This window comes from Trachypithecus francoisi, unplaced genomic scaffold (assembly GCF_009764315.1).
Source record: "Trachypithecus francoisi isolate TF-2019V2 unplaced genomic scaffold, Tfra_2.0 Lachesis_group5, whole genome shotgun sequence".
NCBI classification, from domain to species: Eukaryota; Metazoa; Chordata; class Mammalia; order Primates; family Cercopithecidae; genus Trachypithecus; species Trachypithecus francoisi.
The window spans coordinates 62,304,973-62,435,031 of NW_022681470.1; the positions used below are offsets into that span (position 1 = coordinate 62,304,973).

A 130,059-nucleotide genomic window follows, 5' to 3' on the forward strand; every position below is an offset into this window, starting at 1 on the left:
CAGGAGGATCATCTGAGGTCGGGAGTTTGAGACCAGCCTAACCAACATGGAGAAACCCCATCTCTACTAAAAATACAAAATTAGCTGGGCGTGGTGGTGCATGCCTGTAATCCCAGCTACTCAGGAGGCTGAGGCAGGAGAATGGCTTGAACCCGGGAGGCGGAGGATGCGGTGAGCTGAGATCATGCCATTGCACTCCAGCCTGGGCAGTAAGAACGAAACTCCGTCTCAAAAAAATAGTGGTAAAATATACATAACAAAATTTACCATTGTAACCATTTTTAAGGGTACAGTTCAGTGGCACTAAGCATATCCATGCTACTGTGCGACCATCACCACCATCCATCTCAGAACCTTTGTCATTCTCCAAAATGGATATTCTGTACCCATTAAATGGTAACTCCCCATTCCCCACAGTCTCCAGCCCCTGGCAACACCATTCTGCTTTCTATCTCTGTGAATCCGACTACTCTTAGGTAACTCATGTAAATGGAATCATATAGTATTTGTCCTTTTCTGACTGGCTTATTTCACTTAGCATAATGTCTTTAAGTTTCCCCATTGCATAGTTTCTGGCTCAGATCATTCTGGTGCTCATTTTACAGATGAAGAAGCTGAGGCCCCAAGGGAGCCTGCCAGGGCAGAGGTAGGATTGGATCCTGGATCTCCTGCTCAGGACACTCTCCCCAACGTTGCCCTGTTGAGGTAAACTGAGGAACGGAGAGGTATGCACCGGCCCAGTGGATTCACATCCAAAAAGCTGAGCATTGAACAAAGGCAGAGCGGGGTTTTTATAAGCGGGCTTACAAAAGCAAAATAAAGGCAGTTAATCATATAGGGCATAACTTGTGGCCTTGCATAGCTGGTGGCCTTGTAGCTGAGTCCAAATTAAAACAAGAACTGGCCAAGTACAGACATGTGTAAAACATAGTTATGCTTTAGAAGCCAGGGAAAGGAGTAACAGGAAAGGAATTTGTCTTTCTCTCTTTTTCTTTTCCTTTCAACCTTGCTCTGGAGGGAGGAGTGGGTGTCTGGAGCCCATTCCTTTGGCCTTGGCTTTTCGGACAGCATTATCTTATAACTGTCCTTGAAGTGAGCTGCTAAGCAGAGGAAAATTTGCTTCTTTTCTTTTTAACCCTTGCCTTGCCTGTTACTTTTCCTGGAGTGAATGAATATTTATTTTTAAATTTCTGCCTCAGCCCTTCTTAGGCCAGATCTCACCTTTCTTTTCTAGTAATGCAAGTGAAGGCAATGTGTTCGTCACAGCAACAAAGCCATCCTTGTTCATACACGTTGTAGAGTTTCCCTTCTCTGTTTGCCAATTTGAAGGGTTGCCCGACATTAATCTGGGAAGGAAAAAAGAGCTTCCTCCTAATCAGAACAGTAATGAACACTAATAACCCATTCTCCTTCTAAGAGCCAAATTTTAAAAAGCCCAGTAGCAATAAATTCACAAAAAAGATAAACTCATCATTTCCCCTCCACGTATTTTTAGCTAACCCTTGAACCCAAAGAGGATTTTACCAATGGCTCTCTAGGAATTGGAGTTGTCACACCACTCTCCTGTTGCCAGGAAATGAGGAGAGCCGTCCTCATCCACATCTGCAGTACCTAGAATAGCCCCCTCTGGCTCTCCAGAGATTGATTCATTAGGCAGGGTTGTGTTTAGGTGACACCCACACACGAGAGCATTCATAGGAGCCATCATTTCTCAGTGAATGCGGTCCTGTAAATGCTGGCGATCCTGTAGCAGTGCTGATTAGCAAGTTGCTGCAACACCTCCGCATATTTTTTTTTTCCTGCTTCTCACTCCCCGGCTTTGTCAAAATGAACAAGAAGGAAGCATGATTGGGCTGTGCACAGAGGCGGCAAGGAAGCCCTGGATGACCCTCTTAACAGGTTCATTTCTTCTTGAGCAAGCTTGTTAAAAGTTAGCATTGCTTAACACAGGCTAATTGGCTTCCCTTTCATTTTCTTCCATCCAAGTTTCTATCGGGAATCTTCCTCAGAATAAAATGCCAAGTTAGTTAGGCACTTTCTTATTTTAGTCTTGAGATTACGTTCTTGCTTCAGGAAAGAGTCAAGTTTAATTTTACTTCCAAATCAGCCCCTTCTCGTTACTCTAATCAACAAGACTTTTCTTGGCTGGGAGGTAGGGGTAGGGGAGGAAAGGAAGGGAGGAAAAAAAGCAAGAAAAGCAACCTCCTAAACATCAACAATCATTTTTCTTGCATGTAAGATTATCAACTACTATAGATATAAACATTGTGGTCTAGCACTTCTTTATTTATGACTGTGGGAATGAAAATAACTTGGTACTTAACCAATTATTTTTAAGAGGTGGTAGCACAGTATTTCTTTGAATGTCGAAGAACAGAAGTAGAGCCTTTAAGAATTTCTTCCATCTGCCAGCCTGAATACTGACTGGGTAGAGATTTAAACAGCATGCATGCGATAGAATTGGCCTCATTGCCCCATCTGTAGAACACAAGCTGGTGAAATCCAGCGTGTCTGTGTGACATGTAATTAGCTCAATCCTGTTTCTCCAGCCAGGGCACCACTTCACTGTTTGGCCATGGGATGGAGAACACCTTAGCTGGGTGGCAGGACTGACCCTGCTGTAAATAACGACATTTATAGGAATGAGCACTTTGGATGCCCTGGGAATGACAGTGTGTTAGAAGGCTAAGCACTATATAATGAGGTTGATTGGGAATGCCTTTCAACAGCAGTTTGCTCATTTTAGGGACTTCTTGTCACAGGGATAAACAGGAGGCAAAATCTGGGGTATTGGTTTTGTGGTTTCAAATGTCTATTTGAGTTGGAAACGGCTCAAAATGGAAACGGGCTCTTTCTGGAGGTAGCACAGACATCACTTCGAGAGGAGATCCAGAGATGATTAAGATACAGTCCTCGACCCAAGGAGCGCCAAGATTTGTAGGGGAGGCAGACGAGTCATTGAAATTGAAAAAATAAAACACCTCGCTGGCTGGGAGTGTGCTCTTGACAAGAAGAAATCAATCTCTAGACTGATTCTCTTCCTACTGCTGAGACTAGTGGGGGAGAGAGCCCTGCCTTAGAATTTGATTTGGCCCAGGGTCAAGAAAATCTCAAGGTCATGGGTCCTTGTATAGCTGAAGGGGGGATGGGGGTGGGTCAATGACTCTGCTGTTGGAGAAGGCACTGAGGTAAGGCCAGCTTTTTATGTACCAGGTCCCCAGGGGTGCACTAGAAATTGCAGAAACAGAACGAAGCATAAGATTTGAAAACAAACAAATACACTCCACACGTTGGAAGCAGGAGAAATCTTGGCATATTATGCTGTTTTGGAGTGAGGGAGTTTTTTCTCTTTCTTTATATAGATTCAGGCAGGACTGCGTCTGAGACCAGAACTACATCTGAATCATTGTAAGCCGCTGGGAGGGAGATATGACTGTGCCCTGTACAGGGGTCTCAGGGTGGAGAATCACTCTGAAGGGTTAAAGGTGAGGCCCTTGGAAAAGGATGAATCCTGAAGCAGGAAGCAAAGCTAGCTGCTTCAATGCACTTTTGATGGGGTTAGCACTTTTTATTTTCCTAGGATTCTGGGAATGATTCATTTAGCATTCGGTGTTAAGGTTCTTCCCTCCCCACATTTCAATTTCATATACATTTTCACTTCCATCTAAAATGTCAGAAAAGCCTGTTACATGTAACACAGCCTGTGTCACTATATTGTGGAGAATGTAGGGACAGGGCAGCAATGGGAGAATTGGCCTGGCCTGCATCAGCTCTCTGCGGAGGTCAGCTTGATGGCAGCGATCCTGGGACGTCAGTCAGCCCCATTCCCTGGACCTGTTTTCTCCAAATTACCAGGGAAAGGTGAACCTTAAAAAGAAGATCATGGGCTGGGTGCAGTGGCTCACACCTGTAATCCCAGCACTTTGGGAGGCCGAGTCAGGTGGATCACCTGAGGTCAAGAGTTCAAGACCAGCCAGGGCAACATGGTGAAAGCACATATCTACTAAAAATACAAAAATCAGCTGGATGTGGTGGTGCGTGCCTGTAATCCCAGCTACTTGGGAGGCTGAGGCAGGAGAATCACTTGAACCTGGGAAGCAGAGGTTGCAGTGAGCTGAGATCATGCCACTGCACTTCAGCCTGAGTGACAGTGAGACTCTGTCTCAAAAAAAAAAAAAAAAGAGGATCGGGAAACACTTGGGTCACATCACAAATACTCACAAAACAGGGCAAGTGCATTCTTAGAGTTTTCTAAGCAGAGAGGTTTTAACTATTCCTCTTCACCCCCAATTCCCCTGCCCTATTTGCACTAGGCAATTGCAGCCACAATTCTGTTATCCCTGGGAGTCCCACAGAGCTATCTCAGCCACTGGCCAGCAGCTCCTCATTCCTTCTCTGCTGCTTTTGCTCCAGTAGCATTGCCCCATTCACTGCCCGTGTCAAAGGCACCCACGTTGGGCTGCCCACATCTGTTGCTGCAAATACACTACAAACTGACCTGCCTCTCCTCTGTCCCAAGTCCCTCAAGGAATTCAGCACACAGCCCCTTGGTTTGGCCCCTCCTTAGAAGCCCGCCTCTCCAGCTTTCAGGCAGGAGGCTGTGGCAACTGACATGGAAGAGAATCAGGGAGGCACTGTTAGTCCTTAGAAGCGTTGCTTTTCTTATGCATTGACTTCCATTAAAGTTCAAACTTTAACACAGACCATATTTTCCTTCCTATGGTCCCAAGACCCTCCATGATCTGAATCCCATCTTCTTTCCCAGCCGCATCTCTCCCCACCCCCTTCACTCTCTTGTGTCTCCCTAAACCTGCCATGCTGTCTCTCACATGCTAGTCTTTGTAAATACTGCTCCCTCGCCTGGCAGACTTTTCCTTTAGCCTTGCCCACTTTTCCCTTATTTGGACTGAGTCCTACCCATCCTTCTGGCTTCAGCTGTGATACCACTTTTTCTAGGAAGCTACCCCTGTCTACTCCCAATATCAGAGAAGGTTGCTCTTTTGTGCTTCCAGGGTACCCTATGCCACCATCAAAACGATATCACTTAACACCATAATGTCTGTTGACTTTTCATCTCTCCTGTCACACTGTGTGTTCCTTGAGAGCAGGAACTATATCTTATACTGATTTTTTAAAAATTCTTTTTAGAGACAGGGTCTTGCTCTGTCACCCAGGGGGAGTGCAGTGGCACAATAATAGCTCACTCCTGGGCCCAAGTGATCCTCTGGGCTCAGCCTCCTGAGTAGCTAATCTATCTTCCTTCCTTCCTTCCTTTCTTTCTCTTTCTTTCTTTCTTTCTTTCTTTCTTTCTTTCTTTCTTTCTTTCTTTCTTCCTTTCCTTTCCTTTCCTTTCCTTCTTTCCTTCTTTCCTTCCTCCCTCCCTCCCTCTCTCTCTCTCTTTCTTTCTTTCTTTTCATAGAGACAGAGTCTTGCTATGTTGCTTAGGTTGGTCTTCAACTCCCAGCCTCAAGTGATCCTCCCACCTCTGCCTACCAAAGCGCTGGGATTACAGATGTGAGTCACTACGCCTGACTGGTTTCATTTGTCATTTTATTGCAAGGGAACAAGAGGTGCTAATCGATTGTTGAACGGATGGTGACACATTGCCTAGGATCAAACTTGTATGCCTTGAGTCTCTTCTTTTAAGACAAGTTTTTCTCCAAGAGGGAACGTGTCCCCCATTGCACTTAGGTTCCTAATAGACTTAACTCATTGGTCCTCTGACCTGAGTTTTAGAGACTCCTCCTATATATGGATCTATTAGAGACAGGAAAAAAACAAAGGTGTTTTGTTGTTGTTGTTGTTTATTTGTTTGTTTTGAGTTTTTGTTGTTGTTGTTTTGTTTTTTTGAGACAGGGTCTCACTTTGTCACCCAGGCTGGAGTGTAGTATTGAAACCATGGCTCACTATATCCTCACCTTCCAGGGTTCAACGATCCTCCCACCTCAGTCAGCCAAGTAGCTGAGGCTACAGGCATGCACCAGCACACATGGATAATTTTTGTATTTTTTGTAGAGACAGGGTTTTGCCATGTTGCTTAGGCTGGTCTCAAACTCCTGAGCTCAAGCGATCTGCCCACCTCAGCCTCCCAAAGTGTTGGGATTATAGGTGTGAGCTACCATGCCCGGCCAACCAGAGTGTTTTTTCCTACTCCCACCCACCACAACACTTCTGACACCAGATGTGTGGGTTTTTCCCCCACACACCAAGCAATTCTGACACCAAATTATCCATCAGACACCAACTAGATGCCTTATAATTTAATTCAATTCAATTCCAACACTGTCTGCCCGGGCACAGCATCAGATCCCACAGGTTCAGGGCTCAGTCTCAGAAGACTGCCCCCCACTTCCAATGCCAGTTATGAACCCTACATTGTGGCCTGTGCTTCTGACCAACCAGCTATAAATCAAGGTTCCTAGAACTCTCTCCTTGGGTTAGATTAATTTGCTAGGATGGTTCACAAAACTAAGGGAAACACTTTCCTTACATGTATTGGTTTAATAATAAAGGGTACAGATGAGCAGTCAGATGGAAGAGACACACAGGGCGAAGCATACGGGAAGGGGCGCGGAGCTCCATGCTCTCTCCAGCACTCCACCCCCAGGCATCTCCATAGGTTCAGCTACCCAGAACCTGCTTCTGAACCCAGTCCTTTTGGGTTTTTATGGAGGCTTCATTATGGAGGCATGAGTGATCAAATCATTGGCCATTCATGACCAACTTAACCTTCAGTTCATCTCCCTTTCCTGGAGGCTGGGGGGATGGGACTGAAAGTTCTAACTCTAGAATCCTGCCTTGGTCTTTCTGGTGACCTGTCCCCATTCTGAAGCTATCTAGTGGCCCCCAGCCACCAATCATCTCAAATAGCATACAAAAGACACTCTCACCACCCAGGAGATTCCAAGGTTTTAGGAATTGTGTGCCAGGAACCAGGAGCAGAGACAAAATATAAATTTTTTATTATATCATTATATCAAAGCATCTGATAGGGATGCGCCACCACAATGCTTCCCAAACTTTAATTTGGGTAGGAATCACCTGGGATCCTGTTGAAATGCAGATTCTGGCTCAGTAGTTGGGATGGAGCCTGAGATGCTGATACTGCTGGTTGGGGACTCACACCTTGAATGGTCAGACACAAAAGTAATTGTCTTGTGCAGTCTCTTTAAACTGATTCCAGAATCTTAATATAAAAGAACTGAGAAAAGTTGAAAATAATGGAGGAAACTTTCTAGGAGTTTTATTTTTTATAACGTTTGTTTTTATTAAGAACAGAAGGTTCGGTGGAGCGCGGTGGCTCACACCTGTAAACCCAGCACTTTGAGAGGATCACATGAGCCCAGGAGTTCAGAACCAGCCTGGGCAACACGGTGAAACCCCATCTCTATAAAAATTACAAAAAAAATTAGCCAAGTGTGGTGGCACGGGCCTGTAGTCCCGGCTACTCTGGAGGCTGAGGTGGGAGGTTCGTAAGCCCGGGAGGTGGAGGTTGCGGTGATCCACCACATTCCAGCCTGGGTAATAGAGTGAGACCCTGTTTCAAAACAAACAAAACAACACAACATAAGTTTTCCTTTTTAAGTGCATGTGACCACCACTGTAGGTGGGCTCTGCTTACTCCTATGACCAATCCTCTTCTCCCTCGTCTGTCTGACACAGAGGCTGCTAAGGCTCCAATGCCCACTGTCTCAGCCTCCCTTGCTGCTCAGGATGAAATACGTAGAGCTGGAGAAGAGACATGGTTAGTCCTTGTGTCCTGCCTTAAATGATAATGTGATGGCCATTATCTGGATTCTTCATGGAATTTCAGCAGTTCCAAGGTGCCAGGCCAGTGTCTGGGATTCTCTTCGCCTTTTGCTTTTTCCCCTGAGAGTCAGAGAGCTGCTGCAACTCGGTCAAAACAAACCTCTCTGAATACTACCAAAAATCGGCTCAGTTTCACGTCTCCTTGATCATAATTTTTTCTGCAGTTGGTTTGTTTGAATCAGAATTATATTACATTTTTGGTCATTTTAAACAATACTGAACATCTTAAACTCTAGACTTTTTTTTTCTGAGACCGAGTTTCACTCTTGTTGCACAGGTTGGAGTGCGATGGCCTGATCTCAGCTCACTGCAACCTCCGCCTCTCAGGTTCAAGCGATTCTCCTGCCTCAGCCTCCTGAGTAGCTGGGATTACAGGCATGTGCCACTATACCTGGCTAATTTTGTATTTTTAGTAGAGACGCAGTTTCTCCGTGTTGGTCAGGCTGGTCTCAAACTTCTGACCTGAAGTGATCCACCCACTAGGCCTCCCCAAGTGCTGGAATTACAGGTGTGAGCCACAGCACCCGGCCCTAGACTTCTTTTTATGAGATAAAAATAAATCCCTGTTTAAGCCAGCCTTACTAGAGTTTTATGATTCTTGCATTCAAACTGTAATACAGTATGCAGTTTTTCAAAAATTTCTTCTTCCTTTTTTGTTTTACAGGCAGGGTCTTGCTATGTTGTCCAGGCTGGTCTCAAATCCCTGGCCTCAAGCGATCCTCCTACCTCAGCCTCCCAAAGTGCTGGGATTACAAGCATGTGCCACCACATCCAGACAGAATGCAATTTTTAAAAACTAATGTTTATATTCTCTCATTAGCAAACTGATATACACTGCTTACAGAAATCTTTTAAAATATTTAAAAAGTAGAAATGGGGGAAAAATTAGAGCCCCAGTCACCAAAGTACTCTTAACATTTTGACATATTTTCTTCCACTGTTGTGCAGTTGTGATAATATGGTACAACAAATTTGTGTCCTTTTTTGTTTACCATTAAAATAAGCAACATAAGGATTTCTTTTTGGAATGATGAAAGTATTTTAAAATTTGTTGTGGGAATGATTGCATAACTCTATGAATATACTAAAAATAATTGAATTGTAACTCTCAGTAGGTGAATTGTACAGCATATAAATTATTTATCTCTCTCTCTCTCTACATATGTTTTAAGAGACAGGGCCCAGGCTGGAGTTAAGCAGTGTGATCACAGCTCACTGCATCCTTGAACTCCTGGACTCAAGCAATTCCACAATAAAGCTATCAAAAAAATTTTTTTTTGAATAAGCATTTTCAGGCTGGGCATGGTGGCTCACGCCTGTAATCCCAGAACTTTGGGAGACTGAGGCGGGTGGATCACGAGCCTAGGCTATTGCCCAGGCTGGAGTGCAGTGGCACGATCTCTGCTCACTGCAACCTCTGCCACCTGGGTTCAAGTGATTCTCCTGCCTCAGCCTCCGAGTAGCTGGGACTACAGGCGTGTGCCACCATGCCCAGCTAATTTTTTGTATTTTTAGTAGAGGCAGGGTTTCACCATGTTGGCCAGGCCGGTCTCGAACTCTTGACCTCAAGTGATCCACCCACCTCGGCCTCCCAAAGTACTGGGATTACAGGCTTGAGCCACCATGCCCAGCCTCTGGTGCTTTTTTGTACCTAGAATTAGCTCCTCCAATATTGTGCCAAAGTGTAACATTGCTTAAGCATTTATTGAGTACTTGCTACAAGTCAGGTATGGACCACACTAAGTACATTACGCACATTATTTCCTCAAATTCTTAATCACCCTAAGAGGCCTATTCTACCCTTGAAAGTTGAAACTAAAAATCAGGGAGGACAATTAACTCACCCGAGGTCACAGGGCCGATAAAGAGAGGAGCTGGGTGCCTACACAGCTCTGCCTGGTCCCTGAGGCCATAGTTATTACATTCTTTTGTCAGATGGTAATTTTTTAGAACCTTGCTAAGTTTCAAAGGCAAAAATGCTATCCTCTTCTAAATTGTTTTCATGATGTTGGACACTTCTTTGTGTTTGCTAAACTAGACACATTTCTCTGCTGTAAATTAGCTGTTTCCCAGAGTTGGCTATACAATTGGAAGAGTGAATACAATGCGACCTATGGCTTGTCACCATAGTTAGAAAGAAAAATGTCAGACAGTTTCCTTGTTTGACACCTGCTCAAATATGGAAGCACCTTTAATGAGAGCTGACATGACTTGGGGGATTTCCTAACCATCATGCTCTTAGCACAGGTGCCTCGTTCTCCCATTGGTTTCTTCCACCTGGCTAAGCCCAGATACCAATCTGTGAGAGCAGCACAGTGCAAGGGAAGGCTCCCTGCAAGGGAGGGCTGCGGGCTAGGCTTGCCCTTCAGGGTACTTTTTTGGTTCTTTCCTGAAGCAGGAGGCCTCGCTTGGAGTATTGCTTTGCTCCTAAGTTACTTAACCAAACAGCGACTTATTTTCCACAGTTATGTAGACAAACAACACGATGATGAAAATACCAAGCACAGCAAGCTTCAAGCCCACTGGGAAACCTTCTTCTTTCCAGCTCTCAATAGTCTGGTCTTCCGCGCAGTAGCCTCTCTCTTTGGTGATAGTCCCATATGTGATTCTGGTGCTTGGTGCTTTTGCAGCCCACCTGTGAAAACATCAGCGGCTCTTAGGATTGGACAGCTCCTGTGTACCTGAACACCCCCTTAAAGTATGTCTTGAAGCCCAAGGGTGCAGTCATGGTGGGGATTTAGAGATAGCCTCTCCTCACTAAAAACCTATGCTAATTTCTTCTTCTTTTTTTTTTTTTTCTTTTCTTTTTTTTTGAGACGGAGTCTCGCTCTGTCGCCCGGGCTGGAGTGCAGTGGCCAGATCTCAGCTCACTGCAAGCTCCGCCTCCCGGGTTTACGCCATTCTCCTGCCTCAGCCTCCCGAGTAGCTGGGACTACAGGCGCCCACCACCTTGCCCGGCTAGTTTTTTTGTATTTTTTAGTAGAGACAGGGTTTCACCGTTTTAGCCAGGATGGTCTCGATCTCCTGACCTTGTGATCCGCCTGTCTCGGCCTCCCAAAGTGCTGGGATTACAGGCTTGAGCCACCGCGCCCAGCCTTTTTTTTGAGACAGTCTTATTCTGTTGTCAGGCTGGTGTGCAGTGGTACAATCACAGCTTACTGCAGCCTCAACCTCCTGGGCTCAAGACATCCTCCCACCTCAGCCTCTTGACTAGCTTGGACCACAGGTACATGCCACCACATCCAGCTAATAAAAAAAAAAAAATGGCTGGGCGCGGTGGCTCAAGCCTGTAATCCCAGCACTTTGGGAGGCCGAGACGGGCGGATCACGAGGTCAAGAGATCAAGACCATCCTGGCTAATACGATGAAACCCCATCTCTACTAAAAAATACAAAAAAAAAAAAAAAAAACTAGCCGGGCGAGGTGGCAGACGCCTGTAGTCCCAGCTACTCGGGAGGCTGAGGCAGGAGAATGGCGTAAACCCGGGGGGCGGAGCTTGCAGTGAGCTGAGATCTGGCCACTGCACTCCAGCCTGGACAACAAGAGTGAAACTCCATCTGAAAAAAAAAAAAAAAAAAAAAATTAGCTGGGCATGGAGGCTAAGATGGGAGAATCAGTTGAGCCCAGGAGTTTGAGGCTGCAGTGAGCTATGACTGTGCCACTGCACTCCAGCCTGGGTAACAGAATGAGACTCTGTCTCCAAAAAAATTAAAAAATAATTTTTTCTGTAGAGACGAGGTCTCACCATGTTGCCCAGGCTGGTCTTGAACTCCTGGGCTCAAGGGATCCTCCCACCTCAGCCTCCCAAAGTGCTGGGATTACGTACGGCGTGAACCACTGTGCCCAGTCTCTAATTTCAACAAGTGATATTAATAGCGTATTGGGGGATGTGAGGTCTCTCAAATCCCACAAAGCATTTCTTCATTGTTTCTGCCCACTTGTGTAACACTTCTCAATGCCGGCATAAAGCCTGACTTGGCACAGGCCTTGCAGATCCCCAAGTCCCCGCTGGGAAATTGTATAAGTGGATGGGAAGCCTCAGTACTCAGACCCTCTCCTTCCTCCCTTCTCAGGTACAAACACCACCTTTCGGGGGGGAGACGAAAAGCGCCTTTGCAATCTGCTTATTTTGCACTTAAAAGGGCAAGAGCACTTTCTGAAATTTTTTAGCATGAGCCTTATGTTTCCACTAGTCTAACTCTGCAAAACCTTCTGAAGTTTATTCAGAAGTTAGGAAGCTCTCCAGAAAGCTTTACTTTCTGACTAATACAATTGCCTGTCTTGAGCTTTTAGTTGAACTACCTACTCTTTTTGTTCCTTTTTAAAAATTGATACATAATAGATTTACATATTTGGGGGTATATGTAATTTTATATTACATATATATTTTTTGAGACAGGGTCTAACTCTGTCGCCCAGGCTGGAATGCTCACTGCATTGTAGCCTTGAACTCCTGGGCTCAACTAATCCTTCTGCATCAGCCTCCCAGGTAACTGGGACTGTAGCCTCATACCACCATGCCTGGCTAATTTTTAAATTTTTCTGTAGAGACAAGGTCTCACTATTTTGCTTAGGCTGATCTCAAACTCCTGGCCTCAAGTGATCCTTCTACCTCAGCCTCCCAAAGTGCTGGTATTACAGGCATGAGCCACCGTGCCTAACCAACATGTGCTATTCTGTTACCTTCATATAATGTGTAAAGATCAAATCAGGGCAATTGGGATATCCACCACCTTAAATATTTATCTTCTCTTTATGCTAGGAATGTTTAAATTATTCTCTTCTAGCTACTTTGAAGTGTTCAATGGGTTATTGTTAACTAAAGCCACTCTACTGACCTATTGAACCCTAGGTCTTATTTCTCCTATTTAACTGTATATTTATATCCTTTCTATTTATTTATTTATTTTTTTGAGGCAGTCTCGCTCTGTTACCCAGGCTGGAGTGCAGTGGCACCATCTCGGCTCACAGCAACCTCCGCCTCCCTGGTTCAAGCAATTCCCTTGCCTCAGCCTCCCGAATACCTGGGATTACAGGTGCATGCCACCACGTCTGGCTAATTTTTTTGTATTTTTAGTAGAGATGGGGTTTCACCATGTTGGCCAGACTGGTCTCGAACTCCTGACCTCAGGCAGTCCACCTGCCTCAGCCCCCTAAAGTACTGGGATTACAGGCAAGAGCCACCGCACCCGCCCTTATATCCTTTTAAATTTTTTTTTTTTTTTGCCTCTTGCCCATTGTCCAAGATGCAAATAGAAAGAAATGTTTCCAAATGGCTACATGTCAGGAGACTTGGGTTGTGATCTCAGTCCACTGTGACTTTTGCCCTGTCCTCCCAGTTCTCCTGGGCCTACTTCCTTATCTCTAAATATGAGCAATGAACTAGAAACTTTGGCTTTGAAATTGTTGGATATTACAAATCTTTCTCCTTTCTCAACAGATTATTTTCAGGCTAAACCCTTCACATAAATCTGAACAATGAGTTTTTCCAGAGTTACAGGATACAATATCAATTTCCACATATGCTAAAAAACATCATTACCTTCTTCCCTTGGAAGGCTTATAATCCAAGCAATAGGTATCTACAGCTTTGGGTTTAGTGGTGGAAGCCTCGGGCCACTGATAAACAGAAAGAAAATGTCAAGAGGAATTTGTTTCCAATGTCTTGTACAAATGACCTCGGTTTTTATTCTAGAAAAAGTCAGTTCAGTTTTCTTATTTAGAAAAAGTCTAGATAAAGTAGCTTGATACTTTATAATACAAACTTGTTTGTCTTTATTCAAGAATTAGCAAAAACATCCAAGTTCCATGGAGTAATATTTTACTTCAGTGACTCGCATGAGAACAATGCACATACAAGGGACTAGGGCCACGTGATGAGAACAGCACTCTGTTCTTAAATATCAACTCTATTTTGCTTCTTTATTTGTACTTTATTGCTTGGAGCTCTTTTTTATGAGCATGCATCATTTTCTACAAAGAATAAAGTAATTTTAACAAAGCAAGTTGACTATGAACAAGGACTAGAAAATAATTTAGGAAAATGAAATGTTACTTTGTAAAAGAGGTAGGAGCAATTGTAGAGACTCCCAGGAATGTGAAAATGGGATGTCAGATGATGTTGCTAATTCTATTGATCAAGCACTAAGCTCCATTTACCCATTAACTCACTGAGGCCTCCCAGTGAGCGCCACCTGCGAGGGAACACTCCACCCCTATCTAGTAAGCACGATTCTGTTTTGGAAATGAGTCTGAGACAGAAAGGTTAAGTAACTTGCTAGAGGCTACACAGTATTATTATCAGTGCTTGGACCACTGCACTAGACTTCTCTCTACCCTTCAGTTTCTAAAAATAATTTCCCCGTGTAGGAAATCTTTATTACTCTCATCCACTTAGATCACTCTTCTATGCTATATTTCTTCAGCCCTAATATATACATTTTGTACTGTAGTGTTTTGTTTGTTTGTTTGTTTTTGGAGACAGAGTCACCCAGGCTGGAGTGCAGTGGCACGATCTTGGCTCACTGTAACCTCTGCCTCCTGGGTTCAAGCAATTGTCCTGCCTCAGCCTTCTGAGTAGCAGAGATTACAGGCACGCTCCACCACACCTGGCTAATTTTTGTGTAATATTTTTAGTAGAGACAGGGGTTTGTCCTGTTGGGTAGGCTGGTCTCGAACTCTTGGACTCAAGCAATCTACCCGCCTCAGCCTCCCAAAGTGCTGGGATTACAGGTGTGAGCCATTGTGCCCAGCCCTTATGTTTTATTTATTCATCTAACAAACACTTATTGCATGCTGCTGAGTGCCAGGTCTGACGCCGGCTGTGAAGATTTCAGAAGGACTTGCCAAACCGTCCCTGTCCAAAACAGCTCACTACCAGGCATGGCCATTTTGTAAGTGTTCTGCACTGGCTTCCTTCTTCCCTAATCAGACCATCTGTTGGATCTCATGGAGCTGTCTCCTATTTCTCTTTAATCAAGCCACAGCATCTAACATTTGGGGCTACTGGTAACTTGCCATCTACTCCCCTGCTGGAAGCCCAGGACCCTTGAACATAAGAGGCGCCTTCTGACACCTGCCGTGCTGTCAGAGCCTGTAGGCTGCAGTGAGTCAGGAACTGGAGAATTCCCAGGAGTGGGAGAAGGAGCTGGGACTAGCATCAGACAGGGAAAGGACTGACGGAGACCAGGACAGAACAAGAAACACAAGGAAAGTCAAGAGGAGAGTAATGACCTCAATCCCAAGGTAGCCTGGACTGGAGTGTTTGGAGTGTCCGACAGAAGAGGGGCATTTGTGTTCATCACGGAGCTACCAGGAGAAAGGAGAGCCTGGGTCTTAGCAAGGATGTGGTCAGGACACAACCATAAAGTGGACCCCTCCAGTGAGTGTGGACTATGACCTACGGCAGGCCCAAGGGTCCCAGCCCAGGGTGGGTTGGGGAGGGCATGACTTGCTGTAGCATCACGCACTGCTAGTCACCCTCTACCCAGTACAGATCACCAATGATGGAACAGCTACAGCCTCCTCCCCTTCCCTTGTACTCCCTGTGCCCCCTTCTTAAACACGTTCTCAACAGTGGTTTAGTGATACCCAAGCAAAACTCTTGCATATGTGGGAAGTTGTGCACCATGCAAGAGAGCCACATGCAAGGAGCACCTTTCCCATGTAGACACTGTAGATTTACTTACCCTTACCACATACCCTTCCAGGAACAGGGAAGCAAAAGCTCTTGAGGAAGAGATACTTTGAAATTTCCCACAAAGGTGCCATGTGGGCTAGTGTTGGCACGTTCATCAAGAGATATTTCAAGCTATTTCCAAGGATATTGGAAAAATCATTTATAAGCAGATTTTTTTTAAGCTTTTCACTTATGGAAAATTTTAAACATATACAAAAATAGACAACAGTATAATGAACCTCCACATACCCATCACATGCAACTTCTTTTTAATTCTCTTAAATTTAAAAATACATACATGAAATAAAGCATTTGGGGTAGAAATGCATTGCAAAATCAAATGATAGAATTTTACAGCTCCTAAGCAATCAAATACTCCCCTTGTGCCATAAGGAGATTTAGGCCTTTGATTTCTTTTTCTTTTACAATTTGTTTTCTTTGCTATCAATCATATGTAAAGTTCTCCTGCAGTATGTAGAAGGTGGACATTGTCATTTTCAAAAATGGAGTAATTATGGCCTATCTACCTGACTGTGCAGTTACCAATAATTACTATTATAAAGACCATATAACAGGGAAAACTGTTACCGATTAGTATTAATAAACAGGGTATAATTGTACATAAACAGTGATATCTACTGTGTAAACATATACTAGATATGCATGTAAACAAAAACTAGAGGTAAATTGAAAAAATCAGTTTTTGCATCAAGTGGTGTGTTTACAGTTGATTTATATTTCATCTTTTAAAAAATTCCATTAATACTGTTATAATATGATTTTCACTATAAACAACATTTACAGTGGAGCTAAAAAATATTGGTGTTTATTAAAGCAGTGGCTCAGTGAGGGTAAATGGCACCCAAGAGACACATAATATCTTTGTTCTGTTCTCCTTAGGCCCAGAGCTAGAATCTGCAAAGATGGCTGTTTTAGCAAAGCATTCAGAGCCCAGAGCTGGGGAATACGTGGCCCCCTCTGCTTTTCCACCCTCTTTGCTATACCCTTGGCATTCAAGTCCAAAAATTCCACCACACTCCCAAGGCCTGGAGCATATTGCTGGCCACAGCTGTAGTTAGTTATAAAAGTAGTAAGTCAGAGATATGCCAATACAACAAACTGTGACTGTCTCAGTACAACACTAGCTACCACGTATATGGCATTCCCTGCGCACCAGGCACCATTCTAAGCCTTTTATATCAATAAACTAAATTCATTCTCAAAACCACCCTATGAGAAAGGTGCTTTTATTATGCCCATTTTACAGATGAGAGCCCTGAGGCATAGAGCGTTTACGTAGCTTTCCCACACTGACACAGCTGGTGAGGCAGTGGAGCCCCACAGTCCCTGCCCATAATCACCACATGGTACTGCAGCATGATAGTGGAAGGAATTAGAAATACCATGTTCTGACATCTATTATCTTGGGCATTTCACATACTTCAATTTACTTAATCTTTCTTTCTTTCTTTTTTTTTTTTTTGTGACAGAGTCTTGCTCTGTTGCCAGGATGGAGTGCAGTGGCGTGATCTCGGCTCACTGCAATCTCCGCCTCCCCGGTTCAAGTGATTCTCCTGCCTCAGCCTCCTGAGTAGCTGGGATTACAGATGTGAGCCACAACACCCAGATAATTTTTTTTTGTATTTTTAGTAGAGACGGGGTTTCACCAGGATGGCCTTGATCTCCTGACCTTGTGATCCACTTGCCTCGGCCTCCCAAAGTGCTGGGATTACAAGTGTGAGCCACTGCGCCCGGCCAATTCACTTAATCTTTCTAACAACTCTAGGACGTAATTATTACAGTCACCATTTTACAGAAGAGGAAGTAGAGGCTTGGGGAGCTAAATTGTTTGCCCTAGATAACACAATTCATAAAAGGCATAGCTATAATTTAAACCCAGATATTCTGGCTCCAATGCTTTAAAAAATATATTTATATTATTATAGAAGAACTCATCAATGAAAATATGTCAAAACATGTTTTTAAAAACTTTTCATTAATTAATAAATTATCAAAATCATTATTTCCTATGGAAGTAACATTTTTAGCCAGTAGTTCCATTCTTTTTTTTTTTTTTTTTTTTTTTGAGACGGAGTCTCGCTCTGTCGCCCAGGCTGGAGTGCAGTGGCCGGATCTCAGCTCACTGCAAGCTCCGCCTCCCGGGTTTACGCCATTCTCCCGCCTCAGCCTCCCGAGTAGCTGGGACTACAGGCGCCCGCCACCTCGCCCGGCTAGTTTTTTGTATTTTTTTTAGTAGAGACGGGTTTCACCATGTTAGCCAGGATGGTCTCGATCTCCTGACCTCGTGATCCGCCCGTCTCGGCCTCCCAAAGTGCTGGGATTACAGGCTTGAGCCACCGCGCCCGGCCAGTAGTTCCATTCTTAATTAATTCAGATGAATTGGGATTTTCATAAAGGTTTTTTTTCCAGGTGGACTATTTTGTGCTAATTCTGGCCTACTTAGGTATATCATAGTCAATCTGAAATAATATTGCATATGATATTTTATGTCATATTGTGTCACATTATAGTTAACAACAAAACACTGGGCTAACATCCAGAGCCAGAAAGAACAATAATCATTTTGTATTCTCATTAAAATCATCAAAAGGTATTTTTTTGTTTTTTTGAGATGGAGTCTTGCTCTGTCACCTAGGCTGGAGTGCAGTGGCACAATCTCGGCTCACTGCAACCTGCACCCGGGTTCAAGCAATTCTCCTGCCTCAGCCTCCTGAGTAGCTGAGATTACAGGCGCACGCCACCATGCCTGGCTAATTTTTGTATTTTTAGTAGAGATGGGGATTCACTATGTTGGCCAGGCTGGTCTTGAACTCCTGACCTTAAGTGATCCGCCCGCCTCAGCCTCCCAAAGTGCTGGGATTACAGGCATGAGCCACCGTGCCCAGCCTACATTTGGTTTTTTTAAAATAATCTACCTTGACTAAAGCCATCATTAACTGTCCATAAAGAAATACAAGTTTGTTTGCATTTCCACAAGACATATATTTACCATGTAGGCTTGAAGCTGGCCAAATTTCATGGGCTGACACCTACAATTAAGGGAAGTCAAGAAAAGGGTGCTGAGAGCCCAGTTTCCTACCCTTTCTTTCTCTTATTCTCCCAATACGCCTTACTGCTGGACTTGGAGAAGTCAGAAGGCAGGGATGTCCCTGAAGCTTGGGGATGGCATTCTCTCCAAACTGAAACATAATACATTCTCCAACTGCTCTAATTCAATAATGCAATTATTTCTTAAAGGCCTATATGTAGAATTGGACACTTTTACAAATGACATAGCAAACCGGAAGTTATGACCTGCTTACAGGCAGAAAAAAAGAAAAACCTCCTTTTGATTTATAGATCTTTAAAATTGAGTTAACTCCAAATCCTCTTACTGACTAAAAATTATTAAGTTAGTAAAAGATCTATAATCATAGCAGACTTTTACTTCATTGTTTTTGCCTGAATCCTGATTTGATAAAGCCTTTATTTAAAGCGTTGTGTTCTTTTAACCCAAGTAATGATTTTGAATTAATTAAAAGGCTTTAAAAACTATCCGTACCGCATTAACAAAAGAAAGGTTAAAAACCTTATGATCATCTCCATTCCCGATTTTTAAAAAATCTTCTAGCAACCAGGGGAGGTGGCTCACGCCTGTAATCCCAAAACTTTGGGAGGCTGAGGCGGGTGGATCACTTAAGATCGGGAGTTCGAGACCAGCCTGGCCAACATGGTGAAACTCCACCTCTACTAAAAATACAAAAATTAGCCAGGCATGGTGGTGTGCACCTGTAATCCCAGCTACTTGGGAGGCTAGGGTGGGAGAATCGCTTGAACCTGGGAGGTGGAGGTTGCAGTGAGCCGAGACCACGCCACTATACTCCAGCCTGGGTGACAGAGCTATAATCTGTCTCAAAAAAAAAAAAAACTTTTAGTAAACCAGGAATAGGAACTTCCTTAACTTGATAGAAGACATCTTCAAAAACCTACACCATAAGTCATACTCAAAGGTAAAATATTAGATGTATTTCCTTTAAAATCAGGACAAAGGAAAGAATGCCTACTGTCGTCATTCTCCTACACTAGTATAATGAAAAATCTTAGCCAGCACAGTAAAACAAAAAGAAATTAAAGATATTCGGCCGGGCGCGGTGGCTCAAGCCTGTAATCCCAGCACTTTGGGAGGCTGAGACGGGTGGATCACAAGGTCAGGAGATCGAGGCCATCCTGGCTAACACTGTGAAACCCCGTCTCTACTAAAAAATACAAAAAACTAGCCGGGCGAGGTGGCCGGCGCCTGTAGTCCCAGCTACTCGGGTGGTTGAGGCAGGAGAATGGCGTGAACCCGAAAGGCGGAGCTTGCAGTGAGCTGAGATCTGGCCACTGCACTCCAGTTTGGGCGACAGAGCGAGACTCCGTCTCAAAAAAAAAAAAAAAAAAAAAAGAAATTAAAGATATTCAAACCAGGCTACAAAATAATCTGCAGAAAAAGTATTATAATTGTAAAAAGTTTATTGTTGTAAAATCAATATACAGAAGTCAACTTCGTTTCTATACACCAGCAACATTTTAAAATATGCTTTAAAAGAGGTCCTATTCCCAATGAAGCAAAAATTAAAAGCCTATCTACTAATAAAGCTAACAAAAGATTAGCATGTCCTTTAATAAGAAAATTATACAATCTTACTGAAGGACATTAAAGGAAATTTCAATAAATGTAAAGACATTAAAATACCCATTTAAATACACAGAAACACAAAGATGGAAACAAGCAGAGAATTCCGAAAGGGGGAGCAAAGAAGGCAAGGGTTGAAAACATAGTATTGGGTATTATGTTTACTACCTGGGTGATGGGATCATCAGAAGCCCAACTCTCAGCATCGCACTATATAGCTGTGTGACAAACCTGCGCATGTACCCCCTGAATCTAAAATTTTAAAGTAAATAAATAAATAATCCATTAAAAAATACCAATGTCTATATGGAAACTTGATATATGACAAGAGCTAACATTGCAGCTCAAAAGAAAAAAAAATGGACCATTGGAAAACGGTATTGGGAACAAATTGGCATAGATGTACTTCTTCCAATTTATTCTGCTAAGTACAGCCAATCCCCCTGGACATTATACCTAAAACAAGCCTATGAAGACTCTGGAAGATATAGAGAGAAGGTCGATGGGCCAGGGAGCTTGAGACTCAGGGAAGACAAGGTGGTGAGTTCCCGTGGTTTTCTTTTTACCTTATATATCCTGGACTGGAAGCTGGAGGGGCTGACAACCTGGAAACACCAAGGAATGCAGGTGAAAAAAAAGCTCCGGAAAAACCAAAAGACAAGGAAAAAGGCAGCCTAGTAAGACAAAAAACTTTTTGACATTAACTTCCTTGTGGCAGCTAAACAGCCCACCTCCACCCCCACCAGCCAAGGTGCATAAGAAGCCTGGACTTTCACCTCCATGTGGCAAACCCTCCTGCTCCCCGCCTGGGTGGTGTCAATGGAGGCCACATGGGAGGCCCTCCCAGCAACCCAGTAGTAAGGAGGCATCCCCCGCCTCCACACACACCCAAAAGTGTCCCCAGTGGGAGCCTGGACTTTTACAAAACTCCACCTGGCAGTAAAGAGGCAGTGCCCCTCTTTTCCCACCAACGTACAGTCAGAGAAGGTCTGCTAAAACAAGATTTAAAAGCCACCCAGAAGGCCAGGCGTGGTGGCTCATGCCTGTAATTCCAGCACTTTGGGAGGCCAAGGCAGGTGGAGTTCGAGACCAGCCTGGCCAACATGGTGAAACCTCGTCTCTACTGAAAAAAAAAAAAAAAAATTAGCCAGGCATGGTGGTGGGCACCTGTAATCCCAGCTACTCAGGAGGCTGAGGCAGGAGGATTGCTTGAACCTGGGAGGTGGAGGTTAAAGTGAGCCAAGATCGCACCACTGCACTCCAGCCTGGGTGACAGAGTGAGACTCCGTCTAAAGAAAACACAAAAAGGCCAGGCGCGGTGGCTCAAGCCTGTAATCCCAGCACTTTGGGAGGCCGAGACGGGCGGATCACGAGGTCAGGAATTCGAGACCATCCTGGCTAACACGGTGAAACCCCGTCTCTACTAAAAAATACAAAAAAAGCTAGCCGGGCGAGGTGGCGGGCGCCTGTAGTCCCAGCTACTTGGGAGGCTGAGGCAGGAGAATGGCGTTAACCCGGGAGGTGGAGCTTTCAGTGAGCTGAGATCCGGCCACTGCACTCCAGCCCGGGTGACAGAGCGAGACTCCGTCTCAAAAAAAAAAAAAAAAGAAAAAGAAAACACAAAAAACAAAAACAAAAACCACCCAGAGTCTTGTGAGGGGAGACAATGATAGACACTGACACCAAGATGACACAAATGTTGGAATTATCTCACCAAGATTTTAAAGCAGCCATCATAAAATGTTTCAAAGAACAATATGAACATGTTTGAAATAAATGAAAAAATATAAACTCTTTGCAGGGAAGTAGAATATATAAAGAAGAACCAAGTGCAAATTTTAGAACTGACAGCCTGCACAGCAAAGCGAGATCCCATCTCTAAAAATAAAAGATAAAAAAAAATTAGCCAGGCATGATGGTGTGTGCCTGTAGTCCCAGCTACTCGGGAGGCTGAAGCAGGAGGATCGTTTGAGCCCAGGAGTTTGAGGTTACAGTGAACTATGATCGTGCCACTGTACTCCAGCCTGGGTGACAGAGTGAAATTCTGCCTTAAAAAATATATGTGGGCCGGGCGCGGTGGCTCAAGCCTGTAATCCCAGCACTTTGGGAGGCCGAGACGGGCGGATCACGAGGTCAGGAGATCGAGACCATCCTGGCTAACACGGTGAAACCCCGTCTCTACTAAAATATACAAAAAATTAGCCGGGCGAGATGGCGGGCGCCTGTAGTCCCAGCTACTCGGGAGGCTGAGGCGAGAGAATGGCGTAAACCCGGGAGGCGGAGCTTGCAGTGAGCTGAGATCCGGCCACTGCACTCCAGCCTGGGCGACAGAGCGAGACTCCGTCTCAAAAAAAAAAAAAAATATATATATATATATATGTATAACTGAAAAAAATACAACCAAAATATGGGCTCAACAGCAGAATAGAGAAGACAGAGAAAAGAATCAATGAATTTGAAGATAGAACAATATAAATCACCCAAACTGAATGACAGACAGAAAACAGAAAACAATAAACAGTGTCTCAGGGTCTTATGAGGCTGTAATGAAAGACCTAACATTTGTGTCATCAGAGTTCCTAAAAGAGAGAAGAATGAGGTGGGGCTAAAATTTGTTTTGAAGAAATAATGACTGAAAATGTCCCAAATTTGGCAAAAGACATAAATCGACAGATCAAGAAGCTGCATGAACCCAAATCAGATAAACCTAAAGAAATCCATGCCAGGACACATCATAATCAAACTTCAGAAAACTTTTATGTAATAAAGGACATTGTCAAGAAAGTAGCCAGGCGTGGTGGTGCACGCCAGTAGTCCCAGCTATTCAGGAGGCTCAGGCATTGGACCACTTGAGCCCAGGAGTTTGAAACTAGCCTGGGCAACATAGTCTTTTGTTTTTGTTTTTTGAGACTGAGTTTAGCTGTGTCCCCAGGCTGGAGTGCAGTGGCGCGATCTCTGCTCACTGCAAGCTCCGCCTCCCGGGTTCATGCCATTCTCCTGCCTCAGCCTCCTGAGTAACTGGGACTACAGGCGCCCGCCACCATGAGCATAGTTAAAAAGACAATGTATAGACTGGAAAAAAAACTTGCACATCATATATCTGGAGTCTATTATTTAGAATATATAAAGAATTCTTACAACTCAAAAAGAAAAAGAAAACCCAGTCTAAAGATGGGCAAAGGACTTAAACAGACATTTCTCCAAAGAAGATATAGAAGTGGCCAATAAGCACATAAACTTCCTTATAATAAGATAATGACATATCTTCATATAATGATATAATAAGATAATGACATCATTAGTCATTAGGGAAATGCAAATCAAAACTACAATGAGATACCACCTGATACCCAGTAGAATGGCTATTAAAAAAAAAAAAGGCCGGGAACAGTGGCTCACACCTGTAATCCCAGCACTTTGGGAGGCCGAGGTGGGTGGATCACTTCAGGTTAGGAGTTCGAGACCAGCCTGGCCAACATGGTGAAACGCCATCTGCACTAAAAATACAAAAATTAGCTGGGCATGGTGGCAGGCAACTGTAATCCCAGCTGAGGCAGGAGAATCGCTTAAACCCAAGAAGCAGAGGTTGCAGCAAGCCAAGATCGTGCCACTGCACTCCAGCCTGGGTGACAGAGCAAGACTCTGTCTTAAAAAAAAAAAGGAAAATAGCAAGTGTTGGCAAGGATGTGTAGTGTAGAAATTGCAACCCTCATACATTGCTAGTGGTAATGTAAAATGGCCCAGTCGCTGCAGAACACAGTTTGGCACTTTCTCCAAAAGTCAGACATAGAATTATTATATGACCCAGCAATTCCACTCCTAGGTACCTAGCCAAAAAAAATGAAAATCAGGTACTCAAATACTTGAACATGAATGTTCATAGTGGCACTGTTCACAACAGCCAAAAGGTAGAAACAACCCAAATGTCCATCAGTGGATAAATGAATAAACCAATTGTGGTTTTTACATATAATGGAATATAATTCAGCCATAAAAAGGAATGAAGTGCTGATGCAAATACATGGACAACATGGATGAACCTCAAAAACCTTATACTAAGCAAAAGAAGCGAAACACAAAACATCACACATTGAACGATTCCATTTATGTGAAATCTCCAGAAGTAAATCCATTAAAACAGCAGATTGAGGCCGGGCGCGGTGGCTCAAGCCTGTAATCCCAGCACTTTGGGAGGCCGAGACGGGTGCATCACGAGGTCAGGAGATCGAGACCATCCTGGCTAACACGGTGAAACCCCCTCTCTACTAAAAAATACAGAAAACTAGCCGGGCGAGGTGGCGGGCGCCTGTAGTCCCAGCTACTGGGGAGGCTGAGGCAGGAGAATGGCGTAAACCCGGGAGGCAGAGCTTGCAGTGAGCTGAGATCTGGCCACTGCACTCCAGCCTGGGCGACAGAGCGAAACTCTGTCTCAAAAAAAAACAAAAAAAAAAAACAAAAAAAAACAAAAAAAACCCCAGCAGATTGATAGCTGCTGCAGGGGTGGGGTGGGGTGGGGGGGTGGAGTGACTGGGGAGTAACTGCTTAATGGGTATTGGTTTTATTTTAGGGTGACAAAAATGTTTTGGAACTAAAATAGAGGCGTGGTTTCACAGCAGGTTGAATGTACTAAATGTCACTGGATAGTGAACTATATTATTTGTTTATTTATTTATTTAATTTTTTTTTTTTTTTTTTAGACAGAGTTTCCCTCTTGTTGCCAAAGCTGGAGTGAATTGGTGCAATCTCGGCTCACCGCAACCTCCACCTCCTGGGTTCAAGTGATTCTCATGCCTCAGCCTCCCGAGTAGCTGGGATTACAGGCATGCACCACCATGCCCAGATAATTTTTATATTTTTAGTAGAGACGGGGTTTCACCATGTTGGCCAAGCTGGTCTCGAACTGCTGACCTCAGATGATCTGCCTGCCTTGGCCTCCCAAAGTGCTGGGATTACAGGCGTGAGCCATTATGCCCAGCCTTAAATTGTGCACTTTAAAATAGCTAATTTTATGTTGTGTAAATTTAACCTCAATTTTTAAAAATCTTGATTCTTGTCATTGTACTGTGATTATAGAAGTGATATAATGTCTTTATTCTAAGAAATACATACTGAAATTTTGGCAGAGGTCAAAAAAACATGATGTCTGCAGTTTGATCTCAAATAGGTCAAGGAAAAAAGATAGATAAAATTGTAAAACACAGATGGAAAAATCTTAACCATTGGTGAATTTGGGTATGGTTAGATTCAATATGGCCATGTAAGAATTCTTCTTACATGGTTTGAAATTATTTCAAAATAGGCTGGGCACGGTGGCTCAAGCCTATAATCCCAGCACTTTGGGAGGCCGAGGTGGGCAGATAAACTGAGGTCGGGAGTTCAAGACTAGCCTGACCAACATGGAGAAACCCTGTCTCTACTAAAAATAGAAAATTAGCTAGGTTTGGGGGCGCACGCCTGTAATCCCAGCTACTCAGGAGGCTGAGGCAGGAGAATTGCTTGAACCCGGGAGACGGAGGTTGCAGTGAGCCGAGTTCATGCCATTGCAATCCAGCCTGGGCAACAAGAGCGAATTCTGTCTCAAAAAAAAAAAAAAAAAAAAAGAAATTACTTCAAATAAAAACTACAAATATAAGCACATTTAATTTTTAAAAGGCACCAAGAAGAGAGTAAAAAGATAAGTCAAAACTACTAGAAGATACGTGCTACACATATAGCTGACAAAAGATTGGTAACCACAATATATAAGGAGCTCCTATAAATTAACAAGAAAAAGATAAACAACCTAATAAAAAATGGGCAAAAGACATGAATAGGCATTTCACAGATGAGAAAACACAAATGACCAATAATTGTGAAAAGATGCTCAAACTTATTAATAATAAAATACATACAAATTACAATAATAAAATACCATCTTACACCCACCACATTGAGAAAAATAAATCTAGCAACGCTAAATTCTGAAGAAGATTTAGAACAATGGAGCATTTTTTTTCTTTTTTAAGACAGGATCTTGCTCTGTCTCCCAGGCTGGAATGCAGTGGCAAGATCAAATCTCATTGTAGCCTTGAACTCCCAGGCTCAAGCCATCCTTCTGCTTCGGTCGCCTGAGAAGCGAGGACTGCTCAGCTAATTTTTTTCTTAAATTTTATTTTTAGAGACAGGGTCTTGCTATGTTGCCTAGGTTGGTCTTGAACTCCTTACTTGAACTTCTCCCACCTTGGACTCTCAAAGTGCTGGGATAATAGGCATTAGCCACCATGCCCAGCTCCTGGAGTTCTTAATATATTGCTGGGGAAGCAAAAAATGGTGCAACCATGTTGTAGAGCAATTTAATATAATCTCTTAAGTTGAACATGGGTAGACCCCTTCCATTCAACAGTCCTACTTGTAGGTACATTCATGCAATCAGAAAAAATATTCTTACACATATACACACTGGGTCCTGTACCACAAAGTTTGTAACAGCATTGTTTGTGTTACAAAAACCTGAAAACAATCCAAATGTCCAACAAATAGGGAATGAATAAAAATACTTCTCCAATAATTCTATGTAGCAGTGAAAATAAATGAACAAAAGCTACCAGTAATGACCATGTAAGCTCACAGCATAATGCTGAATGGTAAGGGAAGCTGCAGAAGAAAACTTGCAGTATGATATCGTTTAAATAAAATACAAAATCATGAAAAACTAAACTAAAGTTTGTGGATACTATGAATAAAAGAGAAAGAAGAATAAGTAGCAAATTCAGGTTAGTGGTTGCCATGAGGGAACAGGAAGATGTCCCAAGAGGGATACACTGGGGGCTTCAACTGATTCAGCAATGATTTATTTTTTAATCTTTGGGGTGGGAATCCAACTTCTCATTACGTAATTCTTTATTCTTTTTCATATGCATAATGTATTTTATTTTAAAAGATTTTCAGACACAGTTTTTTCCTCCCCTCTTGGGCTAATTCCAGCTACCAATCTGCGTATGTCAGCCCATTTCTAACTGTGCTGATTTCTGTGCCACGGTTTTAGTTTGCGATTGGAAGGGTCACCAAGAAGTGCCTCCCATGGACTCACGCTACGCAGCAATCATCAGAAAGACCAGCCTTTGCTTCCATGGGAAAACAGATGTCCCGAGTCCTTCTGTAATACCACAGAAAGGACACTGAGGGGAGCTATTTCATCACTCAGGTGCCTGGTCGTTTTTCCTCCCCTGTGGCCTTTTGATATAATGGAGAGGGCAACAGAATGGAAATTAGGACACTAGTTTCTATTTCCAATTTTCCTCTAATCCTCTATGTGGTCTTGGGCAAGTCATATTCCCTTTCTGCCTGTTTCCTCATCTGTAAGATAAATCACATAGCCTCATCCAAGATGCCTTTCAAATACGAAATTCCATGATCCATAATTATCTACAGGCTGGGCACAACGGCTCACACCTGTAATCTCAGTGCTTTGGGAGGCCAAGGCAGGAGGGTCCCTTGAGCCCAGGAGTTCAAGACTAGCCTGGGCAACACAGCAAGATCTCCACAAAAATTTTAAAAATTAGCAGGGTGTGATGGCACACACCTGTAGTCTTAGCTGCTCAGAAGTCTGAGCCCAGGAGGTCGATGCTACAGGGAGCTGTGATCACACCAATGCACTTCAATCTGGGCGACAGAGTGAGACCCTATCTCAAGAAAAAAAATTATCTATAATAAATCATTCCTGGACTCAAGAATTGTAATGAATAATACCTAGTGCTTATGAAGACTTGACAAGTCTCAAGAGATTAAAAAGAACTCAGGGGTGCTCATATGGGAGGTACAACAGGAAACTCCTCTTCCTAAAATGAAGACATAGATCCATACTCACAAAGCAAAGTATAATTTAGCTAAATATGGGTATATTCTTAGATGAAAAAGAAAAGAAAGCTGAGTTTTCTAAACAAATCCATATTTTTTTCTACAGGAGAACACCACTGCTCGTAATTCAGGTTTATGAAAATAAGTAAGTTTACCTTTATTATCATCTTGGAATCATTATAATCAGGGTTTGTTTCCACTATTTCCTCTTGCCGCTCTTGAATTTCAAAAACTGGGTTCTATTACACAGAAAAGAAATCAACATTTAATCAATAAGATCAAGATATATTGATCATATCTACCAGGAGGTCAATATTTTTACAGAAAGAATGTTAAATTAAATTCCTTGTAGAGATGGCATTTAGCAGCCCCCTTAGCACACATCAGAGGTAAGAAGAAAGGGCTTATTAAGCAGTTAAGAAACTATGTAATTTTCTCTTCACTTTGACCCAATTTGAATATACAACTACTATTGGGAATAAGGATATTTTTCAATTAATTAAGAAACTATTAGAGAGATGTTTAACATCAGGTCTTCTAAAACCTGTATATACTACTTGAATCACACACTACTTAACGGTAGTTCTTTAATACATATTCCCATGATACACTAAGCCTGCTGGTGGCAGCCTTTGGGGTGCGCCCTGCACAGGCTCATGTAGGCTTACAAGGTATCTCATAAGCAACAATAGAAATTGAGGCACAGAGAGTTAAAATCCCATTAAAGTTTTGGCAGAAACACATTGAAATCAACTTAACATTTGGAAGTAAAAATGAGACATGCAGTTTTCCTTCCCTTCTTTATCGTCCCCTGGGGTGTCAGTATGCTCTGCACACTGAGAAAGGAGGCAGAAGGGACATGGACGCAGAGGTGTTGGCATGCCTGGAGGCCAAGAAATGGAGTAGTGAGGTTGTGGAGGGTTTCTGCCTGCCTGGTAGTAGAAGAATTAGTGCACTGGGAGGGGTGGGGGGACCAGCATGGACACATTAGTGTGCCCTGGGGCAAGGAAGAGGGACAGTGAGGGGAAGGAAGAGGCCCCTCTTGTACTAGGGGCTGCAAGGAGATACTGGTATGTTCCATGGTCAAGGAGGCAGTTACGGGTGATAAAGAGAAGGAAGTGGTTATTGTGATTGGGTGATTAGTTACACTGAGAAAATTAGAAAATTGAGGCTGAGTGTGGTGACTCACACCTGTAATCCCAGCACTTTGGGAGGCCGAGGCAGGTGTATCACCTGAGGTCAGGAGTTCAAGACCAGTCTGGCCAACATGGTGAAACCCCATCTCTACTAAAAATACAAAAATTAGCCGAGTGTGGTGGTGCGCGCCTGTAGTTCCAGCTACTCAGGAGACTGAGGCAGGAGAATTGCTTGAATCCAGGAGGCGGAGATTGCAGTGAGCTGAGATTGCACCACTGCAATCCAGCCTGGGCAACAGAGCGAGACTCCATCTAAAAAAAAAAAATTAGAAAACTAAGTGAAAATGTAAATACAGTGAGGCTAATGGAATCTATAATCAGAGGATAATGGAATCACTGTCAGAGAAGTGATTTTATAAAAGTGAATGATTAGAAAGAACATTGGATTGTTAGATTGCAATTGGAGATAAATAGAAACTCATAGTTTTTTATTTTATGTATACCTACATAAAAATAGAGACGTACGTATGTGTGTGTACACAGATACATACATTTATTTTCTAGCTCTGTCCACTGAAAACGGCCTAGAAGCAATGATACCCAGTAGAAAGGTGCTCACTGAAGGCCTAGATCTCGGCTTCCAAACACCATCTTGTGAAAGGAATCAAGGCTCCTGGGGCAGGAAAAGTACAAGATGAGTCTGAAGCATCTTTTCGTGCCAGAAACCAAGGAAGTGCTCAAATAATGATGAGGACATGTCAAAAGGACCCAGTATCTATCTTGAAGGGGCTCCTACTAGCCAAAGCTGGGAAATTTTGAGTATGAAAATAGTGATGTCAATGGATACAACCCATTGGAAGAAAAGAAATCAATGAATTCATACTTACAGGAGTGAGTGAGTGAGTGAGTGAATGAGTGAGTTATTGAATGAATAGGGAGAAAGGAAAATGCTTCTTACAGTAGAATGCCAACTAACAAATGTAGAAGGACTGATAGAAATAGAAAATCTCAATAGGCCATCATCACAGTGGAAGCTGATTCAGGCAGAGGGTTCTACAGATGCTAAGGCTAACGAGTGAGGGTCCATGAGGAACAATATGTTGGTGTCATTTCAAAATATCTCCCCACAGAATGCTGTTCAATTACAAAGGCAAAAATAATGTTTGAGGGTTTTTATTTTGTTTCATTTTGACACAGGGTCGCTTTGTCAACCCAGACTGGAGTGCAGGGGCGCAATCTCGGTTCACTGCAGGCTCAATCTCCCAGGCTCAAGCCATCCTCCTACCTCAGTCTCCCAGGTAGCTGGGACTACAGGCACGTGCCACTATGCCCAGCTAATTTTTGTGTTTTTTTGTAGAGAAGAGGTTTCACTATGTTGTCCACTATTGAATTCCTGAGCTCAAGCAATCCACCTGCCTTGGCCTCCCAAAGTGTTGGGATTATAGGCATGAGCTACTGTGCCTGGCCAAGAAACCTGACAAACATCAACTTTTCCAGGTAATTAAGGTTAACATTATTAGCAGTGGGACACAGTGACATTGTTTGTCCCGTGGCGATGTAATGAAAAGAGCACAGAGCCATTTCTAAAGAATTCCGGCCAAGAACGCATGGCTTCTAATACTAGTCAAAAGGAAAAATCAGACAAATCCAATTTGAGGTTCACCCTTGTGATGTTGTGATACAATAAGAAACATACACATGGTCTTCTGTCCCCTCTCCTGGCACAGAGATCCTGAAACCCTTGTAATTTCCTCAGTGATAGGTGTGATAGAAGCATCTTTTATTATACTATTTTTGTCTCAGTCCCAGGTTCCTGACATAAGAACTTCTAAGGACCCTTGGAATCTCTGGAGCTACAAGAGTTGGCCGGGCACGGTGGCTCAAGCCTGTAATCCCAGCACTTTGGGAGGCCGAGACGGGCGGATCACGAGGTCAGGAGATCAAGACCATCCTGGCTGATACGGTGAAACCCCGTCTCTACTAGAAAATGCAAAAAACTAGCCGGGCGAGGTGGCGGGCGCCTGTAGTCCCAGCTACTCGGGAGGCTGAGGCAGGAGAATGGCGTAAACCCGGGGGGCGGAGCTTGCAGTGAGCTGAGATCTGGCCACTGCACTCCAGCCTGGGAGACAGAGCGAGACTCCGTCTCAAAAAAAAAAAAAAAAAAAAAAAAGAGTTATTTTTTTTATATGCTAATGAGTTGACTGGTGCCCAAAGACCCTTAGATAGCTTCAGAATGGGGTCTGGTGGTCAGAAAGGCCAACCATGTGATTAGAAGATTTGAACTTGGGGCTGGGCACGGTAGCTTAGACCTATAATCCCAGCACTTTGGGAGGCTGAGGTAGGTGGATCATGAGGTCAGGAGTTCAAGACCAGCCTGGCCAACATGATGAAACCCTGTTTCTACTAAAAATACAAAAATTAGCTGGGTGTGGTGGCACGTGCCTGTAATCCCAGCTACTTGGGAGGCTGACGCAGGAGAACTGGTTGAACCTGGGATGGGGAGGTTGCAGTGAGCTAAGATCGCACCATTGTACTCCAGCCTGGGCGACAGAGCAAGACTCCTTCTCAAAAAAAAAAAAAAAAAGATTTGAACTTGGAGCCCCACCCCCTGACCTCCAGGTAGAGGAGGGGAGCTGAAGGTTGAGTTAATCACCAATAGCCAATGATTTAGTCAATCATACCTAAGTAACAGGACCTCCATAAAACTCCTAAAAGACAGAGTTTAGAGAATTTCTGAGTTGCGTGAATGCATTAAGGTACTTAGAGGGCAGCGCGCCCAGAGAAAGCATGGAAGCTCTGTGTCTCTTGACCTAGACCTTGCCCCCTGCATCTCTCCCATTGGCTGTTTCTGAGCTGTATCCTTTAAAATACACTAGTAAGGAAAGAGCACTCCTGAGTTCTGTAAGCTGTTCTAGCAAATTAGCAAATCCAAGGTGTTGTGGGAACCCTTGATTTTTAGCGAGTCAATTAGAAGTATGGGAGACCCAGGACTTGAGATTGGCATTTTAAATGGGGGCCGTCTTGTGAGACTGAGCCCTTTAACCTGTGGGATCTAACGCTAACTCCAGGTCTATAGTGCCAGAATTCTACTGAATTGTTGGACACCTGGCTGGTGTCTGGAGAGTTGGAGAACTGGTTGTCATGAGAAAAAAAAAACCCACACATTTGCATCAGAAGTGTTCTGTGGGTAGAGATAGTTCCTAGTAACCCTACAGAATGAAGGACTGTACTCTTGAAAACTGTCAAGGGCAGGAATGACAGGGAAAGATTGAGGCATCGTGGCTCCAGATTGAAGGAGAAGGAATAGACGACAGCTAAAGGGAGCATGTGTTCCTGGAGTGGTTGTGGATGAGAAAGCAAAAGACATCATTGGGACAGTTGGTGAAACTCGCATGGGGTCTCAGTACTGGCTGGAAGCATTGAATCAGCGTGGATTTCCTTATCTGGAGGGTCATATGGTGGTTATGTAGTAGAGTGTCCTGTAGTAGAGTGTCCTTTGGTGGGCAGAATACTTACTGGTGAGCCCAGGGGCTTCATGTCTGCAATTTGCTCTCAAATCATTCAGAAAGAGAAAATGGTAGGGTACACACACACACACACACACACACTCCTCAAATGTGATACAAGGTATCAACTGAGGAACCTGAGCAGAAGGAATGTGGGTGCTCTTTGTACTATTCCTGCAACTTTCTGTAAGTCTGAAAATATTTCGAGAGGTGTGGAGAAAGATTTAATAACTTTTTCTTTTTCTTTCTTTTTCTTTTTCTTTTTGGAGACAGGATCTCACTCTGTCACCCAAGCTGGAGTGCATTGGTGCCATCACTGCTCACTGCAGCCTCAAGCTGGGCTCAAGCCATCCTTTCACCTCAGGTGAAAGGACCGAGTAGCTAGGACCACAGGGGCACACCACTATGCCCAGCTAATTTTTTGTAATAATTGTAGAGATGGGGTTTTGCCATGTTGCCCAGGCTAGTCTCGAACTCCTGGGGTCAAGTGAGCCTCCCTCCTTGGCCTCCCAAAGTGCTGAGATTAAAGGAGCAAGCCATCAAGCTCAGCTAAATTTAAGTATAAGATTAAGAAAGAGGAGTCTCAAATACTGGGAGGGCACAAAGACTTAAACAAACAGACAACAACAACAAAAACCAAGGCCTCTGTCACCCAGGCAGGAGTGAAAGTGGTGTGATCTGAGATCCTGGGCTCAGGTGATCCTCCTACCTCAGCCTCCCAAGTAGCTGGGACCACAGGTGTGTGCCACCATGCCGGGCCAATTTTTTGTATGTTTAGTAGACACAGAGTTTCACCATGTTGCCCAGGGTGGTCTCCAACTCCTGGACTGAAGCAATTCACCCATCTCAGCCTCTCAAAGTGCTGGGATTACAGGCGTAAGCCACCAAGCCTGGCCAGCATATGATTGTTTTTTAAAGTTCAGTCTGCCTCATTCAATACGCAGGGCTTACAGAAAGTAATCTTTAATTATATCTGTATATTTACTTCTATAAATATATCTGTAGGCACTCGATAAATCACATTCTGTGGCACAGTTCAATACTAAAGATTCGTTTTCCAGTGTTATTTTTCACTAAGTATGTTGTTTTGTACTACAAGTAATTAAATAACATGCCTTTTATGTAACAATAATGTTAAAGATAATAATAGCTCTTATTTGTACTTGCCTCTTATTATATATACATATACTACTCTGCTTTGCATATTTTATATCACATATACATATACTACTCTGTTTTGCGTATTTCAATCTTTACAATACTGTGAGGTTGAGACTGTTCTTAAGCTTATTTATAGATGAGGAAACTAAGACATAGAGAGGTTGAGTGTCTTGTCTAAGTTAGTAGCACAGCTGAAATTTGAACCCAGGCAGTCTGGCTCTACAGTCTTTTTAATTTTTTTTTTTTTTTTTTTTTTTAAGAGAAGGCCTCACTCTGTTGTCCAGACTGGAGTACAGTGGCATGAACTTGGATCACTGCAGCCTCAACCTCCTAAGCTCAAGCAATCCTCCTGCCTCAGCCTCCTGAGTAGCTTGGCTTGCATGCCACTATGACCAGTTAATTAATTAATTAAATTTATTTATTTATTTATTTTTGAGACAGAGTTTCACTTTTGTTGCCCAGGCTGGAGTATAATGGCATGATCTCGGCTCACTGCAACCTCTGCCTCCCAGGTTCAAGTGATTCTCCTGCCTCAGCCTCCAGAGTAGCTGGGATTACAGGCATGCACCACCACGCCCAGCTAATTTTTTGTGTTTTTAGTAGAGATAGGGTTTCTCCATGTTGGCCATGGTTGGTCTCGAACTCCTGACTTCAGGTGATCTGCCTGCCTCGGCCTCCCAAGGTGCTGGGATTACAGGCGTAAGGCAATGCGCCTGGCCCCCAGTTCATTTATTTTTATTTTTCTTGTAGAGAGGGGTTCTTGTCATGTTGCCCAAACTGGTCTTGCACTCCTGGGCTCAAGTGATCCTCCTGCCTTAGCCTCCCAAAGCGCTGAGATTACAAGCACGAGCCACTGCACCCAGCACAGTCCATATTTTTGTTACACATATTCTTTGTTGTTTTTGATACACATATTCTTTGCGTCCAGAGCTCATTTTCAAGTTTCTTCATGATAGGATATATGCCTTTTCCCCACTTATATTCTTCCTCAAGAAAATCTAGCACAATATCCTGTATTCAATAGTAGTTGACTCACAGGCTGAGACCCAGGGGTGGAAACTCTGTTGCAACCATTCCCTGAATGGTCGTCTATTCACAATGATCTAAGCATCATCTCTCAAGAGACTACATCAAGGTACGTCTAAGAGACAAAGTATATGGTACATAATAGGAAGCCAGAAAGAGAGAGATCATCAACATCAGTAGAGGAAAGCTCCTTTCAGTTCAGCCAATAGGGACTGAGTAACTCCCTCGCCCCACCCTGCCCCAAATGCCTGGCATGGAATTCAATGCAGAGGAGTCAAAGCGTGGGTTTTCATCTTCAACATTTTACAGCCTGCAGCAAATGCTCCTGGGCAGAGGGTGGGGTGGAGGCTGAATGAAAAAGTAGTGGGGCATGGTGCCCCGTGCCTGTAGTCCCAGCTACTTGTGAGGCTGAGGCCAGAGGTTAACTTGAGCTCAGGAAGTCAAGGCTGCACTGAGTTATGATACCGCTGTACTCCAGCCTGGGCAACTGAATGAGACTCTGAGAAAGGAAAGAAAGATGAACGAACGAAAGAAAGAAAGAAAGAAAGAAAGAGAGAGAAAGAGAGAAAGGAAAAAAAGGAAAGAAAGGAGGGAAGGAGGGAAGGAAGGAAGGGAGGGAGGGAGGGAAAGAAGGAAAGAAAGAAAGAAGAAAGAAAGGAAGAAAGAGAGAGAAAGAAAGAAGAAAAGAAGGAGGGAGGGAGAGAGGAAGGAAGGGAAAGAAGGAAAGAAGGAAGGCAGGAAGGGAGGGAGGGAAAGCAAAGAAAGAAGGAAAATGAAGAAAGAAAGAGAAAAAAGAAGGAGGAGGGAGGCAGGGAGGGAAAGAAAGGAAAGAAGGAAAAAGAAAGAAGAAAGAGAAAGAAGGAAAAGAAAGACAAAGAAGGGAGGGAGGGAGGGAAAGAAAGGAAGGAAGGAAGGAAAAAGAAAAGAGAGGAAAGAAAGAAAGGAAAGAAAGAAGAAAGAAAAGGGAGGGAGGAAGGAAGGAAGGGAGGGAGGGAGGGAGGGAGGAAGGAAGGAAGGAAGGAAGGAAAAGAAAGATTGATTCTTGGGCTCAGACCTGCAGAATGTGCAGGATGGGTGGGAAGATGAGAAGAGAGCACGCGGGCTGGGAGAACAGAGTAAACTGAGATTCCGGCAGGGATGAGCATGGGAGAGGGTAAAGAAACACCCAGGTGGCCCAGGAGGGCTCAGGAGTACCCACCTCCCAGGGCCAGCTGCCCTCTGGTTGTTGGATGCAGCAGCCCTCTGAAGATGGGGCAGAGATATAAACACTTCCACCCTTGGAACGGCTCCCAAACCCAGGACCGTATGTCCCCGTTTGCCCCCATTTGCCCAAGATGGTCCCAGTTTACTCCTGATGTTCCAGCATCCCTTCAGGTTAGTGTCCCTTTTCAAAAGCATACTGGTCGAGATGATAAATTATACGGCCACCTTACTCAAAGCCTACCTTATGTAGCCTGACATTGTAGATTACTCTGCCTCCCTACCAACCAACTCCAAATCCCATTTTCCCCTCTTTGGTAGAAGGGAACTTAGAGACTGAGTTACACATACCGACTTAATGTCCCACTCCGTTATTGGTAGCATAAGCTGCGTCTAGTGTCTTTCTGATGAAAAAATCCCCAATTAAAAAAAATTGTGACCTGGCTTAATGAGTGGCTTTAACGACCCAATCCAATGGGCTGCATGTGTGACATGATAAAGCAGACACATACAGTGTTAAACAGAGTCCAGAAATTGCATATTCCAAATCTCTAAGTGGCTTGTATTCCACTAGAAACCAACTAAAAATGAGAGGAAAATGTGGTATTTCAAAGAAATGCAAATACTGCCTAGCTAGGCACTCAGAAGACTGTCAGGTACAAACAAATGCTCTTAAGTAATTAAAGTCTACAGTGTTAGACAAGTGCCTCAATAAGCACACCTTCTACCACCTTTTACATGGAAATGCGAATGCTTATTTACATTTACTTTCAGATTTAAGGATGAACAGATGTCTTGAGGCCCTTCTGAGAATGAAAATGGCTTATATAAATCCTTCAAACCAAAACATTTTAGGCCATCACAAACTTCCTATTTAATTCTATTGCCAATTCAAAATATCGATGTGGTTTTATTTCAGGTTTATGTAAAGCGGAGACTGAAGGCCACTGGTCCTACCTGATGCATTTTCAATACTCAGGTTGCTTTTACTGCTGTAGCAACTTTGCAGGAACTATATTAAAGGGTTTTCTGCAGAACCGAGGTTTACCGAATGGAAAGGATTCCTTTAATGAGGTATTTGGAGGTTAAAAAATACTTTCAGAAAATTTGGTATGATATCAGAATTACTTCATCAAATTTGAATTATGTTTAAATGGGAAGCTGAAGCTATAGCATATGTGGCAATGTTTACTTGAAGGTTTCTTTTCATTTATTTAAACTTAGCAACTAGTTTAAATACTAGACCATATTTGCAGACTAACCTTTTTGCCGTTGGAGCTGTTTGGTAGATTTGGTGAGGTGAGCTTTGAGTTCCTACTATGTGCAAGACCCTGTGATAGCTACTAAATGAGGATAAAATACCATTTTATTTTTTTATTTTTATTTGTATTACTTTTTTGAGGCAGGGTCTCGCTCTGTCACTTAGGCTAGAGTGCAGTGGCGTCATCACGGCTTATTGCAGCCTCGACATCCCAAGCCTCAAGAGATGCTCCTACCTCAGCCTCCCGAGTAGCTGGGACCACAGGTGCGCATCAACATGTCCAGTTAATTTTTACAATGTTTGTAGAGACGAGGTCTCACCATCTTTCCCAGGCTGGTCTCAGACTCTGGGGCTCAAGCCAGCCTCTTATCTCAGCCTCCTGAATAGCTGGGATCACATGTGTGTGTCACCATGCCCAGCTAAATTTTTTTTTCTTTTTTTTGTAGATATGAGGTGTTACTACGTTGCCCAGGATAAAATGCCTTTTTTTTTTTTTTTTTGAGAGTCTCCTCTTGCTCTGTCACCCAGGCTGAAATGCAGTGGCACAATCTCGGCTCGCTGCAACCTCTGCTTCCCGAGTTCAAGTGATTCTTGTGCCTTAGCCTCCTGAGTAGCCGGGACTACAGGCATATACCAGCATGCCCAGATAATTTTTTGTATTTTTAGTAGAGACAGAATTTCGCCATGTTGGCCAGACTGGTCTCGAACTCCTGGCCTCAAGTGATCCACCCACCTTAATGCCATTTTAAAAGGACTCACAGAAGTGGCCATTGAGATAGTCCTTAAAAGATCACAGGGTTTTAACAGGAAGAAAAATATGGTAGGGGGTGAGAAGAGTGAAAAGAATTTCAGGCATAAAGAACAGTTGAAGTAATGGTTCATGGGAAGACAGTTTGAGAGGTGCAGAAACAAGGTGAGCATTTGTTGGGTTGGATGATGAGCGAGATTAGGTTACAGGAGATACTGGAGTTGATTCATGGTGTATAGCAAGTTTGCATCTTGTTTTGAAAGTCTCTGGGCAAGTCAGTGACATGATTAAATCTCTGCTTGTATATCCGAACTGGAATTAGGAAAAGTTAGAGGCAAACACAGGAGGATTTTGCAGTTGTTCAAATAAAATAATAATACGGAGGCTGGGCGAAGTGGTTCATGCCTGTAATTTCAGTGCTTTGAGAGGCCAAGGCAAGAGGATCACTAGAGGCCAGGAGTTCGAGACCAGCCTGGGCGACAGTGTGAGATCCTACACAGTGTGAGTCTCTACACAAAAAAAGAAAAAAAAAGTTATTTTGAGATGGGGTCTCATGCTGTTGCCCAGGCTGGAGTGCAGTGGTGTGATCATGCATGGCTCACTGCAGCCTCAACCTCCCAGGCTCAAGCAGTCCTCCCACCTCAGCCCCCCAAGTAGCTGGCACCACAGGCATGCACCACCACACCCAGCCAGTTTTTTTTTTTTTTTAATTTTGTAGAGACATGGTCTCCCTAGGTTGCCCGGGCTGAGTCTTGAACTCTTGAGCTCAGGCAATCCTCCCACCTTGGCCTCCTAAAGTGCTGGGATTACAGGGGTAAGCCACCATGCCCCGCCAGAATTGTTTTTCAGTTACCCAGGTGTGGTGGAGTGTACCTGTAGTCCTAGCTACTTGGGAGGCTGAGGGAGGAGTATTGCTTGAGCCCAGGAGTTCGAGATTACAGTGAGCTATCATGGTGCCACTGCACCCCAGCCTGGGTGACAGAATGAGACCCTGTCTCTAAAGTAAATAAATAAATAATGTGGTTGCAAGCTAGGATAGCAGTAGGGGGAAGAGAGAGAAGAGATGGATTTTTTTAAATCATTCAAATCCCTAAGACTTGGCAGCTCTTTGTATGTGAAGAGCTGCAGGGAGGGGGTGGTCCAGTAACTCCAAGGCTTTGAGCCTGGACAGTGGGGAGATGCTGGAACCATCAGGATAAACCCAAGCCATAGATGCAGGTTCAGGGTAGCCTGAAATGTGCTTGGTCAGTCCTGGACATCCTGAGCCTGAGGGACAGGGGGTAACCATGGGGAGAAGCGTGAACACGTCTGTGTAACCCACAAAATGTTCATGATGTTAGGTAACCATTTGTCAAATGAACACAGGAAGAAGTGAGGAAGGAAGGGAAAGAGAAGGAAAAGGGAGGTGCTTCCCAGTAGGCAGTTGGATATGCAGACCTGTGACTCAGAAGAGAAGCATGTGTGGGGGCCACAAAGAGGGGGTGAGTGAATGACACAGAGCAGAGGCTGAAGGAGGAGGTCTCAGGCACAGGCACATCAGGGGCCAAGAGGAAGACAAAAAGTCAGAACAGAAACAGAGATACAGAACCAAGAACCAAGGAGTGGCAGAATTCTGAAATCTAAGAAGGCAGCCATCTCCAAATAAAAAGGGTCAGAGGTGAAAACACAGAAAAAGTCACTAGAGTTGGCACTTTGGAGTTCATTACTGAGCACTAATGATGGACTGTGTTTGATGCTCAGAGCTTTACCTGCCTTTCACTTCACATCCACCCTGTGAGGTAGGCACTGTTGTTAAACTGTGCTAGGAGGCTTAGATCTGTTCACTGACTTCCCCAAAGTCACGCTTCCAGGAAGTGGAGGGCAGAAATCCTCAGCCAATTAGGCCTCACCCCAAAACCTGTAGCCCTCACACACTTGGCTGTGTGCTTCAATACGGTGCTGGGGGTAGAAGCCAGATCTCAGGGGCTAGAAAAGTGAACGGGATGGAAACTCACATTTAATCTATGTTTGCTCTGGGCCCAGAACCGAGCTCAGTGCTATATGTGAACGTAGACAACAGATAGTGAAAATGGGGAGCGGGGGGGTGACAGCTGGGGGAAGCAGAATGGTGGCTTTTTCAAGAAGGGGCAGGAGGGACCCTGTCATTCTGGGTCCTCTGCTAGATCATGGAAATCATTTCATCATACAGAAACCTGCATTAAAATGATCCTCTTTAAACTAGGATTTTACCACTATAACAGAATGTAGTAACTTGCTATCCCCTTTCTTAAAACAGATGAACACAGCTACTTCCTGTTTTTGATATAAGGGTATTAAGTATTCAGGCATTAGAATGGTACATACTTTTTTGAGTTTCTTGCTTTTTTCTGTTGAGAGTATGATATTTCCTTGCAAAATGATATTAAGCTCTGCATCATGGGAAACAAAAGGAAAATAGGCCATGAGAACATTTGAGCTAGCAAACAGAATAAACGTCAATCATCAGGGTGAATTCTCTCAATCAGAGGACATTTTTGCAAGGGGATGAAAATTCACGTGGCCCTTTTGATGGAAAAGAACATTTCTTCTGAGCTGCAGCAGCCTTCGTGAAACAGACTTAGGCCTTCCTCTGGGAATAAGGCCTGTCATATTTGCATGCCTCCGAGAGAAATACACAAGCTGGCTGCTCATCTGGGTGGCTGTTTGCAGTCTAGTCATTGTCCCTTTGAACCAGTTGTAAGCCCCATGCATTCCTGAATGCCAAGATAGGAAGCGAGGATTTTCTCCTTCTGGATCCAAAAAGGCACCCAGGGAAGGCAAGGCCAGACCTGTGCTAAAAGACTTTAAAATCGGGGGAACTGCTAGGGACAGAAAAGGATGTTCTTAATTAGCCTGCAAAGAAGCATTTAGATAAACCTGAAGGAATGGTGGAGTTACACATCCATTTTAAATGAGCTCTCCAAGTAAAAAATATTTGAAAAGTTTGGGCTGGGCGCAGTGGCTCATGCCTGTAATCCTAGCACTTTGGGAGGCCAAGGCAGGCGGATCACGAGGTCATGAGATCAAGACCATCCTGGCTAACACGGTGAAACCCCGTCTATACTAAAAACACAAAAAATTAGCCAGGCTTGGTGGGCGCCTCTAGTCCCAGGTACTCAGGAGGCTGAGGCAGGAGAATGGCGTGAACCCTGGAGGCCGAGCTTGCAGTGAGCCAAGATCATGCCACTGCACTCCAGCCTGGGAGACAGACTCTGTCTCAAAAAAAAAAAAAAAAAAAAAAAAAGAATTGGAAAGTTTGAAAGCAGTTAGATAATTAAAGTTATGTCTGCCCACCGACAAGACAGTCAATGAGTGAAAATGAGAAAAATCAAACCCACTGATTGTTTGAATGACCTCATGCTCAGCCTCAGGTCTAGGGCTCCCTGCACCTCCACCCCCACTACAAGCCTATTCCAGGACTAGGTGTTTCCATGAAAGGAGAAGCCTGAGTCCATAGGATGCCCCACTCCAGTTCATTACAACTCCTCCACTCTAATGGTACCAGTGGCTATGAGACTTTTCCAATGAACAAATTCAAATATCTGGTTCAAACCTAACTTGGTGAACTAGGTTTGCTCCGTGTGGCAACCACAGAATTGCATTACAAAGGTAGGACTGAATCAGCACTTCCACCTCGACCTGATGGCCCGTAGTTGGCTCAGATCAGGGAGGCACAATCTAAAGCAGTGGCAAACCTTACAAACGGAAGGACCAATTTTCTCCTAGCCCTAGCATCAACACAATTCTGTGGAGGGCTACATGCTGGGACCCAGGATGGCGGGGACTGAGACCACAACAGCTTGGTTTTATAGCTTTAACCTGAAGTCCTGGACAGTCGTGAGCAGTTTTGAGATCTTAAACCTGGCACTGCTTTTCACCAGAGTGCTGGTTTGGTCTCTTGAGGCCCTCCCCAGGGCAGGAAACAGAAGCAGGCTTGGATCTGGGACAGGACTCTGAACACAATCTACAACCAGGAGAGGCCTGGGATAGCCACTTTCCCTGAGGTACCCCCGTGCTAACTGCCTACTCAAGGGCCAGTGAAGTTTATCCCTAAACCTTGCCATCCTTTTCAAGTGAGGCCAGCAGTGCTAAACCCCTGGGGAAAGCTTTCAGTATCTGTGCCACCTCCAATGTCAGGATAAGGGGATTTTTCAGAGGGCCCTAGGCACTTGCATGGTTTATCCAGTTTTTAATTTGAACTATATGATACTGTCCTTTTTTTGTAGATCAGACACAATAAAAAAAATGTAATGTGTTCATCCTCACAATAGAAATTATGAGAAAAATGTAGGGAATGGAGTGGAAAGAGCAACATTTGGAGAGCCAGACTGGGTATAAATCTCAGTTCTCTCACTTTCTTTCATCCAACAAACATACACCGAGTTCCGGTATGTGCCTGGAACTGTTCCAGGAGCTGGACACAGAGTGGTGATGAAGACAGATTGGTCCTGCTCTGCATGGCCCATGCTAATGCATGCTTATCTTCTGGGGCTGCTTCTGAGCTCAGTGATGCTGGGCCAGTCACTTGGCCTCTCTGAGCTTCTGCCAAGTGCTGTGAGAGTTAAATGGGACGATGGGCATTTGGCCCAGGTGGCACTGGTGGCCTTCAATAAATGGTAGTTCCTGTCATTTTACTGTGGCTCATAGAGAACTCCTGATAAATATTTGTTGAATGGAAATGCCTTGAATGTACTGTGGGAATCTCCAAGCCCTTCCTCTAAGATCCCTGAAGCTAGAAACCACTGCAGGAGAATGGTGTACCCAGAGCAGAGGCCACTGTCAGCAAAGCCCAGAGATCCTGGAGACCCTGGTCCCTACACTTTCTGTGACCTGAAAGAGACCAGCTGCTGTCAGTTGTCGTATAAATCAGGAGGGCAGTCAGCATAGGAGGGGTTTCAGGGAGATATAATCTGGTTCATCTTCTTTTTTTGACAGAGTCTTGCTCTGTCCACTGGGCTGGAATACAGTGGTGTGATCTTGGCTCACTGCAACCTCCGCCTCCCTGGTTCAAGTGATTCTCCTGCCTCAGCCTCCCAGGTAGCTGGGATTATTTTTGTATTTTTAGTAGAGACGAGGTTTCACCATGTTGGCCAGGCTGGTCTCAAACTCCTGACCTCAGGTGCTCCACCCGCCTTGGCCTCCCAAAGTGCTAGGATTACATGTAGGTGGGAGCCATTACTGTGGTTCATCTTTCTTAATAGGCATAAAATCATTTAATCCCCCCAAAATAATGGTGAGATTTATCGACTGACGCAAAGCAGAGGTTGAGACCTCAAAGGAGGCTCAGAATTTACCTGTAGGAATTTCTGATTTTAAGGCATCACCACACATTTGGCTCTAGTTAGTAAAAGGACAGGCACGTTGAGCAGTCATTCCCCCAACTTGCCACCCAGTCAAGTCACTGGCGTGAATACAGATGTGAAGTTACAGATTCCTTTTACAGCCCAGGGGCCTATTTTCCAGGATCTCTGTGCAAAGAGACCACATGGCTATTTCACGGGTCAGGCTGCACACCATTTAAAGCTGCATAAATCATGCCGGACAAGGTATTAGTAAGTGCAAAGTTGCTATCTAGCAGTACAGCTTATGACGGTACCTTCGCTGTCATCACTGTCCTGAGCTCCATCCAGCTCTCTGGGTCCATTCATCACAGGTGGTGCACAGGGAGGTGAGACCAACAATTGTACTAACTTTTTTTCATACAACTTTCTGGTGGAAGCTGAGGAAGAATTTGGAGAACAAATTAAATTGTTCTGTTTTTTGTACGTGAGCCTACTGGGTTCAAGGTATTTCATAACTCAGATTTTTATTCTTATCCCTTACATTATTGGTTAATTATGGCTTCTTTTTTTGAGATAGGGTCTCACTCTGCCTCCCAAGCTGGAGTGCAGTAGCATGATCTCAGCTCACTGAAGCCTCTGCCTCCCAGATTCAAGCGATTCTCCTGCCTCAGCCCCTCCAGCAGCTGGGATCACAGGTGTGCACCACTACACTCGGCCAATTTTTATATTTTTAGTAGAGACAGGTTTTGCTATGTTGGCCAGGCTGGTCTTGAACTCCTGACCTCAAGTGATCCACCCGCCTCAGCCTCCCACAGTGCTGAGATTGTAGGTATAAGCCACTGCACCCTGCCCAATTATGACTTTTTAAATGAGGTAGACTCGCAGCTGTTCAACTCCTTCCTTCGTTTCCACAAACACTTAGGTGATACCTGTATGGATTAACCATAAGTCAGGCATTGGATACATCTGAGAAGACTGACAAGGCTGTGCATCCTATCTATGGGAAATACAGATAATAAATAAATAGTTAACAAGGTCTACATACTAAAAACAAAACAAAAAAATTGAACCACGTAATAAAGAGTAACTGGTTTTTCACTGATGAAAAACACCCAATCCATGGGCTGGGTGTGGTGGCTCACACCTGTAATTCCAGCACTTTGGGAGGCCAAGCAGGTGGATTACTTGAGGTCAGAAGTTCGAGACAAGCCTGACTAACATGGTGAAATCCTGTCTCTACAAAATACAAAATCATTAGCTCGGTGTGGTGGGGTATGCCTGTAATCCCAGCTGCTTGGGAGGCTAAGGCAGGAGAATCCCTTGCATCTGGGAGGCAGAGGTTGCAGTAAGACAAACACCCAATCCTAATCTGTAAATAGGATTTGGGTATATTTATTGCCTCTTCCCTCTTTGTAAGGTTTTCTGTTTTCTCTATGTTCCTATTTTAATGGTTTTATTGCATATGTTCCTTCTATTGTAAGTTGTTTATAAACCATAAATGACAAGTCTCTAATATTTACTGCATACTGTACATACGTAGTATTGGGCCAGGTGAAAATCCAAGCTTCTCAAGTTGGTTCTGCAATTTACAGTCACTCAGACACTTCACATCCACCATGGTGATAGAAGTTTGGCCTCTTTTCTGATGATAGAATCCTTGAAATAGCAAAACATTAAATGCATTAAGACAACCTTACAAATAAGTACTAAAATGTTACCAATCCATGTAAGTGTTTATAACCCTATCTCCCCAACCTCCTAGGTGCACAGGCAATAAAGCAAAAATCAGCACTTTCTACTTCTGCCATAAATCCCTGCTGGGATTAGTTGCCTCCAATATAAAACTTTGGATGGGTGTCATTTTCCCCAGTGTCTTTAGGGCTCAATTATTTATAACTGTTCTGTTCAATGAATATGAGAAAAATCTTCTGGACAAAATAAACAGATATTTCCATTACTGGTGAGGAACTCTGAGTAAAACTCAAGCTCTGAGAAGATAAGAACTTAATTAAATATGAAAGAGCTGAGAGGTTTTTTTTTTTTTTTTTTGAGTTAAATAAAAGTTATTTATCCCTGCCCTCCTTTTGATGACAGGACAGAGAGTACAGAGCATTCAGTTATTGCAAACAGTAGCAGCTTTCACACTTGTAATTTAACTCTGAACATAACAAGATGGTAGTTTTTAATTAACTGCCAGCAGACTTAGTAATTGCTGAATTGGCATTTGAAAAAAAGTCAGCTATTCATTCTCTGGCACACAAATTGATTCATATAGATTTATGCAAATCTTGATATGGCTTTCCAAATCTGCACAACCTCAAGTTCAATCAGTTTTATCCAGTTGATCCCTTGATCTCCCAGAGTTGACCCTTCTACCTACGTAACAAAGTCCGCAAAAAGACAGACCCATTTGTCAAACCTTTTAACAGAGATTTTTTAATTTTGGAGTTTATTGTACCACATTTCTATCATGTTTCAAGGCTTTTTAATACTGCAGTGAAAACAACAGCAAGATAATTATTCAGCGTAGGAGGATCTAGACCAATTTTAAATAATGACTTTGCTTTTGTTGGTGATCAATCAATGTCCAATTAGGAAGAACACTGTATACAAGCTAGAAAAAGTCATGAATTGTTATATATAATAGGGTTGTTCTGGAATACCTAGTTTTGACAGTTCTCTACTTTAAAGCGATGCTTTAAAGAGAGTCACATTCTAGCACACATAGTAGGTACCTAGTAAATGTTAGTTTCCTCCTTTTCTATGTGTTTGGGAAACTGACTGAACACTTTTAGGCCAGTGGGAAACAAACTAATGCTAGGAAGAAAAAGGACAATGCACCTCAGCACCTCAGAATTTTTTTTCTTTCTTTTTCACTGGAAGCTACCTTCGGCAGATCCTGTGACATTTGTTCCTGAGAACAGCTGTCTGTTGTTTCACCAGCTTCCCAAAAATAACCTCCAATAGAGCCCTCATCAATTTCAAGTGACACTAGACAATTGCCTAGAGAGAACACACATATGGAAGAAAAATATTCAAATGGAATCCAACTGGATGATTAATTCGCTTACCCCTTCACATGGTTATCTAAAGTCTATGCAATCGAGTTGGTTACTAAAGCTGGGTGAGTTTCACCCTGAGGTTTCCACTAGCAACCAGTCCCTTTTTGCCTGTTAGATATTATGGTAATCATAATACTGACAGTGTGACATCAGTAACCCCCATAGCAACAGATTGATGTGCAAATCAGATGATTAATTGAACCTAAGTTCAAACAGAAGGAGGTACTGGTCGACTTCATAGGCACACTGCCATGATAAAATGTCAAGAGATGCAGAGAAGTTATCATTATGCACAGCAAGTAAGGAGCTGCTACCAAACCAAATGGTGTCAAGAAACCAGGAAGAGAAAGGAGAAATCAAACAAACTCAAGTGTCTAGACCACCCATCAAAAGGCCCATACTAGTAGTTGAGCAATTTGACCATATACTCCAGGGAAAATAGGAGAGTGGAAGAAACCTATATTAATTTGTTAAGGATTATTCATTTAAGAAAACAAGAAATCAGGATGGAAGGCAGATAAATAATAATACATTGCAGAAGTTTGATGGATTTGCCCTTTTCAAAGCATTTTCGTATCATCTCATTTCATCCTCTGGACACTTTTATAAGACAGCTGAGACAGATATTATCATCGACATTGCAAAAACCTACTTGGTGTTGCCTTATTTTGTTTAAGGAAAGATCTGTGAGACTATTCGCCTGCATCTTTCAAGAAAGACTGCTTAGATTTTAAAGACGTGTGCAAGACAAAATGTTTCTGTGAGAAAAAGCAATGCCTTCATTAAATTGCAGGGATAGAGGGAATGATCCGAAAGGGGTGAAGAGGACAGGGGAGCCAGCCTGCTTAGAGTCAAATCCCAGTTCTGTCATTTCCCAGCTGGGTGACATCACATCAGGTAAGTTACTAATTTCACTGTGTCTCCTCTTCTTTGTCCATATTGAGGGGTAATAAAAATGGTACCTGTTTCAAAGGGCTATGTTATTCGATGAGTTATAATACATATAAAGTACTTGGCACATAGAAAGCATTATATAAATGTTTTCCATTATTCTACTCATGAGCCCTAGCCCCAGAAAGTTCCCACATCCAGTATCTTCCTCAGGAGGCTTCATCTCATTTACACTTGCCCATGGGAGTCTATAGTTGCAGTCCTTTCCAGATTCTGGGAAAAAGCTGAACGTCTTTGGGTGGATGATTATGAAAGCTATTGAGCCTCCCAGGCTGTGGCTCCGAGGGCTATGGCTCCACAGTTTCTGAATAGAGCATCAGTTTTCAAACAAACATGTAATGCAAACATTTACCAACATCCAAACATTGCATTCACCAAACAAAGACTTTGAAAATTGACACATTTGTTTCCATCAAAGCAAATAAATGATAGGCTTGGGTTATTAGGATGCACAAGCATTTTGTTTACATTTCCCAGAATTGCTTTCAACAAAAAAGCAGCCAGCAGGTGGAACTGCTTCCATTTAAACAGTTAGACTATTGGGATGAAACAGACATTTCTAGAATATTTTCTTGGTTAAATCTCTGGGGTTTAAAACAAGCTAGGTTGAAAAGGATTAAATCAGATGATTTCAATCAACATCTATGGGTTGAACCCTATATCATGTGCAAACTATTCTGCTTGAAATTATTCTCTTGAAAATCCACCAGCATAGTTATGATTCTATTGTCAGCATTATTCCATTTATGAATTCCTGTACTCTGTGCTATCCTGAAATATTTGGTTTAATTGTTTGCAGCACACCATCTCCCTCAGTTTTATCTGTGCAGTCCTGAGCATTAGCTTGTTTTTTGTTTTTCACTCTCCCCATGGCTGCAAAGATATTTTATTCCATTTCTTGAGGGAAGCAAGTTTTAATTGCCAATTGGCTACATATTCAACATGATAAGGTATCTAAACCCTGAGAGCTTCCTCCTTTCATTAAAATGTAGATCCAGTTTCTCTTCCCTTAATGCCACATGCTGTTATTAAACTGAAATAACGGAAATAGTAAAAGCCAGATGTCACTTCAGTCTCAGGTTTGACGTGGGGCACAATTTCCTCTCCTCAAATTTAATCTTCAAGTTATTTACTAACCCCATTCTTTGGAAGAATGCACAATTTAAATGTAAATGCAATTTACATAGGGGAGAAGATAGATTTGCAGTTTCAATTGCCAATAACCATTTGCAAAAGGAGAAATCAACTAAAGCAAAGATCAGCAGCTGTCAGTCTAAAGCCCGCATCACTCACCATTCTCAGATAACTTTCCTCCTGAAGCCACCTGCCTCTGAGTCTCCACTATGCAGGCAAAAGGAAGTGGAAAGCGGAGGCATTTCCCCAGATATTTCAGGCCGAATTTGCTACTGACTGGAGGGAAAAGGGAGAAGTTTGGGTTTCACTGAGCTGATCTGGTTGGCATCATTGTTGAACTCATTAGCTGATCAATTTCTTTCAAAAATTATTTATTGATCATCTCCTATGGGATAGGGGTTATGCTTGGCCTAAATCAAGGAGAGGTAGAGGAGAATACAAAGATGCAAAAGCTATAGCCCCTCTTTCAAGGAGCTCACTGTCTCCTTAAAGAGAAAAGGAAAAAAATAGCTACAAAAAATAAGATAAAGTGTTAAAGGAATGCTGCAGGAGCCCAGCATCTGAACCGCAAGGGTCCAAAGGTACATTGAAGCTGAGACTTCCAGGATGAGCAACAGTTTGCCCTATAAACAACGGGCTGGGGACAGACATTCTAGGACGTGGTAAGCGAGATGAGAAATGAGTCAGGTTGAATAGGTGGATCCTTCCAATTTGTGAAGGATCTGGTGTGCCATGCTAAGGGCTCTGTCTTCACCTCTGGACACAGAGGTTTGTAAGTAGCTCATGGTATAATTACACCTAGTTTGATATTGAGTGGAGGATGAATTGGTAAGGAACAGTCTGAGGCTACAGGACTCCTTGGAGGTTATTACAACAGTCTAGAAAGGAGATGATTCCATTTGGGGGAGGACTAGAGAGGAAGATACACGATTCATGAATGATTTAGAAGGCAGAATAGCCACAACAGGATGGCTGATTATGTGTTTCCTCTTCACTTCACTTGCATAGGCACCATCTCAGTACAAATCTTTTGTCTCAGGCATGAGCCTGCTTACATAAGGAACCATATGGAGTTTGGTCTACACAGCACTGACACTTTAAAAATTATTCTGCACTTGTCTAGTCAACCCTTGATTATCCACACTACTTGAAGGCAGCAGCAATGCAGATAATCCGTAACTCTCTTCTGTTTGGCTTCGGAATTAATTACACCTTTTAGAGCAAATTTGCTTTCCTAATTAATCTTTCCTAGGCTAATATTAAAATTAACTAATATTCTCTGAGCCCACGCCAGCTGGGCAGGGGAAGTGGGGAGGTGGGGAGGGGGAGGACAGGGAAGTGGCTCAGGCTTAAGCTGAGCAGCAGGAGGATGCCAACGCCACATTAAAATTCACCATGGATCATCCGCAGAGCTCGTGAGCCGGGTCTAGCTCATTGAGAGGTGGCTGTATAATTAAAGACTCAAACCCCTTGGGAGTTCAGTTACTGAGCACCTACTACATACCAGGCACCCTGCAAGGCTGCAGATGAGGAAACGAGTAGAGCCCAGTAGACTCCACTCTCAAGGAGCTGCTGGTGTAATGGGGTAAATTAAAGAGTAAACAGAACCTTTACTCAAATGCACTGAAGGTTCTGGCAAAAGCATCTTCCCTTCAAAAGCATGAGGCATGAACAAGGTTGATGGAGGGAAAAAAACCAACAAATGTGTATAACAAAGGGGAAAATGCTGCCTAATTGCCATTCTATAAACATAATAGCAAAAATGCTTTTAATAAAATGAGTGCCTATATTTTCTCCTTTCAATAATCCAAATTAATAAATTCTTTTAATCTGGAGTCAGACGTGATTTTTCCTAGCAATTTTTAGAACTATGATACTCCAGTCCCAAGGTCTCCTCTGCAGTGCCTGGAGCTGCCATGGAGGGGTGGGGGACACAGAGCAGCTCCACTCCAGGGGAGCCAGAATGACTCCACCCTCACCTGCTTTACACACTGGACTGCCATGAAGAGTACACTTAAAGGAACACTTTCCCTGCTATACAAAGTTAGGAAGATATCCATCTGCCCTATTTTCTGAGCTGCTGCTTAAAACCTAAATGGTCCTAGCCTCCTGTCCTGTCATGAAGGCAAATCAGACCTTTGATGCCGGTAAATCAAGAGCTTGGGGGCTCCTTTCCTGGTATTCTGTGAGTCCTGCATACAGAGATTTATGATACATAAACCACATGCAGGAAATTTTGGACAACCCACAGGGATAGATAAACATATAAGATGCAGTTCTTCAAATGGATTACATTCTAGATGGAGAAACCAACCAGAAACACACATGCGCAAAGGTAAGAAGTGAAAGTTCATAATCTAATACCAATACAGTGGTGGCCATAAATGCCGAAGAAGATCAGAAACAGAGAAAAATCTCCCCTGGCTGGGGGTGGTGTTGTTCAGGGAAAGCTTCCTGGAGGAGGTAGAACTCAGAGTGGGACCTAAAGAACAGGTAAGGTCTGGATTGGCAGGAAGCAGAAGGATGGGCATTGTAGGCAAAGGCATATCGTGAACAAGGCTTGGGGGTAGAAGTGGGGATGAGACCAGGCTGGCTTCAGCAAAGTGGATGGATATGGTGGAACTAGCTTGCAGACAGCTCCAGGATTTCCCTGAGGGTGTTTAGGCCCACAGATGCCTTCAGGTTACAGGACCCTTCAGGTCTGGGGCCCTCTGCAGCTGACGATGGGTTGCCACCCTTCAGGCCTCTGAAGGAGGTTGTTCAGGGCTGTCAGGAAGAATAATCTAGCAAGGCAGGGCAGGATGGGAGAAAGAAGGCAGGGAGGGAGACCAGGTGGGTCTCTGAAATGATAATGAACAGTAGTGGAGGAGATGCTGGGAGGCTTTCGATTACCAGAGTCATTAACCAGGAGCTCAGAAAGCCCCAGGGGACCTTGAGAGGCAATTTCAGAGTGGTTGGGAGAACAGGCTCCAGGGTCATACTGCCTCTGGTTGTATCTTGGATTTTTGTATCACTGCCTCTATTTGTGTCACTTACTAGCTGGACTCTGGCTTTCACATCTGTGAAATGGAAATGTAGTCATAACACTACATTCCTTCCAGAATTTTTTTTTTTTTTTTTTTTTTTGAGACGGTGTCTCGCTGTGTCGCCCAGGCTGGAGTGCAGTGGCTGGATCTCAGCTCACTGCAAGCTCCGCCCCCCGGGTTTACACCATTCTCCTGCCTCAGCCTCCCCAAGTAGCTGGGACTACAGGCGCCCGCCACCTCGCCCGGCTAGTTTTTTGTATTTTTTAGTAGAGACGGGGTTTCACCGTATTAGCCAGGATGGTCTCGATCTCCTGACCTCGTGATCCGCCCGTCTCGGCCTCCCAAAGTGCTGGGATTACAGGCTTGAGCCACCGCGCCCGGCCACCTTCCAGAATTTTTAAGGACTGAGTTAACACATCTCAGGAGCTAAAAACACTGTTTTTTGTAAGTGCTCACAGTAAGCGCTCACAAGTGTGAACTGTGAGTAAGGCCCCAGTACGACAAAATGGCTCTGGGGTCCTGCACTGGGATTCTTGCTAATGAGGGGACATCACTCATGATTGGGGCATCTTCCCATCTCATTTGATATCATAGCTCACCCCTTTACCTGGAAACTCAAGGAAACTGAAAGCAGCTTCTCATAATAAAGGCCAGTCGGGATCTGCTTTTTCTCAAAAGAACATTTGAGAGAGAGAGACAGAGACAGAGACAGAGAGAGAGAGACAGAGTGCACACTCAAGGGAATGGGGTTCCACTGCAGTACACATGGTAAGGAGCAATGTCATGAAATAGGAGACCACACAAACCAAGATGGCGAGGACATTGTGGGACATCCATTCCTGTCCTTAAAATCCAGGAGTGTATAATTCCCATGGCTTAAAGGAGACTCTGTACCAGCAGGGATCTGAAGACAGTCACAGAAATATAATAAAAGTGGAAGCAAAAGAAGACAGAAAAAGTAACAGCATAAAATGGAGAAGGAATGAGACTGAGATGGAAATCCTCATGGCCGATACATAGACTGTACCTACAGGAGGATCTCCAAATTGACCTGGTCTTCTAGCAGACATACAGTTGTCTAGTCAATTCCATACTCATGAATTGGAAACAAACAACTGTCCCAGAGCATTATAACAGTTCCTGGTACTAAGGAGAAGTGTGGATGCTTCCTGAGGATCCTGAGTGTGGAAGGCAATTGGGTGACTGGCAATGGGTAAGGCTGGAAGACTGGCAGAGGGCCAGACAGCAAAAGGCCTAGGAAGCAGGATAAGGAGCTCTTAGGCTTTATCTTAAGGACAGTGGGAGCCACTGAAGGTTTTATGGTGGTTTTTTGTTTCCATAATTTTAAAACATTTAAAACAAACATAAGTCAATTACAAGCAAGTAAAGTCAAAGCATAATGAAACCCACATATACTCCTCACCCTGCTTCAACTGTTGTCAACATTTTGCCAATCCTGTTACCAAAAAGCTTGGAGCTAGGGAGTGATGCCATGACAGTTATCTTTCAGAAAGAGCCCTCGAGGTGCTATGGAGGGGATGAGAGGAAGGGTGCAGGACTGGGTACAGGAATATCGTTAGGTTGCAGCAAACCATTCCTTCATTCATTCAACAAATATTTCCTGAACCCTACCACATGCCTTGCACTATTCTTGGTGCTGTGAATTCAAGGTTAAATAAAGCAAATGAGGTTCCTGCCCTCCTGGAGCTTATGTCCTAGGAGGGAAAAGCAGACAAACAAGCAAATGGAGTGAACAAGAACCTTTCAGAATGTGATAACGAGACAGACTGATGTGACAGGGAAGGGCTTGGGAGGAAAGCACTTTGATTTAGACTGGATAGTCAGGGAGGACCATGTGTGTGTTCCTGGAATGGCAAGAAAGTCAGGGAGGCTGGCATAGCATGAGAGAGAGGGTGGTAGACTGGAGAGCAAGGTGAGAAAAGATGCTGGCTTGGACTAAGTAACTAGGTGGGGATGAAGAGAAATAGATTTGAGGGAGATTTAGGAGGGAGAGCCAACAGGATTTGAGAATTTGGTGACCGATCGAGGGTGGGGTGGAGAGTGGAGAGTGTCAGGAATGAATCAGATTTCTGGCTTGAATATCTCAGTAGACAGAGGTGCCCTTCCCTGAGACAGGGAAGAGAGGTCATGGGAAAAGTCCAGATCTCCACATGGCTCCCTCAGAGCCTTTCAAAGTGAGGGCCTGGCAACGGGAAGCCACTTCCACCACCAACCCCAGCCAAGTAACCAGCTGTCCATGCAGCTTCTGGATCAGATAGTTGCCTCAGGCAATTCCAAGTGATCATCACCACCATCCCCTACCCTCCACAGGTGGCCCCAACCCACCTCCACCTCCAATGACCTAGAGAGTATGGAAGGACACTTCTGGTCCAGTTTAATTTGCTTGGGCAGCGGAGGAGATGAAGGAGATGCTGCAACTATTTTAACACAGCCTTGTGGGGAGGGTGGGTACGTTGAACTGAACCAGAGGAATGTGATATCCATGCTGGTGGTGTTTCAAAGACTGATCTTATCATGATGGTAGGGGTCCTCTGAAGCCCTGTCAATGTCTCAGGACCTTTTGTGGCTTGGCTCATTTCGATGCTGCATTGTGTCAGGCAGATATGAGAGCTGAGATTTAAAAGGATCAGGATTTTGCTGGGAGGCAATATGCACGTCTGGGCTAGAGGGAAATCTGGAATTAGAACAACCATTATGCCCTCACACTGTGACTTTTGCATGGTGGACAGATTTATTAGAAGAGGCATGAAAGGTGGCCTGTGGAGATAGCTGGGGTAGGGGGAGGAAGAGACCCCCAAATGCAATCTAAACCAGAGATCACAATGGCTAGCGCAGGTCTCTGTTTCTGGAAATGACTCCTCTACCCTCCTTAGCATGCTTTTTAGCTATTATCTGTCCTTGCTGCACCTTGCTCGAGAAGGGCATTTTTCTCGGCTGTCTATTTTGATGTTGGGGGGTGGGGGAAGCAGGGACAGGCATTTGGGGTCATTGTCTGGGAATGAATCCTGGACAGCAGGAGGCTGCTGCTCTCACTCCTCATCCCCATCATCTGTCACCCAGCGAGGGCAGCCGGCAGCCAGGCCGCGGACTGCCTAATGAAGACAGAGAGGTGGTTCCGGCTGTGCACAGGTGCCGCTTCCCCATTAACAGAGGTGACATTCCGAAACACTACTCATTACAGAGCAGACATTGGACAGGGCTGGGACACATATTAATGGCAACAGGGCCAGCCAGCGTCTGTCTCAAATCCCACTGCCCCTGAGAGAGCAATCGAGAGACCGAGAAAGAAGCATCCTGAGTGTCAAACCAGCAGGCTCCTCACTTTGCAGAGAAAAATGAATTCTTGCCACATAGAAGGCAAGAATTCTCTCTGCTGCTTGCACACCCAAGGGTCCTCAGCTTCAGGCCCGCCCAAGCGCTGACCAGCTCCCGTAGAAGCCCCCAGCTCCTCCCCTCTTAGGAAGGGCTGTGCTGCAGACGGCTGGGCGGGAGGAGCATCCCCAAATCAGACCCGGATCTGAATGGAGCCCATGAAGTCTTGTTTTAGAGATGGGCATGGACCCCAGTTGTAACTGGGAAGTATAGAGGGAGGCTATGGAAAACTTCCAGACGGAGGGTTGTCAGGGACGGGATGGGAGAGTGGGGTAGGGGTAGAGAACCAAAGTCAGAGGAGGTAAGAATAGGGCAGACCTCCCTCCTGGAATGGCATGCGTGCTTCCTATGATTCAGGAGAAAGCTGCCCATCACCGTGGAGAACCAGGAATGGCAGACCATGCGGACGCCAACAGTTTACGCAGCTCCCCAGCTAGGTGCAAAGTGGCCAAAGGAAGAGCCGGTCTTCCACATGCACATCTCCGCGCCCACATTGCCACAGGAGCTTCCCGCTCGGCCAGGGGACCCCTGAGGCAGCCGGCGAGGTGCACTGCGCACGCGCACTCAGGCCGCCGCGCCCGCTGCCTTCCCTGCACAGCAGGGCGCCCCCGCCTCCGCGCCGCTCAGTTTTAAACCCGCAGCAGACGGAACTCGACTTAAAAATAACTATTTTGACAGTTCAGATGTAAATATGTGAGTGACGCGTGGGGCTGTTTTTCCTTCACACTTCCCCTCACCCCTCGCTCCCTACCCCAGCCCAGTTCGGCTGAGGCTGAGATGATGGGAGAGCGCCGTCTGCAGGATGCTCCCCAAAATGCAGCAGGAGGAAGAGACTCGTCCTAGAGCGCCCAGCGAGCTTGGGGGTGGGGAAGAGGACCCCAGCTCACTTTCACCGCACACGTCACACGCCTTTTGGGGATAAGCAGATTTACACACTATTTCTTGTCTATTACCTGAAAAAGGAGACGTTAGCCAACACACAAGTGAGATAATTTAATCATTCCTGACCTCTCCACACTCTGTTTTCAATTTGACCTGTGGATATTGACCGAATGTCTACTTTGTACCCAACACCGTGCTAGATGCAGTGGAACATGTGACACGTGCAACACGCACACTTACGATTCCTAATTTTTTCAACAAACCTTTCAGTTAACTTATATTGAACACCTGCTTTGTGCCAGGCTGGGAGCTAGGTGAGCACCTGAGCACAGGCTATCTGACTTGACCCCTGCAAAAACTTGTGGCTATTATTATCTACATTTTCCATATGAAAAGCAGAAGTCTAGGGAGATTGAGTGACTTCTGTAGGCTGCCACAGATAGTAAAGACAACAAGTCTTGTGCTCTCCCCTCCATAGCCAATTGAGTGGAAGGGTGGTGGAGGCAGAGTTCCACTCACTCTATAAGTAGGGGAAACTGAGGTCCAGACAGAAAAAGCTGCATGTCTGTCTGGTCACCAAAACACATTTTAGCTGGGGCAAAGCCAGGACAACACAGAAGCTTTTTTTTTTTTTTTGAGACTGAGTCTTGCTCTATTGCCAGGCTGGAGTGCAGTGGTGTGATCGTAGCTCACTGTAACCTCCGCCTCCCGGGTTCAAGCGATTCTCCTGCCTCAGCCTCCAGAGTAGCTAGGACTACAACTGCGCGTCATCACGCCCAGCTAATTTTTGTATTTTTGGTAGAGACGGGGTTTCACCATGTTGGTCAGGATGGTCTTGATCTCTTGACCTCGTGGTCCACCCGCCTCGGCCTCCCAAAGTGCTGGGATTGCAGGTGTAAGCCACCATGCTGGGCCAACACAGAAGCTTGAGGATTGCCAGCCTGCACGTCCCTTCCCAATCTTCTGGCCCCAGGCAATGTGGTGGGGCATGACAGACACCATGTGATGTCTTTGAGGTTGTCACTGCCTCTTTGGAAGAAGGGTAGGGAAAAGGTAGCAGAAGAAGAGTTAGAGAAAGGAAGAGGAAGAGAAAAGGAGGGAGGAAGGCTGAAGAGTGGACAAGCATAAGTGTGTGTAGACATGCATGGCCTGGCCAGGTAGTGCAACGAGATGGGGAAGTTCAGAGAGCCCCCAGCCACTCCTCCTTTCTGTGCTCCCTGTCTCCCACTGGGTGGGGCCTCGCCCTCCTTGGCCAGGTGTGCACTGCTCACGCTCTTTCCCCTCATCCTAACAAAACCTGCTCCAAGAGGAAATCTGAGGTAATCACTGATGCTGTGGGACAAGTGCCTGAAAACTGACCAGTGTTTGCTTCCCTTCTGGATTACAAACCCCAAGGGATCAAAACCTGAAGTCAAAGAGAGGAAGCACTCATGAAATTTCAGATGTCAGACTTTGGAGAGGAGAGGAATTTGGGAACAATATGGCTCACCTGTGACAGAAGAGGCTTCCTATCATACCTGCTGGCAGAGTCATTGCTAACGCTGTCCGTGCATACATACAGCCATGGGCAGAAGTCTGTAGACGCCAGCAAAGAAGAGAGAAGGGTCCCTGGGAAATTCCACCTTGGCCAGGCACAGTGGCTCTTGCCTGTTATCCGAGCACTCTGGAAGGCCAAGGAAGGAGAAGAGCTTCAACTTAGAAGTTCGAGACCAGCCTGGGCAACATAGTGAGACCCTGCCTCTACCAAAAACTACAAATAACTAGCTGGGCATAGTGGTGCGTGCTTGTAGTCCCAGCTACTCAGGAAGCTGAGGTGAGAAGATCGCTTGAGCCTGGGAGGTTGAGGCTGCAGTGAGCCATAATTGTGCCACTGCACTCCAGCCTGGGCAACAGAGCAAGACCCTGCCTCAAAAAATAAAAAAATTCCACCTCTTCTGTGATGCCTTCTCTGATTCTTCCCTACTCTACAGTTGTGTTCTCTTAGGCCTCTGAAGCCCTGGAGCACTTTGCTTGTACTTTAGCTGAGGCATTTTTGAGACTTGCCACATTGTTTTCTAAATTATTATTAAATTGGCTGGGCGTGGTGGCTCACACCTGTAATCTCAGCACTTTGGGAGGCAGTTTGGGATCACAAGGTCAGGTGTTCGAGACCAGCCTGACCAACATGGTGAAACCCCATCTCTACTAAAAATACAAAAATTAGCCAGGCATGGTGGCACACACCTGTAATCCCAGCTACTCAGGGGGCTGAGGCAGGAGAATGACTTGAACCCAATAGGCAGAGGTTGCAGTGAGCCAAGGTCCCACCACTGCACTTCAGCCTGGGCAACAGAGTGAGACTGTCTCGGGGGGGAAAAATGAAATTGTTAGTTTCTCCAGGGTTGGAGCAATGTCTGACTTTCCTACATTTTTCCTTCAGCCCCTCCTGCAGAGCTTTGCATAAAGCCAGGACTCAATATTGATAGAATAGATTCAGTCAACAGCAGTGCATGGCATACATTTCCCCACACAAGTGGGTGAAGGCTGGGGTGCAGACAGCAGAGGGGCTGTGGCAGGCATCTCGGCGAATTCCTGAAGATGGAAAGGCTTGGGGTCATATCTGCCCCAGACCACTTAACAAACACTTAGTGAGCGCTTTGTGCTAGGCGTAATGGTGGCTGAGCCTGCAGAAGAGGCAGCCAGCCCTCTCAGGAGCAGTCAGTCCACAGCTCTAAAGAACAGCTGCCTGTGTGATACTTGAATCTTGTCCTGCCCCAAATCACTTCTTGCCTTACAGGAGACTGGCTTTGGGGTTAGACTTGATGGCCTGATCTCTCTGCCCTCTCAGGGCTTCCTGCTTCAGAGATCGTTGGAATATCTGTTCCCCCAATCCAAGTGGGGTTATGACACAATAATTCTTTTTCAAACAGTTTTATGGATATATAATCACATACATGATATAATTCTTGTTCCTAATGTTATGCCATCTTACAGCATCTTTCTCTCTTTTGTAAGTCTGAAAATTCTGTTAACACATCTTCAGTTCTGAGAAGCCCAACTAAGGATTCTTTCCTTCCTCCCTCCTTCCCTCCCTCCCTCCCTTTCTTTCTTTCTTTCTTTCTTTCTTTCTGTCTGTCTGTCTTTTTTTCTTTTCTTTTGAGACAGGGTCTTGCTCTATTGCCCAGGCTGGAATGCTGGCATGATCTCTTCCCAGGCTCAAGGGATCCTCCCACCTCAGCCTCCCAAGCAGCTGGGACTACAGGTGAATGCTACCATGCCTGGCTAATTAAAAAAAAAAGAAAAGAAAAAAAATATATATATAGTAGAGACGAAGTCTGGCTATGTTGCCCAGGCTGGTCTTAACTCCTGAGCTCAAGTGATCCTCCTACCTCGGCCTCACAGGCATAAGCCACTGCGCCTGGCCCTTTCTCTTTCTTAAAAGCACCTTAAGACTATGTGATCACATTGTAGTCCTAAACCACCTTCCCTGTTCCCCACACCCACCCACTCTAGCTGGCTTTATCTCACTATTATTTCTGAGATGGTAAGAGGCACGAGGCCTGGCTTCCTTCAGTTTAGAGATAGCACAAGTGAGGCTCACAGAGTTCCAGGGGACCTGGGGTGTCTCCCAAAGCCTCCTTCTTGGCCTCAACACCTCACTTTATGTACATACTCCTGACTCTTCCCCCAAGTCTCCATTCTTCCTCTTCTCAGCAGATTTGATGGAAACAAATGTTTAGCTTCTGCTGCTGCAGTGTATTACAGTGTGAAATAAACATGGATGCCCCTTCTACCCTGACAATATAATACATTTACTGCAAAGGGATATAATAAAGTCTGTTTATTACAGCAATTAACAGAGCAGCGTTTGCCGGCATGCTTTTCAGTGGCAACCAGAAAAGTGCTTACTCCAGGTGCATAGATTCGGGAAACCATGCAACTTGAGCCAAAATGAAACCAATTAGAGGCTTAGTAAATGGGTCCCAGCCACCCCAGGAAACTTAACCATCCATGAGTCAGTTCAGCGGAGATAGAACCTCAGTGCGGGAGTTCAGCGTGATATAGATTCCCAGTTTACAGAATTAATCCAGACCTGTCGCCAGGGTTGTGGTCTTGAGGATGTGAAATGTATCCGCCCAACATGTGAAATGTATCCACCCAGGTGCTGGGTTCAAATCTTGATAAACTACATAGGGGTATATCAATGGGGAATGTTAGCACCATTGACTCTCAGGGGTCTCCTGCCACTGCCATGGAGGTGGGGACATAAAGAGAGGACTAGAAGCTGGGTCAGAGGGAACAGACAGAGAAGGAAGAGAAATCCTTTCATTAGACCCTGTCTTCAAGAGCCTGGATTGAAATGTGGCCATCTTGAGTAGGTGTGGGGAGGAATCTGCTTTTCAGCCTGGAGAATGTATGCTATTTTGCTTTAGGCAGAAAGACTGGACAAAGACATGAAGCCATTTGTTCCAGTTTTTTGGTGGAGGGACAGAAGAAAGGGAAGTACTAGTTTCAATTCCGCAGTGAATCTGATTGCTAATTAACCAAATTTAATTCTCTATCCCCTTTTAGGAGGGCAGGGGTTGGCTTATACCACCAACAGGACATTCTTCAGAATGAAGTTTGATTTTCCCAAGAAGGGAAGTGTCCGCAGTGTCATACGTGTGTAGGAAAAATCCATCCTGAGTGGCAGCTCTTTTTTCTCTGGAGCAGTCTCTCACGGAGACCATGGGGAGTTTTGATCTAGAAAACATAAACCTGGGTGCCTAAGCCAGGTAGAAAACCAAAGGCTCAAAAGGGCAGAGACAAACCCCTGTTAGACAGTTCCCTCTGGTTGAGGGGTGACCTAAGGGGCTCCCCTTTTCTCCATCACTCTTTCCCATCCTCAGGCCTCTGGGAGAAGATGCTGTATTGAAGGATGAGGGCAGAAGCCAGCCTGGCCTCTCTGGAACAGAGAAAGTTAGAGCTTTGAGCATCATGAACAACGGGATAAAAATAGCAGTGTTGCCATGGCAACAGAGGCTGGGAGAGTCCTGAGGATCTGTCTGGGTCCTGCCATCTCCCCCTCCTGCCTTCCTCCCGCCCCTTGGATGGGACACGGGAATAAGCTGAAGGAGGAGAGACGGCTGCCCCAGAAGGGAAAAAGACAGACCAGCAGCCCACGAGGAAAACCCTTGAACTCCATACTTGAGGGGTTTCTGCCAGCTCCTGAGCTGCCCAGGTCTAGGAGCTCTTGGCTTTTGCAGTTTCTTCCTCAGTAGGACAACTTCCTCCAGGGATGCCCTGGGCAGCTACCACTCACCCTCCTGGTGGATAGTCCTGACCTCCCGGGCTCCTCTGTGAAGAGTCAAGGTTCCTATTTCTTCTTCATGATCTATAGCTCCCATCCCATGGAAATTCAGAGAAGGGAACCGAGGTGGACTGGCCACAACATCCCCGACACAGTGTGCACTGACCACTCCAGGGATGGCCTGGGGGTCCAGAGGATTCACCCTGACGAGCCAGACACCCTTGCCAGCAATACGGACTTGAGGGGCTGTGTTTGTGTTGGGAGCAGGGTGATGATGGTGACGGCTCTCTCTTGCTCTTGCTTTTAGGTCAGAGAGATAGAACGTTCATTCCTTGGGAACAGATTCTCTTTCTTGGTTCTTGTGGTATTGTCAGCTTGATCGCCTGCTGGGCACAGCAGCCACCTTCAGGAGGAACACCAGACTTCCTGGACCAGTCTGCAAGGAGCCCACTGAACTCAGCAGCCCAGAGAGTTTCTTCTCTGGCAAAAGCCCACCTTTGCAATTGTGAACCAAGTATCTGTCTCCAAAAGTTCCAGCCACATCTGGGCACATCTGATAAGTGTGCCCTTTATCATGCATGCCTTCCTGTGAGGTAGGGAGGAAATGGGACTCATCGCCACCTGTTATGGAGGAGGCTGGGAGAGAGGAGGCAATTTGCCAAGGTCAGAAGTCAGTCATGGCATAACACTGTGGGGCCCTGGCTCTCCATCCAGAAACGATCACCAGCATATTCCACCAGCACATCCCCAGCCACTGGGCAAAATGCACATTCAGTCTGTAGACAGGACAAACTCTAGCCTGAGGCACTTCCCTTTGCAGAAGGCAAGGAATGAGGTGGGGTAGTTTGATCAGCATGGAGATGGGCACGTGAGGAGCTGTGCAAAGGGAAGCCCATGGGTTACAAAACTGGAGCAGGGTGCCAGTCCTTGAGATCTCTTCTAGAATCACTTGAGCATCTATCTACAGGTGGTTGTGGTGGTGGTGGTGATGGTATGTGTATGTGACAGAGAGAAAGTGAGAGCGTACCTAAGAGTGGCACCTGTCATGGCCTAGACAGGACCTGGAGTCAGAGTCCAGGCCAACTGACTTACTCCCTTTGGGCCTGGCTGTAGGAGGGAAGAGAGGCAGAACTGCAGGGAGCCCTGGGCCCTGGCTAGAGGAAGATACTAGCAGAAGCTCTGGGTGACTTGCCTTTCCCTCTCGCTCCCCCTCTCACTTCTCAGCGCCACCGTACCACTTCCACCCACCCTCCCTACATGTCTGTTGTCTGCACAGAGTGCATCTGTGAGGGCAGAGGAAACCTGCGACCCCCTGGTTCCACAACCCTATGCCCCACTGAGGCTCAACTTCCCAGACTCACAGAGCCCTGGACTCCAAAGGAGACTTAAGAGGAAATTCATGTAATCTCCTATTTACAGTTGAGGAACCTGAGTCTCAGAAATAAGACATGACTAGTCTAAGGTCACATGGTCATTAGTTTCCAAGCAGGGCTAGAAGCCAGGAGACCTGGCTCCCAGCTCAGTGCTCCTTACATCCCACTCTAACACTTCATGTGTATTTCAGTTAGTTAATTATTGCTCTTTTTTTCTGAGATGGAGTCTCGCTCTGTGGCCCAGGCTGGAGTGCAGTGGCGCGATCTCAGCTCACTGCAAGCTCCGCCTCCTGGGTTCCCGCCATTCTCCTGCCTCAGCCTCCCGAGTAGCTGGGACAACAGGCGCCGCCACCATGCCTGGCTAGTTTTTTGTATTTTTTAGTAGAGACGGGGTTTCACCGTGTTAGCCAGGATGGTCTCGATCTCCTGACCTCGTGATCCACCCGTCTCGGCCTCCCAAAGTGCTGGGATTACAGGCTTAAGCCACCGCGCCTGGCCTATTGCTCTTTTTTTCTAAAAGTAACTATGTCCCTATATATTTCTATGAGCCCATATGCTACATTCAAAAAGCCCTTCCCTGGGAGCAGAGAAGGAAATGACATTCTAATAAAAAGGTTTCAACCTGAGACAAGAAGCCCCTTGGGTCCTGTGGGCCAGGGTCCTAGGCAACACTCAAGTCACAGGGACCCCAAGCACCCTTCACACTTCTCGATCTTCCATTCAACAGCCTGAAGCCCAAGAGGGAAAATGGCCATGGGAAGTCCTCGCTTTACAGATGGGGAAAACTGACCCCCCGACCTGTCTGCAAGGAGGAATAAGTGCCACACAGCAAGAACAAGAGGCCTGATCTCCTCCACAGAATCATCAACCCATGTGCCCCTCCCTCACCCCAAGGGCTCAGGGCCCCCACCTCTAGGTGGAGTCTCTGGGAGAGAACCATGGAGAGAGGATGGGACGGCAGGGCAGCCAGGCCCACCCCAGAAGGAGTAGAAGCCTGGCCCGAAGTCAGAGGCCCTGGGTGCAGGGTCTGTGAATGCTGAAGCTGCTTTGGTCTTTCCCTATTCCCTGGGCTCATTCAAGGGCCTAGAGGAGGGCACAGGTCTCCAGACTGCTTCCAGAGATGCTAAAAGGAGCAAAGTCCCCATTTCCCTGAGAAGGAAACCGAGGGACAACAGAATGTGGGGTTGGGGTGTGCCTGGCTAGAAGCTGCTACCTGCTACTCAGACCATTCCAGCTGCAGTGCTGGACCCAACCTCAGCCCTGGGTGAAGAAGGGACTGCCAGCTTGGCGGCAGAGGACAACTGGACCTCCACTCAGAACATTTTGACCTTGGGACCCCACCCGTGTTCCCAAAGCCAGGGCTCAAGATATCTAGTATCCCTCTGGAGCCAAGGGAGTTCTGGGGGAAGCAGCTCTCTGGATGGGCTCCCTGCCAAACCCCTGCAGCTGCAATCCCTGCCAAGGTCTGAGAGGCACACATGGGGAAAGTTCTCCTCGGCCACCCACTCCCCAGGATGTACTTTCTCCACTTTCCTGACCTTTCCTCCTGGTGAGCCCGTGTGGTCAGGACATAACACCCAATACCTCTGAGTCTCCGGGGATACAATTTCATCCTCTGCCACAGAAGTGACTTCTCTAGGATTGCAGCCTCGCAGGTGACCGCTAGGGACACACATGCCCTCCAGGCAGCTCTCTGGCCACTGTATCAAGGTAACTTTTCTGCCCATCTCTTTTCCTCACCCAAGGCCTCTACTATCCAAGAGGACAAATAACCAGGGAGTTTTTCTCCTCTCCTTTGTGACCCCACTGGCCTTTATTGCTGAATCTTGTTGTTCCCTTGAGGGAAGGACTTCTGTTTATAATTCTTTGGATATCAAAGGAAAGAACAGATTGTAGAAGGCGGGGGCTGGGAGGTAGGGGCAAAGGAAGGGGATGGAGGATGGGAGGAGGAGCTCAAGCTGTGCTCAAGCCTCATAAAGAGAACCTGGACCCCACCAAATCTGCCCAAAGCCCAGGAAAGGGCCCTGAGTGTGGGTATGAGCTGGGCAGGCAGAGGCTGCCAGCATAGAATGTGCCCTTGCTTCTCCCAGGTTCTGGGCGAACCAGCCTAGGAAGCCTTTTGCCCTCCCTGGTTGCCCAGAGAGGCCCACATTCCAAGGAAAGGGGAGTCCAGACTCTGCTGTCTTAAGGCCTTGACCTGTCTACCCAGGTCACCTGTTTACCTGTCAGAAGGGCTATTCTGTCCCTGGGGAGCTAGAGGGGCTCTGACTTTGCTCCTTGGCTGAGCTGTTCCCCAATGAGGGAGAACAGGCTTACAGAATCTGCCTGAAGCGTCTCTGCCGCTGCCATGCCTGTCTGCATGTCTTCTAGCCCTGGAGAACTCCAGGATCAAAGGCAAAAGGCTAAGTTATACCAAAATAGGGGGAGAGAGGAAGGAAGGAAGAAGGAAAGAGGGAAGGAAATGTTTTTTTCTTTTGCTTTCTACCTCCTGGAAATGGGCCGGGGGTAAGGGCAGAGACTGAAGCTGGAAGGTTGGTGGGCGTGGGAGATGAGGGAAAAAGTCAAGGAAAGTCCTAGAGGTCCCCCACCCCAAGAGTTTCCCCTGAAGGCACCACATACAAACGCGGTCCCCTCTATGGCTTCTGAGGAGAGAAGAAAAAGGCAGGGGAGACAGGAGAATCGAGGGAGGGCACGGCTCACTGCAGGAAAGGGGTCCCTCGGTCTGGCCACGGCAGGACAGTCCCTGAGGAGGGGAGTCAGGGCCTGGGGAACAGGCCTCCCCACATCTGTGCCTCTGGCAAGGACGCACTGGCATCATGAACATGGGTGGGTCATGGCCAGGGCTGGAGGAAACACTGCTTTCTAGAAAGCAAGAACAGAAGGAACCACAGAGCCACCAGCCACCTCTGCCCTCCTCCTCACTGGGATAACCACCTCAGGCTTGGCCCCACCTGGCCCAGAAGGATGCTGGGAGGGAGCTGGAAAAGGACTCATGCCCCGGTTCCTGGAATCCCAGGAGAGTCTCACACTTCCGCCCCAGAGGCCTCCCAGGGTCAGGGCTGCTGGAGGTTCTCTGCTAGAGCAGCCAGTTTCCTATTCAGCAACAGCTCTCCTAGCCCAAGACGGCACATCCCTCATGCGGTTACCCTGAGAAGAGTCCCCCGAAGCTCTCAGGGCAGGAAAGAAGTTTCACCCCTTGGCCTTCCTGGGGCTTCTCAGTCTCTGGAAGGCATGTGGCAGGTCCTGGGGTTCCCCTTTGTGTGGCTGGGGCCTCTCTCCAAGGAGGTCTGAGAATTGGAAGCTAATGGGTGTGGGCATGAGAAGGATGAGAGGCATACAGGAGGCTGATGCCCTCTGGTGAGAGTCAGGCTGAGAAGAGCACCAGCTAAATCAAGACCTAAGATACACACACAGATTCCTGCTCCAAGCCCCAGTCAGAAGCGGGCACCATCAGGCCGGGGACCTGCTGGGGGCTTGATGGAGGGGCCCTGGTTCTGCTCACACCGCCGTCTCCCGCTCTCTGTGAACTTCCTCCTTCTTCCTCTTCATTTTGCAGAAGCCATGGAGACCACAGAAGCAGGCGAAAGTGAACTGGGGCATGCCCTACACCAGGCTGGGAGAACACTCACCAGAGATCTGCAGGGAAAGGCAGGGGAGGGAGATGGGGCAGGAGAAAGGCAGGAAGAGAGAAGCAAGCTGGGGTTAATGCTCCCAGAACCCTCTGGGTCTGGCCCAGTCATTGCCACTCCCTGAGGCGGCCCACTAGGTCTCTCACACCAGCTGGGGGAGGAGTCAGGCCTCCAAACAACAGCTCTTTGAAACCTCAGTGTTTCCTGATCTGTGTGGAGCTGATGTCATTCCTCACATTGGAGACTGGGTGAGTCCAAGGGAGGAAAGAGAAAGCCCAGCTGCTGCCTCCTTTTTTCCCCTCCCACCTGCTCTGCCTCACCTCATCACCATACACCTGGTTGGGGAACAGGAAGCAAGCTGGCTTAAAATAGACTCTGGCTTGTGCCACCTTACACAGGTTCCAGCTGGGGGCTTTCACTCACTTCTGCAGGTCGCACACGACAGGCCCTCCTCCATCCAAATGCAGACCCCTTCATCCAGTGTAGCTTTACTTTGACACCTGGGACCGAGTCAGATTCCTCCCTTGCTTAACAACCCCAAGTTGTCTGACACCCTAGGAAAGCCTATAGGGAGCGATTATGCCCTTCCTTTGACTGCTCAGAGCAATGCAAATCCCATCCTCACCATGCAGAGAACAGACAGCAAAGAGGGTTCTTTTAGCCAACAGGCTCTTTTATTTAGCACCTATACTGGGCAAAGGGGTTGAGAGGTAGATACAAAAGGGTAAAGACATGGTTCTTCCCTGGCACATAAGTCTGAGGTAGAGGCTGAGGCTGGATCTGCCCCAACTGGACATGTCGTCCCCCACCTCTGGCTAACCAGGCCCTCAGCAGGAGCCAGGCGCCACTCTGGTATCTGTGGCAGTCTGGCTGGGGAAGAGAGGGAGCTTCGGGAGCTCAGCTTCAGTCTGCAAGAGTATCCCTTTCTACAAAGGCTCATTTAGGTTTCCCTAGCCTTAGCCACCTGCAGATTTTTCCAGTTCACCTCTCTGGCCTTCCTCTGCCCCTGGGCCTATGGAAAGAGAGCAGAAGTGCATTCAAGCCACTCAAGCGGAGAAGCTGAGAACAAAGGAAGGAAAGCATCCTGCATGGAGGTCAGGCCCGGGCCTGGTCTGAATCACTCCTCTCTCCAGGAAGAACATGAGGACAAGCAGGTGAGTGAAGCCCAAGTGCTGCGGGGAAGGAGGGAGGCACAGGGCTATGCTGGAGAGGTTAGGAATAGAGAAGCATGAGGCGCCTCCCTTCTCCAGCCCCTCAAGCAATAGAGATTGCATAGGATGTCCTGGGCTACCCTAGCAAGGAACATGTGCAAAGTGGTTTCACTGCCGTTGAGGAATGTGGCATGGCCCAGGTGGTGGCTCTCTGGACAGTTCCACTGGTCTGGCCAACCTTGCCCTTTTGGAAAAACTTCCTTTGTGTTTCTCCAGACAGAGCTGAGGCCCACATCAAGCACGGTGCCCGGTGGAGCCAAGTCCTGTCAAGATTCTCCCCTGCCTCAGCCTCTCAACATCCCGGTAATACAGCTATTAGCTGTAATTAATAGGTGCAATGCATTTCCACTGGCCAGCTGGATGGGCAGGAGGCCCAGCTTGAGTCAGCATGGGTAGGTAGGCTGGTTATTTAATAACCCGATTTCCAGCATCATTTACACACCCACTCTGGCAGAGTATATATAGTTAGCAGAGAGCAACCTCCAGGATATATATAGAGCCGAGACACAACTACTATATTTCTAGATCTATCCACTGCAGCTATCTCTGGATCCCTCCTGTGACAAACCTAGAGAGAGACAGGGATCCAATCTGGGACTCAGGTGGCCTGGGTTCTATTCCTGGCTCTGATGCTAACATGCTGTGTCATCCTAAGCAAGTGCTACATCATCTCTCTGGGCCTTCATTACCTCATTTCAGTGAGTACCAGGAGGTTAGGCAAGGTTTAACACTAAGACTCCAAACCTAAGGGGGTGGAATCCTAATCTGATCAGGAAGAAGGGAGGGTGGGTAGGTGGATTCCCTTATAATCAGTTATTGTCATGTGTGCACTTCTCTTGCTGGGGGTGTAAGTCAAGGGTACGATCAACAAAGCATTCCCATGATTATTGAAAAATATATGGGGAGAAACTGACAGGCACAACAAGGCTGATCTGGGAAGGAACTCACAACTAAAACAAGCCAGGCATGTAGCAGCCCCACAAACAGGTCAAGGTGCAGCTCAGGGTCTAAGGCCTCAGGGTGCATCGATCCCCTTCCCTTTTCACCTCACTTCCTTTTCAATGACTGTTCTTTCTTAAAAACAGCAAAATATACCCCCTTAAGCAACCCGTTCCTCCTCAGGGTCCTTTGGGGAATTTAAGAAAATCCTGGCTTTTTTGCTCTGCTTGTCACTGTAGGGAAGGATAGGATGTGAAGTCACAGGAACCAGAACCTACACATCAGAGGAAAGGAGAGCTAATGAAGCTGGCCAGGAGCTGGGCTAGGGGCTGCAGCCTGGCTCCCGAGAGGTGTTCGAGGGCTGGCAGCCTCAGTGGGATTCCTGGGTCCTTGTATCTAAGAGCAGAAAGTATAATAAATGGGGCCTGGTTATTCTGCTTAGATCTTTGCTCTAAAGTTATCCTTCCTTTTCTCTAACAGGGTCTCTAAAAGGGTCCTCACTGTAAGTGCACAACTCCAAGCCCGGGAAGCTGTCTGGGCTCTGTCTGCAGCAGGCAGATTGCTGGGCCGGCCCCTGAAGTGGGGGCACATGGGGCAGAGAATTCCAACCCATTTCAGTGTCCCTGCTCGCTGTGAGCCCCACTCCTCCCTCAGAGTCCCCAGCAGCAGGTACCTGGGGAGTCCCTCTGCCAGGCTGTGGTCTCTGCTCCTCTCTGCTCTGCCCGGGCAGGGGTCCTGTCGACTCTCTTCCCTGTCTTTACCCCTTCACCCTTGGCAGAGGGCTCCAGTATCAGCTAGAGGCTCCCTGAAGTCAGGTCCCTTTGCTGCGTCTATTTGAGGGGGAGGAGTCTGGACTAGTGCCTGGGTCCATTCTCCACTCATCAGAGGTCATCATGGGAACTCCCCTCCCACCCTCCCGCTCCTTTTCCATGCCCATAGTCCAGGAGGGACTAAGGAATGGAAAAACAGCCCCCAGAAGCCCAGAATAGGACAGAGAGGTGGGGTGGACACTGGACAAACCTCCTGCTATCACACAGTTGGCTGCATCTGACTGCAAGCTGTTGGCCCTGGCTTCTTCCCCATCCTCTCTGGCTTTTTCCCAGCTCAGGTCCAAGATGGTTTACGGTCTGGGGGCATCGACGATGCTCTGCCCAGCCAGCTTTGTGGGAGCCAAGCAGAAGAGCTGCCAATCCACCCTCCACCACCACTAGGAGGTTCCTCGGCCTCCCTGCTGATCCCTTCCCTTGGCCTGACCCCCACATCTCTCTGTGCCAGATACTCTCCCAGGGTCCTTCAACCCTTGCACCTCTGGCAAAAATGGGCCAGTGAGTCAGAGACAGTATGAACATGTGGAAGAACCAAGAGAAAGAGGAGACTCAGAGCAGGCCAGAAAGTAAGATAAAAAGAAATCCAGGGCCCCAGGCTTGCAGACCACAAACTCCTAAGTGTCTCGAATTTTGGCAATGTCCTTCATCAAAGTGGGCAGCAGCGGGGGTGGAAGCCTAGGAAGCTATTTAAAGGTGTTGGGACATGCCAGGAATTCTCTGATAAACAAGAAGAGGGATATTGCGCCCCCCACCACCCATCCCTTCATCTCCCAAGGCAGAGAGCAGAGGCGCTCTCCGCAAGGCAACTGCCACCCTCACTCCCTGCCACCCCCCACCCCAGGTAAAGGGCAAAAGAGAAGTGACCCAGTAAGGAGGGTGTGCCCTCGGCGCCTCTAGAACAAAGCTGAGTCCTCCGCCCCCTCCCCGGCTCCCTTAGCACCGCGCCTCAGTAATTAAAATATGAATTCACCTTCCCTCCCTGAGCCATTCATCACTGCGAAGGGAAGCAGCTGCGGCTTAGGAGACCGGATTTGGGGGATTAGCTCGGGCGGTGGAGCAGACACACCAGGAGAAAGAATTAAAAAGAAAGGGGGTGAATTGGGTTTTCTCTCCCCACCTCCTCCCTCTCCCTCTCCCTCTCCCTCTGGCCGCCACGGAGCCTCCTATCCCACCCCTTCCCCCAAAGCCTAGCCTCTGCAGGTTTCTGGGAACTGTAGTCTACAAGACCGTGTTGATAAACAGGCAGGCCAGGGGTGGGTAGTGGCACAAACTACAGATCCCAGGACTTCTTCCTGGAGTTGGCAGCAGCAAAACTGGGCACAGGCCTCCAGTCTGGGAGAAACCCGCATTCTCCTTGGAGGTTAACTCCTTCTTGGCCTGCTTGAGCCTGAGCTCCAGCCTCTGGTTCACCACGCTCTCTGGAATCACAGGCCAAGGCCTCTGCCTCCAATGGCCTTCAGAGGCCACAGACCCTAGCTTGCCGGGTCAGCCCCCCTTGTATCTTACTTGCCCACCTATGGAGAAAGCTCCCTCCACTTTTCCAGACTGCAAGGGCAGCCAGGCATTCTCAGTGGTTCTGAGATTCTCAGGAGCTGGAGAGGTCAGACCAGCAATAGTCCTGAAATGTCTTTGTGGCCCGCACCCAGGGTTTTCCAGCCTGGCCTGGCAGAGGCTGGCCCACCCTAAGAGTGGGCAACATGACAGGCAGCAGCAGCTGGGAACCTGGTGGACCAGACCATCAGCACCAGAATGAACCCCAAAGGTCTGACTTTAGTGTCAAACTTTTGAAAGCTGGGGACAGAGACTTTTTTCCCCCCAATAGTCTTTATATTTAGGAAGGAGTAGGGCTTAGCAGTCAAACTCTATTTCCACTAAAAATGGAACAAATACAATAAGAGAGAGTCATCTGAATTCAGTGTTGTTAAACACGGGCCCACTCTCGCAAGGGAGGCCTTATGCTGGGTATATCTGAGGACTGTAAAAAAGACTTAGATTGCTGGGAATAAAGTTTCAGCCATCTGCAGGCAGGGGACAGGACATACGCAGCCCTCTGATCTGTGAATCCTCCAGGGAGAAGGGGCATGAGGGCAACTTGCTTATTCAATGCAGTTGAACAATTACGTGAAATATACAATTGCGTATCTTCTCCGGGCCTGTCCCATGGGCAGTAGCCACAGGAGACAAAGAATAGAATGGAGATCCACCTTTGTAACCCCAGAAGCAATCCAGGCCCAGCCCCAGCAAAGCAAGGACTGTCTTGGGTGAGTTGCTGAGCTGTGGGTTTGCTCTATGTCCCTGCTGGTGGCAACTTACCTCTTTTCTCCCAGTTCACACTTCATTCAACAAACATTTACTCAGCCATCCCTACAAAGTGCCTTGCCTTGCTAGAGCTTTACAGAGGTATAATCTCTGGAATGGCTCATCTGTACCCTTCCTCCCAGGCCCAGCCCAGTGCTGGGGACTACCCCAGCAAACTGAACAACAGGATTCCTGGGAGGGACCCAGTTGCAGGGGGCAGGAAGCGAGCATGGCTCTAACCTGGCTTTCCAGTTAGGAGATCAGGAGTTAAGGGAAGCAAATCAGGTGCCTGGACAGCCTCAGAGCAGGGTAGGGAATAGGATAGGCTCACTGTGGGCCCAGGGCAGCTGGACAAGGAGGGAGGTGGAGGAAGATGCCAGCCATCTCTGAACTCTGGGTGAGAGAACCCAGAGGGCAAGTAAGAAACCCTGGCCAATTCTCATGCCTTGTTCCTTTCACCATCTAAGCTGGGGCAGGAGGGGAAGTAGCCTGGATCAGCCCCAGCAAAAACCCAGCTGGCTTGGGATTTCTCTTTGCTTCTCCTATTGTTCTGATCCCCGCCCCCCCCACCCCCCTCCTCCCCTCCCCACCTCCCCCACCTCCCCGCAACCTCCTGTGGGAAAAGGAAAACCAGTGATGGACAAAGGGTGATTGGAGTTGGGCCATGGGGCCAATTTGTGGACGTGCATCCAATAGAGACCTCCAATAGAGACCTCGTGAGAACAACCTCCCGTGTGGGTACAGCACTCCCTGGTTTTCAGAGTACTTTCCCATGCACTGGTGTTGGCTCTCCCAATATGCAGCATGATGTGCTAAGAGCATGGGTTTTGGCACCAGACCATGTGGGTTCAAGCCCCAGTTCTGCTTCTTCTTATCCATATGAACCTGGGCCAATTTCTTAGCTCCCTATGCCTCAGACTTCCTATAAGTAAAATAGGCTAATAGTAGATAGGACTGTCTGGAGGATGAAATGGGTTAGTGCAGATAAGGTGGTTAGAATCATGGGGTACATAGTAGGTACCCAGTAAATGTTGGTTGGTGAAATTAAGGGCTCTGAGATATTATAAGAAACTTGCCTTCTGATTGTCAATACCAAATCTAGCGCTTTCTATAATTCTTCAGTGGTCTGTCTTAGACAGACTGGGGACTGGAACAGGGGGTAGAAGGCAGGACACAAGGATGCTTCCTCTTCCACCACAGCCACCTGTTGGAATCTTCCAGGATGGTAGGGATAAAGTCAGGCCGATTTAAAAGGGCGCAGGGGAAGGAATGTGGGAGTAAAGACAGGCATAGGGAGGCGCCACGCAAGCAGAGTGACAAGCAGGACTGGGGCAGGGAGGGCTGGTGCCCTTCACACACTGCAGAAGGGGGCCGCTCCTAGAGACAGGAGCACACCAGGAGCGAGGGGCCCTGGAATCCAGCCTGCCGCCCATGGGGGAGCGCCTGCCTTCCTAGTTTCACTCTGCAGAAACCTCCTCTTCCCTCGTGGCCAGCATGGAGTGTTCCCATTTCAGCCTCAGAAAGAGCCCAGAGGTCTCCTTACACAGAAAAAAGGCTGCAGATTCCAAGCTGACCTCGGAGAAAGGCGTGAAGGAGTGAGGCACTGAGCACAGGCCCAAGTCTTCATGGCCTGAGGCCCTTGACTCCAGCCCCCAAATCTCTGGCCATGAGCCAGGCCTCAGTAACTTGGCAAGGGGGAAGGAACCGACTCAGAAAGCTCAGCACACCCTGAAGGTCTCCTTCCTTCCTCAGAGGGAATCTCCCTCTGGAATTACCGGCCCAGTCTCTTCATTCCAGAGTAAGGAAACAGGGCCAGAAGGGAAGTGACTGGGCCAAGGTCACACGGCCTAGCCCCGATCCCAGGTTACCAGATCCCGTGATGCCCCACCCCCAAGCAGAGCCTCCTTCTGGTGCCCCTTGGTGGCTGGCTCCGAACCTGGTCCCGTGGGAGGTGCAGTTGCTGCAGGAGAAGGAGCTCGCCCCTCACTGTAGCCCATGGCTTTTAGCCCTACATGAGTTTGGGACAGCAATCACATAGGAATGAAAAGCCATAGGCCACAGCAGAGTGGAGGGGTCCAGCGGCAGGAATCTCACAGGGAGGTGAGAAGCTGAGGCACCTGAGAAGCCCTCACTCCCCTTCTCAGCACCCCACACACCAGACCCACCCACACTGCCTCCCTCCAGGACGCGGCCCCCCAGGTTAAATTCTCTCACCATCCTCTACCACCTGCGCTAAAGCCATCCCAGTAATGAGTTTCCAGTTCTTGCCCTACAAAGGCCTCACACAATGGTCCTCACTCCAGGGTATGAGGAGGGGTGGCTTCCTGGCCATAAAGGACCTCCTCAAATTCCCTTAATTAGCTTCCAGCCCCCTGCCCAGGGTCCTTAACTACCCCTCCCCTAGAGAATAAGGCCGGATCTTTTCAAGGCTGTGCTGCTGCCAGTACCCAGGACGGGGGGGGGGGGGGGGGGGGGGGGGGGGGGCCCAAGTTAGGCTCCCTCCTTGCAAAGCTTAACTCTTTCTAGTCCAACCACTGGAAGCACAGTGGGCAAAGGAGGGTCTGGGTAAAGGAGGGCAGCGATGAGGACCTGCCCTTTGTTTAGAGGGGTAAATAGGTTTCTTGAGTGCCCCCAGGGGTGGCGGCTGGGCCACCCTACCCAGACCAGTCTGGGTGGTTACCGACAACACCCATTCTTGCATAGTTCAGAGGAGAGTGAGATCTCCATCTCCAGACCTGGCTGGAGGCAGAAAGAGGGCTGCAGCTGAAACCTCCCCAAGCTGAGGGCAGCTCACTCTGGAGCCATCCCTGACAAGGCTGTGGGAGGGGTGCACAGTGCCCTGCCGCTCTCATTGTCAGGACATGGGGGTTAGCACAGACATCTCCAGGAATGGATTGAAGAGCTGAGTTGAGGGGAACCAAGGTCTCGGGGCCCTGGAAAAGATGTGTTCTAATCACAAGTACCATTTTCCCAGCCCCTCCCCTGGGATGGATCAGCTGCAGGCATCAGCTTCAGAGAAGTGGGCCTCTAGGGCTCCTGCTAGCCCAGGCTCAGGAAAGCCCCAGGGGCCTCAGACCTCTCCCAGGGACCCCCAAGAAGATGGTAAGAGGCCTCTGGCAGGGAGTAGCTGCCACTACCACCCCAACTGTACCCTCAGCCCCAGGGCCACACTTGCTGGCTCTCTGCACGACCCTGGTTGAAGCAACCTGCTTTCACTGGACAGGAATCCTGCATTCCCCACCAACAGCACAGCACAGCACAGCACAGCACGCCCCTCCACACACTCCAGCCATGCCCAACCTTAAGGGCCAAACAACCAGGCATCCTGCAGCCTCCCACCTGAACTTTGGGTCATCCATCCCAGCCCCAACCCCCTCTGGTTCTCCTTTCCATCCTTTCTCATGGGTCCCCAGAACCCCAGACCCAGGCCCTGCATAAAGCCATAGACTCTAGGCAGAATGCCCTCAGCTCCCTCCCAGGGGATGTTGGGCCAGGGGCTGGGGGTCCCAGGGGCTGCTCACCTGGCGGACTCAACAAGGCCCCCTTTCCCTCGCAGTCCGCCTCACAATTCCCCGCAGAGCCACTTCCTGCCTTCCAGGCAGCCACTCACTCCTCCACTCACCCCGAGAAGCTCCACGCCCCAGCGAGGGCAGGCCTCCTCCCTCCCCCTGCCCGCCCACCACCGGCCTGGGCTGAGCTGTACCCAACTCAACTTGACTCACTTGTGACCCGCCCCTCCCCCAGCCCTGAGGACAGTGGGGGTGGGGGCGGGCTGGGCAGGCGGGGCGGTCAGGTATTCCTTCAACCCTGACTTGGGCCTGAGTAACAAAGGTCTCATTGAGCCTCTGGCTGTCTGGTCGGTGAAGCACAAACCTCTTGTATCTCTGGCTTTTGATCTCACTCCCTCTGAACCAGCCATGTATTACTCACGTCCCCCTGCCGGGCCATTGGTGCGGAGGGGCTGTTTGGTCCCTCCCTCCCTCCCCATCTCCTTTCTCTCCTTCCTTCCCCTGCCGCTCCCCTCCAGCCTTTTTATAGTTTAATTTTTGGCAGGAGACCTGAGATGGCTCCCTGCAGGCCCCCTCTCCTGCCTGGCCCCCTCCCCTTCTCCGCAGCCCTGGTTCCTCTCCTCACCCATACCCCTATTCTCCTCCTACCACTCCCCTGCCCTGGGAGGACAAGGTCAGCACTTGTCTGTCCTTCCATTTCCTTTCTCAGACCTGCCTGAGCCTGGCCCCCTCCACCCACCCTCACCCACTCCTGTGCTCGGATTCCTAGCCATAGCCTGCCAATCCCAGCTGCCTATCCCTGGGCACAGGAAGGGCTCAGCCCCTGGCCTGCCTACCAAACTCAGCCCACCTGACGAGCTCTGAGTAAGCTCTGGAAGCGGGGCATCTCTCTCTAAGGTGTCTGGGCCAGAGGGACTGGGGCTGGGGATGGAGGTGGGGACAGCCATCATGTCTCAGGCCAGACTGAACCTCACTTGGAATATGGAGGAAGAGGAAGCAGGTCAAGCCTCACCTCCTTTCCTGAGGAAACCCTCCTTCCTCCAATCCAAGAACCTGGGCAGTGAAAGGCCACTGCTGGGCAAGAACCCCAAGGACTCCCCCTCCTCAAGCTGGGGCCATGCCCACGATTCCTGTCTCCTCTGTGCCCACCACAACCTTTCTGTAGCTTGCTGGTGGTGAGAACTGGGGCCCAGCAGCCCAAGGGGCCCAAGGGACATCCCCTGTATATAAGGGCCACCTCACAGGGCCACTGGACCATTTTCTCTTTAGCTTCCCCTGGCTCTATCCCCCAGGATCCCTTTCCTCCTTGGCCACTCCAGGGAGAGAGGCAGTCACCTTTGAGGTCTGAGTTCTCCCCAGAAATGCCAACAGATGCTAAGAATTCCCATGGTGGCCAACTCTAGAGCCCTGCCCATCCCCCACACCTACCACCTGTGGCCTCCTCTCCACTTCAGGAGTTTCCACCCCTCCCTGGCCCTCAGGTACTCCCATTCAGCTGGATTTGGGAAACTTCTGCCCCAACAGAGGCCCCATTCTTCCTGCCGCAGGCTCCCATTGTCCCTCATGACTCCACACATTCTTGGGCCTCTAATGAGAAGTGGAGACAGACACCCGCCCTGCCGGCCTGCCCTTGCTGTCAGCACAGCCTGGGCCCTGCCGCCTGTGGCAGGAGGTGGGGGGAGTGGGCAGGGGGGTAACCAGGAGGGAATAAAAAGAGGTGGGAGACAAAACAGGAGTGAGGGGGAGATGGAACTGAGAGACACAGAGATAGACACTGAGATAAATTCTGAAGAAGAGGACAGAGGTGATAGCAGATGGAAATGTAGAAGAAACTCAACAGGAGAACAAAGGAGAGAAGGGGGAAAGAAACCTTTTTTTTAAGTGAAAACTGTGTCATGCATCTAGGTCCCCCTTAATGATCATCTTTCAGTAACACAAATATTTATTATTATTCCCATTTGGTAGATGAGAAAACTGAGGTTGATGGAGGCTACAACTTGCCTGGATGGACATTTTTTTGTTCTTAGAGGAGAGGGGAGGAGAAGCCTGAGAGAAAGAGAAAGCAGAGAGCCAGAAAAGAAGAATGCTGACAAAGAGAAAGTGGAGGCAGAGGTGGAACGCAGGCAGAACCAGAGGCAGCAGGGAGAGATGAGGGGGCCTGGGGGAAGAGGCGGAGGGAGGTCTGGGAAGAAGACCTCAGGTGTCCCTGGCCTGATTGGCTGGTGGGTGTGCCCTCCCCTCCTCTCTAGGAGTCCCTTAATCTTAGCACAAGCTGCAGAAGCCAGGTCCAGCATGAAAACTAAAGCCTGTTTCACTAGGGAGCAGGGTGCAGCAACTCCCTTTTTAGGGAGCCCCAGTCCCACCATTTCCTTCAAGGGCACACAGTCACCCTGGACCTCAGCCCACATCAGGGCAGTAGTTGGAGATCGCTCTGGTTGAGGTTAAGCCAGGAAGAGAACTCCTTTGCAAGAAGAGTGAACCATTACCCCTCCACAGCAGAGAAAGACACAGAGGGAAGGGCCAGGGGGGCAAACTGGGATCAGTCCAAGAAAGGAAAGAAGTAGGACTGTTCCAACAGGAGCCAGTGGGCTTCCTGTCACTGGAGATCATCAAACACAGGGAACACAGCCACTTCTCAGACCCACTGCCTGGCACACAGTAGCTGCTCAATAAATGGTAAGCTAATGTAGAAAGGATCCTTGCACCTGGAAGTAAGTTAGATAGATAAAACCTAAGGTCCCAACAACTCCAAAATTTCATGAGTCTACATTGGAGCTGACTCGTCCTCTCAGAGCCTTACATAGACTTATGTACCCTTTGCAGGGACTTAGAGCTCAGCAGACCTGCCTTTGCCCATGGTGGAAGGGAACCAGGGTATTAAGCCACTTGCCTTTACCTCCCCACATATACTCCAATCCAAAAAGACTAAATCAGAAGCATTTCACATTATTCGATGGATGTTGGCTGATTGGTATAGGTATACATTCAACGAATGAATGAATGAATGAATGAATGGCTGATGAAGCTTGGAAACAAGAGCAAGAGATCTAAGCTCTCCTATATTTCAGGCCTGGTGTGTGCTTGGAGCTCCTTCATGCCTGTCCCCTAAGGGAAGAGAGTCCCTGGGCTGGAACAGGTTGTGGGGTGTGAGTGGGGAGCAAAGCCTGGAAATCTAATTCCACTCACATGGGGGGTGGGAAGGCACTGCTGAAACTTCAGAGAGACTCAGGGGATCTGATTCTGCTATCTGCCCCAAACAAGCCTGCAGATTTGGAGTTGCGGTTCAGACAGATCTGTGCATTCAGTCCCTGGCCCAGAACCAAGACAAGAAAATGCTAGTTTCATGAAGATGGACCCAGCAGGCTCCCACATACATTGTCCTCCAGACCTGCACTAGACCAGCAGTGTGCTTGCTACGGAGAACAAGATGACCTCCTTATTTTTAGGCCACTAGGTAGCCTTTCCCCATGACTCCGGTCCCCTCTGCTCCCAGGTTCCATCTCTACTCCAAAGCATGGACAGACAGCTCAGGTTCCCTCTCATTTAACAGCTTGGGAGCCCCCAACTCCCTGAGGTAAAGCGGGGTGGGCACTGCTCCATTGAGCAGGAAAGCACAATTTTTTCCCCCAAGGGCTTTCTCTAGTTGTTCCAGGAGCCTCAGTTCTGAGCCTTCCCAGGCAAACAGAGGGAGGTCCTAGCCTAGCAGCCCTGGGCTCTTAGGGAAGGGAGAGACGGGAGACCTGGCAGTAGTCCCAGGCAATGAAGATAGCAAGAGACCCAGGGGCAGGAGAGCAAACACAGGCAGAAGGTGGGGGAGTCTTTGCAGCCTGGGTACCCCCAGCCTCTGCATCTGATCTCCACTAAGCTCCAAGGTTGGGCTGTGGGAGGAAGGACACAGGGAGGTTCTTGTGTTACAAGAATCTAGCCTCCCCAAGTCCAGGACCCAGGCCATGGTTTTGCCTCTCAGCCAATAAAGCTGTTAAAGAAAAATATAAGAATGGGTCACCGGCAAACTCACATGCATTTCAACCTAAGCAATTTATGAATATCGAAATGTCTCAGTGTCTGCCCAAGCACCATTCCTGCCCCCACCCGTTTTCTTCCATGCCCCTCCTCAACCCCCAAGGGGTGATGGTGCCCCAGCCTAAAGAACTATGGAGCTGGGCTCTCCCAAGCCCCTGTGGAGTACCTCTTAGAGGAGGAGGCAGACAGAGAAGAAGGGTGGGGAGAATAGCTTCAGGGACAGCCACTCATGTATCAAACACGCACTGAGCACACACAGTGGGATGGGCAGTGTGCTAGGCACCAGGAGACAGTACTCACTGAGGCCTGGCAGGCAGTCCAGTGGGAAGACAGGCCCATCTGCATATGACTGCAATTCAGAGCAGTCATGTCAGCAGGACTGTGGTCTCCCCCGCCACCCAGTCTTCCTGTCACCTCTTCCAGGGTTACACTGAACTGGATCCTCCTAGTTGAGGGTCTCTCCTTCCTCTTCATGCCTTTAGGACAGTAGTCCCCAGCTCTGAGACTCCTGGATGTTCTCTTTGTGTGGGGGGGTGTACATGGGGTGGGGGTGGGGTGGGGGTGGTGTATGGGCAATGGGAGGGGCCCTGAGTCTCATAGAGTGCCCAATGCCACTTGGAGGAAGTGTTACCTGGTGTGAGTGTGTGTTTGTGTGTGTGTGTTTGAGAGAGATCCTCTTTTCCTGCCTCTGTGGCAGCCCCAATGGGGCAATGGAAAGCTGGAATTGAGTCACTGAGAGACAGAAGTTGTTTGCAGCCCCAGGCCTCCTGGAGGGCATAAGCCACCAAAATTACCTCTGAAGGGGGTTTCTTAGAGGACAATCCCTTTCCCCTCAATTCAGAGCTCTTTGAACAGGGGTTCCCATCCCAGCCTCAAAAGAGCTGACTTTCCTCCAAAGTTAGCCCTTTTTAAGGCTCAAGTTGAGAAAAGTTGTTCACTGGCAGATGAAGGTATGCAAAAAAAAAAAAAAAAAAAAAAATCATCAGGAAAGATTAAATCAGACCAAAAGAAGAATTTGTTAATGAGGTTAAGGAAAGGAAGGCAGTATACAAGTACTTCCAAACGGAGGCTGTGGAATGCTGGTCGGAAGGGAGGGCTCTCCCTTGGGCCCCCAGACGCCCTCTCCTGACCAGCTCAGTACTGGCAGGGCTGGCCAGCTCTTGTTCCCGGGGGGCACCCTGTTATGGACCCTTTCTCAGAAAAGGGGGCAGCTATCCTCGTTTAGCTGCCTTCCTGGGCCCCCACCCAGCCAGAGCTCCTCCTCCAGGTGGGCTCCCAGCTCCAGCCCTTCTGAGGTATGCAAGGGCCCCATGGATGGGGAGGTGGTGGGAGGCAGGCTTATGGCCAAGAGGTCCCGCCAGACCTAGACCCCACAGACACAAAGGCTAGGCAGGACTCTGATGTCTGTGGGGAGTAGCTGGTGTCCCCTCTAAGCCTGGGACCATGTTTGCCTCCACATACACTGGAGTTGGTGGTTTTGCCCACAGACATGGCTTCTCCCGGGCCCCAAACTGGGGTCTCCTGGGGCCCTCTGTTCCAAGGGTACCAGACAAACATATGCACAGGTGTCACAAAGCCCTGATCCCTATCCCCTTTGCAGCCCCTTCCTCATACCACTCCATACAATGGGGTATAAAGGAAACAGTGGAGGCACTGCAAGTGGGTTTCACTCAGCGGGGACAGGAGGATTGGCTACCTCCGGAGCCAAGGCTCCCTCTCACACTCCCCCTAATCCCACCAGCGGCAAAATCCTTTAAAAGGAACAAAGGCAATGGGGGCGGGGATGGGGCTTCCTCTTTGGTCGACCTAGGGCGGCGGTTGACGCAGCCTGGCGCCGGTCAGCTTTCAGGTGAGTGCCTGAACCCGCATCCCGCCCATGCCTCAGGGTCCCCTATTCTCCCAGCCAAGCCCAGGGCAGGGAGGCAAGTCCCCCTCAGCCGCTGTCGGGTCCCCAACCCGGCCAAGGGGTCGCCAACTCGCAGCACTTTCTGCCTATTTGTTTTCGCTCAGTACTCACAGTTTAGATGCTAAGCCGGCTCCTCTCGCACTCACTTCCTTTGTCTCTCTCTCTCTCTCTTTCTCTCTCCCCCTCAGCAATCTCTCTCTCCCCTCCTTGTCCGATTCTCTGCTGTAGCTTCCAGTGGAGAAAAATAATTATTCTTCTCAATGGGTTCACACAGGGCGCACGCACACACGCGCGCGCACACACACCCCGCCGAGGTACCCAATCAATGCACAAATCTTCGGGGTCCCTTTAACCTCTGCGGATGACTCCGGGAGTTAATTATGAAGCCTATTTCGGCGCGGCATAAATATGCATTAAGATAGGAAATGACAACCGATGCGCTGAACTTCAGGGAATTGGCATTTAGACGGACTCCGTCTCGCCGCCCCCCACTCCCTCCATGGCCCCACGAGCCACTTCCACAGCCTCGCGCCTTCCCGGGCTCGCAACGCCTATCACAAGCTTCCACCCGGGCTTCAGGGGGCCCCCGTGGCGGCATGGACGCTGCGCCGGTGCCGGGAGACCCCCTCGTGCGCCCCCTGCGGTCGGGGCAGACCCTCAGCCGGAGCTTCTTCCTCCCCCACCCCTGCAGGCGGGCCCCAGTCTGCGACACCCCCAGCACGAGCTCAGCCTGTGAACAAACTCCGAGCTCAGTACTCGGAGGAACTGGCGAGAGCGGGACGGCTACCTGCCCGCACGCCCGAGTTCCGGGTACAGCTAGAAAGACCGGGACGCGATTCAACTCCCAATCGGGTGAAGCAGCCTCGCGCCTTAGGGTCCCGCCGCCCCCGGTCGGTCCCAACCCGCACACACATGCAGGCATTTGCACACACGCGCGCACACACATGCGCGCACATGCACACACACACATATGCACACCCTCGCGCACACAGACACTCCCGCGCGCGCTCACGCCCGCACACACTCAGGGTTATAACAAAGGAAAAGGGGCCAGCGCTGCCTTACTTTTGTCTCTCTTCTCTCTTTTGCAGCCCCTCAGCCCCAGGGCCGGCGTGCCCGGCCCACCCCGCCCTCCGCGCCCCCCCGACGGCCGCGGGCGGCCGGCATTCCGGAGCAGCGCGTCGGAGCTGCAACTTCGCGCCTAGGCGCCCGCACCTCGCAGCCTGGCGGGCGGGAGACAAAAGCTGCGGCGCCGCCGCCGGAGGCCGCGCGGCCAAGGTGTGTTCGCTAATTGTCAGGAAATGTGTGTGTGTGCGGCCGGGAGCCCGCAGGGGCGGGGGAGGGGGACGGAGGAAGAGGAGACCCACCCCTCCTACCCCCGCCACTCGCCAGCGCCGGGTACCCGAACCGGGATTAGAGAATAAATTATCTGCTCTCTTCTCATTGGGCTGTGGCTGAGGACGCCGTCGGCGGCGCCGGGCTGGGAGCTCTCCCGGCTCTTTGCATTCACCGCACAGCTCCAGCTCGCCTCGCTTCGTGGAGGCCGAGAGCCCGGGGCCTCGGCTCCAGACACCAGGGGACACCAGCCAGCTGGCCGCGCCGCCCCTCCCCCGCCACCCGGCTCGGCCTCAGCCCCTTCCCCTCCCAATTGTGGCTTGGGTCTTGGGGACGAAGATACCAGGGAAAAAGAGGCCTAAAGGCCAAAGATCCCAGTATCCTTCCTCTTCTCCCGCCACGTCCCCTTCCCAAGGAGGCGGAAGTGGGAGGGAGGGCAGCAGGGGTCAGTCACCTGAGCCCAACCCGCTTCAATCAGAGAGGGCTTTTAGAGCCCTCGAGAGGATCCCTTCAGTGACCACGGCCTATGTCCTGCCCCACACACAATGACAAAGAAGAGATGGCACTAAGGATCTTTGCTTTTCTCCTCTCTCCAGTCCCCTCAACTCCAGTCCAATCTTGTTACTAATTTCCTGGACCTTCCTTTGGCCCACCTTGGCAGACAGCTCATTAACTGTCTGGAAGGAAATGCCCTCTGGTTCAAAGCAGCTTCTTGCCAAGAATTCATTCATTTAGCAAGAAATATGGAGGATCCCCCCCACCCCCCACGACCACCACCCCTGCCATGATACGGGCTGGGTGCCAGGAATGCAAAAGAAGAAGATCCAGATGAGACAGTCATGTTTAAAAAAGCAACAAATACTGGAGTCAGAGGTGCTATCCCAGTGTGAGAGGTGCTAAACTAAGGTACAGGCCAGATTTGAACCCAAGAGGCAGGATTGAGTAACTTCAGCCGTTCATTCAATAATAATGTAGCATGTCTTCCATGCCAGGCTCTGTGCTAGGCATTGGGCGTATACACAGGGGAACCAGTGCGTGTGGTGCCCAGTCCTCTGGAGTGCACAGTCTAGTGGAAAAGATGGACACTGACTAGTGCAATGTGAGCTAATCAGGAGACATTTGGGGAGTGTGAATAATGCGGACTCTTACTCTTCGCTGGGGAGCCCAGAAAGACTTCTCTGAGGAATGAGATCTAAAGGATGAAAGCTGGGTGAAGATGGGATGGTGAGGGGCAAGGGAAGAGTTCTGGTCCGAAGGAACCTGTAGAGAGGCCCTTGAGCTGCTAGTAACTGGCTCGTGAGAAGGCAGCGAATCATCCAACTTGCAGAGAGGGAACACAGGTGGGCCTGGGAAGGACCTGCAGGAACTAGAGAGCTGCCCAGAGTAGTATTTGCATGTGTAATCCAGGCAGACTTCTCCAGGTTCCAAAGACTCATGTTTTGAAAGAGGCTCAGCTGTGTGTTGCTCTTTCTGAGCCCAACCCCACACTGCAGCCCCCTTTAACTTCTAGTGTCTGATGGTTGCAACTGGGCCAACTGTGTTCCTGCTGAAGACAACCCCAAAATAAAGAACATAGATGACGACATCCCTGTTTCAACCTGTCACTCCCCAGTGGCCTGCACCACTCTGTTTACCTCCTCATTTAGTGACCATTGGCCTTCAACTGGGGGAAGCTATCAATAGCACTGGCTAGACTCTTTTACATGTTCTGGCATTGTATGCTTTCCTATACATTTACTATCTCTAGATTCTCACAAGAGCCCTGAGAGTTAAGTTTATCTCCATTGGACAGATAGGGAAACAGAGTCAGAAAGAGGCAGTGGCTTGCTTAGTACCATGAACAAATTCATTGGCTAGCAGAATTGTTTGGCTCCCTGCCTTTTCTCTACTAGACTTCAGTTATTTGCTAGCCTCCCAGCTTATCCATGAGCCCGTGATGGTAGGGGCTAAGTAATCCCCTGCCTCTACCAGAGCCTTCAGCACCTAGGACAGGGCCCTGCACACCCAAGCTCTGGGGCCAGCCCTGCTGATGTGAGTGGCTATGGTAGAAGGGAAGGAAATGATTAAATAGTAGATTTGGGAAGATGTGATAGCAGAAACTGTTTGGGCTTTGGACTTAACATGCACTTTGATGGGAATTGCCGCTGTTACCAACACGCTCTGAGCCATGGTTCCCTCATCTGCCAAATGGGATTTAAGATATCCATCTGAGAAGGCTGTCGTGAAGATTAAGTGAAATTGTATATGTGTGGAATGTCTTTGGAAAAATACACAATACACTGCTAATGATAGGTACTTCTGGAAGGGGACCTGAGTGGATGGGGCATCTACTTTCATGGTTCTCCCTCTAGCAGTTGTGATGATGTACCATGTGCATGTACTACCTGTTCAAAATAAATAATGAAATACTTTAATAAGATAATATGTAAAACAATGTAATAACAATACTAAAATAGGCACTCCATACACTTTTGTGGAACTGAATGAAGTTTTGTAGTTTGAAGCACCGAGTTGTATTAGCAAGGAAAATCACAGAGTCTCCTTCAGAAAGTGATGCTGGCCTGAAGGTTTGCACAGTGCCGTGTCTTCAGGCAAGGGTGAAGATGGCTAACTAGATGAGATGTTTTCCAGCCCAGAAATTCTACAGTTCAAACCCTTGCTCACAGAAGTAAATAGCATCCCAGCAGGCTCACTTTCTATTGAGATATCCAAATCCCTGCAGGTAATAGGAGATGTGTGGGGACAAAGCAGGAGTCATGGGGAGGAAAGGCTGTGGGTCTGGGCAACCCCTCAGCAGGCCCCATTCTGTCCAGAGAGGATAAGGCAGAGAGAGACTCCTGATCTGCTGACCTGGTACTGCTCTTTTCTGGCTTAGTGAGTTAGCTCCCTGCCCAGCCACCCTGCGGCCCCAAAGAAAGCTGAGAGCAGCAGGTGCAGAGCCTAAGGAGGGGAGTGGGCTTTCTCCTGTTACCCTCCAGGGATTGAGGTCCTGGGACGGTGCAGGGCAGCCATTCATCAGCCAGCACAAAGAGACACTCTCAGCCACACGGAGACCAGGTCCAGTCACCTCAGACACTGGGGCATAACATCAGTGGGAACTTTAGAGGCATCTTAAAAAAAAAACTTTTGGAGTCTCACATCTAGTGATATTGGTGGAAGGGTTGGGACAGGAACGAAGCATTCTGTGGGAGATCCTGGGGAGGAAAAGGCAAAGACAGGCCCCAGCTTCAGTGAAATGGGGGAGGGCAGGTGGAATCAGAAAAGCTAGAAAAATAGGAGTTGGATGGGCGCAGTGGCTCATGCCTGTAATCCCAGCACTTTGGGAGGCCAAGGTGGGCAGATGATTTGAAGTCAGGAGTTCAAGACCGGCCTGGCCAATATGGTGAAACCCCGTCTCTACCCGCCCCCCTCCCAAAAAAAAAAGAGTTGAAAGAAATAGAAATAGCCGGGCATGGTGGCTCATGGCTGTAATCCCAGCACTTTGGGAGGCTGAGGCGGGCAGATCACCTGAGGTCTCGAACTCCTGAGGTCAGGAGTTTGAAACCAGCCTGGTGAAACCCCAGCTCTACTAAAAATACAAAACTTAGCCAGCTGTGGTGGTGTGCATCTGTAATTACAGCTACTGGGGAGGCTGAGGCAGGGGAATCACTTGAACCCAGGAGACAGAGGTTGCAGTGAACCAAGATCACGCCACTGCACTCCAGCCTGGGTGACCAAGCGAGACTCCATCTCAAAAAAAAAAAAAAAAAAAGAAATAGAAATAATTTATTCTGGAGAAGAAGCAACTAAGAAGGAAAAGAAAGGGAAGGCAAAGGCCCAGGACTGGAGTGGCCATATTTTCATCTAAAGAAAAAATATGGCTGTTCCTTTTTCTGCTCTGAGCTTCCAGAGAAAGGAAGCTCTCTGTTTCCCTTCTGAGGCAGAGGGTGCGGTGTTTTAGTCTGGGGCAGAGGTATCCTGCAGCTCCAACTTTGGACAGGTCACCTTACTGACCCCTGCCTTTGCCTCCTGTCCCCCTTCTCCTAACTAACACGAAACACACTGTAACCCAGTCCCTGGTCAGTCTTGAAAACAGGGATAACTTTCATCAGAAGGGACAAAATGCAAATGCTTTCCTTGCTAAGCAATCAGAAGTACTTATAAATTACCGTCACTCACAGCGTCCTGAGTCTGTTGTGTGTAGCACAGTGGACTAGAGCCTGTCCCTGTTACAGTCACCAGAGCATCAGCTCTGGGACCCAGATAGAAAGCCACAGTTTTCATCAGTGAATATGTCATATGCCTAGCACAGCCCCAGACACTTCATGAATACGATTCATTTCATTCATCCTTTTCTTCAGGAGAGTCCTCATTGCCACCTAAGAGTTTGGACTGTGTGTAGCTTTAACTGACCATCCACTTTCCTGGATGACCGTATCAAGCATGGTAATACCATCCCTCAACCCATACTTCACTGATATAATAAATACAAATGGATGCAAACAGATGAGAATTACTTCATGTTGCCATCACAATCCACCAACCTGTCTACATAATATCTGCTCATATTCTCTGCCTTCCCTGCAGCTGTAATAGATGAAAAGTCTCCATTCCTACTTAGGGCCAACTCCTGCATTTTTGCACTGGATCCCATTCACTCTCACTTCTTCTGTGTCTTTGCTCCTTGAAATTATACCCTGTCTTTCCTGAATCATGTTTCCCCTTCAACCCTAGATCATCCTCACATACAGAAAAACATTCCTTAATGTTGCCTATCTTAAAAAAAACAGCCGGGCACGGTGGCTCAAGACTGTAATCAGAGCACTTTGGGAGGCCGAGGTGTGGACGGATCATGAGGGCAGGAGTTGGAGACCAGCCTGGCCAACATGCCAACATGGTGAAACCCCACCTCTACTAAAAATACAAAAAAATTAGCTGGGCATGTTGGCACGCACCTGTAATCCCAGCTACTTAGGAGGCTGAGGCAGAAGAATCACTTGAACCCAGGAAGCAGAGGTTGCAGTGAGCCGAGATCATGCCACTGCACTCCAGCCTGGGTGACAGAGTGAGACTCCGTCTCATAAAAATTAAAATAAAATAAAAAAACCTTTCTTGGCTCCCACATCTTTTTCTAGGTAATAGCCCTTTTCTTTGTCATTTTACAGCAAAACTCAAGATAGTTCTCTGTAATTACTCTACACTTTCTTACCTTTATTCACTCCTCAGCTCACTCCAATTTGATTTCTCTGTCTTCACCACCCTGCTGACACTTCTCTTGTCAAAATCACCGACAGTCTCCATCTTGCAAAATCCAAAGGCTGAAGCCAGTTCCATTTCACCGATCGTCATAATTGACTGCTCTCTCCTCCTTCCAACTCTTCCCCTGAGACACTTCTTGGTACCCCTGCCTCACTGGCCATTCCTGTCTCTCCCTGGGCTCTTTTCTCCTTTCAATTCTCTCAAACTCACTCTGTAGGCAATTTTATTCCTATGGCTTTAGAAAGCAAGCTCTCTCCTAAGCTCCAGGCTTGCATATCCAAATGCTCATTTGACCTCTTCACTCAGCTGTTGTATTAGCTTCCTAGAGCTGCTTTAACAAAGTACCGCAAACTATGTGGCTTAAAATGTCAGAAATGTGTTGTCTTACAGTTCTGGAGGCTAGAAGTTCAAAATGAAGGTGTTGGCAGGGCCAGGCTGAACCCTCTAGGGGAGGATCCTTCCTTGCCTCTTCTAGCCCCAGGTGTTCCTAGGCTTGTAGCAGCGTCACGCCAGTCTCTGCCATCTTCATCACTGTGAGATCATCTTCTCTATGTGTCTATGTCTTCATATGCTGTTCTTCTCTGTGTGTTTTTGCTGAAATTGATCTCTCGCTCTCTTTTTTTTTTTTGAGACAAAGTTTCACTCCTGTTACTCAGGCTGGAATGCAATGGAGCGATCTCGGCTCACTGCAACCTCCACCTCCCAGGTTTAAGCAATTCTCCTGCCTCAGCCTCCCAAGTTGCTGGAATTACAGGTGTGAGCCACTGTGCCCAGTTAATTGATCTCTTCTTCCTTTTTTTTTTTTTTTTTTTTTTTTAGACAGAGTTTTGCTTTTGTTGCCCAGGCTAGAGTGCAATGGCACCATCTTGGCTTACTGCAACCTTTGCCTCCTGGGTTCAAGTGATTCTCCTGTCTCAGCCTCCTGAGTAGCTGGGATTACAGGTACCTACCACTACCCCCGGCTAATTTTTTGGTATATTTAGTACAGATGGGGTTTCACCTTGTTGGCCAGGCTGGTCTCAAACTCCTGACCTCAGGTGATCGGCCCCCCTCGGCCTCCCAAAGTGCTGGGATTACAGGCATGAGCCACCACATCAGGCCGATCTCTTTTTATAAAAATGATAGTTGCCGGGCGCGGTGGCTCAAGCCTGTAATCCCAGCACTTTGGGAGGCCGAGACGGGCGGATCACGAGGTCAGGAGATCGAGACCATCCTGGCTAACACGGTGAAACCCCGTCTCTACTAAAAAAATACAAAAAACTAGCCGGGCGCGGTGGCAGGCGCCTGTAGTCCCAGCTACTCCGGAGGCTGAGGCAGGAGAATGGCGTGAACCCGGGAGGCGGAGCTTGCAGTGAGCTGAGATCCGGCCACTGCACTCCAGCCTGGGCGACAGAGCGAGACTCCGTCTCAAAAAAAATAAATAAATAAAAAAATAAAAATAAAAAATAAAAATGATAGTTATATTGGATTCGGGCCACCCTCCTGACCTTATCTTATTACATGTGCAAAGACCCTATTTCCAAATAAGATCACATTGACAGGTATTGGGAATTAGGACTTTTTTTGGAGAGACACAAGTTAACCCATAACAGATGTCTACTAGGAACTTCGAATTGAACATGTCCATGATGGAATTCTTTATTTCTACACCTTTTGCTCCCAATCTTTCCTCCTCCAATAATAGGACCTTCAGCTCTGTCCAAAAACATAGATAACATCCTTGATTCCTCTCTTTTTCTCACCCTCCCACAGCTAATCTATCAGCCAGACCCATTGCTCAAATCCATCCACTTCTCTCTGTCTCCCTGGCTGCCCCTTGAGTCTGGTGTTCTCACCCCTCTCCTGGACGACTATGCCAGCTTCCTCCCTGGCCTCCTGCTTCCACTCATTCTTCCCACTACAGTCTACTTTCCATCTAAAAGCCAGAGTGAGTGTTTTAAAACACAAATCAGATCACATCCCTCCTACTGCTTAAAACCTTCCAAAGACTTCTTACTGGAATTAGAATAAAATCCAAGCTTCTTAACTTGGCTTATGAGGTTTTACACAGTCTGACCCTTCTTCTCTCGTTTACTACAACTCTCCCCCACACTCACCTCCTCTCCAGCTGCACAAGCCTTCCTTCTGGCTCCCCTGAACATTCCAAGATTGTTCTCACTTAGGGCTTCACACTTGTTGTTCCTTCTGCCTGGAACACCCTTCCGTTATCTTGGCATGGATAACTTTGTTTCATCATTCCAGGTGTATCTCAAATGTTACCCCCTGAGAGAAGCTCCCTGTTGCAACAGGCACTCTCTATCCCCTTACTCTTTCTTTATTCATAGTTTTATTTCTGAGAATGTTTTATTTATTGGCTTCTGTGTTACTCTCCGACTCTCCTATTAGAATGTAAGGGGCCCCAATACCTACAGCAGAGTCAGTACACAGCAGGGCCTCCATATTATTATTATTATTATTATTATTTTGAGATGGAGTCTCACTCTGTTGCCAGGCTGGAGTACAGTGGTGCGATCTCAGTTCACTGCAACTTCCACCTCCTGGGTTCAAGCAATTCTCCTGCTTCTGCCTCCCGAGTAGCTGGGACTACAGGCATGCGCCACCATGCCCAGCTAATTTTTTTTTTTTTTTGAGATAGAGTCTCGCTCTGTCGCCCCAGCTGGAGTGCAATGACGTGATCTCCGCTCACTGCAAGCTCCGCCTCCTGGGTTCACACCATTCTCCTGCCTCAGCCTCCCGAGTAGCTGGGACTACAGGTGAGCGCCACCACGCCCGACTAATTTTTTTGTATTTTTAGTAGAGATGAGGTTTCACTGAGTTAGCCAGGATGGTCTTGATCTCCTGACCTTGTGATCCGCCCACCTCGGCCTCCCAAAGTGCTGGGATTACAGGCGTGAGCCACTGCACCCGGCCAATTTTTGTATTTTTAATAGAGACAGGATTTCACCACGTTGGCCAGGATGGTCTCAATCTCTTGACCTCGTGATCTGCCTGCCTCAGCCTCCCAAAGTGCTGGGATTAGAGGCAAAAGCCACCGTGCCCGGTCTGGGACTCCATATTATTTATTAAATACATAAACTTACTACTACATGCCAAGCACTGTACTAGGTACTGCTTTTGTAATAAGCAAACAATAAAATATGTTTCTTCTGTAGAAACGAGACAGCAACCCTTCCGCTGAGGAGCATGTCCCAGAGAAAACCAGGTGCCGAACAACTTGTTAGCAACATTATCTCTGAGGATGGATAAGTTCTCTGTCTTGGGGCCACAGAAGCTTCTCCAAACTTACACCACTCCTAACACTTCCCTGCCTCCCCGTCTCAGTAGATGATCTTGCTTTCTACTTTGCGGAGAAAATTGAGGTCTGGACCAGGAACTGTTGCTCCAACCTATTTCCTTCCTTTTCCTCCTTTCTGCCTGACCTTCTGGAGAGAGTGTGGGCTTTGCATTCAAGCAAACACAGGAGCTAACTGTGGGTTTGTGAGTGACCTTGGGCAAATTACTTAAGCTCTGAGTCTCAGTTTCCTCATCTGTAAAATGGTCATGATAACACCTACCTCATTAGGTTGTCTTGAGGGTTAAACGAAACATCCTATATCAACATGCCTGTGTTTTCATAATTGCTCAGTGAATGGTCCATTCCTTTCTCTGCCCCTCTCTCCCCAGCCACCTGATGAGATCAGTGCTATCCTTCTTGTTTTACAGATGAGGAAACTGAAGGCAAGTCTACTGACGTTCAAGTCTGTCAGTTAACTTGCCCAAAGTCACATGTTGCTAAGTGACAGGCCCTGAGTTAATTTCATATCTCAGACTCCAGCCCCAGGGGATCGCGCTGCTACTGTAAAAAGCAAATGCGAAGACAATCTGTTGGCATTTTAATAATGTGAATTAATTCAATTTAAAGATTGTTCCTTAGTCTGACATTTTGTCCATTCTCTCTCTCTCTCTCTCTCCCCATCTCCCTACCACCCTTAGTGTTGTTAGAATGTCCTTTATCTCTCTCTCTCTTTTTTTTTTGAGATAGGGTCTCACTCTGTCGCTCAGGCTGGAGTGCAGTGACACGATCTCGGCTCACTGCAGCCTTGGGCTCAGGTGATTCACCCACCTCAGCCTCCTGAATAGCTCAGTCTACAGGCATGTGCCACCATGTCCAGCTAATTATTTGCATTTTTAATAGAGATGGGGTTTTGCCATGTTGCCCAGGCTGGTCTTGAACCCCTGGCCTCAAGTGATCTGCCTGCCTTGGCCTCCCAAAGTGCTGGGATTACACATGTGAGCCACTGTGCCCAGCCTAGAATGTCCTTTATCTCAAGAAATGATTGTTGTAGTTTTTCCTTATGTGGAAAGAAAGCTAGCTATACAACATCCACCTTCTCCATTACAAAACTGCCTAAACAGCCTAGGTAGGCTGCCCCTCCTTATCTCTGGCAGAAGGCTGGCCCCAGAATTTCTGTATTAGAGGGGCTAAAGTTGGTGCTTTGGTTAGGAAGAGGAAGTTGAGGAATTGTCTAAAAGCTAGTTACATAACTATTAACCTTTGTTTGAAGGAATTAATGGGGAATTCCGAGAAATCAGAGCCTCTACCCTGCCACCCTCTGTCATTGCACTGCCCTGGCACATGGGCACAATGTCTTCTGAGAAGGGACACAAACTGCTCAGACATGCAGCATCCTCCCTGTAGTCCTCCTTTCCTGGTCGGTTGGAGAATGATCTCTGCCTTTCTCTTCTGAACATCTCCCAGCATGCCCCATGGGGAACATTTTGGATGTGAATGAAGAGCATAAAAATGTGGTCAGCATATTGGCCTCGGTATTTGATTTTCTTTTTTCTATGCAACCGGCCCCAGGAGGTGACTGACAAGTTGGGCCAAGTGCACTGAAAGCCCTGTCTCGGCTGGCCCATAACTCCTGAGCTGCACAGACCCCTAAGGACCCCGTGAGCCGGCAGAGAGCCATAAATCCAGCAAGCTAGAGGCTGGGAGCTCACTGATTGCACTGGGGAAAAGCAGCCTGATCTGATTCTATGTGAGCTGGAGAGAGAAAAGGTGGCAACTGGAGTGCTGGAAATACGACGACTTTGGAACAAAAATGAAGCAACAGAGGAATGGCAGGAGGGACTGTAGTTTTCTCATCTGTACAACAAAGGAGCTGGATTGGACTGCGTCTGAAGCCCTTTCATTGCAGAAATTCTGTGTTCCCCTTTGTAACTAAGGTCAAACAGATGTGGGAGGGTGTCAGGATGGGAAAGCAAGATTGGGGGACCCAGAGAAGCCAGAAGAGGCAGCAAGGAGGTGGACACATTTACTGCCTAATTACTATCACATTTTTTGGTGTGTGTGTGTGAGAGACAGGGTCTTACTCTGTCTCCCAGACTGGAGTGCAGTGATGCGATCTCAGCTCACTGCAACCTCTGCCTCCCAGGTTCAAGTGATGCTCATGCTTCAGCCTGCTGAGTAGCTGGGATTACAGGCACATGCCACCACACCTGGCTATTTTTTTATTTTATTTTATTTTTAGTAGAGATGGGGTTTCTCCATGTTGGCCAGGCTGGTCTCGAACTCCTGGCCTTAAGCCACCCACCTGCTCAGCCTCCCAAAGTGCTGGGATTATAGGTGTGAGCCACTGCACCCGGCCAACTATCACATTTAATTATCAGAATAACAAGTGAGATAGATATAGTTATCTCCATTTTACAGAGAAGAACACTGAAGTACAGAGGCTACATTAATATCTCAAGGCCACAGGGCTACATGCTCAGGTTGGGATTCCAACTCACACGGTCTGACCCAGAGCCTGCACGCTTGGTCATGAAGCCTTCTTGCCTGAGTATGCAATGTGACCAGGAAAACCCTGGGGGAAACATGTACACAACTCATGCTTCCTTCCTTTGAAGGATAAGAGTGGAAAACAGATAGTCCCCTTGGAGTAGATTGTTCAAAATATACATCTGTCTTCTGGGAAAGAGGAGTGTGTGTGTGTGTGTATGTGTGTGTGTGTGTGTGTGTGTGTGTCCATAGGGGATATAACAGGTAACAGACAGAACCAAGAAGCATGTAGGTGAAAATACTTAATAGGGATGAATGTAAATTCCTATACCTGGGTACAGAATCCCCATTATATAAAAATAGAATAGGGAGTTAGGATCAAAAAGCATCAATTTAGGGACTTCACCTGACAGCAAGCTCAGGTTGAACACTAGTGTGGTGAGGCTTCCGGAAAAGCCCAGCACAGGGCTGCATCAACAGAAGGGAAGTGTCCCACACCAGGGCAGAACACTTAGAGCATTTGCGCTAGGTTGAATTCCAGGCCCCTTGATATAAGAGGGACAGGGCCAGGCCAGAGAGGATAAAGAGGAGAGCGACAGGGATAGAGATGGACATCTGAGGAAGAGGTAAAACACTCACCAGTTGAAAGAACCAGGCTAGACATGGTGGTTCATGCCTGTAATCCCAACACTCTGGGAGGTCGAGGCAGGTGGATCACCTGAGGTCAGGAGTTCGAGACCAGCCTGGCCAACATGGTGAAATCCTGTCTCTACTAAAAATACAAAAATTAGCCAGGTGCAGTGGTGGGCATCTGTGGTCCCAGCTACTTGGAAGGCTGAGGCAAGAGAATTGCTTGAACCCAGGAGACGGAGGTTACAGTGAGCCAAGATTGCGCCACTGCACTCCAGCATGGGCAATGGAGAGTATCTGTCACCAAAAAAAGAGAAAGAACCAGGTGACATTGTGCAAGTTACATCATACATCACAACCTCAGTTTTCCTATCTGCAAAAGGGGCTTATTAGTAGGGTTGGCATAGAGATTAAATGAGGTAATGCATGTAAAGTGCTTAGCTCAGGGCCGGACATAATAAACGTTAGCTGCACCAGCCATTATTAAACCCTGAGCATGCTCACCTCAGACAAGGGGCGCATCAGGGACATGGCTGGAGGATCAAGGACAGGGATCTCCATGGCATTGGTCCAGAGCCACTGGCTCTGTGTGGTAGCTTAGTGCAGCCAAAGGCTCCACAAGTTGTTCCTCATCCTCTGACATGAGTCCTGTTAAACCTCAGCAGCCCATTTTCTGGGTGGCAGTAAGTTCTCTTGGTGATCAAAGCAGAGAAGTGTCTGGCTAGCAGCTTTCACTCCTTCTGGGCAAGCTAGTTGGGTGGGCAGGGAGTGCGGGGGGCAGGGGACCAGCAGGGCCCCCAGTGACTGCCAAGGTCCAAGGCACCTCCTGCTGGCTCATTCAGCCCCCTCCTGTCCTGGTCCTTTCCCTTCCCCAGCCCACATCCCCGTCTTGTCCTCCTCCACCCTCCTTGCTCTCTTGCTGGGAGCAGGGACAGCAATGCTAGTCTCCCCTTTGACTCTTCCTGAACGTTGGCTGAGCATCAGTTTCCTACACTGGCAGAAGCGAGGCACACAGTAGGCTTTCAAGGACAGGGAGGAGGAGGACTGAATGCTTAGAAGACAGCAAAGTACATCACAGGCTGTTGGGTTGGAAAACACCTACAGGATCACCTAGTTTAATCGTTAGACTTGATGGTTTTCTAACTTTACTGAGCATAGAATTATTTGGAGTAGATTGTTTAAATGCAGATTCCTTTTTTTTCTTTCTTTCTTTCTTTTTTTTTTTTTTTTTTTTTTTTTTGTTGAGACGGAGTCTCGCTCAGTCGCCCAGGCTGGAGTGCAGTGGTGTGATCTCGGCTCACTGCAAGCTCCGCCTCCCGGGTTCACGCTGTTCTCCTGCCTCAGCCTCCCGAGTAGCTGGGACTACAGGCGCCCGCCGCCACGCCCGGCTAATTTTTTGCATTTTCCAGGGCCCTACCTACTGAAATACAGTCTCTTGGGTGGATTCCCAGGAATTTCATTTGTAACTAGCTCCAGCAGGTGATAGCCCATGCAGGTGGTCTGGGTGGACACTTTGAGGAACACTGCCCTGATTCCTGACTCCTCTCCATATTTCGACTACATTCCTGCCACATACCCATGAGAAAACTCACAGAAAAGAGTTCACAGAACGCCTCTGCTCTCAACTAATTCACAGTCTAGCTGGAGAAAGAGGACAGCCACAGGAGCAGTTAGTGCTCAGATCCTGACCGAGGGGCTGCCATGGGAGTTCAGAGGCAGGCTGGCCCAGCTCGAGGCTCCAGGAAGAGACAAGGTTTGAGCAGGGCGAGCACAACCAGATATAGTTTTCTTCCCCAGTCAGCTAAGATCTGTTCTTAGTGGAGGTGCCCAATTAGCCAAGCTCATGAATTCTGCATGTCTGACTGACTTTCATCCACCTCCCTCTTCTCCCTTCAGATGAAACCCTCTGCTCTCTGGGATGTAATTACAATATCTGGCCTGTTTTAATGAAGGCAAAAATATTCAGTATTTGTATGTGACTTCTCCCATGTTGGAGACGGTTGGAGGGGGCAGGGCGGGGAGGCAGTGCTTTGGGAGAATGAGAGACTAATAACCGCACCTTGCACTACCATCTAGCGTCTCAGTTCACAAAGTCTATTCACATGTATTTTCTCATGGAATCTATGGCCCTGCCACGGCAGCCAAGTGGTTTAGAACCACTTGTGCCAGCAAGGTGTGCCTGCGTGGTGTTTTAAATGATGTTGACATTATGTCAGCTCAAGTAAATCAATATTTCCATGTCAACCAGCTCATTTAGCTGGGAGTTCACATACCAGGATATCAGTTAACTTACATCAAAAATGTTTCATTAGAAAGTCAGTTTTTATTTCTCTTATTGTTCATGGTGATGTTCACTGACCTATTCCTAGCATATTACACTAACCTTGAACCGCTGATTGGAATAAGCACAATCATTTTACAAACCACTAGAAAAATAAAGAGCTTTATTAGTTACTATTCAACCATTGGTTGTAAACTATATGCCAATTTCAAAGATACTAAAATTTGAAAAATAATGCATGTTGACATCAGTAAAATGGGCCAGGCACAGTGGTTTACGCCTGTAATCTCAGTACTTTGGGAGGCCGAGGCAAGCAGATCACTTCAGGTCAGGAATTCAAGACCAGCATGGCCAACATGGAGAAGCCTGGTCTCTACTAAAAATACAAAAATTAGCCGGGTGTGGTGGCAGGTGCCTCTAATCCCAGCTACTCAGGAGGCTGAGGCAGGAGAGCTGCTTGAACCCGGGAGGTGGAGGTTGCAGTGAGCCAAGATCACACCACTGTACTCCAGGCTGGGCAACAGAGCAAGGCTTCATCTAAAAAAGAATAAATAAATAAAAATAAATAAATAAATCAGGAAAATGGTTTAGGTGACAATGAACACAACAATAAACATTAGTCCACCTGACTTTGGCACATGAATTTTCTTTTTTGAGATGGAGTCTCACTGTGTTGCCCAGGCTGGAGTGCAGTGGCACGATCTCGGCTCACTGCATGCTCCGCCTCCTGGGTTCACACCATTCTCCTGCCTCAGCCTCCCGAGTAGCTGGGACTACAGGCATCCGCCACCATGCCTGGCTAATTTTTTTGTATTTTTAGTATAGATGGGGTGTCACTGTGTGAGCCAGGATGGTCTCTATCTCCTGACCTTGTGATCCGCCTGCCTCGGCCTCCCAAAGTGCTGGGATTACAGGCGTCAGCCACTGTGCCCGGCTGGCACATGAATTCTTTTACTCAACATTGATCCCAAATTCAATAGCAAATGAGAGAGGTACAAAAGGAGAGAGATGAGGGGCAGTTTCCAACTTATCAAGCTAGAAGATCATAGGTCATTTTTCTTATGCTCTAAAAGAGCATAGAGACTTAAAATTTTACAGTTCCATTTCACAGGTGAAATTATCAGTGCTCCAAGACAAACATGGCTGCTCAAGGCCACACAGGTAGGAGTGGTGTGGAACTCAACACTAGGGCTTCTGCTTCAAAATTCAGTGTCCTAAACAACTCAAATTCCATCAACTGATGGGTGAATGGATAAACAAAATATGGCATAACCGGCCGGGCGCGGTGGCTCAAGCCTGTAATCCCAGCACTTTGGGAGGCCGAGACGGGCGGATCACGAGGTCAGGAGATCGAGACCATCCTGGCTAACACGGTGAAACCCCGTCTCTACTAAAAAAAAAAAATACAAAAAAACTAGCCGGGCGAGGTGGCGGCACCTGTAGTCCCAGCTACTCGGGAGGCTGAGGCAGGAGAATGGCGTGAACCCAGGAGGCGGAGCTTGCAGTGAGCTGAGATCTGGCCACTGCACTCCAGCCTGGGTGACAGAGCGAGACTCCGTCTCAAAAAAAAAAAAAAAAAAAAAAGGCATAACCCTATGGTGGAATATTATTCAGCCAGAAACAGGAGTGAAATACTGATACATGCTACATGGTGAACCTTGAAAACATTCTGCTAAGTTTAAGAAGTCAGACACAAAAAGCACATGTTTATTTATATGAAATATCTAGAATAGGCAAGTCCACCAACAAGAAAGCAGATGAGTGGTCGCCAGGGGCTGAGCGGAAGCGGGCAATAGGGAGTGACTGCTTAAGGGAATGGGGTTTCCTTTTGCGGGGATGAAATGTGCTGGAACTAGATGGTGGTGATCACACACATCCAATGTACTAAATGTCACTAGTGGCTGGGCATGGTGGCTCATGCCTGTAATCCCAGCACTTTGGGAGGCTGAGGTGGGCAGATCACAAGATCAGTTTGAGACCAGCCTGGCTGATATGGTGAAACCCCATCTCTATTAAAAATACAAAAATTAGCCAGAAGTGGTGGCACATGTCTGTAATTCCAGCTACTCGGGAGGCTGAGACAGGAGAACTGCTTGAAGCTGGGAGGTGGAGGTTGCAGTGAACCGAGATTCCACCATTGGACTCTAGCCTGGGCAACAGAGCAAGACTCTGTCTCAAATAAATAAATACAAAATAAATGTCACTAGTGGTAAATTGTATGTTCTGTGTATTTTACTGCAATTGAAAGAAAGGAAGGAAGGGAAGAAAGAGGGAGGGAAAGAAGGAAAGAAGGAGAAAGCAAGAAGAGAGAGAGAAAGAGGAAGGAAGGAGGGAGGGAGGGAAGAAAGGAAGGAAGGAAGGAAGTCAGTGAAAATCAAATATTCCGTGTTCCCTCCTCCCTGGTACTGTGCAGCCCTGGTCCTCAGGCTGGCACAGCATTACCTACCACGTAGGGGGCGTTGAATAAATTGTTGATAGAATCGGGAGTGGCCGCTGTTTTAGAGAATTGTAGGAAATCCCCAGAGAAAAGACAGTTCATTGCTCTGGAGGTCAGTCAGGAGGCTGGGGGCGGAAGGGGCAGAGAGAAAAAGAAGTGAGAAAAGGGAGCTGTGGAGAGACAGGCAAATGGGAGAAACAGGGAAAAACACAAGAAAGAAGAGAGAAAAGTGGGGAAGGGGAAAGGGCCTTCTCTCCAGAGAAAGCAGGGCAGGAAGGAGAGAAGAGGGTGGGCTGAGGTGAGAGGAGGAAGGAGAGGCAGCAGGGAGAAGCTGGGGCAGCTGGAGCGCTAAGGTGCCAGAGGAGAGGGCACAGTGGGCACTTGGCAAACCCATTCCCCACCCCCTGCCCGGGTTGTGCCCCTCCTCCTCCCGCAGGAAGATGAGCAGAGCTGGCCTGGGATCATCTGTCTTCGTTACACCGTCCCCACCAGCCCCGTCACTTCTTGCCAGACAACTCATCAATATTCCCCTGTGGCTTGTCAGACCCAGCCCCCTTCCTCCCCTGCCCCCACCCCAACCCCCCTCCACTGTCCTCCCAGGCCATGTGCCTGGGACCATCTGATGAGCACACCCCAGTCCTCCACTCCAGGGTCCCTGCTGTCCTCTCTCTCCTCGGCAGATCCAGCCATGACCCTCCCTCCTGGCTGCAAGGTCCCTGCTAGGGAGGAAATGGACACATTCCCTGGAGCTGGGAAGAAGGTTTCCCGGAAGTCAGCCAGGCTGAGAGGTGCTATCTCAGTGTGTCAGCCCCATGGGGAAGCCATCCTTGACCCCTGTGTTTGAAATTTCAAAGCACCCTCCAGCACTTGGTATCCCTTGCATCTACTTCATTTTTCTCTAGTCTAAACCCTTGACCATTTTCTAGTATGGACTCTGTATGTATTACCTATAATGCATATTTATGTTGTTTATTTGTCTCCTCCTTGTAGAATACTCTGGGAGGGCGGGGCTTATGTCAGATGTGCTCACCGCTGCATACCCACGCCTAGGACAGTGCTGGGAACATAAGTAGAATGAATGAGTGTTGCAGTGTTGGGTTTGGACACCCAGCAGCAAAGTGTTGGCACCTTATGGGTGCCTAACAGGTTCACTAAAGACTGGGATAGGAAAGTTTCAGTACTAAGATCCAATGGCTTCGTTACCAAGAAACAAAAGCAGAAACCAGATTTAAAAATTCCTCTGATTCTCACCCATCCAGTGGCCTCTGTTACCTTTAGAGTAAAACTCAAACTATTTCCCAACCTGGCCCAACTTGATGAGGCCCCTGGCTGCATTTTTCATCTCATTTCCTGCTGAGCTCTGCTTCTTTCACTCTGCAGAAGCCACTGTGGACCTCTTGCAGCTTCTCCAACCCTTGTCACAACCTACCAAGGTTATTCCCCACTCAGTGTTTTAGCACCACAGCCCAGACTTGAATATAGGCAGGTGAGCCCGGAGAGTTCAGTCAGTAGAGCATCAGGCTTTTAATCTGAAGGTCCAGGGTTCAAGTCCCTGTTCGGGAGCCCTATTTTGGCTGGGCATGGTGGTGCAAGCCTATAATCCCAGCTACTTGGGAGGCTGAGGCAGGAGAATTGCTGGAACCCAGGAGGTGGAAGTTGCAGTGAGCCGACATTGTGCCACTGCACTCCAGCCTGGGCTACAGAGTGAGACTCCGTCTCAGAAAAAAAAAAAATACAGGCAGGCAACTGGCTTCAGATAGCCTGTCCCTCATTCTATTTAGGTCTCAGCTAGAATCTCACCTCCTCAGAGATGCCTGCCCTGACCACCTGAGCTAACACAGCATCCCCCATCCCTCTCCATCCCCTGACCTGCTTTTTCCCTTCTGGGGCTACCTGACTGTATAGTACTTATGTTTGTTTATAGCTCTTTCATTAGAGTGTAAGCTCCATGAGGGCAGGAACTTTGGTTCACCCCAGGTAGTAGGTGCTGTTGGTACTCTGCTCACCTCCTTTGCTCTAACTACAGAGCTATGCTTAACCATCCACCAGCATCTGCATTTCTTTGCCAGATGGCTTTCTCCTGCTGTGCCTGCTTTGCTTGCCTTGTGATATGGTTTGGCTCTGTGTTCCTACTGAAATCTCACCTTGACTTGTAATAATCCGCATGTGTCAATGGCTGGACCAGGTGGAGATAATCAAATCACGGGGGTGGTTCCCCCATACTGTTTTCATGATAGCGAGTGAGTTCTCACCAGAGCTCTGATGGTTTTATAAGGGGCTTCCCCCTTTGCTCAGCTCTCATTCTTCTCCTTCCTGCTGCCACGTGAAGAAGGACATGTTTGTTTCCCCTTCTGCCATGATTGTAAGTTTCCTAAGGTCTCCCAAGTCCTGTGGAACTGTGAGTCAATTAAATCTCTTTCTTTTTTAAATTACCCAGTCTCAGGTAGTTCTTTATAGCGGTGTGAAAATGGACTAATACACCTTGCATCCAGCAAAAGGTAATTCTCAGGAAACTAACACACACCCCAGAAACCCTCAACCAATGGTGATTAATAGCTCTTGGGTAGCAAGTATTATTAATAGCATATTTCATGAACCTGAGGTATTTTGAGTATAAACAAGTGTTACAAGTAGAGGAAAGGATCCTACTAGTGTGTAAAATAAGACGTATGAGCGTGGATTGAGGTGTTCTCGTTGGTTGCCTCAGTGGGTGGTGATGATTAGGGTAGAAACTAATCATTGTTGGGAGCTGGTGTATAACATACCTCTGCGCCTTTGCTTCCCAGGTAAAATGACTCTGTGGTGCAAGTTCTAACCTGTCTCCCAGAGTTACTCAGTGGCCTTGAGCTTTGATGACTCCCAGGGGTAATTTGCCTGATAATGATCCTTTATTGGCTGCCTTCCCTTCCCAGTTTCCCTTCCCTATTCTACTCCTGGTATTTCCTGGGATCACTTCCTAAGTAAAATTCTACAGTTAAAACTGTATTTCAAATTGGAATGCTTCATACATTGCTGGTGGAAATGTAAAATGGTGCAGCTGCTTTGAAAAATAGTTTGGCAGGTTCCCAAAATGTTAAATATGGAACTACCATATGACCCAACATTTCCACTAGGTATCTATACCTGAAAGAATTGAAAACATATGTCCACACAAAAACCTGTACATAAATATTTAGAGCAGCATAATCCATAATAGCAAAAAAGTGGAAACCACCCAAATGTCCATCAAATGGTGAATGAATAAGCTAAATGTGGTACATCCATACAATGGAATTGTATTCAGCCATAAAAAGGAATGAAATGCTGATATGTGCTACAACATGGATGAACTTTGAAACCATTATGCTAGATGAATGAAGCTAGTCACAAAGGGCCACATATTGCAGGATTCCATTGATATGAAAGTCCAGAATAGGGAAATCTATAGAGATGGAAAGTATATTTGCGATTGCTAGCGGTCAGGGGAAGAGGAGAATGGGACTAGCTGCTAATGTGTATGAGGTTTCTTTATATGGTGATGAAAGTGTTCTAAAATCGTGGTGATGGTTGCACAACTCTTAATATACTAAAAATCACCACATTATACACTTTGAAGGGGTAAATTATATGGTATGTGAGTTATAGCCCATAAAGCTTTTTAAATTTTTTTTTTTTTTTTTTGAGACAGAGTCTCACTGTGTCTCCTAGGCTGGAGTGCAATGGCACGATCTCAGCTCACTGCCACCTCCACCTCCCAGGTTCAAGTGATTCTCCCGCTGCAGCCTCCTAAGTAGCTGGGATTACAGATGCCCACCACCACACCTGGCTAATTTTTTGTATTTTTAGTAGACATGGGGTTCCACCATGTTGGCTAGGCTGGTCTCAAACTCCTGACCTCAAGTGATCGGCCTGCCTCAGCCTCGAAAAGTGCTGGGATTACAGGCATAAGCCACTGTGCCCGGCCAGCTTTTAAATTTTTTTAAAGACCTTGTCTCAAGGTTCACTTCTTGGGAAACCTAAACTAGGATTCCCTAGAACCTAGAATTGTGACTAGCACATAGTAGGTGTTTAATCGACGTGGAAATACATGTTGAATGACTGACTGAATATTGAACAACAGCAAACTCAGGTTTAATATGTCACACACACACACAACTGCTAATAGAACCATACCTCCATTCCCATAAGCCAGGCCTCAACTGCCACCTCATTCTCTACTGGAAACATCAAGTCTGCAGGCATGTCTGTTTGGAATTATGTTAGCTTGCGAAAGGAGCGGAGTGGTGTGTTTGTGTGTTAGTGAGATGCTGAGGGAAGGAAAGGGATGTGTGTGCTGTGTATGGGGTTGGGGATGTGTGTGTGTGATGTGTGTGTAGTATGTGTGGTGTGAATGTTGTGTGTGTATATATGTGTAGTGTGTGTATATGTGTGCAGTGTGGTGTGTGTGTGCACGTATGTGTAGTGTGTATATACAGTGTGTATGGTGTGTATATATGATGCTATACGTATGCATGTGTGGTGTATATATGTATGTGGTGTATGTGTGGTGTGTGTGTGTATTCATGTAGTGTGTTTATATGTGTGTGGTATGGGGCTCCTGCAGCAGGTCACTGTCACTCTGCAGGGTGTCCCCACCCGCAGGGGTTTGGCCTACTTCCTCAGTCGTCCATTGGTTGGCCAGTCCCATCTTTCGGGGTTCAAAGGCTGAGAAGAGAAAATGGAGCCCGACTCTGAACAGGTTTAGAGCAGAGGACACCCCTCACCCATGATCCAACATGCCAGACCCTTTCTCATCTGTTAGCAAGAAAGCCAGTCCTTGAGGGACTTAGAACACTCCAGTCACCATTAGAATGTGCTTCCCAACATCTGTCACTCAACATCTCCCTCAACTGAGCAAGGCTGTCAGGTCCCTGCCCCCATCCTCTACCCCTACCCGCCATGGCCTAGCTGAACTCCAAGGGTGAAGACCACGTGGCCCCATGCATGCCCTGCGAGGCTGTATGTGGGGTGAGGAGTGCACTGGTGAGCAGGGTGTGAGCCCTGGGCCTGTAGAGGCCCCGTAAGGTGCAGAGCAGGCTCCTTCCCACCTTGGCCCCGGTCTCCTCGGAGTGTGGTGAGGCATGGGGCTGGCCGTCTGCTGACATTCTGAGTCCTTCCAACAGGGTACATTCTCTGCCCTTCCCCATGAGGGGGTAGCCATCAGGACTGCCCCTCTTCCTCAAACCCTGGCAGTTCCAGGGGTGCCCTCTGCCCCAGGCCTGGCCTGGCCAGCTGCCCCCTCCATTCTGCAGGGCCATGTGGACTCCCTCTAGCTGTCCCTGATCCAGGCGCTCAGTGGCAGAACTGTAAATCCTCTAGGCTGGCTCCAGACTCTACCTGCCTGGGCACCTGCTTCAGAGGACGGGCCTGCCTTTCCCACCCCTGGCAGATGGCCCCTGCACCTTGGGATCTGCAAGCAGGAAAAGCAGCACCAAGCGTCCCCTGACTGGGCCTCCCTTGGCCCTGGCCTGCTTCCCTCAGACCCCTCCCCAGGCAGTGTGCCCCCGGCCTACCTCTGGGCAGCACTGGCTCTCGGCCCCAGCCCATCCCAGTGCTCATTCTGACGGTTAAGTCAGACGTCACTCCACAAGTATTTTTGGCCTCGCTGCTCTGAGCCAGGCACTGTGCCAGGCCCTGGGGATACCAAGATGAATGAGGAAGCTAGTGGGTACTGCCCACAAGGACTTGGGAGAAGAATGCAAGTAACACAGAACGCAATGTAGTAAAAGCAAGGGCATTGTTCATAAAACAGAGCTAACCACGTGCAGGCACTGCTGTAAGCACTTTATGTACATTAGGTCATGTAGTTGCGCAGCTCTATGGTGCAGGTCTCATTATAAATACAGAAGCTGAGGCTCAGAGAGGTGAGGACATTTGTCCAAGGCCACCCAGCTACTACAGGGTTGAGGTAGGATTCAAACCCAGGCTGTCCAGCTGTCCAGCTCGAGCCTAGCATTTATTTATTTATTTATTTGAGACTGAGTCTCACTCTATCACCCAGGCTGGAGTGCAGTGGCGCTATCTTGACTCACTGCAACCTCTGCCTCCTGGGTTCAAGTGATTCTCGTGCCTCAGCCTCCAGAGTAGCTGGGATTACAGGCATGCACCACCACACCCGGCTAGTTATTGTATTTTTCAGTAGAGGCAGGGTTTCACCATGTTGGCCAGGCTGGTCTCAAACTCCTGACCTCAAGTGATCTGCCTGTTGAGCCTAGCTTTTAAACAATGTTAGATTGCTTCCAGATGAACCCAGGAGGAAGAAGCTCAGAGGGCATCTCAGCTACCTGGAGAGGTCATGAGGGATCGCCGGGCGGCTGGCTTTCTCTTCCCAGAGACATTGAACTGATTTAAATATGGCTGTAAACACAGTGAGCTGGCAGAGGCCTTGGGGCCTCACAGTATTAAGCCCTTAATGATGTAAAGCCCTTCCAGGTACTAAAGAGCAGCAATGTTGGCCCTTGGCATGGGAGGGCAGGGAAGGAGGAGGGCCATGATGCCAAGAATCTGTAACCACAAGACATCGTGTCTTTAAAAAAAAATTTTTTTTTTTTTTTTTGAGACGGAGTCTCGCTTTGTCGCCCGGGCTGGAGTGCAGTGGCCGGATCTCAGCTCACGGCAAGCTCCGCCTCCTGGGTTTATGCCATTTTCCTGCCTCAGCCTCCCGAGTAGCTGGGATTACAGGCGTCACCACCTCGCCCAGCTAGTTTTTTGTATTTTTTAGTAGAGATGGGGTTTCACCATGTTAGCCAGGATGGTCTCGATCTCCTGACCTTGTGATCCGCCCGTCTCAGCCTCCCAAAGTGCTGGGATTACAGGCTTGAGCCACCGCGCCTGGCAAAAAAATTTTTTTTCAGAGACAGGATCTTGCTCTGTTGCCCAGGCTGGAATGCAGTGGCACAGGCCTGGCCCACTGCAGCCTCAAACTCCTGGACTTAAGCTGTCCTTCCACCTCAGCCTCCCAAGTAGCTGGGACTACCGGTGTGTGCCACCATGCCAGTCTAATTTTTTAATTTTTTGCAGAGGTGGAGTCTTGCTATGTTGCCCAGGCTGGTCTTGAACTCCGGGCTCAAGCAATCCTTCCCCCTCAGCCTGCCAAAGTGCTGGGATGACAGGAGTGAGCCACTACTCCTGGCTAAGACACCCTGTCTTTGGCACCAATATCACCACATGAACAGAGGGCAGTCCTGGGGGTCCTAATGAGGCCTCTCCCCCATTTGTTTTATTCATTCCATTACACTCTATACCTTCTTGATCATAACTCGCCACACTTATTTCATTGCCTGTCTATCTCCTAAGTCTCCAAGTTCTCCGGGAGCACGGGCTGTGGTGTGTATTAACCAAGGTCGTGTCCCCTGCAACTAGTACCATGCTTGGCATAGAAGATAATGACTTAATGAAGCTGCCGAATGAATGGATCGATGGGTGAAGAATGGACGAGTAGATGAACGTGAGCCTTCCAATCACCCTGGGAAGTGGAGTAGGTATTATTATCCCCATGTAATGGGCGCTGGGCAGTGGCATGGCAGAGCTATGGGACCAGATCCCTGTTCTGATTCTAGTCCAGGAAACATCGTTGGGTCACTCTGGGGGCAGGTCCCTACCGTCATAGGAACCAGTGAAGGCCCAAAGTTGGGGGTGGAGACCTCTCACTATGACAGCTCCCACTTTCCTTCCCTTTCGCCCCCTCCCTCTGCTGGGTCCCCCAGGAGGCCGTAGTCCCTTTCCCTGGCCTGGCCCGTCACTGTGTGCTTGAAACCCATAGTAGTGGAGCAGACAAATGGCCTGGGGGACACAAATGTGGGGTTGTTTTTTGTTTTTTAGAGATGGAGTTTCGCTCTGTTGTCCAGGTTGGAATGCAGTGGCGTGGTTTCAGCTCACTGCAACCTCTGCCTCCTGGGTTCAAGGGATTCTCCTGCCTCAGCCTCCTGAGTAGCTGAGATTACAGGTGCCTGCCACCACGCCCTGCTAATTTTTTGTATTTTTAGTGGAGACGAGGTGTCACCATGTTGGCCAGGCTAGTCTTGAACTCCTGACCTCGTGATCCACCTGCCTGGGCCTCCAAAAGTGCTGGGATTACAGGCATGAGGCACTACACCTGACCCTGTTTTTTGTTTTGAGACAGGTTCTCACTCTGTCGTCCAAGCTGTAGTGCAGTGGCGCAATCATGGCTCATGGTAGCCTCGACCTCCCAGGCTCAAGTGATCCTCTCACCTCAGCCTCTGGCATAACCAGGACTATTTTTGTAGAGGTGGGGTCTTGCTATGTTTCCCAGGCTAGTCTGGAGCTCCTGGGCTCAAGCAATCCTCCCACCTCGACCTCCCAAAGTGCTGGGAGTACAGGCATGAGCCATCAAACCTGGCCAGGGCACGAATGTTAACATGTATCCCCAGGACCATGGTGATACCCGGGAAAAATCCTCCTACATCTACATAAGCACCCCACTACAAACTCTCAGAGAGCTCCCAGAACTCTCCGGGAACAATGTTGCATCCATTCATTCAACACATATTTATCAAGGGCCTACTGTGTATCATGCAGGATTTAGGCACCAGGAACCCAGATCTGCCCTCAAGGAGCTCTAGTGCAGCAGGGGAGATAAAGAAGAAAGCAGGCAGCCACACACTAGGGAGAGCCAAGTCACGGGGGAGACCACTGGCTGACTCTTGGGGGTGGACTGAAGACTGCAGGGTGAAATTATCGCTTTCAGGGGCCCACACACCGAGCTGAGAAATGGCACAATTGCTAGAGAGAGAATTACAAGAAAAGCTGAGCCGCAGACGCAAACGTGAGACAGAGAGGGGCAGGAGAAGAAGCCAGGTTGGCAGGAGTAGGGGGGTAATAATCCCAGTTCTAACTGCTTCTACACAGAAAAACTCATTCAATCTTCACAACGAGTCTATGAGGCAGGTAATCTTAAAATACCGGTTTCATAGGTGAGAAAACCATGGCACGGAGAGGTTCAGTAACTTGCCCTTGGACACACAGCTAGAAAGTAACAGGTAGTTTTTTTGTTGTTGTTTTTTGGTTTTCTTTTTGAGAGAGTCTTGCTCTATCATCCAGGCTGGAGTGGAGTGGTGTGATCTCAGCTCACTGCAACCTCCACCTCCTAGGTTCAAGCTATTCTCCTGTCTCAGTTTCCTGAGTAGCTAGGATTACAGGCATGCACCACCACACTGGGCTAATTTTTTGTATTTTTAGTAGAGGTAGAGTTTTACCAAGTTGGCCAGGCTGGTCTCGAACTCCTGACCTCAAGTGATCTGCCCGCCTTGGCCTCCCAAAATGCAGGGATTACAGGTGTGAGACACCGCACCCAGCCACAAATAGGATTTGAACCCAGGAAATCCGGCTCCAGCATCTGTGCTTCTAACCACCATACTGCACGGCTGTGGCAAGCAGGAGTCAAACCATAGCCACCTTTGTGGTCATACTAAGGAGCCTAAAATGCTCTCCCAGGGGATGGGGAGACCCTGGAAGTTTGAACGGGAAAGTGGAGGATGGGTTTCAGGGGTGAGGCGTGAGGGCAGCCAGGAGGCTGTTGCTGCAGCCAGGTGAGAAGAGGGCCAAGGCAGCGGTGGGAGAGGACAAGATGAATTTGAGAAAAACCAAGAAGGTAAACTTGGCCAAATGTGTGACTGACAGGAAATGAAAGCTTGTGAAGAGGGAGGTGTGAAGAGGGGCTTTCCGATCTCTGGCTGGGTGCTTGGGGGAGGGTGCACCACCGGCCAGGCCACCCAACACAGGAGAAAGGCTGTCGGAGTGACGCTGAGTTGAGGTTGGGGTGTGTTGTCTTGGAAGTATTTGCGGGACGCCCAGATGGAGGTGCACAGCAGTCAGTAGAACCTCACAACCCTGCTGCTACACCGGACCCACCTTCTCCCCACTCACCCTGCCCCCTCCCCCAGCCCCATCTTTCTCACCCCCCTCCTCCCTCCACTCTAGGGCCACCAGATTCCTGGAAAGTCCCAGTGCTTCGTCTGGGTTCCAAGGCCCTGCACCTGTGTGACACCGGGGCCTCCTCCCTGCAGCAACAGTTCGCCTCCTGTGGAGTGGGCATCACAGATCTGCACCCATTTCCTGCCCGCCCTTAATGTCCTCCGTTGCTGGGATGGGACTTTTCCAATCTGTTTTCCCCTGGCAGCAGTAGGGACTTGATCTCCCTCCACATCATGTGGCCACAGCCCATGACTCCATCCCTGTTAAGTGAACCAACACCGAATTGAGGAAGATTCCGTGCCAGTCTGCACACTGATAGCGCAAGTCTGCTCATCAGGGATCCTAGAGGCAGCCACCTGCGCTGTGGCAGGGGAAAGGACTGGGTGGGTAGGGGAATCAGGAAGGGGGACATGTGGCAGACAGAGCTTGGGATGGGATGGGACCCAGTGTGCCTGGGAGAGACCTCTCACCAGAGGTCAGGAATCTAGATGCTAACCCTGGCCCTGCTACTGCGCTGCTGTGTGACCTTGGGCATGTTAACCAACCACATGCATCTCCTCTGTCATACACAGGCTGAACAGCATAGCCTGGCAGCCATACACCTGGGCTCTGGACCTCCCTGTCTCACCCTCTTGCAGGGCGGCCTCTCCGCCATCAGGAGAGAGGAAGCCCACAGAGCCACAGTGAGCAGTGCTGGAGCGGTGGGCACTTGGCAGAAAACCCAGCAAGGTGTTTTAGCAGCAACAGGACAATAGAGTGGCTTAGCGCTGGGAGCTTATTCTGCTTATTTTCCCATCTGTGTGTCGAGACATGCCAGGGCTGGGTGTCTACATTTCGGTAAGCCTCTTGCTACAATAGCATTCTCAGCAGCTTCAGTCACTTAGACCACAGCGGTAATCCGCTCAGGAAGAGCCCGGCCCTCGCCGCAGCAGCCCGGGGGGCCGTATTTGGGGCAGAGCGCCGCCTGCCTCTGCAGCCACTCCTATTGCCTGCCTGCCTCTTTTCCCTTGTCCAGTGTGTCACCTTCAGATGTCCTAGAGGCCCCCCAACAAGGGCGGGTCAGTGGGAGCACCGATGGGTCCCTCCCAGCTGAAGGGAATTAGGTTAGACACGAAGAAGAACTGTCCCAGTGTTGCGGTGGTGAGTAAAGAGGAAGGTGGTTTCTTTTTCCCTAAACAGTTTTAAAAATAGTAGCTATTCTTCTATCTGAGGTACAATCAGGTGAATTTGGCCTGGGGGCAGGGAGATGGCCACTAAGCCCCTGGAAAAGAGTTGAGTGGGGCTGGGTTTGGGGGTGGGAGGGCTACAGCAAGGACATGGGTGAGGAGGAGCTCTGGAAATAGCTCCCCAAGACACAGCTCCCCTTCCCCCTTGAGGTAACTGATCAGACTGTGAGTTCTGAGTCCTGGCTGTAGGGGCTGCCAGATTCTATAAGCCTCTCTGACTCCCAGGTTCCTCTTCTGTCACACAGTTTTTGAGTAACTATAAAACATCTCTGGGCTGGGTGCGGTGGCTCATGCTTGTAATCCTGGCACTTTGGGAGGCTGAGGTAGGAGGATCCCTTAAACCCAGGAATTTGAGACCAGCCTGGGCAACATAGCAAGACCCCATCTCTACAAATTTTTTTTTTTTTAAGTTAGTCAGGTATGGTGGTACACGTCTGTCCCAGCTATTTGGGAGGCTGAGTGGGGAGGATCACTTGAGCCTAGAAGTTCAAGGCTGTAGTGAGTTGCGATCACACCACTACACTCCAGCCTGGACAACAGAGCAAGACTCTGTTCTCCCCCACCGCTCCCCCTCAGAAAAGTATCTGATCTGACACAGCATTTGATACTATTCACCCCTCCTTCCATTTTGAAATGTTCTTCCTTAATTATTGAAAGCAACATTCTTCAGGCTCTCCTCCATCTTCCATAGGAATTAGGAATCTTCTATTTGCAGGAAACAGACAACCTCTCTACCTAACAGGCTAAACAATAAAGGACATCTATTCATTCACAAACGGTTCCGGCAAGGACTGATGGAGCAACTCAGGGATGTCACACAGGGCCAGTTCTTTCTTTCTGCCCCTCTGTCTTCCTCAGCCTCAGCCTCCCTCCTAGGCTGGTGCTCTTGGTGCCACTTGCCTCTTCCTTCACACACTTGTGATAGAAAGAGCTTCTTGTCCCAGGATGTCATTCAAAAGCCCTGTAAGTCTCTGGTTGGCAAGACCTTGAAGACATGTCCCCCTCGAATCGATCATGATACCATGTGCTCCACTCCAGAGCCAGAGATACCTTCAGTCCCCAGAGTTGCCAGGATCTTCCAAATGAAAATAGGAGCTGCTGGGGTGAGGAAGGGGACCGGCCACCCGGGAGACCTCAACACATACCCTTGCCCCGACCCCTCCCGCCTCTAGTTCTCTTCCTGCCGGCCTCAGCCTCCCTCTCCACACTGGTTCCCCTGGTGTCCAGAGTCCCTCCCCAGCTGCAAGACTATGCCCCTGTGGCTGACTCCCTCCTCATCCACATTGAAGCCCTGACTCTCTTCCAACATCCGGTCCTGTATCTTGATCTGTTCACAAAGCATTTCTACTTGATGTCCTCAAATTCATGCTCATATAAAAAAAACTAATTATCCTTTCCCTGACATCACACACCCGCCCCCAACACACACACACACACACACACACACACACACACACACTGCTTGGCTCTCCAGTTATTCCCATGTTGGGCTAGTCCTTCTCCTTTACCCCCAACATTACATCCTACAGGATACCCTGGCAGTTCTCCATTGTGTCTACAGTGAGTTATCTTAAGCCTGGGCCATAGAAACATACTCCCCTAGTCTACAAAAGTTACCCTTCCGTCCCAGACATGCTCCCAGTCTCCTCCTCACTTGGTGTCAGCCTTCCTGAAATGCCACTGCTTCCTGTCCTGCCTCCCTCAAACACCTTCAATGACTCCCCATCTGCCACATGACTACATTCACCTCCCTTCGCCTGGCATTTGAAGCTATTTGAGAACCAGCCTCCTCTAACTTGATGGACTTCGCTCTGACGTCTGGTACAGATGTCTGTCTGGTTCACCATATACTTGGAAAGACCCTGAGCATTCCTGCCTCTTCACTCCCCTGTAGCTTCCCAAAGGCCCCCATGCTCCTGGCAGCCTTCCCTGACCACCACAGCCCCACAGTCTCTCTGTCACTGTCTGGGTCAGTTGCCTGGCCTTTAGACTCACTGCCCAGCCTCCCATTTTTGTGTGTGTAGAACCGTCTGCCTTTGTATTCCCAACTGCATCCAAAGCCCCTTGAGGTAAGAGTGCTGTCCTCAAATGCCCTGGGGGAGTCTGTTCTTGATAGAAATGAGCTCCTGTGCATGAAAGCACCTTGCACCATTCTGAGTTCTGAGAGGGCAGAAAGGGTGGTTTGGTGTTTTACCAGGGAGGAGGTCAGGAGCAGGAACATTGAAAGAAACTGCAGATATTAGAGTCTCCGCAGGGAGGGTGCGGTTGTTAAGGACAGCCTGCTTACAGGAGACAGCCACATCCTGGCTTCAGAAGACACCAACTACGACCGGCATGGTGCATGGGCATGGTGGCTCACGCCTGTAATCCCACCACTTTGGGAGGCTGAGGTGGGCGGATCACCTGAGGTCTGGAGTTTGAGACCAACCTGGCTAACATGGAGAAATCCCATCTCTATTAAAAATACAAAATTAGCCAGGTGTGGTGGCGCATGCCTGTAATCCCAGCTACTCAGGAGGCTGAGGCAGGAGAATCGCTTGAACCCGGGAGCGGAGGTTGCAGTGAGCCAAGATCAGGCCATTGCACTCCAGCCTGGGCAACAAGAGTGAAACTCTGTCAAGAAGAAGGAAGAAGGAAGAAGGAAGAAGGAAGAAGAAGAAGAGGAAGAGGAAGAGGAAGAGGAAGAGGAGGAAGAGGAAGAGGAAGAGGAAGAGGAAGAAGAAGAAGAAGAAGAAGAAGAAGAAGAAGACAGTAGCTACGATCCTAGCCACCCTGCTCACCAGCCGTGGGATCTTGGAGAAATCACTTAGCCTCTCTGAGCTTTAGTTTCCTCACGTGGATGAAGGGGTATCATGTCACCTGCTCTGCCCACATCCCTGGGCTGTTAGAGGAGCATGTAAGGCAATGTGCACGGAAGAGCTTTGCAAAACTCTGCAAATAGACTGGCCAAGGAGTGTTTACCCAGTGGCCTGGCCTCAGTCTGGCCTGCCAGTGGGAGAGGAGAAAGGGCAAGAAGGAAGTCTGTCCCGCCCCCAGCGGGAGGTTCTGCGCCCGTCTGGCCCTCAGCAGGCCGTGGGGAGAACAGGAGCTGATCAAAAGCCAGGGTTGTAAACAGCAGGCGAAGGCACCTCTCCCCAGGCAGAGGCACCTGCATACCAGCTCCATCTGACACCCTCCCGGCCGCCAGCAGGGCCTTCCTGCCCTCTAGTGGACATAGTTAGGAGGTGCGCCCACTTCTGAAGCCGAGCTGCCTGCGGGCTGCCTGGCCTAACAGCAGCAAGATCTACAGATTGCAGAATGCCATCTGGCACCAACAACTGTGGCATGAACTTTGTTATCTTTTGGAATTCTCAATAGCCTTTCAAGGTTCGCATTGTTATTCTCCTCTTACAGAGGTAGATCCTAAGGCTCAGAGGGTATGGAATCACTCAAAGCCATAATGGTGGGACTGCGCTTCCACTCTGTACCAGAGGGTGTGTGGAGGGTGGTCTGAGTCCCTCTAGGCCAGGTCCCATGGAGCCGGGAGTGGGAAGGATGTGGGCTCATTGTCAGGAAAGCCAGGCACGGTGGCTGATGCCTATAATCCTAGCACTTTGAGAGGTGAAGCCGACTCAGGAGAATTGCTTATGCCCAGGAATTCAACACCAGCCTGGGCAACATAGTGAGACCCCATCTCAAAAAAAAAAGAGAAAAAAAGAAAAAAGAAAGAAAGAAAAGAAAATCAGGACAGCTGGTGTTCTGGCAAAGACCCCCTGAAAGCCCACCCCCTTCACCCTGTCTCTGTCTGCAGCTTGGACTTCCGTTCCAATACGGGGGCCGAACCTGTGTCCCATGACCCTCATCCTCTAAGGTGGGGTTGACAAGCTTTTCTGTAAAGAGCCCGATAATAAACATTTTAAGCTTTGTGGGCCCTGTGGTTTCTGTTGCAGCTACTCAACTCTGCTGTTGTAGCAGAAAGCAGTCATAGACAATGCATAAGTGAATGAGCACAGCAGTGTTCCAATAAAACTTTATTTATAGACACTAGAATTTGAGTTTTTATATAATTGTCATGTGTCATGAAAGACTGTTTTTCATTTTGGATTTTTTTTTTCAGCCATGTAAGAAAATAAAAACCATTCTTAGCTTTCAGGCGGTCTAAAAACAGAGGCAGGCCGTGATTTCCTGATCCCTGCCCTAAGATGCAGGAGTCTGTCTCTAAAGTATTGATGCTTCAGCTCCTCTTGTGTAACTGTTCCAAGTCCCTTTCTCTTGTTCCATTTCTTCTTCCAGTGCCCTCAGTGATGTCAGAATCCAAGGTCCTGCCCTCAACTCTCTGTCCTCCCTTCCAGGGGACTTTTCATTCCATTGTCATAGTCAGCTACAGGAAGTGCCAGTGTATGCCCCTTTGCCCTCACTCCTCAGCCACAAAGCCTTTTCTGACCACCGACAGCTCATCCATCCTTCAGCTTGCCTCACACCTCACCTCAACATCTGTGTGTTTTAAGAGCCATTTGCTCTTAAAACAGTGGCTCACACCTGTAATCCCAACACTTTGGGAGGCCAAAGCAGGTGGATCACTTTGAGGTCAGGAGTTCAAGCCCAGCCTGGCCAACATGGTGAAACCCCATCTCTACTAAAAATACAAAAAAAAAAAAAAAAATTAGCCAGGCCTGGTGGTGGGTGCCTGTAATCCCAGTTACTTGGGAGGCTGAGGCATGAGAATCACTTGAACCCAGGAGGTGGAGGCTGCAGTGAGCCGGGATTGTGCCATTCAGCCTGGGTGACGGAGTAAGACTCTGTCACTCTGTCTCAAAAAAAAAAAAAAAGAAAAAAAAGAAAGAGCCATTTGCCTTCTCCAAATCCTCAGGAGAGACATGGCACGCTAGAGAAAGCAGATTGGTTTTGCCACCACTCTAACTTGGATCTAAATCCTGACTCTCCCACCAGCCAGCATGCGATCTTTATCCTTTCCCTCTCTGGGCACTCACTGTGTCCATGTTTTATGCTAGTGTTGGAGAAGCAGTGTGGTGCTGTGATGTGAGCACTGAGTAAGGAGCCAGGTGCCCCGGGGTCTGGTTCCAGTTCTGCATTTTGTAGCCCTGTTACTTGAGGGAAGTTACAGGGTGCTGGAGGGCTCAAGCCATTTGCATCAGGATAGACCTGGATCTCAAAAGAGATCAACATTTGGGGCCAGGCACGGTGGCTCACACCTGTAATCCCAGCACATTGGGAGGCCGAGGCACTCGGATCACTTGAGGTCAGGAGTTTGAGACTAGCCTGGCCAACATGGTGAAACCCGTCTCTACTAAAAATACAAAAATTAGCCAGGCGTGGTGCCGCGCACCTGTAATCCTGGCTACTCAGGAGGCTGAGGCACGAGAATTACTTGAACCCAGGAGGTGGAGGTTGCAGTGAGCTGAGATTGTGCCACTGCACTCCAACCTGGGCAACAGAGTGAGACTCTTAAAAAAAGAAGGAGATAAACATTTGGGAGTCAACAGCTTATAGATCAGGGTTATCCAATCTTTTGACTTCCCTGGGCCATATTGGAAGAACTGTCTTGGGCTACACATAAAATACACTAACAATAGCTGATGAGGTTTTAAAAATCTCATGATGTTTTAAGAAAGCTTACGAATTTATATTGGGCCACATTCCAGGCCATCCTGGGCCACATGCAGCCCACAGGCTGCAGGCTGAATAAGCATGCTACAGATGGTCACGTAGCTGTGGCGAGGATGTCATCACCCAGAGAGAAGTTGAGTACCAGGGACAGAGTCCTGAAATACGCACATAGGGTCAGTCTTAACCCTCGGTGGCCAGGAGGTGGCAGTATATGCCATTAAGGGGTGTTCTGAGGGGCAGGAAAGGGGCACTCAGGAGAGAGAAGCAGGTGTCCCAAACTTTAGATTTACCTGCTAGCTGGGCAGTGGTGCCTGGCACCCAGGTGATGTGGTGAATGGGGGATGAAGCAGGTGGAGATGAATCAGAGGGAAGTAGAAGTATGTGTAGGTTTTTCCAACTAAAAACTCACTGGAGGCTAGGCGCTGCGGCTCACACCTGTAATCCCAGCAATTTGAGAGGCTGAGATGGGCAGATTACTTGATTCCAGGAGTTCAAGACCTGCCTGAGCAACATGGTGAGACCATGTCTCTACAAAAAAATTTTTTAAAAATTAGCTGTGTGTGGTGGTGTGCACCTGTGGTCCCAGCTACTTGGGAGTTAGGAGGCTGAGTCAGGAGGTTCACTTGAGCCCAGGAGGGTGAGGTTACAGTGAGCCGTGTTCACACCATTGCACTCCAGCCTGGGCAACAGAACAAGATCTCCTGTCTCCAAACAAAAGCAAAAACACAAAACTCACTGGATGGGGATCAAGATGTTACATTGGGAGAAGCACTTAACTAGGAGCCCAAAGGGTAGGGTATCTAGGTTCAAATCCCAGTTCTACTGTTTACTAGCTGTGTGGCCTTGGGCAATCTATCTAACCTGTCTATGTTTCAGTTTCTTTGACTATAAAATAGGGACAATGATAGTATCTATCTCCATAGGGCTGTGTATTAGATGAGTTGACATATGAAAAGTTTTTAGAACAGCACTTGGCACATATAATGTGCTTATAAATATTAGCGATTAATGTTACTATCTTTAAAATCATCCCTGAATGGGAAATCCTTCAAGTCCCCCTTTCCTATGAAGAGGCCCCAAGATCTAAGTCTGGGACTCAGAAAAGTACCAGTCATGTAAGATCAGCTACTGGGAGAAGGGTCCTAGCAGACATGTACCACACCATGCCATTCTAGGAGCCTCAGACTTCAGAGGCCATGCCAATGGAAGGGCAGGGTCAGAGGCCACATACCTCCTCACCTTGATTTGTTTTTTACTTGACCAGGATTTAACACCTCCCTTTCTCCAGTGTCCAGGAGGAACTGAATCTAGAATAAACCTAAATGTGTGTGGAGGGGGGGGTGCAGGTGGACAGGGGTGAAATCTCTCCTCTTCTCTCACCACTCCAGTTTGTCCCTGATCCTGAAGTCAAATGGTGAAGCAGAAAGACCCCTGGGCTGGGCATTAGGTCACCTATGTTCCAGTCCTGGCTCTGTAACTTTGGGCAACTTACTTTCCCTCTCTGACCTCAGTTTCTCAAAGTTCCCTTCTAGCTGAGATATTTCATAATCTTTGAGTCAGCCTATGATTCTCCTCCCCAAGTCCTACAGCTGCACCTCCGACTCCTCTTCCACTGTCCTCTCCCTCATCACCACCCCCACAACTCCAGTGTCCTTGCAAAAGGCTGCTAGATCTAGAAATGGCTTAAATCGTCTTTCGAGAGACAGAGAAGAGAAGACAGACAGCCTCCCGATTTTCATTTCCCTACAGCGATGCTTCTCAGCGGTCAGTAGATGGGTCAAGACTGCCAATTTAGCAAACGCCTGGGCCCCTGGGAACAGGAGTCTGAGAACAGCTAAGGTGCAGGCACTGTGGTGGTCAGATGCTTCCACACAGGAAGCAATGGAGGGAGGTGGTGGGCTGAGCTCCGGCTCCTGGAACACCTGCCCAGGTGATCATTTCCTGACCTTGCTGCTCAGAGCTCTGTGTCTGCCCCGGGCCTATAGCCCTCACCCTAGTGGGTGGGGAGGGGCCACACCACAGTGCTAGGCCCTGGTGGAAGATGGGAGTCCCTGGAAGCTAGGGGCCTCCAACCTTTCGAGGCATTTAATATCTTGCTGTTGGGCTGGTGGCATCAGGGAGACCACCCTTTGTTGCCAGAAACCAGGGCTCAAGATTCTCCCTCAAAAATCCCTCTCCTCAACAAGCAGGGGTATGATCTGTTTTCATCTCCCTGGAGGTGCCGGAGGCCGAAGGAGAGTTGCGGTTCTGTCTGGCTCACTCTGATTTCTTATAAGCAACAGCAAGATGCACGGGGGATAAGCAGAGAAGCATTTCCTGGGCAGACAAAATCATGAAATGATGAAATGGTGGCTTGTTTCATAGTGTGGGTCACAGGTAGTCCTTTCTGGATTCAAGGAACTAAACCCACACCAATAACCCAGATGGGCTAGATAATTTGCAGGATCTGATGCAAAATGAAAATGCAAGGCTCCTTGTTCAAAAAGTATTAAGAATTTAAACAAGAGAACAATAAAGCATTAAAACAAGCAGGAGGCCCTCTGAGTGTAGGGCCTTTCTGAGTACAGGCCCTGAGAGACTGCATGATGCGTGCCCATTGAAGCCAGCCCTGCAGAGAACTATCATTTCTTAAGCACCTACTATGTGCCATGTTTTTATTTAATTTAATTAATGAATTAATTAATTTTTTGAGACAGAATCTCATTCTGTTATCCAGGCTGGAGTTCAGTGGCACAGTCACAGCTCACTGCAGCCTTGACATCCCAGGCTCAAGTGATCCTCCCACTTCAGCCTCCCGTGTAGCTGGGACTACAGACATGTGCCACCATGCCTGGCTAATTTTTAAATTTTTTGTAGGGACAGAGTCTCACCATATTGCCCAGGCTGGTCCTGAATTCCTGGGCTCAAGTGATCCTTCCCTGCTCAGCTTCCCAAAGTGCTGGGATTATAGGCGTGAGCCACCACACGTGGTCCATGCCAGATGTTTTATATGCATTATCGCATTTAATTATCAAACAACCTTAGACAAAGGCATGACGAGGTTCTCTTTGTGGATGTGGAAACGTAGAGAAGTTAAATGGCTTGCCCAAGGTCACATCGGATCATGAGTGGCATCAGAATCCAGAGTCTTCCAAGGTCAGAGCCTATGTCCTCTCTTGAGCGGCGCTGCCTCTGATTCAGAGTCTTTAGGGGGCTACCAGGAAGCAGGCATGCACCAGAATATGGGCACACTGAGGTGTGGCAGAGACGCCCTCCTGAGTTTCACCTGCTCTGTGCTGGGCTGCTGGCATCCCTCCCTGGGTCTGGAGCTGTTACAAAAGGCACACATGCTTGGGACTCAGACCTGGATGCTCTGCCTCATACTGAGTGACTAGGAAAGTCACATAGCCTCCGTGAGCCTCAGTTTGCTCGTCTGTAAGACTGGCTAACCACAGCGACTTTGTATTGTCCTGAAGATTCACTGTAGTCTGGTATATAAGGTGCCTGACACACGGTAGGTGCATGGCAAAGCCTGTTCTCCCCAGGACAGCACACCACTGCCCCCTCCCTGCCCCCGCCCTCTCTCCTCAGCAAGCCCCACCCCACCTGCTCCTGCTGCTTTTGAAGCACCCCAAATTCACTGTCCCTAGGGCTTCTCCCCGAGGCCGCACTGCTAAGGGAGAGCTCCTGGCTGCCTCTCCCTGAAATCGCCCTTTGGGTTCCAAGATTCATTGCTAATCACACCAGGGAGAATTCAATTACAATGCCAAGGGTGGGGAAATCACCAAGTTTCTGGATTCACCAGGTTTCTGGAGTGGCTGTGGCCTGACTGCTTTCTGAGGTGGCAGCCCGGCCCTGGTACTCATGGACTACCCACTTCCATTCCTCACTGAGGGTCTCACTCCAGTCCCTGGTCTTTTCTCCTCCCCATCCCCTTTCAGGGAAAGGCTGCCCCCTTCCTGCAGGATGGCCTCCTTTCCCTGGAAGCCCCCCACTGGGGAGGCTCCTTCTCCTCTCAAGCTGGTGGTCTGGGTTTCTCACCTCCTGGCTGAGGTTCCTTATCTACTTGGCTTCACCCCTCTCAGGGACAGTCCCCTGGGGACAAAGTTCCCCTTCCAGTCCCCTCCCCAGCCCATGTCAGGAAGAGGAGGCAGATGGTTAGGTGGGGAATACCTAAGGTCTGAGAAAGCCTCTGGCACCAGAGAAAACAGCAAATCCTCCCTTCCTCTCCCCCAGACCCAGCCAACTGCAACTCCAGGCTGCCTGGAGTGACACCTGCCCCTTTGCCCTCTTTCCAGGAGTAAATATTGGATCAGGTTCAGTCACCAGCTGTTTGACTAAGAGCAAAGTCAGTTGTGGGATCATGAATGGCTGGGATCTCAGGGAAGACATGCTGAGAAATATCAGTGCCCCAGAGGACCCACAGGAGAGCTCCTGGAGCAAACAGTAGGCCTGGGGAAGTACAGATTCCGGCTGACAAATCCCTTTGTTTCCCTGGCTACACCAGGTACTGCCAGATACCAACCTGCAGAGCTAGGCTGGCCCTGGAGGAGCTGGCCCCTGGCGTAGGTCTTTCTTGCCAGGACATTTGGCATAATGATCTGATTTGGAGGCAGCTTGACATATTCAGGTATTATACCAGGTAAACTTACCAGGTACCACTGCCTGTCCACTTAGGTAGAGGCACCTGGTAGTAACTGACAGACTCAGGTGCATTTTGGTTGGATATACCTATTCACGTGGGTGCAGGCCCGAGTCTTACTGATCATTTAGGATGTCTGAGCTGAACAGGCTTGATATCTGCCCCATCACTCCGCTTGCATGCCCGGGAAGCCCTGGTAACGCGAACCTCCCGGGGCTCAGCCGAGAGGAAAAGGAAGTGTGAGTTTAAACCCTGACCTCTTCCTCGCTGGTCCCGATGTGGTTCCTACCTTGTGCCTGTCCAGACTGTTCCCAGGTCCTGACCCCTCCCTGTTCTGCCAGGCCCCACTCCCATCTCTGGGGCCACACCTGGCTGCTCTGTGGGCCCCAGCCCCTCCCAGGCTGCAGGGAAAGGGGAACCTGGTCTGGGAGGAAATTAGGGAAATTAGCTGCAACTCCAGGAAACAATATCCCCAGGACTAGGCTCAGGACTCTGTGCTGGTCCCAAAGGCAAGGGAACTGGGTGCCTCCAGGCTGAGGTGGGGGCATGATAGCTGTTTCTCCTCAGTCTTGGGCACAGGCCCCAAACCTGGTCAAGGGCTGCTTCTCAAACTGAGCTTCTGAGTGAGGAGTGAGAGGAGCACAGCCTGCCCGGGCATTTCTCTGGGCTGTGCTAACCTCAGAGGACAACACTGTGAGTCACCATCACAGGGCTGTCCTCACCCCTGCCCCTAAGATGGAGGGAGGCAAGGAGTGAGCGGAGGAGGCAAGGTTTGGGGCCAAAAATCACAGTGTTGGGCTGGGGCCAATTGGAGCCAGAAGAACCACCAGGGGAGAAGGGCAGGGGCTGGGGGAATTTCTGTGCACTTTTCTGATGCTGTCAGCAGAGTTAGTTCCCTGGGCTCTAGCTGAATGCTGGCACCAATGCAGCGGCTCAGTTTTAACATAAAATGCCATGCAAATCTCTGCCAAATAGCATCCACATCTTCTACCCATGCCCTGGTTTCAGAGGCTCTGGCCTCTGCGTCTCCCATCTCTGTCTCCAGTAAACTCGCCTGCTTCCCTGTGTTGCACGATTTTCTCTCAGGCTCTGTCCTTCCCTATCAAGATCCAGCGGCTGGAGCTGGAGCCTGGCGTCATCCCGGCCCAAGCTGCCCAGGCGGGGCCACCAGAGAATTCAGAGGTGGGCATGCAGGTGGGAGTGCTCCCCCCAAGGCTCCAGGCAGCTGCCCTCTCTCCTCTGTTTTTGCTCCCATCCTTGCTCTCCCTGGGCAGCAGCAGTTGGGTGGGATTTAGAAGCCTGGAGCAACTTCTCCATCCTCCCTGGTGCTCACGGTTGGCAGGAGACAAGTGGGCGAGCAGGGCAGGCTAATCACTTGCCACCTCTTCATGGGGACATCTTTTAAATATTTGTTCAAAATAGGTTTCGAAGAGATGCCAAGGGCTTTGTGGGGTGGGCAGCGAAGAACTGCTGGGGCCAGCCAGCCTTTGTCCCTCTCCCCTCCCCAATCTGGTCTGTGTTCCTCACCCAGCAAGTAAGAGGCCTGCTGTGCAGCCAGTCCCACTAGCTTGTCATTAGAGAAGTCACATAGTGAGGGGCTCACTTACAGCTTACACACTTGTCAAACAATTTGTTTTTTCCTTTCCTTTTTTTTTTTAGAGACAGGGTCTTATTCTGTCACCCAGACTTGAGCGCAGTGTGCGATCACAGCTCACTGCACCGTTGACCTCCTGGGCTCACGTAATCTTCCCACCTCAGCCTCCCCAGCAGTTGGGACCACAGGCACACGCCACCATGCCTGGCTATTTTTTTTTTTTTTTTTTGAGTCAGTGTCTCGCTCTGTCACCCAGGCTGGAGTGCAGTGGTGTGATCTCAGCTCACTGCAACCTCGGCATCCCGGGTTCAAGCAATTCTCCTGCCTCAGCCTCCCGAGTAGCTGGGATTATAGGCTTGTGCCACCAAGCCCGGCTAAGTTTTGTATTTTCAGTAGAGATGGGGTTCTGCCATGTTGGCCAGGCTGGTCTCGAACTCCTGGCCTCAAACGATCCACCCGCCTCAGCCTCCCAAAATGCTGGGATTACAGGTGTGAGCCACTGTACCAGCCTAATTTTTTTTTAACTTTTGGTAGAAATGGGGTTGGGAGGCTGGCAGGGAGGCAGTGGGGGAGGGACACTATGTCTCACTATGTTGCCCAGGCTGATCACAAACTCCTAGACTCAAGCAGTCCTCCTGCCTCAGCCTCCCAAAGTGCTGGGATTATAGGCATGAGCCACTGCACCCGGCCCCAAACAATTTCTCTAACCACACATCTTGATACTTTCCAAGGGCATTCTGTGCACCTGCCAGCTGGACACCCCTTACTCCAGTTCTGGCTACAAGGCCCTTTGGGGTCCACCTTGTCTAGCAACCTGACGGTGCCCCAGCATGCATCTAATCAGCTTTTGTCTGGCTCCAAACCAATGGAGTCTACGTGGGTGTGTTCAGATGTGGGTGGTGGAGTGAGTAGATGTTCTCAGACAATCCCCCTCTTTCCAGGACCTCATTTCCTAAAGTTGAACCTCAGAATATCCTGCAGAAGCCAGCATGGCCCATTTGCTCTCTTGGTCCCAGGCATTCAGGTAGGAAGAAGGTGGGACTCCCTCCTCTCATTCCGTGCCCTTTCACTTCCTGTCCCAAATCCCCTCCAAGGTCATGGGAGAGCCCTGGGCTGTCTGCTCACAGCTCACTCCTAGAAGCAAGGTCTCACCTTGGCTCTGTCCCTCCCTCACTGCCTCTGTCCCTGACAGGAGGGGCGGCGGGTGCCTCCATGAGGTTGGGATTTTGTGTTTAATTATGGAGCAGGAACTTGGCAATGAGGCGGCTCCCAGCAGGGTGTGCAGTGTCTGCCGGCACCCTGGCTAATGAGATAGTGTGGAGCCAGCTGACAGAGGCAGGCTGTGTAATTTACGGGTGCCTAATTGCTGTGGAGGCTATTGCTTTTAATATGATCAAGAGCAAAGGCCTTCTTTTCTTTTCTTTTCTTTTAAAATCCATTCCCCTGGGGGAAGCAGAGTTCTGGTTTCTCTCCTAACGTGTTTTAACCTGGACACGCTATTCAGTGGCACTGGGACAGTCTATTCAAATGGTCTTTCCTCCCGAGTGGCTGTTTAGGGCAGGGTCCTGAGCTACTTGGGGGTTGGGAGACGCAGAGGGGAAGTTCAAGGTGCCTCAAGTGCACCTCAGACTAACTCCCCTTAGCACCTGTCCCAGTGGGATGCCACGTTCAGCATGCAGGTTGCTCACTCACTGGACCGGTGGCTCTTGGAACCTTTTGAGAATTTCACAAAAGTTCCTCTCTCCCTCAAAAAGAACAATAACTAGTGTTAATTGTCCTCTTAGTATGTTCCAAAATCTATGTTAAATTTACATACTTATCCCATCTAACCCTCATCATGGCCCTATGAGAAGGGTGCTATACCCCCATTTTACAGATGAGGAAATGGAGGTACAGAGTACCAAATAATTTCCTCATATCACATAGACAGGACTTGAATATGGCAGATTGATTCCACTTGAACATGTTAATTTGTAGAGATTCTCTCTCTCTCTCTCCCCACCTCTCGACAGGGTCTCGCTTTGTCACCCAGGCTGGAGTGCAGAGGTACAATCTCAGCTCACTGCAACCTCCGCCTCTCAAGTTCAAGTGATTCTCCCAACTCAGCCTCCCGAGTACCTGGGACTACAGGCATGCACCACTATGCTGGGCTAAGTTTTGCATTTTGTTTTGTAGCGATAGGGTGTCACCATGTTGTGTTGGCCAGACTGGTCTCGAACTCCTGATCTCAAGCCATCCACCTGCCTCTGCCTCCCAAAGTGCTGGTATTACAGGCATAAGCCACTGCACCCAGCTGAGATTCTCTCTTTAGAAACATACAGTCTCTGTCTCTCTATCTCACATAACACACACATACACACTTACACTCACAATGTTGGCGTATAATGTTATGGGTTTTCAGACTCACTAAAGCCCTGCAAGGACCCTCTTCTGCTGCTCAGGGATATAATAGGGATATAAATAGGTATATAAAACTCTCCTATTTAGAAGGCTGAAATCCAGACTATGAGGTGCCTGAGGGCAGGAACTGTGGCAGTCACCAGGACTACTGAATTCAAACACCACTTAATTAGTGTTTACTGAAGGAAGGAAAGGGGAAGGAGAGGGAAAAAGGGAAGCAGTGAGGGTGGGCATGATCCCTGCCTTCAAGAAGTTCAGAGGTCTGGCCGCAAGGTGCTTAAGCCTGTAATCCTACCACTTGGGGAGGCCAAGGTGGGTGGATCACCTGAGGTCAGAAGTTCAAGACCAGCTTGGGCAACATGATGAAACACCATCTCTACTAAAAATACAAAAATTAGCTGGGTGTGGTGGCGGGCGCCTATAATACCAGCTACTTGGGAGGCCGAGACACGAGAATTGCTTGAACCCAGGAGGCAGAGGTTGCAGCGAGATGAGATGGCGCCACTGCACTCCAGCCTGAGCAACAGAGGGAGACTCGGTCTCAAAAAGAAAACATTCAGAATCGAATTAGTCAGACAGTCTATTAATATGCAAAGACAAATGAGACTTGTAAATAACAGTTTAAAAGAAGAGAAGAGCCATCCCTCCAGTCCAAGCAGGATCCATTGCGCCAACTGGATAAAACCCCCGAATACTTACCGCAGGAAGTCAGACAACAGAGAACCGCTGGTCTAGCGGGGATTAGGGTGGTGGGGGACTAGTTGGGCGACCCAGGTGGTGGGCTTGGAGCTTTTCAAGAAGAATTCATTAAGGGTGTACACAGTGTTCCTGACAGCAGCTGTGTTTGCTTTCTCTCCAGGGTGGGGGTTGGCGGTGGGCAGGAGAGAAGGGCCAGGAGACTGGCACAGTCCTTAGCTCCTGCCTCATTTCTGCTCAGCCAAACAGCTCAGCAGCCACCAATTCTCCCAGTCTCCCTCTCCCGCCTTCCATTCACCCCTCAGCCCACCACATTCAGGCCTCTGCCCTACTCCCATCTCCAGAATTGCCCTTGTCAAGGTCACCAATCCAGGGTTACCAACCATCTCTGTTTGCCCAGGACTTTCAATGCTAGAACTGGGAGAATCCCATGCAAACTGGGCCTGTGGCCACCCTACCAATAGCTTCCTAGTTGCCAAATTCAATGATGTCTTTCAATCTTGCTCTGTGGGCACCTTCTGACTCCCCTTTCCTTTCGGACACCTCTCTTCCCCTCGCTCCTGTCCTAACTTCTGGTCTGCTTGTTCTCTTCTTCCTTCATCAGTTTTGCTTCCTCGGCCAATTCAGTTCTGCCATGTCGGTTCTCTAGACCAGTGGTCCCCAACCTTTTTGGCACCAGGGACCAGTTTCATGGAAGACAGTCTTTTCACGGACTGGGCAGGGAGATGGTTTCAGGATGATTAAAGCACATTACATTTAGTATGCACTCTATTTCTATTATTATTACATTGCAGTATACAATGAAATAATTATACAACTCACCATCATGTAGAATCAGTGGGAGCCCTGAGCTTGTTTTCCCTCAACTAGATGGTCCCATCTGGGGTGATGGGAGACAATGACAGATCATCAGGCATGAGATTCTCATAAGGAGCGCGCAACCCAGATCCCTCACATACGCAGTTCACAGCAGGCTTCGTGCTCCTCTGAGAATCTAATGCTGCCACTGACATGATAGGAGGCAGAGCTCAGGTGGGAATGTGAGTGACTGGGAGCAGCTGTAAATACAGATGAAGCTTTGCTTGCTTGCCTGCTGCTCACCTCCTGCTGTGTAGCCCAGTTCCTAACAGGCAGCCAACAGTTGGGGACCCCTGTCCTAGACCCCAGTGAGCACCTCATATATACTAGTCCTGGGCATACAAAGGCTAAAGATGTGGTCTCTAGCCTCAGGAAGCTCTCAGCCCAGTAAAGGAGGAAGACATGGAGCCCCCATGCACTGGGAGGCACACAGTGAGAGAAGTATATAGAACAGACATGCTTTCAACTGGGGAGTGATCAAGCCTGCATAGACAACATTGAGCCTGTGTGTGCCAAGGAGGCGGTGACTCTTGAGCTGGGTTTTGAAGAATGAATAGGAGTTTACTAGGTAAGTGGTGAAGGAGAGAACCTCTCCTGTAGGTGGGAACATGTGCCAAGGCAGGAAGCAGTGAAACACAGTGGTGTGTACAAGAGAAGTACTCATAGTTTTATGTGGCCGGACACAACAAGAGAGGGAGAAAATCAAGATGAGTTGACAAGGGAGGCAGGGCTGGGTTGCAGGGGATCCATATGCCACAAGGGAGTCTGTGAATGAGCACAAGGAGGCCCATAGCTCCTGAAAACGAATGGAAAATGTTGTGCATATGTGTCTTGACTCCTCAGATTTCATCAGATTCTGAAAGAGGCGTTGGGGACCCAAAGGCCCCCTGTTGGGGAGTTATTGGAAGCAAATGGGCAGAGGAGGAGCCACTGGCAGACTGGTCAACGGCTAAGGTTAAGGCCTCTCTGGCATCTGTCTGAAGGAGGGGTGTGGGGCCTGGAAGCTAAAGGCCAGTTGGGCCAGTGGGGCCTGCAGGGTTTGAACCTCGGCCTTCTTCCTTGGCCCTGAGTCTTTCCCAATGAGCCACCTCCAGAGCACCATCCAACAGGCCTCCGGAGCATTTCTAAAAGTCTTCACCAGTATGTTCAACTGACTCCTCAAGTTCTACCTGGCTACGGCTAAAATCAGCACCTGTGCTTGGCCCATGGCAGATAGTGAGTAACTGCTTTCGAACTGAACTGAGATCCAACTGTCCAATGAACTCATGAGCTGGGTTTTAGGGTTTGGTTTTAGGTCTTCCTGGGGATCAATCAACTCTCTTGTGTCCAAAAGTCTCAAAATTCTTAAGGTTTTCTGAAAAGAAAATCTATGGTTCCTATCCCTATCAGTTGAGAAATAATTTCATTATATTTCACTATAATCCAAGTAGGAGCCTTTGACCCCATTCTCTAGGGGTAAAGAATGGGCTTAGAAAGCCCAGGTAAACTAGTTGTCTCTCCTCCCCGACCCTGCATAGAAATCCTCTCAGTGGCCTACCCCAGCCAGTGTGGCCTGCAGCCTCACCCCAAAGACTCTTCCAGTCTTATTCCTAAGGACCACTTTCCCATTTACACCAGCTTTGTGTGGTGATTCTGTTGTCATGGCAATGCGTCAACCTGAAGGGAGTGTGTGTGTGTGTGTGTGTGTGTGTGTGTGTGTAAGTTTGGAAGGCGCCACTGGATGCAGTGGTGGTGTTCTAATTGGTTTGATAGTTGCTAGGGTCAACTGGTCTGTGATTGGCTGACTCTATTTATGTGTCCACCCTGTCCTAGAACCCTCTGGGGATGCAGCTGTTGCCTCATCTGAAGTCTAGAATGGTGTGTGTGTGTGTGTGTGTGTGTGTGTGTGTGCACGGATGCGTGCATATGTGTAAACACATGCATGAGTGCACACATGCCTGTACTTTCACCATAAATAGTGAAGGAAGGATATGACACTTGGTGCAGTGATAAAGCAGAAAGTCCCGGGCTCTCTGCTGGAATCACACTGCAAGGAGGTAAATGATATTTTTCTCCTAATCATCCCCACTTCTCATAAATCACTGGAAAACAATGGCCTAGGTTTAGCCAGAGGAGGAGTAAAAGTTGTCTCAGTCTAGCCAAGTCCTGCTGTCCCAATGACTCACAGACCTCTAACTAGCTAGGCCATAATGGGTCAGTCCATATTCAGGTCTCTGCTGCCAATCTCCCTCCTGCCTGCCAAAGGCAGGCTGTTGAGGTGAGTTTCTATGTTCTCACTTGGCTTCTCATTTCTCATGTCTTTACTTGATTCCTGGAACCCTAAGAAGGGCCCTTTGGCCAAACACTAATGATCTCATACACATGCAGATCGTTCTACAGTGTGCAAGGCACTTTGACAGTCACCTTTGCATTTAATTCTCACATTCTGAAAGGCAGGTATTCACACTATTCCCATTTTGCTATAGAGGAAAACAGAGGCCCAGATAAACAAAGTGATTTCTGCACCTTAGGGGCAGAGTCAAGTCTCCGGCTTCCTACATGTCCCTGCAGGGCTTCCAGAGATTGTGCCTGCTTGGATGCAGGGCCAGAGGGGAAGGGAGCCCTTGACAATGTGCAAAAAGGAGATTCTCTGTTGGCTGAACTCTCCTTGTCTGGATGCTGTGCCTCCCAGGGGAAAGTGGGGCGGGCGTGAACTTTGGTTTTTCAGAAGCTATTCAAATGCACTGCCCACACAGTCTGTGAGGGAGAGCTGTTTCCAGTTTCCCCGCTCAGCCCTCAGGCACCCAGGGACGCCTGTCCTATCTGCAGAGCAGTGGCATGTCACTGGCAGTGGGGAGGAGAGACAGGAGCAGAGCGGGGAGTGGGCTGAGCTGCCGCTGGGGCCACCATTGTCATGCTGCTCAGGCCTGCCAACATTACACCGCTACACGGCTAGGGTGACCAGGGCCTCCCAGGGATGCCACATATCCATTAGACTAGCAGAGGGGAAGGGGGCTGCCGGGCCCACAGGGGATGGGCCCCAGGGACTGGGGCCATCAAGACCTCCAAATTGGGGGTCTTCAGGACCCAGCACCTGCCTGCCTCTACAGTGTCACCTCCACCCCAGACTTTAAGCTCTGACCTCATGGAACTGTGGGTCCATATTCTTTCACCCCTGCACTCTGCACAAGGGATTACCCCTCCTGGAAAAACAGGTAAAACCCTTCCTCCCCTCTCTTGTCCCCTCATCCTGTAACCCTCACCTCAAGCAGAACAGCTCCTCCCAGGCATCCATAACACTAAGCTCCCTCCTATAGCATCCTAATTGTTTGCTTCCCTGCCCCATTACACCATGAGCTTCTTGTGGGCAGGGACTGGGTTATATTCATCTTATGTGCCCAGAGTCCTGGCTATCATTTGGCATATAAGAGATGTTGAGAAAGTATTTGTGGAGACCTCTTGACTTCACCCCGCTAGTTCCCTGAAACTCTACCCTTTGGCCCCACTCTCTCTAATCTGCTAGTAAACAGTTCCTTAGCTGTAGTCCTTCTCCCTTTCCCTCCCTGCCCCTTCCAAACCTCTTCATGGCCTCCTTCTCCCCAGTCTTCCCACCACCCACTGGACTATGGAGCCAGGCAGGTTGCTGCACACCTAAAGGCTCTGGATCCATGCACCCCGACAACACTTGGCGGTTTCATTTTTAGGAAGTGCTTGTGCCCAGGAAATCTGCATGCCCTGGCAGAGAAAGCGGAGGTTAAAAACAAGAGTTGGGAGGCCCTCTGTGAGATGTCAATTACCCACACGTCACTTTCATGCATGGGCCCAGTGTCTTCCTTCATTCTCCTGTCTCCTGCTGAGAGTGGGACCTCAGGCCCATGTCCTCTAGAAGGAAACTGTTCTATTCGCAACAACTCACGGTCCCCAGGGAAAGGTTCGGGTAGAAGCACATGTACACTGTGGAGCATCCCCTCCTAAGGAGACCCTCCCTGTTGGAGACCCCAGACTGCAGTAGCCAAGCCCGCTGGGAGGGCAGGGGACACAGACCTCCTTGATGAGGTGCCATAGAGCCAAGACACATCTCCTCTCCTCACAGCCCTCAGGAGGAAGCAGAGATGAGAGGGGCCTGGCAGTGGGGACTGTGCCCTGCACCTCCATCCCCAGATTTTTGTTTTGTTTTTGTGATCCTTGAAGTCAGATGATGTGGGTGCAATGCCCGTTGGTCTGAGTTCTAATCATGGCTCACCATTAACTCTTGTGGCACTTTGGGCCAGTTCAATTGCTTTGCTGGGCCTGTTTCCCCTTCTGTAAAATGAGAGTGCCACTAGCTGAACCAGCCATTCTGCAACGCTTCTTGGATGATTCTCAAATATCCTGTGGAGTTTAATTCCAAAAGGACACGTTGAATTATCCTTCGGGGAGGAAAATGGGAATGATGGCTGGTAGCAAGGGCTTCATTCAGGTCCTGGAGAGGTGGGAACTTTGTCTGGAAAGGTAAGTGACAAGTCCCACTGGATAGAGTAGAAGGGGAGCCCGAGGGCTACTATTGTCAAGAAAATGACCACCAAAATTTGTCCATGCACATTCGTTCCTAGGGCGCCAGGTACTGGGAGGTACCTAGAAGAGGTAGGAACACTGCTTTAGAGATAGGCAGGCACTCTCAGTGTACCCCTGGCGCCT

At 48.2% G+C, this 130,059-nt stretch overlaps 1 protein-coding gene and 1 long non-coding RNA gene across 20 annotated transcripts; one reads left to right on the top strand and one right to left on the bottom strand.

Annotated features, from left to right (window-relative positions):
• Positions 1-6,931: 6,931 nt before the first annotated feature.
• Positions 6,932-74,959, bottom strand: LEMD1 (LEM domain containing 1). 19 transcript variants are annotated; one of them, XM_033196592.1, is made up of 10 exons: positions 74,852-74,959; positions 57,274-57,447; positions 44,873-44,992; positions 43,651-43,773; positions 40,380-40,444; positions 28,154-28,237; positions 20,729-20,767; positions 13,352-13,428; positions 10,308-10,444; positions 6,934-7,125 (listed from the first exon to the last, which is right to left on the bottom strand). In XM_033196592.1, the coding sequence occupies exons 3-10, from the start codon at positions 44,952-44,954 to the stop codon at positions 7,022-7,024; spliced, it is 711 nt and encodes a 236-aa protein (XP_033052483.1). In that variant the 5' UTR covers positions 44,955-44,992; positions 57,274-57,447; positions 74,852-74,959; the 3' UTR covers positions 6,934-7,021. The 19 variants fall into 19 exon arrangements, 16 of the variants coding, with proteins under 16 accessions (XP_033052493.1, XP_033052483.1, XP_033052489.1 ...); XM_033196596.1 differs by lacking the exon at positions 57,274-57,447 and having other exon boundaries at positions 7,105-7,201; XM_033196595.1 differs by lacking the exons at positions 28,154-28,237; positions 57,274-57,447 and having other exon boundaries at positions 6,936-7,125.
• Positions 46,856-67,651, top strand: LOC117074786. The gene is made up of 3 exons (XR_004433705.1): positions 46,856-46,867; positions 56,196-56,200; positions 66,047-67,651. It is a non-coding gene; the product is annotated as an uncharacterized LOC117074786 (long non-coding RNA).
• Positions 74,960-130,059: the final 55,100 nt, after the last annotated feature.

What these genes read in the sequence shown, in the direction of transcription:
- LEMD1 (XM_033196592.1), bottom strand. Translation starts at nt 44,954, where the DNA reads ATGGTGGATGTGAAGTGTCTGAGTGACTGTAAATTGCAGAACCAACTT. An exon ending in TTCACCTGGCCCAATACTAC is followed by an intron (nt 43,774 to 44,872) that starts GTATGTACAGTA and finishes ATTCTTCCTCAG; the next exon opens with CTTCCACCAGAAAGTTGTAT. An exon ending in AAAGCAAGAAACTCAAAAAA is followed by an intron (nt 28,238 to 40,379) that starts GTATGTACCATT and finishes TCTGTGTAATAG; the next exon opens with AACCCAGTTTTTGAAATTCA.